This window comes from Anoplopoma fimbria, chromosome 13 (assembly GCF_027596085.1).
Source record: "Anoplopoma fimbria isolate UVic2021 breed Golden Eagle Sablefish chromosome 13, Afim_UVic_2022, whole genome shotgun sequence".
Classification (NCBI taxonomy): Eukaryota; Metazoa; Chordata; class Actinopteri; order Perciformes; family Anoplopomatidae; genus Anoplopoma; species Anoplopoma fimbria.
In genome coordinates, this window is record NC_072461.1 from 6,365,092 (window position 1) to 6,509,270 (window position 144,179).

General features: G+C 39.8%; 1 protein-coding gene across 1 annotated transcript; it reads left to right on the forward strand.

Annotated features, from left to right (window-relative positions):
• The first annotated feature begins 5,561 nt into the window (after window positions 1–5,561).
• Window positions 5,562–109,686, forward strand: ccser1 (coiled-coil serine-rich protein 1). The gene is made up of 10 exons (XM_054611407.1): window positions 5,562–6,548; window positions 7,778–8,195; window positions 11,972–12,156; window positions 19,491–19,581; window positions 21,921–22,026; window positions 40,235–40,409; window positions 45,330–45,407; window positions 56,856–56,933; window positions 61,361–61,441; window positions 108,636–109,686. The coding sequence occupies exons 1-10, from the start codon at window positions 5,562–5,564 to the stop codon at window positions 109,458–109,460; spliced, it is 3,024 nt and encodes a 1,007-aa protein (XP_054467382.1). The 3' UTR covers window positions 109,461–109,686.
• The last annotated feature ends 34,493 nt before the right edge of the window (window positions 109,687–144,179 follow it).

A 144,179-nucleotide genomic window follows, 5' to 3' on the forward strand; every position in this document is an offset into this window, starting at 1 on the left:
ATATTTGGTACATAGTATTAAGTAGCTTTTATTTTTGCTTTTTCATGCTTAATTTTGTACGTATATTCTTTATGGTATTCTATCTTTTAAGTTACTTATCTGTTATCTTTCTTATCTTTGCGGTTAATGATTTACATGCTTCGGGTGAATGAATACACCTTATTTTAGTTTATACAAACATAGCATATGACATTTTAACATGCAGAATGAGAATAAGTGCTTATTTCAGAGATTCAAAGTGAATATCAAGTGAACGCCAAATCCATTCAACACAAGGTTGCAGTTTAATACATATTTATATCATATATTTCGTGAGCTATGTATGAGACTAATCAAATAAGGATGGGTTTATTGATGGTATTTACCACAGAAAGGTTGAATCGTCCATCCATCCACCTGCTGCAGGATGCTGAGCTGTGGGAGGATGGGGGAGGAGGAGGAGGAGGAGGAGGAGGAGGAGGGAGGAGGAGGACGTCACGCTGTGCACGCTTACGGCCTGTCGTTGCAACGCGGAAGAGACGAAGGAGGAAGAGAGACTCCACGTCACTGAGGTGTAATATCGGCGTCAGTGCAACACACAGTGCTACCTCAGTGCGACTGCTCTACCAATTGTACACTTCAAGGTATCCTCGCGCCGGCTATAATAACTCTGTGTGACCACAAAGCGGACGTATATCCAGCTGGTTCCGCACAGAGCCGCGTCGGTGGAGCCGCTGAAAGGAAGGTACGTTCACGGTCCGTCGGGTGTTTGTCCGCTGCCTGCTAAGCCTGTCCGGCTGAACCACCGGACCACCGTGTTTCCTCTGCACACCGGCCACCTTAACAGCGATACGCGGCATGTTATTGATAAGTGATCGCAGGGTGCATTGGCTCCAGATCTCACTCTGGAGCACCGTGGAGAGTCGGTGAATCGACCCAGCTAGCTAGTCTGGGTTTAAGGTCGACGGGCTTCTGAGCGGTGTTGACGTTTCGGTTTGACAGTTGTTGGTGTCCCGCTGTGCTGCTGCTGCTGCTGCTGCTGCTGCATTTACATCCCTGCATCTGATCTCATGCAAACTGTATCATCTGATAGCTGGATATAGCTGCTGCGTGGACAGAATAATAATAATAATAAAAAAAGCAGTGTACTGTACTGTAAGCACACAGTAACAACATGCTAAGGCCCATTCATGGACTGGTGATGCTTTAGACAAACGTGGAGTACCAAACCACATCATTACAAGGTGACACTATATCATCAACCAGTGTATTTATGAGGAACATATTGCAAATGTGAAAGTCATTATTTAATGAAATATCATATCAGTAGCCAAAGTCCTTGACTGTGTTTTTCTTGTGTTTTGTCTTTTTTTTTGGTATGTGTTTTCCTTAAGTTACAGTATGTTTCTACGCCACTATAGCTTTCATTGTTAACACCAACATGTCATGGGATGTGTAGTCTGAATTAGCAGAGGTTTTTAGTCTGATGTTGTTTTTTTCACAGCTTTTTGTAAAAACAAACGAATGAAAAATGACAAGAAATGATTCTTGTTTCTTTAATGAGCCCAAACACGATGGTTTTCAAATGTTCAGAGAAGCAATGTTTCTGTTGGGCCAAAGGTGAGAGATTACATTTGACATGTGAGTCCCTGGTTAAAAAGTAGTCCTCTTGCTCAAGATAGCTTGTTGTTTTGACCACATGTCATGGCTTGCAAAGATAAGCTTGTTAGTTTTGTTATGCGATGCCTTACATAGGTCGCAGAAGTAATATGTGAATGTAACATGGACTAAATGATAATAGATTGGTCATCTTCTGATAATCTGTTTATTGTATGGTGACTTAAATGTATCTTATATTTGTGTTTCCTGGTATTTCATGTGAATACTGATGTATCTGTTTGATCATCATATTCACATTACCATTGTTTTCCTCAAAATGTCTGTGTTCATATTAGGATAAAATATTTAATTAACATTTTTATTTAACAATATCACCCATCCCATCATTGAAGCCATATAACACCCTTTATGAAAACACACACACTTAGAGCGACTGTGTTACCTTTATTCAATGTAATCTCAAAATACCATATCAGTCACCAGGAAACTGTGAAAGCATATTGTTTTCTGTACTCAGCCAGTATTAAGTACAGCAGTACAGTGTTGCCTAATATGTACTCTTATGTTACAAGTAATATAAGATTGTGGTTTGCATATAAGGTGTAGTTGTTGTGAAAAAGTCTTATTGAGAACCTGTTTCATAGGAAACACCCAGTTACACCCCGTACACTCCTTCATTCTTTCAAACCAACAGATAATCATGGATCAGTGTAAAAGTGCACAGACAAAGGAATTTGGACCCATACATTAGCCTCCTGATCATCAAAAACTATTTTAGGCTCATTGTACTGTAGAGTGTGCTGATAAGACAAAGCAAACTACACAGCAGTGCAGGATTTAAAGACTTTGAGCTAAGATGGTTTATTTGGCACATGCTGTGATCATTAGGATCATGGCAGGGGGCTGCCCTGAACTCCTAGAGCTATTCATTTCAAAACAATGCATTACCAACATATTTTGTGTATTGTTCATTAAAATGACATCACAACAGTCTGTGTTTGAAATGGAAAGACTGTGTTATAATCAAGTATGATGGTGCAAACACCATTACTCTGTTTTTTTAGGAGAAGTCCTGCAAGGCATTGAACCAAACTTAACATCTGACTTCATATGAGCAATCAGATCTATCTGTGAAAAATAAAAATATATATATATATTTTCCCTCTATGTTCTTAACCCTGTCGCATATGCTCCTTGATAACTGTCGCCGTGAATTTGTTGCATCTTGATGGCTGCTAAGGGACGCATGGTGGTGTGGTGGTCAGCACTTTTGCCTCACAACAAGAGGCACGTGGGTTCTATCCGGGGCTGTGTTGGGTTTGCATGTTCTCCTCATGTCAACATGGGATTTCTCCAGCTTCCTCCCACATCCCAAAGACACCGGAGGTAAACAGAGGACTCTAAATTGCCTGTATGGAAATTAAATAATCAGAAATCTGAAAAAAGAGTAGTTTAGTGTTAGTCCACTCTGATTGTGCTTCATTTATTTCAATCAATTTGTAAGTGCACATAGAAATGGAGGACAAACACACAGCAAATCATATTGTGTTTGCCTTGAGCTTTGTTAGTCAATGCAGCAGCACTATCAATAACTGCAGTACAAAGCAAAGGGAAGAGGAACTGAGATGAGGGGGCTTTTTTTGCTTTGCCAACACAGGTAGACTCACTTCTTGTGCAGTGGTGGATCAGTGAGGAAGTAAACACATGCTTCAGTGCAGTACTTCCTCTCTAGCTCTTTTTTTTTTGGTAAGTTTTAGCTTTGACAGGCTTCATGTGAGTAAGTCCGACCTTTATTACATAATGATTTTGTATTGTCACCAGGCCAGACTCCTATAAGCCATCACTTAGGGGGGTTTTCCTTTTACCCGATTGGTTAGAGCAGTTCTCAATCTATTTTAATCTCCATCTAATTACTTGGGAGGATGTTTACCTTGTCTCGATGAGCCAGGTCAGAGGGCCATGGCCTGGTCATACGACTGCGTAGTGGTATAAGCAATTAAGCTAAGCGCTACTGAAATGCTGACTCATCCAAAAAAAAAGGGAATTCTCCAATCTGTTTCAAAATGTTCAAAAAGGCTGCTAGCCTGCAGTGTATTTTGACCTGCACAGACAGCTTGAAGCGATCCAGGACAGACAGAACAAAGTAGAACTGCATTTTGGGATGTGTGTATATCATTTTATTGTTCACTGAGCCACTACTGTAAATGTTTTTGGGCTTCCTCTTTATTTGGCAATATTCATTGATATTGTTATGTATTACACTTGGAAACCTTGGTACGAAATAGAAACTGCATCACTGTTTATTTAGAACTTGATCAAATTTACTTTCAAGGAGGTGACACACTCATAAGCCACTTCAGTAAAGGGTGTTAATGTAAGCTTATTACACAGAGATCGAAAACAAAATGCTTCAGCAGCTCCCACAGAGGCAGCTTCTTCAGCATTACAAGGAGTACATAGTCTCTGTTTGGCTAAATAATTGCAGAAAAGAATGAAAATGTGAGTATTTACCAAAATGAATGTCTCACTTTCTATCTGTGACTCAATGCTTAGAAGCAGTGAGACAATAAGCTCTAATTCCAGTTGTTACTGAGAGCTTTCTAATTGTAAAATGTATAAAGGCTTTTGTAAATGGAGATTACATGAGGCACAGTGTTGTAGCATTACACTCTCTGGTTTTACTCTCAAAGACAGTTGATGCAAGTTGATAGTTATTATAATATTCCTAATGTATCTGAGCTACAGGCCAGGAAATTAAGGTTCGTCATAACTTTTCTCAGTTCATTTTTCTATTCTATCATGGCGCTTTTGTTTGAGATGATAATCTTTTAATTGGACTCCCACTTTGCTTTTTTTCTTCTTTTGCCTGTTTCGCTTTAAACAAGTCGGTAACTGATTTAAGAGATACATACACACAATTGTTGGAAGCACATAGTAAGAATTAGAGTCACAATTAGTACTTTTTGTATTTGAGTTATGAACACCTCTGCAAACACTTTAGTAATTGTAATAAGTACTGTATAGGTCTGCCTTTTGATTTTTCCTCTCTCTGTCTCTCTAACTCTCCCACTGGGTCAATCCTGTCTCATTATGATTTAGCTGTCAGATAAATGTTAATTGTAATATGTGGCATGTCAAAGAGAAGTCAACCCTCCAGCTCTCATACCTTAATTAATTAAATACATGTACAGACTTGCCTTTCATTCTCAGACTGAACTAGAATTAACAATATTTTGGGCATAAGCTCTGTGTGCTGAATTTTGAGCTTTGCCCCAGATCATTTTGTTTTACCTCATCACAAATATAAAAAAATAACTGTGTCGTCCGTTTTGTTAAGTGAAATATATTACATGGCACAGAGGTTTAGGGTTAAAAATACAGTTTTTGTTCTGGTCATGCATGGATGCATTTCAGGCACTTAAACTGCTTTCATCACGCAAACCTCTCCACGATCATTAGATCGAAAGTCTTAGAGAAACAGGGTTAACGCCACTGTTTTTGTTTACACATGAATTACGGATGGCTGAATAGCAGAAATCACATACGACACCATCATTTGCAACAGAAGCATCTGCAGCAACAACTTGTTCTGACTCATTCAGCGTGGGGAATGTGATCTGTTAATGCGAGATTTCTCACCTCAAACAGTCTGTACGCTGATATTGATATTTTTGTAAAATCATTTTGGTTGTGTGTATCGGTGCAACATTTACTTAGAAGGTTAGTGATGAATTTGTTATTTGAGATTTCTTACCTTCCACATAAGAGAACATATATCTTATAGTGCCTCATCACTTCCAAAAAAACAATCTTATCTTATTGGCCAGGTTTTAAGGTTCGGGTTAGGGTTAGGGTTTCATGTTGAATGTAAATTATTATAGTGGATGCTTGTTATATCTGTTAAAGGTTTTTTGTGTTTGTTTTTTCCCCCCCTCAGAGTACCCTGCTGCCTCAGCTTCTAAATGGGTGAATCAGGGTCTCGCCGTTCCACGCTCGTGTCCCGCCTGCCGATCTTCCGCCGCAGCAACAGTAAGAGGCAGGAGTCTCTCCCCTCCTCTCCGTCTTCAGGTGGACAGGGCAATGGCGTCCACACCTCTTCGCCCTCCAGCACCAACTCCAGTTCCGGCAGTACCGGGAAACGCCGGAGCCTTTTCCGAGCTCCATCTCTCAGTTTCTCATCTAAACGGAATAGTGAACCACGTGTCCAGCCCATCAACCTAAACCTCACCCCCCCGCTGACACAGAGCACTGATGCAAACGGAAATAACCAGCAGACGATAACATCGTCGACAGGGTTCAGTGAAGGTGGCGGACGCCCCAAGTCCCGCCACTCATTTGGGTTTGGCAGCCACAAGCAAAAGAAGATCACACGCTCTCAGACCGAGGACTTTGAAAAAGTGTCCTCTTCGTCCTCCACAGCCAATCGAAATGTGTTTATAAACTGTATAAGCGGCTCAGGGGCCAACGAGGGCGACGATTCTGGGTTCCTCGATGACTACAGTGGTGGGGGGAGTAATAACACTAAACGGTCGTCAAAGAAGAAACAGCTGCTGCCCAAATCTTTCTCAGCTCACCACCGCTTCTCCCGGACCTCTGATCACCACAGACCTCCAGAAGTGAATCTGGAACCCCCCAGCTCCACCAATGTTGCTCCAGCGGCAGGAGGGCTCACCCCGGGGTCCTGGTCAGGAGAGCTGCCTGGCGCCGGAGGTGAAAGCTCACTCCAGTCCCCGATGATATCAGAGGACCGAACCACAGCCATCACCCCTTCAGAGTTCATCCCTATCACAGAGGATTCTGCATCCGAGGTGGATGCCCTGCCAGCTCCCAGCCCCGGATCTGGTTTAGCCCCAGTATCAGCCTCTGTGCCTGGGCCGGCCATTGACACAGCTCCACCTGAACCCCCACCGGCTCCAGAGAACTTCAGCGGGGCTGTCTCTACCTCCCAGGTAGTGTGCTTGTTTTGGGCTCTTTTTTTTTTTTTTTTTTCTGAATTATCTAAGGTGCTTAAGAATCAAATGGGTTAATCAATACAAAACAGTATGCTTCATGTTAAAATGTTGCTTATAATCCAAGTGCAAATGAATGAATTTCATGAAAAAAATAAAGCAACATTTTGACAAACATGCTTATTTATCTGAACAATTAATCTTTCTGCTTGTAAACATACAAACAGGAATTTAATTGTAAAAAGATTGCGACATTAGTGCTTCAGGAATAGAGTATTCAACCACAGATGCCCTTGGGTGTCAAGAACAAAAAACATAAAGGAGGAATATTTATGACCACTGTGCGGAATCTGTGAAATGTGGCATAAATATTGAGCACCGGGCATGAAAAGTCCTTTTATTGAAAGAGCTAAGGCATGAAAAGGAAACCCACGCATGTCTGAACTGCCCTCCACATTTCACACCTTTGTGCTCACAACTTTTCCTCCTTCGAAGATTATTCTATTTCATTTTCTGGTAGAGGAGGGGAACACGACCCGCCAATGTTGTTTTTTCAAAGAACCATCTGAGAAAAAGCCACTTTCTAAAAATGCTTCCCATGCGATTGGATCTGTCAATCAAACTCTTGCTTGAAAACCTAGTTTTCGTCTAGAAAAGCCTTCAGTGCTGTTATTGCTCTTCGCTCAATGAAGAAATAATATTGTTTAGTTATGATATAACTGATTCTATTGCAGCATTTACGCTAACCTCTTCAGGAACTGCCATTGTTGTTTAGAACAGAACACTCTCTGTCGGCTCGCACACACCAAAGCCTCGTCCACAGCTGCCAGCTGATTGGTTCATGCACTGGCTTGCCGGACAGAAAAACATTACTTAAAGCCTGACAAGATAGATTTTTGTGTGATATATGAAGCTGGTAACATTGCGAGATCATAGACGATAAAGAGTAGGGAACTCCTGAAAATAAGAAATTAATGTAGTTTAACAACTGTAAAGCCAAAGCTCTGCACGTAGGATGTCATTAATAAGTTAATACTGTATGCCTGTGCTATCAAATAATGCACACATTGCTGCCTGAGGACACAAATATCCACCTTCTAAATGCGTGCTCAAGTGGGTTCTCCCCTCTGTAAACTTTTTTCTTGTATTGTTCTTCACTGTAACATTGTAAAATGCCATTGACACGTGTTCTGTTTTTACTCATACTCAAAAAATGTCCTCTGTCTCAGGTTTTCTTCACTCCAGCCCAGTCCAGCGCTGAAAAACCTTTACTCCCCGACACCAGCACAACGAACAACACAGACTACGAGACTGCCATTTCCCTCTCAGAGCCTGAGACAGCTGTACCCTGCCTACCTCTGCGGGAACAATCACTGGAAGAGAGGAAGGAAAGAGAGGAAGAGAGAAAGGAAGCCAGGGATGAGGTGTCAACAAAGGAGAGGATTGAGCTGGTGGCGGAGAAGAAAGCCGTTGACCACACAGAGACCACGAGTGAGAGCGAGGCATGCGTGGTACGCAGCGAGGGCTGTCACTCTAATCCAGAGCAATCGGAAAGAAGGGCGAGAAACGTTCGCTCTATTCAAGAAAGAGGAAGTTTCTGTGGCTGCCACGAACCAAGGTCTTCTCATTTGAGGAAACCACATGCAGGTATGACACTCATTCAAACATCAAAGATTTACGTGCACAGCCACAGACAGGCAGAAATGCAAGGGCAAGAAAAACGCCTAAAAAATAATCCTAAAAGAAATGTTAAGAGCCATTGAGAGATGCTCCTAATCTCGTATTATGCATCTTTAACCTCCTAACACTACTTCTAAGCATCTTATGATAATGAAATATGAAATATATAAACTACTAATGCCAAAGTGTTTTTTGATTAAAGCAAGTATTTAAATAAAAATAGAATAATTGATATCCTAATCCTTTAAATGTGTGTTTTTATGTAAATTAACATAGTGTTAATTTACATAAAAACAATAACAAAGTAGAAGGATATATAATCCTCCATGATCATTTAGACACACAGACAGAGACAAACTTGGCCTCCATACTTGTTTGACATTCTTTGTGATGATCCATAAAGTTGTCGACAAGGCATTTCAAAGGGAACAGCAACAGTATTGACTTTTTGCTGTGTGTTGCCCATGTGTGCGGGCTTTTTCAGTTCAGTAAGCTGTAAATGAAGCATGCTGCTTGCTGGTATGACACATACGCTTTCTTTGGTGTCTTACTATGTAAACATACAATGTGTGTATATATGGGTTATATATATATATATATATATATATATATATATATGTGTTTTATTTCATTCATTCTTTTGCTTTACGTTTTTAACTCGCACACTCACTCATATATGAATTACATCGACCAAAACTTTATTTACCAGCTAAAGTTATGCTGATGTTCATTTTCATTAAAAACATTCACAATAATCTCTATCAAAATTAGTTTAATGGTAAAAACATTTATATGGTGGTTGAAATGATGCCAAGCTCCAGCTCCTTCACTGTTGCTGGGGTTTATTACCTCCTTATGCATGACTGATCAAGTGAACAAGTGTGAACAGCATATCCAATAAAGAGATCTGAGAGTTCATTAGCGAGCCTCTCAAAGAGATTCCCACAGGAAACTGGTAGCAGGAGGTGGTGCAAACTGGGCTAATCAAAATCAAAGCATTCTCATACCCTTGTCTTACTCAGCTTTTTCCAATTGATGATGACTACTTTCGACAACATCATGTTTTTCCAACTTCCAAATTCTTTATTAAATCAAAGTTTTGATAAAAGTTGAGAAAATTTCCAAACAAAACAAATATAACAAGAAAAAGAAATACAGCTAGAAATATTGATTAGAAAAACACTTCTAGCAGTACCTCAGCGAGTTAATCTGAAAAATATGCTTTCAGGCAAACAATCTAATGCATTTTGTGGTCTGACAATTGCAAGTTTGTTTCATACTTACAATTTATTGCTTTACCAAAGATGATTTGTTACTATCCTCCTCAACTCTTCAGCTGCTGTAACACAAAGCAAAGGAATTTTTTTAGCCAAATGCCACTAATGTTCTGCTTCGACTTGAAGTGTATTGCAATTCTTTCTTGCAGGAAGATAGCTTACTATTGATTTCTATTTGGTGAATATTTATCTTCCAGTTGAATCTACAGACAGAATACAGCGATCACATAGCAATAATATTAAAAGAGATGATGGACGCCATTACACCTCATCTGCTCAATATTATAGATAGTTCCCTTTCCGCTGAGTGTGTGCCTGACCTCTTTAAGGTAGCATCATTTCAGCCGCTCCTCAAAGCTACACAAAGCTTACAGCCAATTTCTAAGTTGACATTTATTTCAAAATATTAGAGAGAGTAGTTTTGATGCAACTTTTAGAGGAATAACATATTTTTTAGCTACACAGTTGGAAAAGGCACTCTTTCTAGGGACAAATTACTTATTACTTAGACTTACTACTTAGACTTAGACCCTGGTCATTGTTCTATCGTAGTTATGCTTCACTGTAGGTAGGAATCACTGGAGTTGCTCTGGAAAACCTTGAAAGTTCGCACTTACGAGCTCCTCTTACCTGGAAAAAAGGAATTGTTTTGTCTCTATCCAGGATTTTAAATCATCATCAGCTATCATCACCTGTGGACTGCCCCAATGATCTATTCTGAGACCAATTATATCCCCACTGTACATGTTAACCCTCTGACATAATTTAAACAACATGTTCTTAACAATCCTGTATTTCTGTTTATCCAATGTCGAGGACTGGATGGCAGCTTACTTCCTACGATTACATTGTGATGTTTGATTCAGATCATCATAAACTACAGATACAGTTATACCTTGGTACTACCTAATTTACAATGTTAAGTTGTATGGCAGAGAACCTTGGGGTGACTTTTGATAGCCACTTATCCTTTAAGCAGCAAACCAGAAATTCCAGAAACATGTTTTTATCATTTAAGAAACATCTCCAAGATTATGCCAATTATGTTTTTAATACATTTTAAGATTTCGTTAATTGCCCACAAGGCCATTTATTGTCTGGCTCTATATTATATTAAATACGTTTTAACCCCTTACAGCCAAGCCAGGCCCCTAAAATCAGATGATCAAAACCTTTTAGCTGTTCCACTCACCAGCCTGACAATCGAGGGTGACCGTGCTTTGGAACAGTGTAAGATCAGCAGACTCCTCTGCAGTGTTTAGGTGCCTCCTTAACACTATATTTTACAAAATGGCCTAGATTTAACAATGTTTTCTTTTTCCATTATTGTATAACTTCATATTTTGTCTTTATATTACTATTTTATGGTGCTTTATTTCCACTTCACTGCCATTACATATTCAAATTGTGCTTGTTTTAGTATCATCATTTTAGTCTTATTTATAGGCATTCAAGAGTTTGTTCTTTTATTGGCATTCTATCTGCTTTAAAAGAGATTAGTTGTTTCATATGAGATCACCCTTTCATATTTGCATCTTATTTGTTATTTTAAGGTTATTTCCTCAACTTAAATTTAATTTGATTTATTTGATTATATGTGAACTTACGTTCTTTATTTTGCCCTTGCACCTCCATCTGTTTATATATGGGCTCAGTGCTGCTTGACATAAGTACTCTCATGACCCGTGTTGTATATTTTGTATTATTCTGTACTTCTTCACAATCTGGAAAGAACTTTGTGCTTGAAAAAAGCTTGAAAAGTGCTATATGAATAAAATTATTATGATTAGACAGTTTAAAACAGGGTGAGCTTGTCTGTTGGACTCCACAAAAGCTGAATTTAACTATATCAATTTTCGCGTCATAGGCCTCGGGTATGAGGGCCACTGTATCAGAATTTCCCTTTTTGTTGAAAATAACACGCTTCTAGTAAAATGGTTGAAAGAGGAAGAGAGAAAAGGGTTGGCATGAAGTGCTGTTTTTAAAAAATGTCAGATAAACTTTCGCTCAATAAAATGATTTGGCATTGTATGTCTGTTTTCAAATCTATATATTATCAAAATACAGCAATATAGCAACCTTCTGTTTGTCTGACTGAACAGTATTGCCCTTGAAATCTCAAATTCATTGTCTAGTTGTATTGTTACACAGCAAGCTTAGTGTATGAAACTTAATTATTACAAAACAGGCACAAATAGCATTTTACCAGAAGTAATATGGCTGAAGAGCTTCAGAAAGGGGAGATTTGACTCAATTTAATATGCTAAATAAGTAAGGGCTGCTTTGTCATTAAGTTTTCATGAAAAAACCTTATTCCTACAGGAAATGGGGCAGACTGCCACCGGTTGGAAATGTAATAATAATATAATTATGTCTCTTCTTGTGGAATCATTGTTACAACAGTTTCACCTTGATTCTATTGTCTATTTGACTGGCTTCCTCTCGTTACTTTATCCTTTCCTCCAGCCTCTTTGTGTAGCAGTGTCAGCCCCTACCATGAGGTGATGCGGATGGAAAGGCGTCTTCGCTCCTCGTCTGAGGGGGCTGGTGGGCCTCGTATCCATGGAAACCACAGAGATGCCCCGGGCATGGAGGGATGTGGTCTGCTCAAACACAGAAACAACTCCTCGTCATCCAAACTGGGAAGTCTGGTAGGTCTTGAGCCTTGTGTGTGGTTTTATAAATTTGTGCAAAGCCTTTCGTTTATATCATGAATACTCCTGTGAGTACCTCTGAAGTTCATCATATAACAAGAGTTTACATAACAAATTTGGGGTGATGCTCTGTTATTATTATATCACACTTTGAGGTAAAAAATTCAAAAACACACACACACACACACACACACACACACACACACACACACACACACACACACACACACACACACACACACACACACACACACACACATGCATGCAGTAAGCATGACTAAATAACTTATTATGTACCTCTTCCTCTTTTGTACATTCTTACATAAGGAAAAGAAAGGCTCTTGAACAACATTTCAAAAAGGATAGAAATAAGATACAATAAAAATAGACAAAATATGACCAAAGAAAATACATGGCTGTGCAGTTACAGGTCAGCAAGGAATTGCCCCATATTTAATGAAGGAAATACAAGTACGTGAAAGACTACTAGAATAGTAACATGTCCATGGCACATATAACACATGAGAATGAAACAACACTATCTATCTTTTTGATTTTTTTCTTAATTGTCAAATGATAAAGCGATGCCTTTTAAAAGTTTGCACACATGGCACTGAATAGTGTGTTCTGTGAGGCGAGGTGTGGAGCAGAATAGTGCCAAAAATAATGCACTGACTGCATAGTGGTAGTTATAGAGTAACTGTAGATGTGGGAATTGTGTAAAATCACACAGATATTGTAAGACCGACCTCAGTACTGGATTACCTGGGGACCCCTAATCGCCAGTGCAGTGATAGTAGATTGTGTCTAATCTCACCCAGTGCCCATGCCTCTGGCCATGAAAATACCAAAAGTGTTCCAGCACGCCCTGGGCAAAACCAAGCACAGTGCAGTTTGCCGTAATTGTAGTCTTGATCCACAAAACAATGTCTTTATTTTAACCAACTTTGAATAAAAAAAACTAAAAAAACACCAAACACGTAGTTGCTAAATCAGTTTGAGTTGTGACAATTTACAAATTAGAGCAAGGGCAAAAAAAAAGTATTTTTTATAAAGTATTTAAATGGAGCTAAGTGAGAAGTGTCACGCATGTAATGGTTATCTACAGTCCTGTATTGACTTAATCATAACAGTAACTGTACAGATATTCAACAGCTCAAGTTAAGCATAATAATCTGTAAATAAGTTAAACTGTTTGTGTGTTCACATGAATGTGTAAAACACACAAGATACATTTAAAGCTATTGTAGGCAAAGCCCTGAAATCAAGTTCAGTGGGACTGTGAATGGATAAAGTACTTTGAAAAAACTTCTTCAGTCATCAGTAGGATTTAAGCATTATGCCCTGTTTTGTTTTTTTAGGATGGCGGTCAATCAGACATTACACCCTTCTTTGTTGATGCATGCTGCATATATACATTTGTTTCTGGGGAAAGGCTACAGCTACTATTGTGTAAGGGTTGGTTTTCTTACAACACACACAGGGAAGCTCTGTGGGAGGAAAGCTAGTTTAAGTCAATCCCATTTATTTTACCAGGGACTATAGGCGTCTACAACAAGATTAAAAAGGGCAGGGATATACACAGCTGTTTGCTATGTACTTTACAGGCTGCACCTGCTTCTTGGCAGTAATCTTTTCCTTTCCTTTCCTCCGGGGTCAAAGTTGTGCAGAAAGCGCAGGTATATCAAATTATGAACAAGAACTTCTCCTCTTTCTTTTAGCTTGATAAAAGTTTGTGTGTTGGCAGCGGGCACTTACAAAGCTTATAAAAAAGTCTTGACCGATACACCTGAGACGCCTACTCTGAGGCAAGGAAAGTTTATTAATATAGCACATTTTAGCAACAAGGCAATTTAAACGATTTACATAAAACACCAAAAGCATTGAGACAAAGTGCAAAAGAAACCCATCGTAAAAGGACATTAAAACACTATTAAAGCAGTCATTAAATTCCAAGAGTATAGAAAATAAAAACAAGACAGAGTAGAATAAGAGGGGTAGCAAATACATGAAAGAAAGTTACAGTGCAGTGTGAGAAATGATCTCATAAAAGGCAGCAGCCAGCTGAAAAGTCTCCAGCCTTGATTATAAGTAAATAAATAACTTGAACCAGTGAGTTTATGAATAAAAGGAATAGAAAACACAGTTTATAGTTGGTAACTTATAAAACGGGGCTGACTGAGAGGGCCAATTCAGAGCCAACTAAAGCACACCGTACTTAACAGAATGCTAGGTGGATTTGCTTTATTGTTGCTGTTTCATTACAGCCCAGACAAAATCTCATTATCATAAAGCAAATAAAGATTTGGTTTGCAATAACAAATAACTCCTTTTTGAATTCACAGATATAAACTGTGTACCCATCTGTGAAGCTAAAAAGGGCTGTGTTTGCTTGAGCTGTTTGGTGATCTCAATGCAGTTGTTAATGTTATTTGGATATCCCTTTGGGACACTGCATATTTATTTTATCAGCACAAACGTTGTTAGTTGCTCATAAGTTTCTGAGTCACAGCTGTGATAATATTTTGGCAGGCTGACAGTGATTACATTCAAAAAAGAATAACTTAACAAGTTCTCAAGATATTCTTTCTTATCTCAGACATAAGCTGAACTTTGAACATGCACTTTTGTTTGTAGTTTGCTCGACATATACGGCAAAATAGTTCAACTGTAATCCTCCTCCTCCATCCTGGAGGCTGTCTCTTGTTTTTCATATCCTCCAGTCTGATTGCTGCCTTGTAAAGGCAAGATATCATAAGTGACACTTGTATTAATCATAGAACAGATAACAATTCACTTCCTCTCCCAGACAGAATTTGTAATAAGCACAACAAGACTGTTGGATTTTGCAAATGAAAAACAATGAGGATGATTATATACCATGGGTGTTGAATGCTCACTTTGCCCAAAGACAGTTATTATACAAGCAATGTTATATCATATGATTAAATCATGAATGATTCTTATTGGAATTAAGTAAATAGCTTTGTGCTCTGTGTGCTCTATATTCTTATGAACAATAATCATCATGCTGCATTCATTTTGCATATTACTAAAGAAATCAGTTAAAAAAAAGAAAATACGTATTGTATGATATGGACTTCATATTAACACCACTTCTGTTATGTGAATACCAGCATGTTCACATAAACTCATGAATAGCTTCTAATATTGCATCCAACTGTAAACGCTCTCATTATAACTGGTATGTTGGATACATCATGGTGATTATATCAAAATAAGTTCTTGTTCATGACCAAAATGTTCATTTTTAAATCATGTAACAGTGTCGAGGCTAATAAAAGGGTAAGTGTACCTGGAAAGAATGGAGTTGATAGTCAATTAGGGGCTTGTAAGCTTTCAGAGAGGAACAAGAATCTGCAGGACTCCATCCCCGGAGGATTGGAATTGACTATCTCTGCTGTAGAAACAAATGTTTCTTTTAATTCACTGAAACTTCTGATCATCCAAAGCAATGTGGCTAAAGAGCCCAGAGACGATCCTTTTAATAGCTTTTCGGTAATGTTGGAGCAGTCAGGTATTCATTCAATTTAATTGTTAGCGGGTAATGTGCAGTCCTAACTTAATCCAATACCTCATTGTAATGTTCACTTTTTACTTATTCCAAATGTAAGGCTCCGTTTAGTTAAATATTTCTCTAGTGCTCAAGATTCATCACTTAGCTTTAGGTTGCACATCTACATACCATCTTTTCTGACCGTCCTAGTCAACAATATACCCTTTCATGATGGATATTTTGACCAGCCACTGCAGATAAAGCACAGGTGTAACCCATTACAACTGATGGTGTGTCCAAGTGAATGTGCTTTCAGGCTGTATTTCGCCAGGCAAAAGGTACTCAGGGTGTGGTAAAAAGCAGGCAGGATAGGAAATAGCATCGATATGGTTAGGGATTAATGAGAGAGTATGCCTAGTGGGCAAACAACAGCACTCACTACAGCCAAGCAGCACACGTCCTTCTCTGCAGTTTTTTTTTTCACTTTGCAGTTATAAAACAAGAATATGAATAAACAACATTTCCCAAGTGAGAGGTCAATCCCAGACCCGTGTCTCTAACTGGTTTTAGAACTTGACTATTCCTCAGGTCAAAGTTCAATCAAACTTAATGCTACAAGAAACAAAAGAGGCAAATACGTCTTGTGCTGTTCTACATAGAAATAAATAGGGAGCAAATTCCGGTCTGACTGCACCTAAAGCCATTCCTCTAGCGTGCACAGTGCTATGGCCGGGAAACTGGAGCACCCAAATACCAGAACTTTATTTCATGTTATTAATTACACCTGTGCTTTTCCTACTGAATGTCAAAATGTCATAGAAAGGTCAATAGACATGCAGAAGACTTCCAATGTGTCCTCATTAAGTACTTAATCTTCCTAGAAATCATTTTCATGACCAGACTACATATTGCAGAAGTAGGAAATGTAGATATCTCACTTTAATTTATGACCGTAGTCATATTTTCTGCCTCAACAGCCTCAGTCACAACATATTCTCATAAAGTTGCAGACTATACAAATGTGATATAAATCCTGAATTTAAGTATATACCTAAAGTTTACGGCCATAGTGGAATAATGGATTATGTTGCTAACAAAGTCAACAGTATAAAGCAGTGGGATATAATATTGGTCTCTCTTTAATTTTAAATGGCACTGCATGTTGAGTATGATATGGCTGTTTGTTTTTCTTTGGGATGAGTGATTATTCTGCATTGATAGGAGGAGATAGTTAGACAGTGTGGGTAAAAATCAGTTTCTTTTCATTCAACAATAGATTTCCAATTTGACTGGACATTCAATCCTTTGCTCCCTCAGGCGCATTGTAAACACACCCCACTGTGAAGCGTCTGCTCATACAGATGAAAGTCATTTGTTAGTCCGTATATTTTCCATTGCTTGAAGCCATAATACCTGGCTGCAGAGCAAAATCTCTCGATCATGATCTGTATGCAATTATCACCCCAGAGCTACGGATCCGCAGCGTGTGAACAGAAACCAGTGGCTTTTAATGGCTGGAAAAAAACCTCTTGCCTCCTCTCATCCCTGTTTTGGATGTCATTCTGCTAGGCAGTTAAGAGATGGAGCCATCTGTTAACGAGACCCGAATCTGATATTATCTCTATCAACTCAAGGATTACACTCACTCAGATCACATAAGCGAGGTAAAAAGGTGACATCTCTGGGTTGTAAAATCATATTAATACATTTCTATGGTTAGAGGGGCACATTAAAATGGGTAATTTAGCTTCAAATGAAGTCTGGGTGCAATGGTATCACACGGTACGGGTCTTCATTTATTTTCCAATACCTTTAGCTATTAGCTTTTATGCCTGAAAGGACTTCTTCTGTTTGATAGCATTGCACTTAAAAGCATCCTGGTCTTTTTCCGAGGATAACTGCACCAGGCACCTGGTGTAAAAACAGTAATATTGTGTTCGACATTCACACAGCACAAATCCAACAATGGCTTCATATAGGTATGGCCTGAAGAACATTGATTCAGTTGTTTAGAAATTCCTTGCTATTGTTGGGAATGTCACTAAGCATTGAGACTCTTGTACTCGGATGGGAGGAGATCAATACAGAGTGTGGCTCTGAGGTTGTTTTATTTCCAAACAACAGTGATGAGAGCTGGACAGAGTTGGTTATTGGATTTTCAGATCCATCTGCATCTGTTGATACTCCATAAGACTGGCACATAGTAGTTTTTGGCTTCTGATATTTGTTTTGGTTTAAGTGTTTCTTTTTTGCACAAAGGTTCAGACAGGTTCTTTTAACCAATATTAAATGTTCTGAAAGCCTGTCGTTAGCATCACCGATTTAATTTCTGAAAAAAACTCTTAAAGGTTTCAGGTTATAAAATATATTCAAACAAGGTAAAAGAACTACTTAAAGTGAATAATTAGTTCTTTTGGCCTTGGGAGTTTGATCAGACGGCTGAGATTCACTGCATCAAGGCAATTCAATATACTGTATGAGATTAGGAAAACAAAAGGTGATGCTCATATTACCTTTTAATGACCATCAGGTGGCAGCATTGGCTTTTGAAATACAACTAAATCCAAATGAAGCATCCGGCATCCTTATAACCTCACAATAATACCAAGAACATGGGAGCATTTACTGAAAGATTACAAGTATAGATTTTGTGGTCGGCCTTAAGTCGTGAAACGTGACTTACGATAGTCTAAACTTGTCATTTCGATCTAAAGACCTCATCAGAAATAACAATAATTCATGTCCACCCAGTCTGGAGGGAAGTTTGTAAAACATGGGTTTTTATTGTGGTTTTGATTGCTGGATTTCTGAGAACATTGCTTCTAAAGTCTGAGTTTATGTGGCACACTCCACATACACACGCTCTCTATTTCTCTTTTTTTACAACTCGCTCGCTCTCTCTCTCAGACACACACACACACACACACACACACACACACACACACACACACACACACACACACACTTTACATCTTTTTTTTATGTTTAACAGATGTTTTAGACTGAAAATGTCAAGTTGTTGGGATAAAGACGGTATATTTTGTTAGATTTATTGTTAGAGCCTACACAATCCAGATAATGTCATGAGACAAATGCTTTTGGAAATACCGCCTAAATAGCTAGATACAATTCTGACCTTTGGACCTTTGCTGCATGTCGTCCCCTCACTTTCCCATTTCATGTCCAACCCCCACCCAAAAATAAAAATTAAATAAAATAAAATCATAAAAAAGTAATGATTTGCTTTGTTTTCTCTTGTTCAACAGGTATTTTTTGCTTGTGAAGCACCAGGGAGGCTGACAGATGTTATACAAAGCTACAGTCTGTTTTGGCACATTAATTGCTTTCTCAAACTGAACCCTGATCACCACACAACAGGAGTAGCAATATGTTTTCATGAGCTTGGATGCAGTGATGAAGGAATAAATATCTCCTTAAATGCAGGCCAAGTGAAAGAAAAAAATCCCATTCCCTAATAAAAATAGCATTGCTATAATTGCTATTTTTATACAAATGTAATGCTTTTTCTGGTTGGGGAATCTTTTTCTGAATTGACCCACCTGGATTACTTTGATGAAAATAATTTAATGATTTTATCTAATCATCATATCATAGCCCTATTTTAATTTTTTTTTTTTTAAATTGAAACTATTAATCATAACTAGATGTTCAGACTCTATTAAGAATACAGCAACTAACCAACATAATCATAGTAATATGAATATAATAATTACTGCTCATCATTTTGTCAGATGTTTAGATTGATTTATAAACTGTATATTTAAAGCTTTGGTGTTTTTCTTTTTCTCTGCAGGATGTTTTAAACTACCTGGGCTCATCAGAGCTGGATGAAGATGATCTCATGTTAGACCTGGACCTTTCTGACGATCAGCGACATCGACATGGTAAATTCATTTTGCCACTGTAAGATCTACGTTTCTACACGAAATACTTTAGGCCACTGTGTGGGTGAAGCATAAAACAGATGATACACCGCTCACTTTTTCAACACCTAACTGTATCAAGCAAGTTTCTGTTTACATATTTATGTATTGGTACTTACTTTCTAATTACTACAATACTGTAGGTTTAAGGTGAAAGTAAAATGCATAATTCAGCACTATCCACAGCGGGGTCAAATACAGGGTCTGTAAATCATTGTGTAGTTGTTCCTCTGGAAAGAAGCTGAGGGTTCTTGGAAAGAAACCACTCAAATCAAGGGAGAAAATCTGTCACATACAAACCTTTTATCTACCACTCCTTCTATCCAAGTGAACATCTGCTCCGATTTTCTTATTCACTTTTCCTTTCTTCACCCCCTCTTTGCGTTCCACTCTCTCCCTTGCTCCCTTTTCTCTCTCTTTGTCTTTTTCCCCATTAAGCCACCTCTACTCCATCACCTTAAAACATGAAACCAGCACTCTCCCTGGTTCTTTTAACATGTGCCATGACTTTGATGTAGCTGCCTCATTTACAGCGATCTCCTTTGTTGTTTTGGTATTTCAGGCACACTCCTCCTGACATACCTCATGGTTGAAAAGTGACTGTCAGAGGAGAATTATTGCTTGTATTCTGCCACAGTGCAGCATGGACTGCCAAACATACTGTGGTGATTGAATGTTACCACAACGCAAGTGAATGTGTAAAGTGGGACTTCTTTCCAACACATTCATGTGCAAATTCTTATTTGTGTCTTAAGAGGGAATTTATTTTTTGTACTGTTGTGAGTAGACGTAGTGAAGTGAAATGATTGATTGCATTTGCAACCACTATTCTTATTTAATCATTCCTTGCAGTAGCATTATGGTAATTTGGCACACAATTACAAGCTCTTGCAAAATAATGTTAGCTTTGTTTATATTTCAGATTGCAAATGTTTTTTTCCGGTATCACACATCAAACTGCATCGACTTGGAGAGTTGGTGTTTGGCCTTGTATGATCCATGAATGTAATGCCTCAACTGGGTTAACATGCTTGAAATGTGATCTCTGAACAGGGACTACATGTTTGACTATACATATGGAGACGGGGTACATTTACTAGCAGCTTGACTCTCATCATGTGTGTGTGAGCACGTCGAGCTTTGACTCTTATCTAACAGATCACATAGTCAAACTATATATAAATGTGAGGTTATATTCACCTCTCTCTCTACTCTAGTCCCAGATGGATTTGCAGAATATTACAGTTGCAATCAAATAAAGTAAAATGCTCAGCAGCACTGTGGAGTAAATATTACAACAGGAGCTCCAGCTCTAATAAACTGAATTTCCTGTGCTTATGGGGGTTGGAGCGTTTTGGTAGGGAGGGTGGGTTTGCACTCACACAACCTCTGATTTAAAACGCCTCTTAAGGCACTGGCTGCTGCGGAGCAAAAAGAGGCAGCATCATTAATACACACACTAACACACAAGTGCGCATGCTTAGTCATTAGACCTAATGGTTTGCAGACTGTAGCATGAAATTAAAGGTTTGATGAATTGTTCTCATAAAGTCAAGGGACTAAGACTTTGTGCTGGCGATGGGAGAATGAGAAGGTTCTTCACACACCCAAATTAAAGGGACCAATTTAAGGCCTCACACACACCTGAAACCACTTATTAAGGCAACACACAACCAGCAGACCAGATACATGCACACATACATATAAAGATATACACAGACAGACACATCTGACTAAACACACGCCCAACCCACACACTCTCATTGGCACTCCTTATTTTTACCTCTCCCAGGTGGCTTGTTGAAGCCTTTATTAAAAAGAAGCAGTTTCACAGCAATTTATGGCCAGCAGTGTTCAGCTGCAGGGCTCTGTGTTTCTAATCGAACTGTGACTCATGCCCTGTGGAAAAGACGAGGACACAAAGAGAGAGACAGCGAGACCTTTACAAAGACATGAAGAAATGCCAAATCTTGGCTTCACCACCAGTTTTAATTCAAGACTCTTTCACACTGCTCTGTCAAATGTGCCATTTAAAGTAGACATGTCATTTTTTTTAAATAACTAATAGTATTGTCATTACACAAAACTATCACTACTGAATTTTAATAAGCTACTTTGTGACATTACTGGTGTTTTAAAGCTCTTATTTAATTTGGGAGGAGATGTAAGTAGACAGTTGTTATTTTTGATGAGTAATCTTTGTCGTGGTCAGGTTAGGTACTTTGGCACATTTTAAATGTCAACTGAGATTAGAAAATCAATGTCATATAATGACTATATGTGTGTTTGGGTGTGCACAGTGTCCAGAGAAGACTCAAGCCAGTCCCTTGCCTCATGTCTCAACCTGCTCCCCTCCCCCATGGACCCATCAGGAGATCGCATCCCAGGGAGAGAAAACAATCAGAGGTAAATATTTATATTTGTAGTAATATACTGTGTTGTGTGCCCCTCCTATTCAGCTATAGCGAGAATGGGGGGAAAAAACAAATGGGCTGTCGGTGTAATTGCCTGGCAATCTAGCAAATAAAATGATGACCGATAGTTAAAGTTGTATTTGTATATATATATATATGTATATATACATATATATATATATATATATATATATATATATATATATATATATTTATAGAACCAAAGTCATTGACAGAAAAGACAGAGAAAAATGATCTGGTACTGGATAGCAATTGGAGCATATGGAAGAACCTGCTTTCGTGCCCACTTGTTCACAGAAGCATTTATCCTCTGAACAGTATATCTTCAATACACTGTGGCTGCAATATAGCTTTGTTCTTTTATTTACACCACACACTCAATCTCCACTTGAGAGAAAAAGACCCATGGAGAGGGTTGCTGTCTATTCTAGGAATTGCTGAAGTTGAATGTTCCCTGTAAACGCCTAACATGTTTTATGTGTTTCCCTCCCTTGGAGATGAGATGGGACTCTAGCACAGAAAGACAGAGGGTAAATAGATAAATAAATAATCTTCGAATGAATATGCGAGCTGTCTTTGTGTTCTCCTCTTTCTCCCAGTAGCCGGCGGCTGCAAGAGAACACTTAGAGTTTCTGTTTGTTGGTGTGAGTACCATTGGCAAGGACGGTTCCATATGTGATTTGATTTGGCTACTTGTCTCTTCTTTATGCTCAGGAATCAGGATAGGTCTTTATGGGCACACAGAGAAATTCTTGCACGCAGATGCACACGTTTACACATACACACCCACAGTGCAGCTTACTGGCTTATTGGGTTTTATGGAGCCAGTGTGTAATAAAAGGGTTGTATTGCCAGTGGTATCGTCTGAAACAGTGGTTCTCAACCTTTTTTCAGTGATGTACCCCCTGTGAAATACTTTTTTAGCCAAGTACCCCCTAACCAGCGCCAAGCATTTTTGGTTGAAAAAAAGATGTAATACTAAGCGCTCTGCCATCAGTGTCTGATTTATTAAACTGGCAACACTGACGATTGCATTGTTGCATTAAATTCAGTTTATGAACTTACACTTATATTTTATTGAATATTTATTAAATAACTATTTTTAAAGGATTTTTGAATGGATGCTCATTTTAAATATATTTTTTAACAATCTCACGTACCCCCTGGAGTGCCTTCACGTACCCCCAGGGGTACACGTACCCCCATTTGAGAACCACTGGTCTGAAATGTATGACAAGCCAGCAGATGATTATGCTCTCATTGCTACTCTCTCACCCATATGTATCTATCTATCCATGTTTTGCTCTAATTAAACTGATTATGAGCTTCTTTTAGTTTGCAGGTCAACTTATGTGAGTGGATTTGAAGTAGAGTTTGAAGGATTTATATGACACCATTGAGACAGCGGATTTGAAGTAGAGTTTGAAGGATTTATATGACACCATTGAGACATTGGACTTAGCCTTGGCTTCTTTTATTATGAGAAGAGTTTTTTCATAAAGCTTCTAACACTCTTTGAATATTGCACTCAAAAGAGTAACTTTTTCTCTGTCTAGACAGTGTCAGTGAATCATGCAAGTCGGGAATCAACCTTTTTCAACCCATCCAAGGTTTTTGTCAGACAGTTCATTGGTTGTTTAATTTATGCTAAAGTACCACTTGTCTTTGAAAGTGCTGGAGGAACAGTCATGCCCAGACATTCACACACACAAATATTTGCATTGTTAATTTCTATATACAAAGTGAAGGCTAAAATGTCTTTCATCTTAAGCCATTTTTCTTCTGTTTGATTAAGTTTGCCTGGACTTCAGCATTGCGGTTCAGGCTAGAAAAGCCATAATAGATGAGTTGGGTCCATCTCTTTCCATCCAATCAGAGATAGTGTATTACGATGGTATCCCATTAGCAGAGCAAGGAGATAAATGAATGAATACATAAATTAATGAGGGAATAGGCCTGGAATCCCTTCATTAGCTGTGTAGCTTCAAATACCTTATTTTGTAGTGCTGCTCTGAGATGACCATTCAGTTTCAGACATATTTTTGAACAAAACTGACTCTTAGTGCCAGCCATGCTAGCAGCTCTGTGAGGCTGTACTTGGGCACAATGGTACTTTTAGCTAAATGCTAACAACAATGCCAACATGCAGATATGATTTTTTTTAGCACGCTAACTTTTTCTAATTAACCAAGAATCGCTGAGTCTGTTGGAAATGTAATTTGTTTTGCAGATACTGGCTATAAACCAAAGTACTTGACAAATAAAGATTTTGACCCAATGATGGAGCTAGATAAGATGTTAGTGCTTCACCAAAGTTACTATTCATCCTGAGGGGACATGAATGTGGGTCCCAATTTTCAGGGCAATTCACCCAATAGGGATACAGTATTTCAGTCCAAACTGACCATCCCCAGAGCTGAGCTGCTACAGTGGCTAAAAAGGTATGCAGTAAATTCACATTTAAATCATGGTATGCCTGAGTGATGACCTAATTAGTTCCTCTTTTATATGCCACCTTTAACAACCCAACAGTCTGCAATAAAGTCTTGGTCCTTTTAATCCCAAAATGACTCAAGCCTACAAAATTAGACACATCACACAATTCCACAGTGTGTGTGCTACTGACAGTGAGACAGGTATATGATATAGTGGGCTTAGGGAGAAGTGTGTGTTCAGTTAACTTCACCACAGCAAGGGAACTGTTTTTTTAGCTAAAGTGCAGAGCAGCAGAGCGACCTCAGAAAACATATAAAACGACTGGATGGAAATGGCGGCTACACTTCCATATCAAATCACACCTCTGAGGCTTAGATATACTTCCATACTCTTCTTTCTTTCCATTTCAAGGGGAATTTAACATTATTATTGGTTTATTTAAATAACCATTGGAAACCATGCCAGTAAAACAATCTCTGACACTGGAAACAAAAGGTTACATAATGGAGCCAGGTCTAAAGCCTTGTTAAGACATGCTTGCCATATCCTGATTGTATCCAGATGGTATTGTAAGACTGGAAAGCATCAAACCACATCAAATGTGATTTTTTTCAAATTGGATCCAAACCACATTTGGCTATTCCAATTGGATTTTTACATTTGCGTCTCAGGCCGGAGGCTCATCACACTCAAATCTGATTTCAAAGTGCCTTTTGCGTCACTCATTGATACATAAATACATATGTGTTCCCACCAGTTAGTATTTTGGAGATGGCACCACACCTCACTTGCTGCACAGTGAAGTATACAGCAGCGACATAACAAAAATTCTTACCAGTGATCACTTGCATATAAAGGTGTGGACATTCTGTCTTAAAGTTCTGTTTCGTCAAACAAATCGGATTTGCCTGCGTTCTGAATGTAGCCTAAGTTTCTTATCCTGATGAACACACGGCTGCTGGCATGTGTTAATTTCCCACTGTGATAATACAACATCTGCACTGATTTCTTCTTACAGAACATTTCACACAGATTTTTACTGGGAAATGTGCAAAGTCAGTGAGTGAAGAAGATGAGATTGGAGAAGGGGAAGAGAGCAAAATGTGTTTGCCCTGGGCTTGCTCTTTCTTTCGCAGTCTCTCTCGCTCTTTGTCTCAGGTTCCACATTCCCTTAAGGGGACATTGATTTGCTGGAGGCAAAGCTAGCTCCCATCTATTCACACACAAGAAAACACAAACACACACATGCGCACACACACACATACACACACATACACCTGTCAGTCAGTCAGCCTGTCCAGAGAGAGTATCAGCTGCAGGATACTGCTGGCTGTCTGACAGGCTGCACAGAACATCTGCTGTGAACAAACACACACACACAACCACACACACAGTCTTGCACCCAAACCTCCCCTTTGATGTATGACAGTTGGAGGATTTTGATGGCAAGCATTTCATTCTCTGTGTGTGTTACTTTGTAAACATTAATGGCTCAATAACGAAGCTATAGCAGTAAACGCCATGTGCTAAATATTAGTTTCCATTGAGGCTGCATATAGTCGGTTTGGAGGGGGAGAGACAGACAGAGAGGGGGAGATGGAAGGATAGTTTGGGAGAAAAAAAAGACTGGAAACATAATAATATGTTGTCCTATAGTATATAAGTGAATAAGAAACAAATATGGAGTCACTATTTTCTCCATCATCTCGTGCATGCTGAAAAGTGGCTGGTGAGCAGGGATCTGTCACCAGGGCCACAGTGAACTCTACAATATCTTTGACCATGTAATCATTGACAGCTTGGGAAAAAAACTGAAAGGGAGAGTAGAGTAGGAGGTTGAGTGATACAACTTTAGATAGATGTTTCTAGGGCTGCAATTAACGTTTTGATCATTAGCATTATTGATATCACTATATTCAAGATTAATGGTTTTGTCATGAAATGTGCAGATAGAGAGAAATGCCTTTTACAATTTCAAGTCCAAGGTGACATCATCAAATGTTACATTTTCTAAGACCAACAGTCCAAATGCCAACATATTAAGTTTAACTATCATAAAAGATCAAGAAAAGCAGAAAATCCTGATATATCAGCAGCTAGAACCAGCCAATTGTTGCATTTTTGCTAAAACAAAAAGGATTCTTATTCCTATATCAAAATACTTGCATATTCATTGCCTATCATTCAACTAATTGATTGATTAACGGATCATTGCAGCTCCAGATGTTTCCACTGCAATGACTTTGCAGTAGATTCATAGTTAAAGTCAATTTTGTATAAATCAGATAACGATTGTATTTATTTTCTCACAGAGTACTGCAGTGTTGCTTTCTAAATAACTTTGAACACAGCAGCTTTGTTTGCTGTTCACCCATACCTGCATTTTATATTAAATTGCTGACAACACCAAACTTATGCAGTCATAGGCTACATATTGACAGCATGTAGGTGGGCCAAAAATAAAAAAGATTGGCATCAGCTCATGTGCTTTGTTACATAAAGCCCTCGTCAGTGCACTTTTGCCAGTAGCAGCACTTCCTCTAGATAATATTGCCAATGTTCACTGCATGACAATGATGAGTGGGCCTCGGTGCCTTCTGGTTGGTGGAAGAGGAGGGAGGAAGACGTGTTAGGCGCTGAATACTTAATATTAGTATGCATGATATATCTTAATGTCTTGTGTTAAAACATCCACTGCTCCCTCGTCTCTCCTATAGAAAAATAAACTGAGGAAATAAAAATGTTGACAGTTGCAGTGCAGCTTGCCTGTTGCTATGGTAACGACAGTCAGCCTGTTGAGTGTTCCTCTTCCCTTCTCCTCTTCTTTCCCGTTTTTTCTTTCTCATTGCTGGTGATTACTACGCAGTAGACAGGTGATCAGAGGAGAGGAAATGCAAACACTAAGAGGTGTCCTTCTCTGTCAATATGCAGTGGACACTTATGGAAGTCTCAATTCCCAAATCTCCACTTCTGATTTGAGGATTCATCTGCAGCTGTAACATTCACATGCTCATGCATTGGCATAATACCACTCATTAAAAAAACATTCCTGGATGGACAGGTCCCAATATTACCCGATGAAAATGAAGTTAATAAATGTCGTCTATCCGGTTAAATCCTAAAGATGAGAATCTCTTTTAACAGATAGTTAAAAATATACCACCAAAGAAACATAAACACCCTGCCACATGCCTCAAGCTATACAAGGTCACTTCCACTTTTACTTTTTAGTTGGGGGCAATAGAAACAGAATCAGCTGGGTCTTGTAACTTAAAGGTGTCACAGATGCCAAGAGAGACAGAGAGAATAAGACAGATAATACTCTCATGCTTGTTATACTTGGGTCAGTTGGGTAGTTAAACAGCGCTGAGCAGCAAAGAGAAGTATAGAGAAGGTGTTCTGGGATTCAAAAGACACCCTCCTCTCAAATCCGGGTAGATATGGTGCATAGTGCTATATGTTGCATATATGTCTCCCACCGAGACATGTAATCCTTGATTTTACGAAATTTGCTCACATACACACATAAACAGGGGAACCAATTTGTTAAAGTTAATATCATTCATAAAGTATGCCAGCCAAGTTGTGGTCTAATCCCACCTGATTTAATTTAGTCAGCAAAAAATAACACGCACGTCTCCTCCTACATCAAGTCACACACTTACAAACATTCACCCACATGCACACATGCACATTTATAAAAATAGACAAGCATAAAGAATCCAGCTGAGCCTTTGAGTAGAGCTGGGGACAGATAAAATGCACTGCAGCATGATTTTCAGACGCATAGACACACACAGCATACAGAGGGAGTACGAGGGTGCACAGAGTAGATTTTCCTCCCTCTCTGCTCAATTTGCTGGAATATAATGATGCAGAATTTATTAATCCGACAAGTGGTCTTTTATCTTGTATAAATCTGTGAGTTGCGGACTCTTCTACATTATATATCCAGTTCTCAACACTAAGTCAAAACAGGAAATATTGTAGCTATTTTCAGTCACCTTAAATTTTGAGTGATGAAGATACTATACAGTTATACGTCTGCCTATTAGTTCAAATGTGACATGTATACATGTCATACATGTTCTACATGCTTTGCAGTATAATTTTCCATCCAGCTCAAAGATGCCGAGATGTTATGCCTCTTAAGTCTTGACAAAGTCGCCCTCTTTTTTTCGTTCAGGTTCATCAGGTTCTGTCAGTTCAATCATTGTATACATTTGTTCGTGATGGTGTTGGGTTAGTTGGACTTTGCACCCCACATTTAAACAACTGAATTTGCTTCAGCATTGTCTCTAAAACAGATGTCTCTGCACATGCGAGTACACACAACAATCCGAGTTGTAATGTGCGTTTTCATGTGCAGCATTGTCTGGTTCTGTGACTCTGACAACAACTTTTAAATATCACTAATTAAACATTGCCACTGCTGACAACCAACAATTGGACGCCAATTTCTCAGATGGGGTCCAATTGCAAACTGGGGCAACCCCTACTGTCGAGCCCTGATATCAAAGGAAATGATTTTTTTATAAGTTCCTGATATATTCTTTTTGTTATGAGATAGTTGTATTTGTCTCACAGTCCGTGCCCACAGATTGTTTTTACCAGCTAAGCATCAAGCTCTTCAGAAGCCTCAGAGGAAATATGGCTTTGTGCTTTATTTTCAGACCAGCCTAATAGACTCAACATGTTAGAAATCATGTAGTCTGCGTCTATTGTTATGCATAGTCCATTGCTGTTGTTAAGATGCTAATTTTCATCACTCAATTGGCTTTATTAAATGTTCAACACCGGGAGACTAATTAGTGTTGGCTTCCATTTTTTCCCTCTTGTTTTGAGTGGGAACTTGTTGTTCTGATTTGTATTGCAGAGAAACACATCAGATTGGCAATGAATAAGTCATTCCTTTGCTTTCCATTACTCTCTGGTCTGTTTCAGAAATGAGAGCAATCACTCTTTTGTTACCTGATTGTAAGGCATGACATGGAGGGTTGTTTTCCTGAACTTTAATGTCATTTTGTAGCATGTTTTTTTATTGACGACAGCATGCTCTTTGTTGATCTTGAACATATTTTGATACGGAATGCTGAGATTAGAGCATTGTTCTAAGAAAATGCAACATTTCCATTCTGCTGTGAAACATTAAGATGTATCCGACAGCGTTTGTTGCTTTCAAAATCACATTCCTTATACTATTGCTGACAAAAAAGCATACTAGGTAAGTACTGATTATTTCCAATGGGAATTTGTTGCTGATTTACCTGCCCTTATCCATATTTGGGCTTAGTAGCTGTCTGAGGCAGCTAGTATCAACATCACCAAAAAAACTGTGATCGCAAAGAGAAAGCTTCTGTAGAGAAGTCATCATGAAAACTTTGCCTTTTTGAGTCAGAACCGTGGCAAGTTACATGTAAATTACATGTTGAGTGCACAATCAAAGCAAAATTCCACTTGTATTCATTACAGCCTTCTATATTAATAATACCTAATTAGACAGCTTATAAGGTCTAATATAATATCCTGCTCACTAATTGACCTCCATACATAAATATAAAGCATATTTCAGTATTGCCATGGAAACCACTTATGAATAAATTAACATTAGGAGCATACATGTCTTTACTATCTTGCACTACAGGGGCTCATTCCCGGTAACTTGGCACCTTTCCATTTCATTCAAAGCTAGGGTTGGCACTTTACTTTCAAACTATATTTTTCATATTTGTTGCAATCCATAAATCAAATGCTCTTTCGCAGGCCTGTAATAAGCCTGCCAATCACTTCATTCGGCATTCATGAAATTATTGGATAGTGTACCTGCCTGTCTGAGTACCTACTTGCATACCTGCGCACACTCTGCCAGTTCACTCTGTGAGGTCAATGGATACAGTTAGCACTCTCTCTCTCTCTCTCTCTCTCTCTCTCTCTCTCTCTCTCTTTCTCTCTCTCTCTCTCTCTTTCTCTCTTTCTTTCTCGTGGACTCAGCCTCCAGCTGTAGTCAGGCTGTGCACTTTCATGTGTTTTGGGTAGTGGCTCTGGAGGGATCCCTGAATGGAGGGGCTATTTTTTTTTTTTTTTTTTTTTTTTTTTTTACAAAATCAAGCCTACTCTTGCTGGTTTCTCAGAAGTTGCCTACCCCAGCTTTAACCATACTAAAATATCTTTATAAGGTGATATTGGTTAGCATTTATTCATGCTGACAATGAGAATATCAAGGGCGGACATTTGTCATGGATCTATCCTGAGTGCAGAGTCTGTCATAATAAAGTTGTGCATGCAGGATCAGTGTCATGTAAATCCTGTGAACTATGATTCAGTATGAAAACCTTTTCTGGGAGTTGATATGATTCTGTCATGGTGGTGACAACAGTGCCACTACAAGATAGCAAATCAAAATTATGACTCAGCTTTAACAATATATTTGTATCTCTGAAAGGAAATTAGGTAGGCTAACAGTGATGGGAGGAAATGAGGTGAGGACAGGAGAGAGACAGCATTTCAGTTTATTGATGTTGTTGATGTTACAGATCGTCATCATAAAACATAAGCAACACGCTGTGTTTGTCAGCTTACTGAAAAACATATCCCTAAAAAGTGGCAGTACCCTTACGTGTACAGACCCGCCCTGTGTTTTCTCTTCACTGTTTGCTGCAGAAAATCCACATTAATACTGATAGATAGATAGATAGATAGATAGATAGATAGATAGATAGATAGATAGATAGATAGATAGATAGATAGATAGATAGATAGATACTTTAATGCCCTCGTGGTGAAATTTGACTTGGACTCTACAAATCCAGACCCGTCAACAAAAATAAGGGCACACAAAACAAGCAAACAAAAGATATTAAAGAGCACAGAAAAATACAAAACAGCTAATACAAATATAAACATTCACACCCCAAGGCATCAATTAGTTTGTAGTTGTTGTACCCCAGTAAAGCATGAGTACCCTGCACTTATTTTAGGCTACTGTTTAAAATTCCAACTGATGCCGGCACAAAGGAGTTCCTTAACCGATTCAATTTGCACCACTGAGCTCTGTACCGTCTGCCTGACGGTAGCAGCTCATACTGAGAGTTCAGAATATGGGATGGATGTTAGTGTTCTCTTAACTTATTTAAGTACACACTGGTCAAAAAGAGAAACTTAAGCTGAAAATGCATTATCATATTCGCTTACTACAGTATATAGGTTTTTCTAGTGTTAATGTTTTATTCCATTTGCAAGTCTCACCTGAGCATTTGCACTTTTTAGCTTCTTGTAGCTGCAGGGTCAAGCAAAGTATAATGAGGCTGAGGTTTCTTGAATAAACACAGTCACAACACATTATAAGGTGATTGAAATTCTGGTCCTTTATTATCATAGCGTTAGAATGAATAGCGTAAAATGATCATGTCCTTAAGTAATGAATAGAATAGATGAACAGTTAATGTACCCTCAAAATAATAATTCCCTTTGGGTGGGGAATTAGCATTTATTAACATGAACTTGTTGATTTGAGATTATGAAGAAATTCAGTCAACCAGTGGTTGCTTTTGTGATCTATTGTCACCTTTGGCTTTCATGCTTTTAAAGTCAATTCTCATTATTCAGATTGCAAACAGGCAGGATTACTTTTGAATAAGCGGGGACAAACATCATTAAAGTGTAAAATAAACCCTATGATGCTTGCATAACACTATAAACTCCAAAAAGTAACATGTTAGATTTCCTGGGGCGGTCCCTCTTAGTAGTGGACTTTGTGAACTCAAAGCAGGGTTTTGTTCTACTTTAATGGAATACCGCTTTTAGGCTTCAGTGCAGGATAAAATGTTGGGCAATGTGGCTCGGCCATATTCTCTGAAAGAGGAAACTGTAATGTGACACATGGGACCGATATTAAATATATCTCTCCAAGCAACAAGAAGTTTTGATAGTTAGCGCAAGTGTGTTCTGTTAACTCCCCATGGTCGCTCCTCCGCAAAAAAGGTAGCGTGGCGGTTCTCAGTCTTTTTGCATGTGATTAACAATATGAAACTCACGGATGCTAAGGACAGTGTCAGAAGGTCATAGATACTGAGTCAGAGAGGGAAGAATAGAGTGATAAGCAGGGGTAGAGTAAAGGTTAAAGAAAGATTAGGCAGGCAGCATGGATATTTTTGCAAAATAAGTGCAGAATCAGAGTGCAACGTAAAGCAGAAAGGACAATTAGGTTAATCAGAAAGCTACCCCTGCCATATTAACTTTGTTTTATATTCTCCCCCTTTCTGTGTCTGAAGACTTGAATTCACCATTAGATTCACTGCCTAGAGCTCGGCTTGTGCTCACTCTTTAGTCACAGATGCACTTTATGTACGGAGATGAGTTTAATGGCAGCATTAAGCATCCGTAGCCTCAGGTGCTGAATGCAGATGAGCACACTGTGTCTGTCAGATGGGAAGGAGTGACAAATGAGGGCGATCATTCTCAGATAGCTGCGGTATATGGTTACACTTCATTTGTGCGTGCACACAAGTGCACACGGGACAGACAGATGTCTGCATTAATCGCACACATACCGGATCGTCCCCATAAATGTGTTTCTTTTTGTCAGTAAAAATGTAATGAGGTAAAAGTTGGCATAGGAGACTGACTGTCTCCCTAGCCATGTCTCAGTGTTAAATTCACATTTATTGTTATTATTCCTTAGACAATGCAGTATTCATATTGATGATTGACAAGGGTGCAGCCCACCCCTCTTCACTGCTGCTAAAGATAATGCACTTCAGTCAAACATAATTTATTTGTCTAGCAGTCATTATTTGTCTCCTCATATGCTAACTGAACATTATGTAAATATAGACATCTAAGTGTGCATATAGGAATGTGTGTATCTCCTTTGTTGCCCCTCTGTGTGTGTGCGTTTTTTTATTGCTTGTGGTTGGATACGCAGGTATATGTCAGTGCTGGAAGCCAACGGCCCAGTAATAAAACACTGTGTGAGTGATAAAATAATGAAAGTCATAAAAAGGCAGATAATTGGCTTTTTCAGGTTGGTGTAATGGATCACTTCTAACGCTGCCATTGAGAAATGGCTTGTGAGAGGAGAGGGGTGAGTCAGAGGGATGGAGAGGAGAGTTTAAGGGAGAAAAGGACACTAGAGGAAGAATTACATATTAAAAAGAGAGGGAGAAAACTGGAAAAGAGAGGAGATTGACAAGAGAAAAAGAAAATGTCAAAGGAGACAAAAAGATGAAATGCATTGTGAGGACTGATGGAGCAAAGAAAAATAAGAGGACAATGGTATGGAAGAGGGCATTTTTCACAATCCTTCCTTATTTACTTTTTCTTTCCTTTGTTTAATTACTCAGACTTAAATACTTAAAAGAGAAACATCTCTCTGAAAACATTTAATTGCGCTCTAATCCATGTATTCAGTTGTAATTACTGTAGCTTCACACTGACAGGCCATGCAGTACCAGTTTCATCCATCAGCTGGTGTAATACTACACCTATATCAATTCAAATTAGGACTTTGTCCATTTGTGTAATCTTCTAATTGACTCCTATCACAAAGTCCTGTTCCCTGCACTCACATACATATAACCTGTTCAGGTGTGTGTGTGTGTGTGTGTGCGTGCGTGCGTGCGTGCATGCTGTAAAAAAAGAGAAATAGAGAGAGCGTGTCGGGCTATCGGCTCATGACAGTGAAAAGACAGATGACCCTGAGTAGAGGAACGGCCTCCCTGCCTGTATAACATCTATCATCACTGAACAGACTTGTCTTCGACTGTGCTGTGCACTCTCTGGTGTGTGTGTTTGTGTGTGTGAATGCTGCGGTTTACGGTGCGGTTCAAACACTGGTTTAGGAGTCATAGTTTGGTGCGACTTCAGTACGAAAGATATGTCGATTTTAATGTATTTATCAAAGACAGTTGTGCAAGTGTCAAGACAGACTAAATGCTCTTTCTGGAGAGTCATTTTGCCCAATTTGGTAAACCATTTTTATGATAAAAAATAAGGACCATTTCAAACACTTCTGTATTACAGTATACTATCCCTGACATAACAGATGTTACTTGTTTCAACTATCATGATGGTAATGCCGCGTTGGCAGTGAAGGGCGGTGAAATAATTCATTCAGAAGTAGCTGCAGTGCGCACTACAACCACCAGGTCGCACATGTGAGCAGTCCAGATGCTGTGCTGTTGGGTAATCATGGCGACTCTATCTCTTGGACGCTTGTATCACAATGTACATGATGGCCGGAAACAGGTTGTCTGCAAGACTATAATCAACATGAAGTATTTCGAAGACATTTTGGTATGAGAAGAATCTCACACACAGACAGGTCAATAAACAGAACGTCAGTCCTGATGTTTATGCGAAATCCTGGATATTGGCTATTAAGTGATACCTGAATGTCATTATTGTAACATTCAGATGTAACAAAAGAAAAAAAAAAAGAAATTGCAAATGAGAAAATAACCAATTTCACATCAGATTTTCTTACATTCAAATTATCACCATAACAGTTAGTGAAATACTGACACTTGAATACTTTTGCATAAACTCTTTTGTGTTCCTTAATATTACGCATTACGCCACTTGGTTATTCCCATTGTATATGATTTCTTTGTTTTTTCAGTCATATACAATAGTGTTGTCAATACCTTGAAAATATTGATATTTGATTTTTCATATGTTGAGAGATATTTATTTAAAGGTGAATATAAATATAACAAGACCAGTGTTCTCCACAGGATTTTGCACTTGTACAACATTTTGTGGTCTAGTACCTTCTTCATGAAATCATCATTATTGACAAGGCAGATTGAGTGTTTGGTTGTCTGACTGCAATTGTTTTGGGTTGAGATATGCAGCCTTGAATACTTATGATGTATTTTCTATTGCGCATGTAACAGTTTTACTGTTTTACCCGGTTTTCTGGCAAAGTAATGAATTAGGCTGTTTTTAATTGAATTGGGCTGGTTTAAAGTTGTGATTGGGCTAGAAACTGTCAATCTCATCTGACAATGCTGCTTGTCAAACTCAAAGGATTTTGCTTGTCCAGCTATCTTCCTAATCTTCACATCCTTACTTTGCCTTGTACTACATGAACTACTTTTGCTTTCATACTAAATATTGCCAGGAGATACATTAAGAAATTGATTGCAAGATGGATGAAGATGTTATATATAGGAGATAAGCTTAACTTTTTTTTTTTTTTTTAATTTGAAGAAAAATACAATCATCATCACTACATTTCTGCCCCTAGAGACAGCATGACAAAGGACCCGTAAATTATTGTAAAGATACGATTTTGTGGTATTCCCATTTAAAAAAGAACATATAGTAAAACACAGTTACAGTCAAACCAGAAATATAAGCATAAGGGCACTCCTATGATTATTGTTTCGGGGGAGGTGAGTGCTATTTGAAACCTTTTCCCACTCATTTTCCTGTCACTCTGTGGATTTGATTTGCACCACAGAGGTAAAAGAACAATCCAAACCTGAAACCCTGGTGAAAGTTAGAAAAAGGGCAAGAGTGTCAGGGCTCAGAGAAACACACAGATGGAGAAAAACAAAACAAAAAAAAACAACTTTGGGAGAAGAAAAAAGACTTTGTTGTGGCACTGCAGTGCGCCTCCTGACACAAGCTGTCAGAGAGAAGAGTGCCTGATTGATCGTATGTTATTTATTTACACTCAATCCATCCAGCCTAGATAGCAGGGTTGAGCAACAGAGAAATAAATGGTGAAAGTTCACTCTAACCTGAGATGCCAGGCATGAACAAAAGCTACAATAAATACAGTTTGAATACAGGGAGGGGGAGGGTGTGGGGGGGGAAAGAAGCACCAGTGGCTTCCTGACAGACAGAGCTCACCTGTCCTCAAAAGACAGCTGGCTTCATCGACATTTGTCTGAGGTGCTAAGCATAATCCCTGGGGGGACACGTTAGGCTTTGATACTGCATCAGTTTAGTGGGGTGGTTGTCAGAGTGATAGGGTGGGGGGAGACGGAGGGGATAGGGGAGAAGTGTAGAGACAGAAGACGAGAGCTCGGGCAGGGCGGGGGTGGATAAGGGAAGGAGAGGTGAACACTGTAAAGTCAGAGAAAGGATAGCTTGGACAAAAAGCGGTCAAGAGTTGATGATTGATGAGTAGAAAGACAGTCAGAAGTAGAGGTAGACAGAGAGGGGGAAGGGCTAGGATGGGGAAACTGAAGAAAAACAGTATGAGAGCAAATGAGGGAGCAATTCAGTCCGACCTTTTCAGTGACAAGCCTTTGGAGTGGATTATGTTGATCGATATTTTAGTGATAAGATCTTGTTTTTGCTCAGAGAACATTTTTCCTGGAGAAAATTTGCTGTCTGACTTAATGCTCCCAGCCACTGTTGACTTGTTGAATTTGTTCTGGAAGAATGGAACTAAAGGCACCTAATTTCCTCTCACCTCCCCTCTAAATGGCTATCAGTCAGTGAACATGGTCTCTTGATGATGAAAAGCTCCTCGTCTCTGTGTCTATGCCTGCCTGTCTTTGCTGCCGCCCCTCCCCTGTCCTCCTTTCTTTGATATGCAGACTGTAAACTGAACTCGCTGGTTGTGTTTGTAGTTTTTTGAAAGCAAATTGGTGTTTCTCAGCTCACTTTTTGAAAATGCCACAAAGAAGGTGAGGAACACAGTCCCCGTTCCTTGTGCACTTCTGTTAAAATATCGCAAGTTGGCAGAGCAATGTAGGATTTGAGTTTATTCACACATTTGATTAATCTGTTGATTCATTTTTTTGTTTTTACAGCATTCTATGTAGTCTGGTTAATTCCACAAGATAAGCCTGTTTATGTCCTGTTTGTACTACAGTCTATTCCTTGTTAATAATTTTACTCTTTCAAAGCACATTGACATTGAAGCGTAACATTCAACAGGCTTTTGTTACATCCCCAGTTTTGAAATTTCGAAATTTCTCTGGGCCAAATAAGGGTAATCTCCGCATTGTTATTGATGGAAAGCCTGACTGCAATTGCTTTTTAGTTGTTGTCAATGGAAATAGGATGCAGGCAGCTTTTTAAAGGTTCACTTTTCAGCATTTAGAGAACTTAATGTTGAAGTATAGGTAAAGGGATAGTTTGGGTTTTCTGAAATGGGTTTGTGTTAGGGTTTTTATCCTTAGTCTGTAGTGAATTACCTATTGGAGAAGGCTGTTTGGCGTTTGGAGAAGCAGACAGGATTACCAGCTCATGAGCAAAGCAATATACTGCAGTGGAAGTGGGCAGCAGCAAAACATCTTAAAAAAAAGACACATCTAAAGAGATGAAATCAGTTAAGACGTGCGCTATATTTTCAATATTATCCAACCTGGAACTGAACTGAAAGTAAAAAATGACTACTGTTTTCGTCAACGGAGTCCAGTGGCTTTGAAGAGATAAGTTTGACTTTCAGTTCAGTTCCCCATGGGAAAGGGCAGTCTAAACGTAAAGATAAAGTAGTGACAATTTTCTAGATATAGCGTACATCTACACAGATATCGATTCCTTTTAGGTAGGCCTTTCTTTTAGGTGTCTAAAAAAAATGTTGCTGCTGCTCCGTCCACAGCAGTTCTCCTGTCTGTTTTCTCATTTACATAGGTAAAACACTAACAATCTAGTAGCTCACAAAACACCCAAACTATCCTTTTAAAGTCAAATACCATAGGTTATTTGCTCATTAATACTTTTTTATTTTATTGTACTCTTCCCACTGTTCCCACTACAGTTTAATCCATAGCAAACCAAACATCTGTTCATGTTAAGTAACTTGTTTCTTTACTTTAGTACCCATCAACATAGCCAGACTAGACTCTGAAAGGTTAAGCATAATTCCACATCTTAGACTTGTTTTTATTTTACTATTGCTGCGTTTAAAGATTACTAAACGTATCCATGACCTATGAACAAAGGGTAAATGTTAATGCTCAAATGGTAATGTAGAAAATTAAAATGGCTTTTCAGAATACATTTTTTACTACCCCATAATCATCAAATACTGTTGTAAATATCAACATTATACACCAACAGCAGCCACACAGACTTGCTATTCCATTCATGACTCATAAAACTATCATAAAGTAAGCAGCTGCATTCATTTTCCTAATGTATTTGTCATTTTGTATGTATGAGTGGCCAGGCAAAGATGTAACAGACAGAATTAAAACAATAGTCACATAATTATTTTGGAACATTTGAAACAACAAAACAGAAGGAGAGCTTGTTTTATGGATAAGGTCAGTGTTTTTTAGTTGTGGTGACTCAATTGAGTTTTAGTGTCCGCTGGAGGCCAAAGAAAGATGAGGAAAGCTGTGACATTGAGCAACTCTGACTCCTGTTGGAAGTTCCTCCCAATATCTGTCCTCTGCTGTACTAAATAGGTGTTGCAGGTGAGAAGAACAGAGGCTGTGCACCAGAGACCAAAGACATACTGCCCCAGAGGCCTGTTTACTGCTTAATGGACTGTGCTCTCAAATGGGACAGTTAATTAAAACAGGACCTTGTTTGATCTCCCCCTGTTGTTTGTGTTCATGTGTGTCTGAGTTCAATCCCACACCACCACAAAAGAGTGGGTGGAGAGGAATACACTGAGACTTACATTGGTTTGGAGGCTTGTTAATAATCAGGCGTTAAATAGTAACTTATGAACCTGTACTTTTTTGGAGAGATTTCACCTCTTCTATCTGACAAACGGCCACGAGGTCTGCTGCGATAAACGTCAAAATCTTTGTTAATTAGAAAGGTGTTTGATATGCATCTCGCCAACTGAGAGATATCCACACACACACAAACACACGCACACACACACACACACACACACACACACACACACACACACACACACACACACACACACACACACACACACACACACACACACACACACACAGTCACACAATCAGCTAGATTCACAAAAACATACACAGTGTTATTTCTGCAGAAGAATAATTTAATAACAAAATAATACAAAGCACCACATTAAGAATCCTCGAAAAATATGAGGACACACACAAGACCACACAGCTGTGAGGGTCCTTAATGAATCAGAGCTCTTGACAATGAAGTACCCTTCTGAGTTGTTAAAGACAGTGAGACGCAGGATTATAAGATGGACTTTTGTGCTTTGGCTTCTTTGATCTCTGAATGCATTAGTGGGCACGTGTGTCTTCACACACAGGCAGTTGCATGTGCTTTTATTTTGTTTGTGTGGGAATTTGTGAGTAGTTATCACCTGATGTTCCGTTTGAAATCATCTTACAGTAAAACAGACTTATTATAGAAATCAGTGCTCATTAAAATGGAGACCTGAGGGAATCCTCTGGAGCATCTGCTGCAGTGTTGCAGGTCTTGGTCTCCATTTGACCTTTGTTACACCTTTTATTATCCTGCCTCTGTAGAAATATATTTCTCTTGCTCATTTCTATTGTCTTTTTACTGATTATGATTTTAAAGCCACTTTGTTTTTTTTTGGTCTTCAGTATGATGCCAGATGACATATTTTTAAATTGCTCTGAAGTTTGTGCATTTTTGTTGAACACATATTATATCACATAGGCTTCTTTGGAACTATTGGGATATACAGAAGCAGTTGAGATCTACACCGTCAGTAACAACCGAAGTAGGAGATTTAACTGGTTGCAAGTTGAGAGCAGTGGGGAGCAGTAAAGAAAGCTCAATGATCAAGTTTTTCACACTGACTCATAGTAACATTTCAGCTCTTTATTTCTCTCCCTTCACCTTTCCTCCAGGGAGCCCTGCCGTCCCACCAGCCTGCTGCCTGCTGACTGGAGCTCGGGGCTGGGTTTGGGGAGGGAAGATGAGTCCTTACCTCCGGGGCTGGAGACCCTTCCACTCCGACTGATGCAGCAGGACTGCACTGCTGTCAAAACCCTGCTTTTAAGACTGAGACGGACACTGCAGGAGGTGGGAAATGCACCTGCACACACAGACACAAGCCTACAGACTCTTCTTAACATGGGTTTATACTCAGATTAAGACCCTGTCTGTCACAAAGCCAAAATTCATTGTTATTTTTCTTGTACCACACTGAAAGACCCTTCTTTGATCAAGTTATAAATGCATTAAAATGTTTTAAATCAATAAGGGTAAGGGGTTAGCAAATAATATGCAGCAGTTGGCTCCACAGATTCTTCACTCCCTGTTTTAATAGGCTCTATTTCAGCTCCACAAAATCGTCTCAAAGCGGATGCTTTTCTTCCTTTAAAAGGTCTCTGTAATCACTTTGTTTTGCTAATTTAATCCGATTCTACATTTGGTGGATAAAACTGAGAGGCATATCTGAGCGTTTCCCATCATATTCTTTATATGCACACGTACACACACTCAAGCTTGACACATCAATCCTACTGTTTCAGATTATCACTGTGCTCTTTAAATGCTTCAGCCTGCTTAAAACTAAAGTTTTACCTCAGGCTATGAGGCCATCTCAGTGTGATAGCAGAGAAACCAGTAAAATTACATCCGCACAATTACAGACGTGATTAGCTGTAATGGTCACTTAGTAAGGCACTGACACGTTGCAATAGCTTCACAAGGTTTAACTGTAAAAGCCAGGGACCCATATTGATAGCCTTGTGCAGTCATGTAATCTTTTTTACTGTGGCACTACCCTACACCAGAATGTAAATAGAACGTAACACTATCCTAGCTTTCAAACTTTTGGAACATTAAATTTAATCATTTATTGAGATTTTTGAAAGACATAATATTTCTCTAAATGTGATTCACATGTTTTATTTGGGGTGATTGCAATCCACACAGATCTTGCCTCGGGGCAGTGTCTCAGTCATAATGATAAAACATACAACCAACCGCTGATTTTAGAATCCAGTTTTATTTAGAGTTCACATTAGGACAGAATGATAATAACACTTTTTCGGAAAATCACCTAAATAGTTGTACAAGTTTTTCAACGTTGTGCAAGCACAGCTTCAGTTGCACTAGTTATTTGGCAATGTATGTTTGGTTGTGCTTTATATATGGTGTTGTGCATGTTTTGTTTTGGAATAAAAGTGGTCATATTTTTACTAATATACTACTATGTTTCCAAAGTGTATGAAACATTTACACACCAAAGAGGGGTGTAAGTAATCCCATATGCTTCGAAGTTGAGCCGAAAGAACATCCATTAGCAATGTCTGGCTGCTGTTTCCTTGTAATCTACATGGGTGACTGACCCTTGCCAAATACAGCAATATTATACAGACACACTCTCACAAATACAAATACACAAAAAGACGTGGGTGACCAGACCTTCCCTAATACCCCACTATTAGTACATCTGAACTAAGATCAAAGCCAGCTGTAAGGACCTCTCTGGGAATTACAGTCCACAGAGGCATATGTATGATTTTCTCCTTTTTACCTCCCAGGACAACTGTGAGAGAGACATGAGACATGAACGAGAGAGAGAGAGATAGAGTACACAGCAGCAGAACATGAATATGAAAGAAGGAATACTTAGCCCTCTTCGCTTGCTCTGTTGTGTCATTAACTTGCAAATTTTGTTATCCGCCATCAACGGATGTAATCCATTCTGCAGGAAGGGGAGGGTGACTGCATGACTGCATTGTTTGACCTTCTGGTATTGAGCCCCCATCTTTTGTTATTTATTATTTTTAATTTTTTTACCTTAACTTATTTTCTCTCTCTCATCCAAAACACTGCTCAGCTTTATACAGTATGTTATACATAACATAGTGCAGTTCCATTCCAGTCATTCTCAAAACAACTGAAAAGGCAAAGAGATGCTCACAAAGAGGCAAACATTACAATAATGACTCATGCAGAGTAAACTAATAGTTATGAAACTGCCGCTCAAGTCCAAACTTCCAATATTTATCTCATTATCTCCTGAATGTTCTCTCTCTGTTCTGCTCTATACCACTACTGTATCATCATCATTGAACAACAATACAATAAAAAATCACAAATTGCGTGTATTAAAGGGGATATTAACATGATATACATAATTTATTATGCCATAAGCTACACTGAGCATTATACTTTTTGCTTAATTTTGTTGTAAATTTTTGTTGCCACCTGAGATGGCAAACAAAATAATATTTGAAATGCTTAAATGCCTATGCTAAGTTCAGTTATGTTAGCAAGCCTTATGGAAAATGATGTCTAATGCAGCTCAACAGTTGTCTGCGAGAAGCCCTGGACACAGTGAATACGATTTATAAAAAGAAACCTAACGTGCCAGTTTCTCAGTTGCTGTCAAAAGGTTATGAAACAGGGAGTTTAAGATGCAAACCAACTTCAATGTCCCCAGTTAAAGTTGGCCTGGGGAACTCTGTTGGATCTCTTTCTGCCTCTGTTGGATCTCTTTCTGCCTCTAGGGCATAACTGTGTCCTACACAATAACTGTGTCCTACACAAAGCATTAACGAATACAAATCATTACACAAGACATGCATGAGCGACAGGCCAGATAATACATCACAGCATATCATTTCCTGTATTTGTTGTGCATCATATTAGTCATATTAGCATATTTAAGGCAGCTGCTGAGACTCCATCCATCCTTGATTTATTTCTCTCTCAGCAGTTTATCCTATTGGCTGCACAGAGGAACAATTCTAAAATGCCACTGTCCATGTGTGCATTAATGTTGCCTAACACAATGATCCCCATTTGTCAATGTCAGCCATGGAGTTTTAGCAAATCTGTGTCGCCTCTATTTCTTACTGCATATACTCACAGTCTTTGCGGGCATGGTTTTGCAATATCCATACATGCACCGCCAGGCCCTGTTGGCTTGTGTCTCTGCAGCCCCTCTGTCCGTCCCAGTGACTCTTACCCCTGAGGCCGCTACTTGCCTTGTGGCAGCAGCCTATTCTTGCTGGCTTCAACAAATCTTTTCAGCAGCGTGTTTGCGTGGTGTTGTTGCAAGGATTGCTGTCAGTATGATAAAGCGTAGTCCAAAGTGCTGTTGTTCATTATATTGTAATTTAAGGCAGTGGCATTTATCTCTGCAGCCATCGTTACTCCAGATTTTTAAGAGATGCGGATCATACAAGAACTCCTGAGGCCCAAGTTATAAAAACAAGGAAAAAAACTTTGCAATACCAGAGCAGAGTTGGCATTTCAGATTTAAAGCGCTCACCCTGTGTTCTCCAAAGAACTCACTAAATTGTATGACAGTATGTTGTTAATAGTGCGGCCTTCCGATAAAAAGCTAAATGTCAATGAGAGAGAGTGGGCATGAATGCACCTTGAGTTATTTGAAGGTTTTCATTTCTTGATTTAACTGATGTGGGAATATGATTAAAGGCGTGTATGAAACTACAAAACCTGTTTTCCTTTCTTGGGCCATTCATCATCTTTAGACATTTAGCTTCAGGGTAGTGCAAGTCATTAAATCTGAAGCTCCCAGGCAGTTTTCCCCATTTTTAAATCTGAAAGGCTTTTTACTGAACCACATCTAATTGTGGGGACAGTTGTGTGTTAAGGCCTGTGGGACAGGGGTGACCTTAAAGAGAATGTGTATGTGTGAGAGGGAACAGAGAGAAAGTGTTTGGGTGTCAGTGAGTGTGCGCCTGTCTCTCCACATGGGGAAAGGCATTGATCACCGGTGACACATTGAGGGCCTGACGCCATAGCGCACCTATAATTCTGATAGGGAGGTATGCTTCTTTAAAAGGTCAGCCAAACCAATAAACCATCAAGTTTATGCTGTGCAAAGATTTGGGCTCTGATGTTTCTCAGAGCTACCTTCAAACCTGGAACTAGGCCAAACATATGCACAAACAAAATCAAGATTTCTGCCTAAAAAGCACCTTTTTACTGTGTCTTGATCGTAGGTATTGTCATCTCTCTCAAACAAGAGAGGGGTTGGCTTGCATATAAATCTGCAGGTGAGCAGAAGAAAGAAAGAAAGAAAGAAAGAAATATAACTTATCAGAAAACAAATTGTGTCAAACATGTAGTCATACTTCACTTTCCCTTTCCTGTTCATTGTAACATCTTTGTCTTATCATATCACACTGCATGCAGCATTACATCATTATCAGCAGTCCTGCCTGAAGATATGACTTTATACTCTCTAGGTTTACCATCTGTCCTTCCATAAGCCCCCACAGGTGACATTTAGACCAGCGCCTGCTCTCTTTAAGAAATGAGTCTGTGTGTGTGTGTGTGTGTGTGCGTCCGTTTGCGTTAATGTATGCACTGAACGGTGTGTGTGTGTGTGTGTGTGTGTGTGTGTGTGTGTGTGTGTGTGTGTGTGTGTGTGTGTGTGTGTGTGTGTGTGTGTGTGTGTGTGTGTGTGTGTGTGTGTGTGTGTGTGTGTGTGTGTGTGTGTTTTGGAGCCCCTCTAGCTGCCCTTGCTCTCTGCCCATTAGACACCTGTGTCAAGGACCAGAGCCAAAATGTGTCTGATCACAGCTGGCGTTATAAAACACAGATGTAAGAAAAGCAGGTTAAAAGTTACATGAAGTTGTATTCACACAGGCAATTGTCCTACATTATTATGAACCAAAGGTGCTTCAGTCAACAGACTTGATGTAAGGATGCTGCTGCGCAAATGAGCACCTTTCTGGATAGAATTAGTCTATTATATTCTCCTCTTTATATTCTTTTTGAATTAGTAGGCAGACTTCTATGAGTAATGTTTTTGCCAATATTGTTTGATGACAAAATCAAATAGAAAGAATCAAAAGCGAAAAAACTTGCAGATGCCTGGATTTTGTTACAAACAGACGAGTATTAACTAAGACTGAACGTGTACAAATCATTCTTTGCACATCACAAGCAGAACTTACAATGCTAATCACACACCTCATCTTGATGATTTTGATATATTTTTGTCTTTTGCAGAGCACAGAGACAAGTCCTGCAAGCAGCCTTCAGTCTCTACCCATCAGCCCCTGCAGTGAAAAATCCCTTCCATTTAAGGTAAGCATATAATTTTATGTTGAGTTATGCGTATGAATTATACTGAATTTTTGTGTTTGTGTTTGAAAGAAAAGGAGAGATGTTTGCTTAGTGTTCAGTGAGTGGCTTTAGCCAACTATCACATATTTTTGACATCTCCTAACACGTTTGAGTGTAAGCAACACCCACACTTAACCTTTGTGTCTCCAAAGGAAGAGAATGTTTAAATCAACTATTAAAGCTGGCAGACATTGTATGGATTAAGCACAATTTTTGCCCTCCCCGACAACTTCCTCCAGAGTGGTTGTTGTCTGATTTATTGCATAAATGATCAATGATCTTGCTCTTTCATGATTCGATGGATTTCTGGCAGGTCAGAATCTTCAGGTCAGCTTTTGGATGGTATTGTACATGTTGGCTAAAAGTGCAGTCTTGAGACTGTTCAATAAATTACTTCTAACTAACTAATAAAAACTGAATTTGCTGCAGAAGAGACACCATATTGGCTTAATCTTTTTCTACCTAAAATAATTTCACAAAGAACGCAGGCTTTCTATCTTTTGGTCAACATTGTTTGACAGTTGTCTTGTTAGTAAAAACCTAAATGCAATTGTCAATGGACAAAAGTCTCCGTGGGTCCTGTGCTTGGGTTCAGTGTGAGCAGCCACATTGTGGCAAGTCGATTGCTCTGTACAGTGTGAGCATACAAGTTGCAGGTTCTGATTGTGCACAAGTGCTGATTAAAGTGTCTAATTAAATTGGCCTAGCTTAACATTTTACAGCAAAATAAAGTTTATACCATCAATGTATTCACACAGTGTTTTTGTGGAGCTCTGTTGTTGTGTTGATAGGTAGCTAGAAGTCAAACCATAGACTGGGGAACATTTACTCACACAACAATTTAACATATGGAGTTTAACAAAATGAATACAGCGATATATCTGTGGTTAAAAAAAAGAAGATAAAACTGAACCCTCCTTTGATTCATGTGTCTACTTAAGTTTTACCCTCATCAGAACCATTAACATCTTTTTTCCCAAACCAGCTTTTAATAAATCATGAAGAGATCAAATAGGACAAAAGAAAGGAGCAAGGTGGGAAGGAAGAAGGAGAGGGAAATATACAGAAGAGAGTAGCAACAAGAGAGGTGGGGATAAATTGAACGAGAGAGGGGCAAAGTGCTTTGCTTGCCTTGACAGGCCCCAGACACCCTCTGTCAACCTAGTCCATCAGAGCTGTGCGATCTAGATAAGATTTATTAATGCAGGGACCAGGAGCTGGAGCGCTCAAGTGTCTGTGTGTGTCTGTGTCTGTGTGTGTGTGTGTGTGTGTGTGTGTGTGTGTGTGTGTGTGTGTGTGTGTGTGTGTGTGTGTGTGTGTGTGTGTGTGTGTGTGTGTGTGTGTGTACGTGTGTGTACGTGTGTGTGTACGTGTACGTGCGTGTATGCGCAAGGTTTAGGTTTACCAAGGGAGGACTTTTGTCAAGCTTTTCTCTGGGATTTAGTTGGGTGGCAGCAGAGTTCTCGTTAAACCGTTGAAGGAGAGACGAGCAGTCGAGACGAGACTTTTCAACTCTGTGTTGCTTTCTTAAATCCCTCCAGTCCTTCACATACACGGAGAGGTCTGTAAAAGCCCTTTAAAATGTAGTGTGTGTGTGTGTGTGTGTGTGTGTGTGTGTGTGTGTGTGTGTGTGTGTGTGTGTGTGTGTGTGTGTGTGTGTGTGTGTGTGTGTGTGTGTGTGTACTTATATCTGTGTACTTGTATCTGTGTACCAGTGTGTGTTTTTACATAGGGCCACATACAGTGTTTTTTGTTTCTAGTCTGTTTGCATCTATTTGTGTTTGCGTGTGTGTGAGGGTGGGTGTTTGTGTAAGTGCATGCCCTCTTTATTGACCTACATGGAGTATCAGGGGCAGCGGGATGATAAGGTAAAATCAAAAAGATGTAGGGGGGGGACACAGCATGAAGACAGCAGCTCCGGCTCAAACTCTTTCATGAAGGACATTTATGGATGGATGGACAAGACGGACGGGGAAGGTGGACAACTAGAAAAGTTTAATCGGAAGAGGTTAGGGAAAAAAATGGGGCAAATGTCTGATTAAACATTCCAAACCACAAATATATGACTTGACTTTAACCAGTAATCAATGCAAAAGAAAAAAATGCAATAATCCAGTCCATAAAGATGGATCTAAAGGTTTAGATAGCTCTGTCTGTGCATAAGGCTTACAGAGAAGCTGTGTACAGATCCATCAAAAGTCTACAGCAGGGTTTGAAGGTTGACTGTCTTTGTGTTAAATGTATTGCAGTCATAAACAATGGTTTGAAAGGATCATAAAGATTCATTCACTTTAGGAACACAAACAGTATAGTGTCCATAATAAAGATATTCTAAGAGCAACGTTTGCTTAATTTGCTTCATCTGTAATTTTTGGCCGTAACTGAATGTTTCAAATTTTTACGAGATATTGAAACTTGGTTTGGGTGGAAGTAAATTTGAAGATTTCGATTTTTTAAAGATTATTCACTTCATTGTTAATTATTAAGTAAGTTATGCACCAGATGATTAACATGTTTTATTGGGGGGAAAAAAGCAACATCTGGCATCGAAGTTTTAAAAAAACACGTTTTTTACTTCTGATTAACCACGGCGCATTAATCTTAAATATCCTGAACCTCTTCTCACCTAACTGGGAGTCGTTTTTGAAAAGGAGAGAGACTGAGGAAGTGGCAGTGGCATGGAGATTGATATAAGAAGCAAGAGCTGGAGGAATTGAAGTTAGGCAGGATACCGGAACAGGTAGAGAGAGTCTGAGTGTGTTTGTGTGTGTGTTTGTGTGTATACATATACATATATATAGAAGAGAATGAGTAAGAAGGTGGGGGGTAAAGGCCAACATTGTAACAGAGCTGGAGGCATAGAAAAGAAACAACATAAACATGAAGAGGGCATATTGCATGAGGAGAATATGAGGAAATGGCTGCAATGCTGAAAATAGGACATTGTTCTACTTGTCTATAAAATAGATTGAGGAGCGAGGGGATGAGGGAGAAAGGCTTTTGGGGAAAAGCTATCGGTGAGGTGCATACAAAGGAAATGCATTCAGTTCGAAGACATTAAGTTAGATAACTCGGTAAGGAGAAAATAAATACGGGAGTGCAAGAGATGGAGGTGAGAGAGGCAAAAACGAGGGAAGAGTCTGAGGAGGGTATCAGAGAAAGAGGGAAGGGAGGGGAAGAAGAAAAAGAGGGTTTGAGGGAGGGGCGAGATGAGGAGAATTTGTCCTGGCACTCCAGAAAGCGACTCTGCGGGTGTAAAAATAATCTACGGTAGCCACCTGAGAGGCTGCAGTGTCACAGTGCGCCCCAGTTTCATTTAGACTCCATGCATATGACATGGTTTTTACCAGATTTTGTCCCAGTTAAAGTGTTATACTGTATTTGAGAAGACTGAAATAAAAACCTCACACCAGTGCTGTTGCCAGAGGTGTATTCAGAGCACCAGTGTGTTTAAAAAAAAAGTCTAGAACAGCAACTTTTGTAACCCCGTAATTAATTGACATTTGTGTACATTCACCTTTGTGTCAGCAGACATGAGGAACTTCTTTTTTTAGTCAAACATTTATCATTGTGTCGCAGGCTGCATAATTAGAAATTAATAATGTATTATTATAATGACTTTAATTTATAATTAAACACCATTCCCCACACCGAGGCCACAGTATGAGAGGGTTAAAAATATACTAAGTCTGCAGGAAAACCCGTGAAGATGCAAGCTTCGTCAGCACACACACTATAAACAAAACAAGCTCAGGAAAAAAAATACAAAGAGGTTCTAGGATTTACCGTCCTGAATTTCATATTTTCTGTTAAATTGATGTTCCTCCATATTAATAGTGAAATTTCAAATTATTCATTATGCAACACAAGCGACAAAATAGGTAGGTCACAGATTTAAAATACGTGTTTAGTTTTGTAAATAGAAACTTAAAAAGCTTAAAAAGTACTTGGTTAGGTTTGGGAAAAGATCATGATTGTGGTTAAAATAGGTACGTTTGGTAACGTAACTTATGTTTCGTGACGTAAGTTAAATTCGAAACGTATGTGTTAAGTTAAGTTAGTTAAGTACATTATCTAGTAAGCTTACGTACGTAAGTTGAAATAAGTCACCTTCAATTTTCTCACAGGATACGAACAGCAGTCTCCTGGGCGAAAGTCCTGTGTTTGTTCCATGCATTCCCCCCGACCTCCTCCCTACATGTATTTTGTCGCTCTTTATACTATATCACCTGATATATGCCTTTGCTCCTGTCATAATTACTAAGGACGGTCTGTCACGACACCAATATTTTTTTTTCAGTCTGGGGCTGTTCACTCAAAGACAAGTTAGACTGATCAACTGCATTAGATCAGCATCGTTTCACAGATCAATGCTAATTTTCCACAGTTGTTTGAAAAGGAAGACTACAAAATGTCAAGGTAACTATCTCACCCCAGGCTATCTCTACTCTAAACAGCTGTGGTTCTAAAGTAACAATCCATGACACCTGCTGATAAGAGGAACACAGACGTATGGAGAAGCAATGACTACTGAAAGAGATTTAAGAGACTGCAGAAACAGCTTAGAATAGTTCATATATATGAATTCTGCTGCCACAATACTCAGCTTTGAATATTCACAGCAAAACGTCCTTCTGACACTTTAAATGGTTTAAGTGGAGCGGAGCAGCTTAAAAGGCTGTGCTTTTCAGTTTCAAAAGAGCCTTAATTCGATCAGAACAAAACAACAATTAATCCTAGTTAAAACAATAAAGAATTGTATTTGAAGTGTGACTCTTTGTTAGATCTAAGCCATAGCTAAAGCTTGTCTTTGTGCTTCTGGTCCTCTAATATTTCATATTTTATAATCATTGATGCGTTTGTGGGTTCCTGTCTCGCCAACAAGTAATGCAGTAGAATTACAGTATGTCACTGCATTTAATTAGGCTATTTTTTAAAATAACATTTATGCTTTATTTAATATATATCAGTGATAATTCCAGCTCATTGACTATCGCTATATTTTAGCAGGTGACATCTCTCTCCTCACTCAAACAGCTTTAATATTACATAACTGGTTTGACAGCTTGCCTAACTGGGTCTGTGCGAGGTGTCAGCTGTATCGCCTTTTGAGGTGTTTGGGACAGATATAGATGCACCACATAACTGCTGCTTTTCACCAGACACAACATGCCTCTCAGTTTACAAAGGAGCGTTAAAGCATCACAGCTTGCCATGTACCGTATGTACCGTATGTACCATGTACCGTATGTACCATGTACCGTATGTACCATGTACCGTATGTACCGTATGTACTGTATGTACCGTATGTACCGTATGCACCACCATGTACCGTATGTACCATGAACCATATGCACCATGTGCTGTATGTACCATGTACCGTATGTACCGTATGTACCATGTACCGTATGTACCATGAACCATATGCACCATGTACCGTATGTACCATGAACCTTATGTACCATGTACCTTATGTACCATGTAACGTATGTACCATGTACCGTATGTACCGTATGTACCGTATGTACCGTGTAACGTATGTACCATGAACCGTATGTGTCCAGGGCGACTGTTGCTCAGTGATGGAGCGGGTCCTCCTTCAATCTTTGGCGGTTCGATCCCCAACTCCGCCAGTAATGTGTCCTTGGGCAAGACACTTAAACCCCAAATTGCTCCAGTAGGCTGTGCCTGCGTTTTATGAATGGGTGTGAATGGCTAGATAGTTTGGAGATGCAGGTGGCACCTTGCATGGTAGCCTCTTGCATCAGTGTATGAATGGGTGTGAATGGGTGAATGATGTGTGTAAAAAAGCACTATGATTGGTCGGAAGACTAGAAAAGCACTATACAAGTCCATTAAGCAATCATAGTCTGCTAATGGTCTGGACCTGGGGTCTCATTATAAAACATTGCATAGGATCCACACCTAATGTTTACGTACGTAGAAAGGAGGAAACGCACGTAAGCCCAAAAATATACTGATTAACGAAACCTTGCTCAGCCTGCCAGTGTGCAGTTTCCTCTTATAAATCCCAAATCAACTTGAAAATGTGCAGGTCCAGCCTCACATCGCACCCTCTACACGCCCACACTCAACCATAAATGGTCAATGCAAAGCACCTTTTGAATGTTAATGCATAGAAAAAGAGCCTGCTGATCAATGGCTCTTTACGGGGAGTTCGGCCAACTACCTAGAGGAAGACTAAGAAAAATATTTTTTTGATTAGACAGAAATCAAAGTACTTGTTGATGAGTTGATCTCTGAACGCTCTCTCCCTCCTAATTCTTCCATTTACGCAGTCCTAACAGTTTGTACTGTTATTGAAAAAAGATTGTAGCTCTTTTTTGCAGTTCTTTAACACTATTTGACAATACCTTACAGATGGTGATAATTCCATCAGCTGATCCTCAGCTGACCACAGGAGGTCGGTAGTCTGGCCGTCGGCTCCGCGCTCCGGGGTGTAGACAACGCTGATGAAATATTAAGCGAAATTTGATTCGAGGTTTGAGTTTGTTTATATGTTTTACAATCCAGAGGTGCGTATGGAACAGTTATAGTTCAATAGTACAAGCACAAATAACACTGGATCTATGAGCGCGAAATAACGTGAGATATGGAGTAGAATTAAATGTGTGAGAGCCGTCATTATACCTATAACAATGCCTCTCACATTTCATCTTTATAGTCTGGCTTCAATTTACCACTTCGCCATATGTGTCGCCAGTTTCCCCTTTCTCCAGTAGTTCATACACGGGGGTCAGAGATTCCGTACAGGTGCACACATTCTCCTGTAGAGTTTGTTTTTATAGATCACAACTTTTTGCGTGGGAAGCGGCGTGCGGCTCTTTCAGGCCAGGTTTTGTGCGTATGCATCGGTTATAAATGAGACCCCAGGTCTTTAAAGTCTACTGACGGCTGAGTAAATTGATAAAGACAGCTGACAAAGGTCACAGTTTTTAATTGTGCATTCTTGAAGGCATGATACTGTATCTGTATGTGCAAATGACACATTTTTTTATCACCTCTCTTTTTTTTTACACTTTAGCTGCTTTTCTTGCCTTCTTCAGTCAGCGTGCATGAATAATATGCTGTGAAAGTCATAATTATAGGCAGTCAGACAGGCAGTAGATAAGCACATACATCAAGCAGATAGAAATAAAGAAAGATAAAGACATGTACAGATATTTCATACTAGAGGTAGGCTACTTAATGCAGGGTCAGTGTACACAGGTTTGTGCATGATTATTTTAACCCATCCTACACTGTGGCCCTTTCTGTACTCAATTGTTGTGCTCCAGCACCATACAAGATATTAAGTACACCACTTCGTACTTCCTGTTTGGAGTGCACTATTTTGGCAGTAAGTATAGAAAGTGCTTTAGCAGTTTGTACCAACGAGAAAGCCAGTAAATTCACAAAAAGCTGGTGAATAGCCAGGAGTCATTAGTTGTTGTTTTATTGTGGTTGTCAGGCTACATTCAAAACTTAAGGTGACACTTTTAAATAAAGAAGTGGAAAGTTATGGATAGGTGTTTAGTAAATCAATATAAAGAGAACAAGGAGAATGCCTTTGATCATGCTCTTATTTCTTACACCTCTTTACCCAATTTCAAGAAATAGGCAATTTGAAACTAACTGAAGGAAGAGGGGTGTTATAATAATAAACAACACTTTTTTTCAAATCTGTCTTTTAAAAAAAGCTAACAAATTGAATAATTTCTGCTAACAAGGGGAATGTAATTCATCTCCATACCCTCTTCAACTTGCTGCTGATGGCAAGCATAGAGTGGCATCAACCTCTATACAAAATCACATAAAGTGGATGCACTCCAGTGATTGTGATCAGATTTATCCCCACTGAGGCTATTCCAATCACATTAGAAATAAATTCGCATTGCCCCGCTTTTCTTCTACAGCCTTTCCCATTCAATTCAGCCTTGAACAATTGGTTGGAATGCCACCTGATGGGTGACTAAATGCCCGTTGAGGTGCTTCTTTTAGCAAGCAGAATAAAGTTTCTCATTTTTGTTTTTATGTTCGTTAATGTCTTTCTTTTTTGAAGGGGTTTTGGAGGATAGGACATGGTAGGCTTCCTCAGCAATGGGTATTTGAGTGGCAACAAAGTAAGGCCATTGCGGTAATATGAACCTGTCCAGTCCATTGGCATTTAAATCTGCGCAGCCTGGTTGAGGTACGTTATGTCTCTCTCGTTATGATCCTTCTGTTTTCCTCTCACAGGTTAAACCTTTCTTCTTCTCTTTCTTTCTGTTTATACTGTAGAGGTCTTGTCTGACCTGTAAACAAACCAAGCAAGTAATTTAAGTCTAGATGGATTTATTCAAAGCCTGTTCTGAACATTTGAGACACAACTTCTAATATACATGCAGTTTCATGCACCTATATACACACACACACACACACACACACACACACACACACACACACACACACACACACACACACACACACACACACACACACACACACACACCGGAGCATACACACTATACGGTTGCAGCCAGACAGCTCATTTAGAACAGCCTTCAGTCCTATTCGGCTGAGATTAATTTTAGAGGCTGACTAATGTAGTAATTGTCACAGCATGTTAGTGGTTTTTCAGTCCCATCCAAATCCCATGTTAGTAATTTTGGTGCTCTGCTCTGGCAGGAGGGAAAAAAACCCATATCCATATTATCTGTAAATACCGGTATCTCTCCTGTAAAGCCAGGTAAACAGAGTCCATTCAGATTCAATTCCGCTGGGTTTTGTTTTTGTTAATTGTTTTTCTATTTCCTAGTGGGAAAGGTTTTCTTTTTTAGGGTTTTATCGCCATGGAAGCACTTAGCGAAGCTTTTAGCTTTGTCCTCCTTGACCATTATCTTTACTCTATGTAAAGCCCCCACACAGACCTCAACATCAATTAGAACTGTAAAACAAGGGAGCCAGAAAACAAAACCCATCAAAATGTTTTGAGACACTACATGCAGTTTCATACACCCATATACGCACGCACACGCACACGCACGCACGCACGCACACGCACGCACGCACGCACACACGCTCTGACAAAAATCAGATACACTGGTGCTACTTTTGTTACTTTAACTTTCTGAAATCTGAGTCAGAAGCCAACTTCATGCCATTTTTGGCCATGTGTGCAGAGGTGAGAATGTAAGATGGGTATTACAGAGTAGTTCAGGTCTTGAAAAGGCAAAGCAAGTTCATGTGTTTGCCATCTTTCAACAGCGAAGGAATTCTAAGTGCGTTACATAAAAAAAGCCTTAAAAAGCATTTAATTCTAAGGCTTAGAAGGTATTAAACAGTTTTAAACTTAAGTTCATAAATGTTAGTTCTAAATGTTTTAAATTAGAATGTGGGCTGTTGGGTGACGTTATACCTCTATAACCAAAAAGGAGGTTTGTTGTGACAGTTGTTTGTGCATGCGGAAGGCTGTTCAGTCTCTTGTGGCGTTCCAGTCACCACCAACACAGAAGTCCCTTTAACCGAACATATTCCATCATTGACTGATTTGCTTTGTAACAATGAATGAAGAATCAGAAGGCCGTCCATCATTTTGACGGACTGTAGGCCTTTGAGCATGTGTGTGACAACTACTGGTCACAGATCTGTACCGGTGGCTGGGTCTGATCCGCTTTGTTTGTTTCCCATTTACAGAGCCGGGGGCTGTGTTTGAACACCAGATATTTTTCATATCACTCACAGAACACACAGCTAGCGGATCGTGAGGTTAATCTGCAGAATTTGACAAAAAGTGTATTGGATAAGAATCACTGACTCTGTCTTTAAATATGCCTTTAGCCTTTATCTTATTATGAAAATAAATTATAGGTAATAATAAAAACACCATGTCTTTTTAATGAAATTAATTTAATCCTTGCAACTTATTTTTTACATGCGGCTGGCTAAAATGCAATCTTTGTGGTATTTAAATTAAATTGAACTTGGTGAATCCTGCAGAAACACCTGTTCAAACTCTTTCTGTCAAGCTCCTTTTTTATTTCCTTACACAGTTATTTATCATTGTATCCATTTAGGGTAATCATACAATCACGATTTAATGCACAAGTTGCATTTGTACATTTCTGATTATTGATGTGACTTGAGGATCAGGTTAGCAGGCGGTGTTTGCATCAGAGAGGTCATTTAAAGGACGTTGTTGTAGCTATATGCTTCCCTGTGGTCTCCCTCTGACTCTCTGTCTGTCCTTTAGCTCGATGGCTCCCCACGGTCTCAGACCATCATGCTCAGCCTCAGGCCCTCTCTGTCCTCTCCCTCTCTCTATCACTGTCCCCCTTTCCTCCCGTTTCCGCCTCATTTTACCTCCTGTTATCTTGCCCCTCTTTTTGTCTCCTGCTCTTTATGTCCTTGAAGAGTTAATGACCGACTGACTGTCATCTGCGCCTTCTCTCTCACTCTGTTATTGCTTTCTTCTTATTCCCTCTGTTCTTCTCACTTTGTCACTCTCTGTCCACATCTTGGCTACCTGTCAGTTTTAGAATATTTTAATCATAACTGATAGGTCTGGAGCCTGATTTTGGACCTCCCCATGAGTCATTGTGTAGCCTGAGATCTTCTGGCAGCTCCTTCTTGGCTGTTCCACAGACGAATAACTAGGCTTTAGTAAAAACCCTGCTGTTGCAAATCAGGTCGGCAGACTTTAAATTCTGCTGTTTTCCTCTTCAGTAATTTTAAAACACAGGTCATGTCACAATACTTTACTTTGGCATCTCAATTAGTGCATAGAATAAATGAGACTCGAATATATCAATCAAGAGTACAGTCGTAAACATGATGCATCATAAACATCAAACACATTTTAATGTGACATAATGCCATTTTTATAAATCATTCATAACCATTTTGTGTTTGCTGTAAGGCACTTTGTAACTGTTGTTTTGAAAGTTGCCATAAGAATGAAGTTATTTTTATTAGTGTTATTACTCTCCTACCTCTCCTGTCTTCTGTGTCTGTTGCAGCTCTCCATCTTCCCCACAGTAATGTCCCCTGACAACACAAGGTCATATTAAAGTGCCATGTGGTCTGGGGTGCCGCTACAGGACACGCCAAGTTTATCACAGACACGTAGAGCGAAAGGGGAGATCACAATGCCTGCTGCATGCATGACAACTTTATTACACATGCACACACACACTAGCGAGACCAGCAACAAACGCGCTCATAAATGCACATAAAACACTTGCAAACACGCGTAAACTTTTATGGACACAGTCAGAAAATCCCCCCCCACACACACACACACACCTTTTGTATGTTGTCATCCTCTTAGGCTCTATGTATTGCTTTTGCGGGAATATGGTCCCTTAGATAAATCATTGCTGCCTGCAGTGTCCTGAGTAATGTGGTGTCTTGTTGTTGCTTGTGTTTTAGGATCCCGGCAGAGAGGAGGCCTTGCTGCAACAGCTGAGAGAGAAAGACGAACTGATTCTCCGACTCCACAATGAACTGGTAAGGTTTGTGTTTAAATGTAAATGCATTGAACGAAACATTATCAGCATTTTTGGAAGGTATTGTTTTGATTGAAATTGTCTTTTAGTGATAGAAAAAGCAATCAGCGCAGTATTCAGCATCTTGCATGAGAGAACAAGTTGACCAGACAAAATAAAATGATTGTGCTTTCATTTTGGAGTATTAATAAGGCTGCAAAATATATACACGCTTTTAATTTATCTTTAGTAGTTTTGAAGTTCATAGTTCTGCAGTTTTGAAGTTCACAGTTCTGTACAAAAAATAAAAGCTTTTACTAAACCAGATTTCTCAAAGGATTTTTTTTAACAAAAACAAAACAAATGACAGCTCCATTTTGACTTCGTGACACAACAAAATAGTATTAGATAGCAGCTGCCGGCCAGAAGATTGTTCAGATGGTCATTCAGTGATAGGTACACAGAATGCGCAGTAATGAAAAATATTAATGAATCCAATTAATTGAAATGTTTTTTTGGTAATACGGTAAAGCCGTGTTACTCATAAGAAAAGCAACTCATAGTCTCAGACATTGATATATGGAAAGTTTGCTCATCTCATTTTTATTTCTATCACAGTTTGGAATTAATAATTAAAGTAGCTTGAATGTTTTTGAATTATTTGTTTTATGGGTATAAATTAAAGAATAATTGCCTTTGAAGAACCATTTTTCATTCCCTTTCAAACATTTCAGAGAACTAGAAAGTTTTACTTTTCAATTTGCCAAAAAAGCTTTGTCAGTTTTGCTTCTTCTTATGATGTCCTGCTGTGTGAGACCACATACAGCAGAGGGCGGAGTGACAGGAAAGACTGATCACAGAAAGAGAGAGGAAATTAATGTAGGAAGGGTTTTATAGTTGGCTTGAGGTCACAGCATCGATCATACATGGCGTGGCACCAGAATGCCTATCTTTTAAGTCTTTGTTAATGTAAACTGCTTGTTCCCACCAACTTCATGTAATAGCTGAAATATGATTGGGACTTCAGTCCAGCCAAGATAGAAGTATAATGTTTTTCACAAATCTGCCCATGTAGACAAGGATGGGAAGCATGGATTCATTTCCATGTTTGGATATTTGATAAAACTAAATCATACTCATGAAAATGGTGATTTAAACGCAAAATATATTGTGTTGTCCTTGTTTCTCTTCACCCTTTTAAGAAACTCGATGATGATCAACGGTTTTCATCAGTAGTCATTTGCACATCTATAATTTGTCACCTGTTCCATCAAAGCAGTGCAATGCAGACATTATGCCAGGCATTAGCAGGATAATGTGAGAGTGTTATGGCGCATTTGTGAAAGATGCCAGTCCAACCCACTGACTTGAGTCTCATTTGGCATCTGTTTGTTTGGTGACTTTCTGGCAGTCGTATCACATTTTTCTCACTCGGCAGCACCTATATTCCTCTCTCCTCTTTCTATGTGGGCTGTGTCAGCACTGTGTGCCCTTAATGTAAAGGTAAAGCTAATGTAGACAACTTACTTTTTGTGATATTTGTCAAAATTCACAATACATTCCAACATCAGTAAATCAAATGCTCACCCTGACAGTGCACTCATTGCATGTGACCAGAGTCTACCACAAGGCTAGGCATACAAAGCTTCACTTACACTAATTAGTAACTTGACAGCTGTGACAACTAACTACCTGTGTTGTTTATTTCATTATGATAATGTTAGGTGTTCACTTGCATGTGATTAAGACATGAGGTAGTTAGATACAGGTAGCAACAACAACAATGTGCTACTCAGGCCTCAGTGAAGGATATTTTCAAGATCTAGCTTACTCTTGCTAGTTTCTCCAAAGTGACCTACTCCAATATCATTAGTATTCTGACCTCAGACTTACCTAATGACTTAAAAGGCCACTCAGACGGCTACATGCACATACAGTTTACCCAGAACACAGCTGTGTCTGGAGTTACCCATCACTTAGACAATACCCACTCCGCAGAGGAGCTGTGTTCCGACTGTTGACACTTTTTAACAGTTCATGTAAAAATAATTTCTCTACCCCAAATTTCATGTCCACAGGCAATGTAACATGATGTACACTCACACACTAAAACACCCTTTTAATTGCAGTCAATAATTCCTCGTAGCTAGTTTTCTTTTTTAATAAATACATGCAGCAGCCTATAATGCATTTTACATTTATTTATAATTCCATTTCACATGGAAATAGTATTCAAGGACTAAAACACTCAACTACTCTAAATTAGCTGATTAGAAGTATTCGAAGAAATGTTTTTTTTGTATGAGTCTGCAACAGATGTTATATTTCCGGTAAAATAAAGACTAAAGATTATCAAAAGATTATAGTGACGTGGTCAAGAGAGTATTAACCAGAATATATTTCACCTATCTTCAAACAACATCAATGCCTAAATGATAAACATATATAGTCCTCTATGACAGTGTCAAACAACTGAGCAACACAAACGTTTGAAGTTGCAGTAGCCAATTTAAGGTATAAGGCTGCTGATATTCTATATGTTTCTTATTGTCATTAAATCTGGTGGAAACCAACGGCTCATTAGACCGCCTTTCAATACTTGAACCTGAACTCCCCAGCCTATTTGTGGCATTCATTCATACTAAGGAATAACATTTTTGAAAACAGGTCACCATTTTTAACAAGGATGAGACGTTTCCTAAAACAGCAAGGCACTGTATTTGTTGATGGTAAAAAAAAATCTATAATATATCACAGGCCTTGTTTTTTAAGTCTCCAGGTCGGGATACAGTTTGATCACCCTTTTCTATTTACATGGTTTTACCTTCTTCTTTTCTCTCTCTCGTGTGTTGTAGAGGGGTTTTCTCTCTGCACCCATCCATCAGTCTTTAGGCCATGCACAAACACACACACAGATGCTGATCAGCCTGGAATGTGTGTGTATTCATCTGTTTGGCACGTCTCTCTGACAGGGATGTTGTGACTCCTGCAACCAGCTGGATTTGATTTCCAGACATGTCCTGCTTGTGTGTGTGTGTGTGTGTGTGTGTGTGTGTGTGTGTGTGTGTGTGTGTGTGTGTGTGTGTGTGTGTGTGTGTGTTTTTAGGAGTAAACGTGTGCAAATATCTGTTTGTGTATGTCCTTTCTGCATCCACAGCCTAACCTTATTTTTAATCCACACCATATGTCCTTTATCTGGAACAAAGTTCATTCCGTCAATGTTTCAAATTCATTAAGTTGTGCATTTGTGGGTCCATGTTGTCCTTTAGAACATTTGTGAGGGTCTATATGTGTCTAAAAGGGATACCTTGCCTGACACAGCCAAGTTAAAGTGCAGCATTTTGAAGGAAAGGGCAGCTCATAGCCAACGCTCTCCTTGCTCTGACTCCGTCTGTAAATCTGCCAGTGAAAACCTATTAATTATCTCCTAGAAGGACCTGCTAGCTGGCTGGCCATCACTAGCTGTCACTATTTATGACTTTTCTCCTCTCTCTGCTGGTGCATTTTGTTGAAGGGCTGTGCTCCAACTGCAACATTTAGCTGCAGCAAGCCCCTTCTGCTCCTCATGTGGGCATGGGCATGACCAATGAAAATTGAACTTATCTGTCAGCTAGCCTCTGCTGGATTTGAACTGGACAGTGAATTGGGTTTAGAGCCATGTCATAAATTACCTTTCTTTCATTCTCCTTGCTATTAACCCATCCTTGGACCTCGTCTCAATTCTGGTGATTAATTTAAGTCAAGGTGAATGAATTTCTCAATATTTTATGTCATGTGCAACTTTCAACCTGTTCTGTTCCCCAGCCCATGAGCAGCGTAGGGCGAGCATGACAGAATGATTTGCGATGTCATCATAAAATTCTCCCTGTGGAAATAGTGCTTGGCCCTTCTCATTCAGAGGACTTTCAACCTGCCTTGAAAATAATCACATAGACGTAACACAGAAGTCGGCAGGTTCCTGGTCATGTTAAAAGTGCTACATTTTGAAGGACAGGGCAAACACTTATCTCTCTACACATTCGTCTGTAAATCTGCCAGAGGAAACCTATTAATTATCTCCCAGAAGGACCTTTCTAGCAGGCTGGCCAGTACTAGCTGTCACTTTTTATGAATTCTTCTCTACTGGTGCACTTTGAGGAGGGTCCCTGCTCCAATATTGCTGTAGAAAAGTTCTCCTGCAATTCAGCCCAGTTTTATGACCTCCTAGAATTCCAGGAGAGGCAGCCGAAAGGGAGCAAAGTATTTGACTCTGAGGTTCTGTGGAGGTGCAGATTTTCTCTTTTCTCTTGATAGCTATTCATGCACAGACGCCAACTATACTAAGTGTTGTGAGTGGGGACATATGTCTGCTGGGAGAGCCTTTAATTTTTCTGATTTAATCATATCTGATGTTCTCTCTGTATGAGATTTCCAACACGGCTGATGAGTGTGTGTTTGTTTTGAATGCAGGAGAGTGCCAAAGCTGCCCAGAAGATGAAAGACTGCCAAATGACTGACCGTGCAACACAGACAGAACACATGGGGCCAGAGGTGAGATTCACACAGATCACACAAACACCATCTCTCTTTCGCTCTGACAGACGCAAGCAATGCACTCTGTGCTGCATTTCAAGCATGGGAAATGTGCTTTATATAAGAACGCCTGAATCTATAAGATTACAAATAACTAAATGAAAATCAATTCTAACAAAAATCTGTTCTGCAAGCCCCTTCCTTTCTCTGTCCTCTTACTTTGTTATCCTATCTGTGGCAATGTATTTTATGCTGAGCCACATCCACCATCCCTTCCTTCTTTTCTTTCCCATCTCTTTAAGAGCGTTTTCACTTTGAGCTAAAGCGATAATCCATCTTACTCATTCTAAAGATGTTGTACTGCAGTGACATTCATATTATAGTCCACTACCTGCTCCTCCCCTCCTTCCTCCAATTCCCACAGTGCTGAGAGAGGGTGCTTTGCTGCTTCCTATACCTAGGCCCTCGACATGGCCTCTTTGGCTTCACTATGGGCTGACAGTATGGGAACGCAGCAGACTTAATGGATGACTGTCTAAAAATGGCTGCCTGAAACGGAAACAGGAGCAGAGTTTTGGGTCTGTTTCTTTGTTTCCTGTCTCCTTGTTTTAAAACACTTTTTTTACATCGCCTGTGAAAGTTCCTTTATACCTTTAATCCTGCTGCGTATAAAGATGGAAAGAAACATTGTTAAAAGGGGAAAGCTGTTTCATTGTGCGAGCGGGTGGGTGCACAATACACACACTAACATACACTGACTCACACAAACATGCATGCACACACATACTGTTTGACTTTACTCATACAGTGTCAAAATGAATGCACATTACAGAAAATAAACTTTCTGTCTGTTGACTGTAATGTCTGTGCTGCTGAATACCAATCTTTACACTACTGTGCTTTAGTTATTGGCTTCACAGAGCACTTATTGTATGTTATTGTACTTGGATGCAGAGATTTAGACAAAAATAATGGAATTTGCTTTGTACCTCTGAGATTCCTCCACTGATAACTGCACATATGATCAGAAGATGTTTTACAATCATGGCTAATCACATTGGCACTTTTTATTCCGTTCAAAGAACTGCTTGACCTACTATGATGTACTCAAAGTTTCACAGTGGAGTAGAGAACCCTGAGAAAATGTCACTTATTGTAACTATAAAATAAATAAACAGCTAAATGCACAGTAATGATTTGGTTAATACACATCATGTTGTTCAGGTCTACTGACACAGAAAATTGCCTACCAAGCTTCAATTGCTACTCTTGCAAGACCCCACTGGAAACAAGGGGGCGGTCCAGAGTGTGTTTTCTAATAGAAAACAAGAGGGCTTATTGCCTTTTGGTTTTTCACGGAGCTAAGTGAACTTCTTTTGTCCAGTTCATCTTGACAATATTCTTGCCTCCTTAAACTGTAATGGTTTTTGCTCCGTGATCTTGCATGCTTTGTAGAATATTGAACTACAACGGACTAGTTTGACATGTTGACTTCAGTTTGGTTATTTTGCAATGTGCTTTTGGTGGTGGAACAAGATCATATGAAGTTATTCCCAGCGAATTTGGTTTGTCTGTGCTTGAACAAAGTGCACAACTCAAATTAGAGACTGCAGATGGAACACATACCTGACACCCTCAGATAAAAGTAAAGAGAAGTTTATCAGCTGAATGGATAGGCCGATACAGTTGTGCATGAAGGTTGCTGGTAAAAGCCAGATGTTAATCTTCACTCTACCTTATTAAAAATATTTTAAAACAAAATAAAAAAATATATATTTGGGATATTAATATGCAGTAAATGTGTCTATTATTAAACTAGTGTAAAGTAAAAGTGAAACAAACAAGGAAAACATACTATGTTAGTAGGTTTGTGTGATTTTTAAATAATTCTGTGTGGCACAGATCTAAATGCACTTTGCACTGTGCACTATTGTACAGCTACACACGGGCTGTAGATGGTGAATCTTGACACCAAAACAGCTGTGGAGCCCTGGATTGCTAGTGACCCCCCCTCCCACATTAACTGTGTTTCTTCTGCGTTGCAAGGCGAGTCACCTATACAGGTGCCAGTGCCTCAGAAAAATACCACTTTACTAACTATTATTATATTCCTTTATTGATAATATAATATTGGAAATTCAAGTGAGTAACTGAGTCTGCATGAAGATACAGCCCTCGATCCTATCATTTTATGATAACTGTCATCATTCTTCCTTTATCAGTTTTGTCTTTTCCTACGTTTCCTACGTTTTCCACCCGTTTTTCTTTCTATCACTTTCATACACATGGACACACATTAACACAAACAAATCTTTAGATATATCTGCGCCGTGCTCCATTTGCAATCACTGACTAATGCATTTTTCATAATGTAGCCTGAAATTGCCCCAAATAATTGTATATTTGTCAGTGCTAGAGGCTACAGCAAGCGAAGGTGTGGGTTTGTGAGTTCAGTATGTGTTAGTGTGCAAATTTGTATGCCTGCCCATGCAAGTGTGTGTGTGTGTGTGTGTGTGTGTGCTTGTTTTGTGAGGCAGCCATTAGTCCTGGTCTTGGAAAGTCTAATAAAACTACATTTGAAAGTATCAAAGTAACTTCAGTCAAATAGATTGCATTTATACCTCAGACTTTTTAATTCATTCAATATTCTGCCTTTTTGTGTGTTTTTATGAGTTGTCATGCCTCACATGGCATAATTCGCAGATTAGTATGGTGATGCCACTAACAGAGAATGCAGTTAGTTGAAGTACTTTGTTTTACTTAATAACTCTTTGCCCAGGTATTTTTTCTGACTTTCGGATTTATTTCAATTAGTTTAATTAAAAATAATTTCAGACACCTTGATTTGCCTCATCAGGAGGGAAGTGAGAAAGACGCTCTGTCTTTGCCCTTAGAGTAGAGTGTTTATTAGGTGAGATTTAATCTTTGAAGATACACTCAATTGTATTACCTCACTGAGGTGAAGTGCTTTGATTAACTAATGGTTAATCATTCAAATTCCAAGTAGTGCTACTAAGAGTCTCATCTGCTCTGCAGGTGGAAAACAGCATGATTTAGCATACTAGATATAAGGTATTGGTCCATTCAAAATGAGAAGGGCAATAAGCAAATATCAATTGAACAAGCTCCTCTCTGTCTAAGAGCGTATGTTGGAGTTATCGTAGTAGCTCTTTTACTGCATAGTGTCTGGTCGGGACTACAATAACCTTATCATCCTAATGCAGCACGTCCAACTTTAGAAATTCTGGCCAGTGCTCAAGCGTAGGGCATTGCTATCTATTATAAAACCAGTTCCTAGCTATAGAGTCCTCCATATGCTCAGGCCCCTTGAGTAGATGGGCTCTTAATTAGAGGAGCAGCTGGCTGCCCGCTAGCATGCTAGGCTAGCAGCACAGGTGACTTAACTCAGCAGTAGCTACAGCATGTGTGGCCTGATTTTAGCCTCCCCCTCCCCTCCCATGTGTGCATATCTGAGTGTGATAGGCAGAGAGAGAGTGAGAGAGAGAGACACACACAGAGTGCGTGTTCATGTGTGTTTGTGAGTGTGGGAGATGCCGCAGCGTGCAGCAGGCCTATATAGGTTAGCTACCCCACTGCATCGAGGACAATCGGCTAGCAACAGAAAGTGTGTCTACAAGTGGGGCAGCTATTTCTACTGCTTCTGCCACTTCACGAGGTCGACCATCACACTCATCCTCTCTCCCTCTACCTCACTCTCCTTCTTTTATGGAACGTCCTCCTACTTTTCCTCACTCAGTTGTCCTTCCTTCTCTCCTACCTGGGTTTATTCGATGAGCCCCGAAAGTGCAGAAGTTAGCTTTAAAAAGTTCCTCTCCTCTCGGCACCAAGGTTTCGCGGTCTACAGGAATCCATCAGGGATTCTCCTGCCCTGGTTTCCCCACCATCCGACACTCTGTCTTAGGGACAGCTCAACTTTAGGCCAAATGGCCTCAAAGTTCCCCTCCTCTTTCACTATACTTTAACCGGGCTACCTTGTGTGTTGCCGTGTTCTAGGAGGGTCCAGAAAAGTACAAGTTATTTGGATTGTAGAAGTGCAGTCCTCACTGAGAAGTCACATTTTGCTTGCAAAAGATTGTTTGCATGAATTAGAGTTCAGAAAGATGATAACTGAGATGCTTATCTTGTTAGCTCTGACAGCCTTAGTTAGTTAGTGTAAATTGACTGCGTTCTCAAAGCTATAACGATTAATGGACCATTTTGCATTTATCACACACCTAAATTCTCCATTCCTCATACAGTGATTTATTTTGTCGATATCTGCATAGCTAAAACTATTTAAGATGCAGTATAAAACGGAAGGGCCTTTCAATCTACCAGATGTCAGTCCAATCATTGTGATCTTCTACAGCCGTAAATAAAGCCAAACCCGCTTTTTATTCGTGGTATATGACGGCAAATTACAGTTGTAAATTAGTCAGAATGCTGAAATAGAGAATGTATGATAAAGCTTTGGCAATGTGAAACCCTCAAATATAAATAAAGCGTCCATCAGCAGATACAATATATTGCCATTACTGGTTTCCACATACTACACATCGGGAGATTATTTTTGTGTAATTATGACCCTGTGTAGGTCACAAAACAGTTTTTAGATATGTGGACAACAGGGGGACCTACATATAAATATGCTCCTGATATTCTGGGACCTTGTGAAGACCTGAAGAAGATCCAAAAATCCACCTGAATCTGGCAAAGTGCCGTATAGTGAGAGGGCCCAACACAAATTGAAAGGTGTGAACCAGATCCATTTTTCATTGTAAAGTTTAAAGATTCCTCCTCTCTCTGTCAGTGTGCCAATGTAGAGATGGCAGGTAAGGTCTAAGGGAAACTGAGAAAAAGTAAGACAGAGAGGGAAAAGAAGAGGGGGTGAGAGAGAAAAAGGCGAGAATCTAGTTAATGTCCCACAGAGACTCTTTAGAGCTGGAGGTATGGTGGCTGTTTGAAAGTTTTTTAGAGGGGATTGAATCGATTGAGATTGCTTTCTTTCAGCAAGCTAATTTCATGGGCATTCTTAAAAGGAACATTTTATGGGGGGAATCAAAAGCTCTTGATGGTTAGCTCACTTGTGTCCTTCTTTCTCAGTATCCTCTCTGTCATTTTCTAATCTCCCTAGATATGTGCAACTTCACTTTTTTGCCTGCTTATTTAGCTGAGACAATCAAAAACACACTTTATTTTCGGGTTTATGATGGCAAATTACAGTTGTAAATTAGTAAGTACGCTCAAATACAGAATGAATGATAAAGTATGATAAAGCTTTGGGAATGTGATCTACAACCTTATTTAAGTGAAATCCTAAAATATAAATAAAGCATCCATCAGCAGATACATTGTAGCTGTCCGTTCTCGGTCGGCCCACAAAAACATCCCAAAGTTTTTACCCCAGGATGCAAAAAATTTGCGATGGATGTCAAGTGTATGTGAGATTTATGTGCGTGTGTGTGTGTGTGTGTGTGAATGCATGTAACGCACTCATAGAGCCATGCTCATACAAGATCGAAGCTATAGTGAATTTGCGCTTGTAACTATCTTCTTGTCCTGACTTCACAAACACCCCCACTTCACCCCCCCCTCTTTAGTAGCTTCTGAAAATAACGAGAGGAGCTGAGAGATAGTTGAGGATCGTTTATCGTCTGTTCATGGGCTATTACATTGGAATGGAGAAACATTTAAGTAGATCATGCATATTCTTCCCTCTTTGTCTTTCATTCTGCTTTTCTTCTCTCTCAATCTCAAAAGAAGTATACTGAGGTATGGAGCAGAGGAATCAACAATTTGGGCTTGATAAGTCATTCCATATGAAGACTTGCACATATAACTCGTATTAGCAGTGAAAAGGCATCCTTATAACACGTTAAATATGTAGAGATATTATGGTCAGTAAGTGATTTAATATTTATATTTTGTGGCTAGGACATCAGATTATTGATAGATGGTAGAGAAAATTAGCGACGTGATGAACATTATTAATATCATTGGTAAATAAAGAATAACCAACTTTAAGAGTTATCCCATACTACCTCTTGTTCTAAATAGCAGATATATCAGTTTCCATGATTACAAAGACTGCTGACATCTAAAGCCGATAACTTATTAGATATGTAATAAAGCCCAGAGTAACTGACAGCTAGTGCCAAGACGAGGCAATAAAAATAGGGAACGGATAATCAGATATGTCCGTGTGGGACCTTATAAAAAGCATGGGGTGGAGAAGGGATTCTCTAAGGAGGGACATGTTTACTCTGCTTATACAGAATCCCTGTTCAGGACAAAAGACAGATTATCAAGAAAATAAACACTTTGCGGCTTCCTTACAATATAAAATGGACTTAGTGCTTAACATCGCTTAAAAAAATAAAAAAAGAAAACAGCTGTTCATTTTTCATCTGAGAGAACTAGCTTTGTACTTTGGATGCTTGGACATTTGTTCTTGCACTTGTATTTTTCCAGTCTGTTTTTCTGGTTAGATCATCATCTGATATGTCCTCACCTGGCCAGTAGACTTTATCTGTTCTTTATCCTTGTGGTCTTTTATCTTGAAACTGTGCAACATTAAGGGATATGGAAAGTGTTATATTTCATGTTATACAGTACTTACCTAAAATATCTATTTGCAAATCATCATGACTGATATATCCACAACTTTCATAAAAAATGTTTTGTAAGTATCAGTAAATATCACTTTGATATATGACATATGACATATGACAATGCTATTCCAGCTCATCAGCATCACGGGGAGTTCATGCACATGCACAAGGGAAAAGGCCACGTGTGTATGAAGAAAAAAGGGACAGTAAATCTGAGGGGGTTATTTGTTTGGGTGTTGAGTTCAAATACTAACAATCTTTCTCCCGAAAGTCCACCTTTAACTGCTTACGTCTCGTGTTAACTCGTGCCAACTTTCAGCCGTATGAACATGAACACTTGTACAAACTAAAGCAGAACAGCCATCGATTCTTTTCTTTTCCTTTGTTCTGGGGATGTTTCTGTCCAGGGTTATTGATCCAAAGGGTCAGCAGAAAAAGAAGGCCTGGTCTAGCTTGCTTTTACTAATTTCAAACTATTATTGCTGTGTACGGTGGTCACACGGGTCATGTTTAGCAGACTCCCAGCTGAGAAAGCTCTCCTAATGAGCACCATTGGTTGGTTTTACGTATCATCCTGGGGCTAGGGAACCCTGAAACCAATATGTATGATGACAGAGATCACATGAACCTGCGTCACCACGCCGGTGCCAATTTAAGCAGGAGGATGGAGGGTCCAGTGCTGATTGTGACTATGTAGGTCTCCAACTCCTATTCCTGTAAACTAGATCATTTTGTACTGCGGTAGTCCTTACTGAGTAATGGTGCTTCTAAGGATAGACATAGGAAAGAAAGATTGAGAGAAAGAGGTGGAGATGGAGGCTGAGCACAAGACAGGCAGTTTTTTGCCCTACTTAGTTTTCATACATTCTTTTTATATCTGTCAGTCTTGTTGTCCTTCCATCTTTCTTCCCTTTCTAACATACATTTATGGTTTCCCTTATCCTTCCTTTCTTCCTCTCTTTTCCTCCCTCCATAACAATGCCCTTGATTTCCGTTCTTTCTCTTTGCACACATTCTTTGCTCTGATTTCTATCTTCCTGTTGCTCCTCTTCTCTCTGTCTCTGACCCTCACTACCTTTCCGCTCTGACCTCTATCTTCATCCCCTCTCTTTCCATCATCTTATCATTCAGGCTTTTAGACTGCATGTCATTCATCTCAAACCTTTCCCTTCTTTCTTTTCCTTTCATTCTTCTATTTCCCTTCCATCGTCTGTCACAATCTCATGTTTCTCCTCCATTAATTCTTTTGCTCTTCCTTCCTACATTCTCATCTTTATGGTCGACCTCTAACCTGTGAGCCTCTATGTTCACATCCCCTCCCTCCCTCCTCTCATTCCTCTCCTTTATTACCGTTCCTCTTTCACCCTGCCTTGCCCCTCCCTGTCATTGCTCATCCTCCATTACAGTTTATCTCCAATCTTGTTAACCCTCACCTCTCCTCTTATTAACTGTTGGTTGTGTTAATGCTGTTTATTTGCTGATCAACTTCAGTTCTTGTGCTGTCATTCATAACTTTAAGGATAAAAGTTTAATCCAGCTAGTCTCTGATTCCCAGAGGCAAATGTGGAGGTGATGGTCATTAAAGTGTGATGGCTGTTAACTGCTAGAAGGTTACAAGATCAGATGTGCAAGAGATGTGGTGGTTTTTGCTATCACTGCAGTGTTGATGTCCTGCATTCCCGGAGTCGTTTGTAGACACGGCTGGTCCTGTGGACAGGGATGGATGGATAGACAGACAGATAGATGCTGTCGAGTATTTTATTGCAGTTTTATGTTGCTATCAACAGTCACTCTTCATGATCTCTTTCCATCTGCCTGTTAGGATTAGGGCCGTGTGCATGCGTGCGAGAATTTAACTTAATGTTACAAAGTAAGTGGTAGATAATCAATATGGTAAGGGAACGCTGAACAGCATTAAATAGTTTCTACTGCTGATCCACAGCAGTTATCTGAGGTCATAAGGAGTACTGGATAGCTGTACAACTGTTTAATAGTTTTACACATTATGTGTTGGTGTTCCAACACATTTTTTGTATTCCTCATCCTAAATATTACAAACTGCACTGTAACTAATAAACATTAACAACATCATTGCATATTTACATTTGGCACACACTGGTATTGAATTTATTCACTGTTTTTTTTTGTTTTTTTTAAACAGGCTAAACAAACAAAATATAAAGTTTCAATTAATTACCTTTAAAGGTGCTGGAAGGCAGATTCTCTTAACATGGACAGAGAAAGGCTAGCTGTTTTCCAAACTTTGTTTTAAGCTAATCCAACTGGCTACTGGCTCTAGCTTCATAGTTAGTGCACAGATATGAAAGTGGCATCAATCTGCATATATGCAGATTTTTGTAAAATGTTGAAATATTCTTTTAACTTACATAGGCTTTATAAATAGTCTGCATTAACACTTATTTTCCTATGATAAGACCACAACCAGTTTATTCTACTTTTACAGTACTATTGTATGCTGTACCTTTTTAGGTTGGAAATATTTTTCATTCAGTAAATTAGTCTTCATTAACACTTGTGTTGCTATGACACAACCACAACCATTATTGTACTTCTACTGTATTATTGTATAATGTACCTTTTTAGATGGGCAATATGTTTAGTTTAAGTAATAAAACTGATATTCAAAATCAGCTTCGATGTCTAACATATTGTTGACTCCATTATGGCCTGTCCTGTAAGCAGTCCAAAGTATTGTTTACTCAAGATTATTTAACCATATTACCCTAACAAAACACCCACTCATTAAGGCAGTATGATTAACACTACACTGTGCATAAATATCCACTTAAAGCTAAGCTCCTGAGCAGACCTTCATATTGAAGCTAAAGGACAAATACTGCTGGACCATTAATATGCAGTCAGCAAAATGCGGCGCCATATTGGACTACTTAAAATAAATTACTATAACAGTAGCAGGATAAAAAATGATCATTGAAATGCAAGTTTATAGACCAACTGGGTTTTCTCTGTTGTATTAAAAGATGATGCAGTGTTTACTAATCATATTTCTTCATGCAGTTTGTTTCGCTGTTTTGTAATCCAAAATAATTAGTAACAGGAACAGAAAATTGCCTGCTGGGACAACATTAATATGGATAAAATAGCTGACTATGTGGAGGAAAATACCATAGAAATACTGTTATTTGGGCATTGTGCATGCATGTTTGGTTATTTGCCCCCAAAATTGTGTCCTTGTCTCACGGCTTCTAAGCACAAGGTTGTGGAATGGGTATAACATTTGTCGTTTTTGGCAAGCAAATCCCAGTGTGGGTACAAGAAGAACAACCCTGTGTGGGAACATGAAGAACAAACCACCAGTATTTATAAACCATGTACTTTGCTGCGGCGTCACCCACTAACTCTATTTATTCCTCTGTTCATCAAAACTGGTGCCAGTGACGCAAAGCACCTTACACTTTTTCATAAATATGAGAGAAAGGAGGCAGGTGAGTCCTCGCTCAGTGTGTAGCCAGTGCACATAGGCAGTTCTTTAAATAAACACTATGTGCTGTAGCTATGAGTAAGTGAGTGAGTGAATGTATGAATGAATGAATGAATAAACTAAGCATGTTGGTGAGACGCATGGAAATTGTACCATCACTCAACTTTGTAAGCTGCTTTGCACCAATGTCACTATATATATATGTGTTCTATTTGCAAATATCTGTTTACAGTTATTTACACATAATGAGAAATGACAAACTGCCAGTGATAAATACACATTATGGGGCAGGCAGTGTTGGAGCTTGATTTATGGTTGCTGTGAAAAATACCAAAATATAGTATTGCTTTCTCCTCTGTTCTAACAACAATCCCTCTTTGTCTCCGCCCCCTCTTTTTTTATTATTTGTTGCTCTTTGTGTCAACATGTCTTCTGTTTCCAGGGTATCAAGGCGCATGGGAGCGCCACTTTGTCGTCAAGGAGACAACTGAGTGAGTGTCTCTGTTCTGATATCACCTGACTGGACGTGACCGTGTCTTGTAGTGGTCTACCTTAATGTACCGTACTAGATGGGAGAACAGGGGGTCTTGGTACTTAAGCTTGATTAATCTACACGGCTCAACAGGCTGATTGAACTCTGATCTGCAATCGTTTTACTTCACAAATCAGCTAGTACTCTGCCTATTCCACTTGTTTTCCACAATCACATTTTCTCAGTGTAGCACTAATGTGGTTTTACACACTTGATACGCTTGAGTTCAATATGAATTAAGGACTAGTTTAAGTGGAATGTAAATGGTCATGGTTATGACAACAAAAGATACAGATATTTCATGCCTTTGACAAGCCTGACTGGCTTACATTGAAACAGATCTGTCACATAATCCACTGCTGGTTATGTGAAGTGAAACGATAATGGATTGTTTAACGTGAGCCAGTTTATGTATTAATCAATCCAGGTATGGAGACCCTCTGAGTTAAGAATGCCACCTGCACTGCCTTGTCATGTAATGTAGACAAGAATGCTGCCTATTGTTCCTATCTTGAATTATCCTACCCAAAGTGATGGTGACCCTAAAGGATCTTTGCACCAAGATCATTTCTTTTCTGTTTTAAATCAATGCAACAGAACAGCTCTGTCTGTTTGGAAGTCGGTGTAAAATCAATGTAATATTTTCTGTGGTTAGAGTCAGAGGGGGTGGGGGAAAATCTCTGTTCAAGCATAAGTCAGTGGTACAGATAATTTCTCTTTTATTGCAATTCGATGGTGCAGATCATTTCCGTTATAAGCCAATGGTCTTGACAAATTACATGGTTTCAGATATTGAACAGTGTGAGGAACACTTCAAGTGTCTAAAAAGCCAAGTCAAGCATACCGAAAGATTCCAGCTCATTCGAAAGGACCAAAAGGTGTATTTTGCTCCAATATGCTTAACATATTCGTACATTCTGTATTTACAAGATGCTATTTGCTATTTGTCTGTTTCTATAAATGAGACTGGCTAATGGTGTCTTAAAAACTAACCAAATTACAGTATTCAATCACCATGGTTTTAAAGGTGCACTTTATTTTTCTCCTCCATTTGTGGAAATGTACTAACTTATGGAAATTCATCATCCTCCAACATAGAGGTAGCTTTTAGACATTAGCTTATCGTAATAGACAGTGAAAATAAGGTAGAGCTCACAATATCAAGTTTGCATTTTAAATGCTGCACAGAAAACATGTTGCAGTTAGTTCAAGAATTTCCCAAAGTGAGAAGGCCTCCGGGGAAGAAAGCTAAACAAAGTGTCCTTTTTTCGAATGTGTATTCCCTACTTCCTGTCTACCTACCCACACTGTGCTGGATTGTACTGAAGTTGAGCATGCTTTAGGATTTATAGCACCGATGTGTGAATGCATTGTCCCAGCCTTTCCCTTCCTGTTCATATGTGAACTTTAACCCTGTCTGCTATTGCACTATGATCCTTAACCCCAGCTGTCACAGTCTTATAGAACCTTTTATTGAGCCATTTGACCCGAGACCTTATCCAGACAGTCTTTGACCAACCTCCACTCAACCACACTTGATTACACATTACATAACACACCCACACACATTCATAGATGCAGGCATTCATACATTCACACAAAGACCAGACTCCACATGCACACACTCAATAAGGACACATCTAATGTTAACCATAAATTACTAAGGATCTGTTACTGGGGTGTATGTGTGTGTGTGTGTGTGTGTGTGTGTGTGTGTGTGTGTGCCCATGTGCTCAGGGATATATAACCGCTGTGTTTGAAGGTCAATGCTAAAAGAGAGAATAAGAGCCATTAGAGCCTCATTTGTTTGCTCCCTTGGTGCAAGGGCACCTACGCACTTCCATAGTTGTGTATGTTTGTCTGTGTGTTTGTGTGTAGTTGAGTTATTTTTACACAAAAGTCCAGATTTGCTGCAAGAATTCCCTCATCGTCTTTGTGTGTGTGTGTGTGTGTGTGTGTGTGTGTGTGTGTGTGTGTGTGTGTGTGTGTGTGTGTGTGTGTGTGTGTGTGTGTGTGTCTTGGCTATTCTTTCTGCTCATTAAACTCCTCAAGGGCTGACAGTAATGCTGTGCTTTTGAATTATTAGTCATTCCTGGACCTGTTGCAGGACAAACAACATTAATGAGCCAAACCCCATTTATTCATCAAGGTGAAACCACGTGGCAACCACCATTTCTGAGTGCTGGTTTAGTGCTGAAGCCAGAATAGCCTCATGATGAAGTTCTTATAATGTCCACTAGATGATTGTGCCAAATACAACACAGACTGATTGTACTGTAAGTTATTGGAAAAGACTCCCGACTTCACTTTATAGATACAAAGTCAGCATTTTTCTCCATGGCAATGGCTAATTGCACTTCTTTTTATGTGAGTATTGGTTGTAATTTTGCTAATAAAGCTCCATCATGGAGCCATTAGGGTTAAAAAGGCATATGATGGGGCCCAAATTTGCCTGTGAAGCAGTGAAAAAAATGTGTGATGGTTCCTGCTCGTTTGCCAAAGCTGAGTCTCTCTCAGGCTCCACCAAATTTGGATATTTGTCTGTCAAACAAATAGCAATGTGGCACTAAGTGGTCAACTTAAAGTCTAGGCATTAAGCCACACAGACCCAAATCTATTCTACAGTCTTAAAACTGTGACTAAAGCGGTAAACTATTACATCAGGCTGAAGTGTTTTGCAGGGCCCAATAAAGGACTGACAGAGGAGGCTCCAGGTGGACTAGAGCTCTCTGAACCTTTATGACTTAATTTTGATTTGTAAATACATTATCTCTTTGTGATTCAGTGACTTGTAAACACACATCTACATTTGTTGGTTGCCAAGCAAAGTCTGTGCTTGTGTTTTTGTACGGGTTTGCAGGGTGTGGTGGAGGTGGTTTGCTTATATCGACATAGGTGGAAGAGGTAGCAGGTGGAGAGAGTGAAACAGCGTTTGTGTGTCTGTGTGCGTGGGTATCTAAGCCTGCCCAGTGGCAGTCACAGCGAGATGAAAGATTCCATTACCCAGGTGGAGGACGCATGCCGGAGGAAGTGTTGTGTGTGTGTTTTGCACATGTGTGTGAGTTTTCCCTTCTGGGGTTGAATCAGGGCAAGATCGATTCCCTGTTTTGAGTGTTTCAGTGTGTGTGCGCGCATGTGTGGCCGTATCACATCTTTGATCCTCTGTTGTGGGTACCCATTGTGGTTCCCCTGTTGCCTGCCTCAGACAGGAGATGATAGAGTACAGGTGTGTGGGTGTGTGCGCGCATCTGTGGATGTGGTTTCCAGCTAGAGTCTGATACTGTCAAGGTAAAACTGGATACATCCGACTGGCCCCTGCCATCTGCGGGTGGTACTTTTGAGAGGAGGCGGCAGCCAAATCATTCCCAACAACCACACTGCACTGCCATACATGAGCCTCAGAGGTGGGAGGTGTGTGTGTGTGAGTGTGTGTGAGTATGACTGTTTGTCTGTGTGTGCACACATGAGGGTAGCTTCAGTGCTGGCTAGCTGCCAGAGCACTTATCTAACTCTGATCCACAGCGCTACTCGCTGTGACTCCTAATTATAGACAGAGCCACTCAAACAGACACATATACACACAGTCTCTACATGGTCTCCTGTGTACCATTCACACTAATGAGGCTCTATCCCCGAGGAAGTACCCACACTCCTCTGTGCTCCTTGATAGAAGCAACCAGGACCACCTCCTCTGCCAGCCTGCAATTCCTCTACTCGGAGAGAGAAAGTTAGACTCATGCATACGCACATACAGACACGATGAGTCGGAGACGGAGCTCAGTTAGATAGAAGTAGGAATGTAAAGACAAAAAAAAACAAAAAACTGATGCTGAGAGACGTGTGCGAGTTAAAGAAATGCAGCGAGAAAGCGAGAGGGGATGAAAGAGAGCTGCCGTGGGGAGCAGAGTAGATGAGAGAGAAAGACTGCCAAGAAGCCAACGGATAGAGATCATGATGAGAGAATGGACAACAGGGGACTTGGAATGGCTTGTGAGAAGAGCAGAGAAGGAGGAGAAGAAATGGAGAATATTTGTTCTGTTTATTTATTGAAATCCAAGATGCTTGATCACCCCCCCCTTCATTCCCACAGGCTTTCTCTGCCTCCCTCTTTCGCTCTGACTCCCTCCTTCTCCTTGTTTCCTCCTTTATCTCTTTTTGTGTTTCCTTTCCTCTCTCTTTGTCCACCCCCCCCCTCTGTTCCTCTTCTCTCTGTCATATCACGACATGGTGAAGATGGCACTCAGTCAGATGCTTAAATCCTTCAGGATTGGGCTCAGGTGGCATTAGCGTGTTATACATCACCCTGCAATATGTTCTATTCAATAAAGAATATTGTCTTGCAAAACACCCAAAACAGAAGCAGAAGCCCAAATCTAGATTTGTTTATTTGTTGGCAACATTTTCTCTCATTTGTACAGATAGCCCAAGCCTTAACAAGCTATTAACATCTTCCCAGGGCACCTCGTTTTTACAGCTGTGCTTTTATCGTGACCATTGGGGGGAAAAGTATATTTTCAAATGCACGAAAAGTAAGCCAAAAAATAATACAGTGCATTTAAGTTAAGCCTAATATGGCCTTCAACGCTTGGCGGAACATTCCCAGTCAATCCATAATTAGTTGTCTGTGTGTGCCTTCTCCCTGTGTCCTCTAAATAACTTTATCAAGGTAACACCACTCCTGCTACCACCTCCTTCGTCTGTAGGTAGTGCTGACAGAGGAGAACAAAGCAAACTGAACTGAACAGGACAGAAGGGATGTGTTGGCTACCGCTGCGTGCCTCTCATCCCGGCTCACCCCACCTAGCCCCAGGGGCAGTGCAGGGGAGAAAGGGGCTGTCAGCAGAAGGTGTGCGTGCGTGGGTTTTGTGTGTCAAAGAAAGAAGAGCAGAGAAAGAGAGTGTGTGTCTGTGTTTGTGTGGGAGTCTCTGATCTGTGGCCCCGTGTACGGCTCTCTCCCCCACGGGCAGGGCAGAACGGCACAGGGAGGCGGGCACCTCACTGGGCGCAGATGGCAGCAACAGACAGGGACGGTGGCGACATAAACACGTTAATAAATAATTATCGGAACAATGACACTGGGAACACCGGCATAGTTTGGAGGGGGACAGAAGGAGAAGGAGAAGGAGAGTGGAAGGGAGGACGTGAGGAAAAGATGAGGAGAGGATTCGAGAAGGCCGGGAGAAAGAGTGACAGAGAGGGTAAAGGAAGAGGACAGGATGGGAGGAAGGGAGGGGGAGAGGGAGGTGAGGAGAGAAAACTCGGAGAAGCAGTCAAGTCAAGGACTAAGGAAATTAAGGACGTTTGAAATATAACAAAGGGGACCGTGGACGAGAATGAAGCGTATGAGCTCCAATAAATATTAACAACTGTTGACATTAGAGACACCATACGAGAATGTTGAAACTTAGCAAAGACTAAGCAGGCAAATCTTTAGCTGCTGTTTTACAGAGTTCAGTGTCAACAGATCCACAAGTCCTGTAGCCACTGACCAACCTCAAAGGCACAATCTCGTTTAGCTTTGTGTGTGGAGCTCTTATACAAGAGTTTAAAGGGATTGGGCAGGGTTACGATGGCTAGCAAAGTCAAAAGAAAAGTATGAAAGGGAAATGGAGGGTAAAAAGAGAAGAGGGAAGGGACTCAAGTGCAGACAAAAACGAGACAAGGTGAAGGATATGGATTTATGAAGATAGGAGACGGTAATGGTGAGGGGGGAAGAGAGTGGAGGGGAGTCGGATACTGTACATAGAAAAGGAGAGGTGAAAGACAAATGAAAGCAATACTCTGTTCAATGACAAAGTCGTGAGGTCTTTAAGAGGACGAGGCATCCAGTGTGTGTGTGTGTGGGTGTGGGTGTGTTTTGCCAAGTGTGCCTCCAAGTTACCAAAGATACCAAATATGCCAGGCTGAATTTTGGGTTAATGTGTCTAAGATGATAAACAAGTCATAAAAACATGACTTCTGGCGCTGCAGCACACATGCCTTCCTGCACAAGTATATGTCTTGTTGTTGACCTATAACTGCTCTTATCAGTAATGAATGAAGAGAGGTTCTTTCTGCCTCTCGACTCCCTCTCCTCTCCTTCTGGAAATATTCCCGTCTGTCCTTCTTTTTTTTTTTAATTCGCCACCTGTTTCTCTTTTCCCTCTGTCGAATCTCCTCTCCATCATTTCCTCTCTCCCTCCTGCTCCTCCCGGCCCCTCCACCATATTTGTGGTCACATATTTATTTATTTGAGTAGCGAGTTAGAATAATTAGGGGCCCAGAGTTTGACTGCAGCATGCGTGTGTGCGTGTGTGCGTGTGTGCGTGTGTGTGTGTGTGTGTGTGTGTGTGTGTGTGTGTGTGTGTGTGTGTGCGTGTGTGTGTGTGTGCCTGTGTGCCTGCTGGCTCTCAGCCCCTTTAGATATGTTCCAAAAGGTCGCGACCAGATTAACATTTTAACTCGGGCGTCAAGAGGCATCCCTTTCTCTACTTCCTCGCTCCTCGCTCCTTGCTTATTTTCACTATGTGTTTTGATTCATTTTGTCACAGTAAGTCATATTTTGCTCATAATATTCTCTAACATAATTGTTTGCCATATTTTCTCTTTAGTATGCTGCCCGCTGTGTCACCTTCCTTGCATTCACTTTGCATGATTAATTCATAATGATATCATTGGATATTTTACAGCTCTAAATGTATCAAAAAAGTGAGGGCAACAATGAAATAGCCTCACTTATAGAGAGTATTATTTCTAAGCTGAAAGATTATTTTCTTCATGTGTCTTTTTTTAAGCCTACACTACTAGGACTGAGATAGAAGCAGCACTATCAGCGGAGCATTTATGAAGAGGTTGATTCTAAATACATTTTTTATCAATTTTATAACGTTCTTTAGCAAGAGCAAAGTGCAACCAAGAAAAATGATTCCTTAAAATTTATCACTAAATAAAAAGAGAGTAATTGAATTTGCAACTGGTGTGTAAGGCTGAAGGGAAGCACAGTTGAACTTCTCTCCCAGAAAATGTGGTAGTTTTCATTCACAAATGCAGAGAGAACGACAAATAAGAGACAATGAAAATGTATTTACATACAGCGTATGTCTCATCACCTATAGATAGGGTATGAGGCCGTTTTCAGAAATCCCAAATTAAACTGGCATCCCCACTCGTTATCCTGCCGTCCTGGTCTTTGATCCTCCTCTCATCTGCGACCACTCTCTGTCCCCTTTCCAGACCTCCCACTGTCTTGGCGTCCTCTCCAAGTGCTGCTGCCTTTTCCCGGCTCCTCTCTCCCTCTCTCTTTCGCTCTGTCTTCACTCTTCATCCTCACTTCCCTTTTCAGACCACCAATACTTGACACAGTTTGCTTGTCCTGTCTCCTTTTGCAAACTACTACTGATGCATTTTTTTTTATGTTGTGTAAATATACTATATGCGTGCATGCTCTTCTGAGTGGATTTTTGATTATGGTAGGCTTGATGCTGAGGGTATACATTTGCTCTGACTGATCTAGACTATTTCCTTTGTATATATGCCACATGCACATACAGCACACACACAAGCACAAACAGGCAACCACTAAGATCTCTAAGAGCTCTCTCTTACAAGTACACTTACTATCTTGACTCTTTTCAGAGTTTTTGGAGCCACGTGATCTATATTGATTCTATTTTCTGTATGTCTGTATGTGTGTGTAACGTGTTATGCGTGTGTTTTATGTTTTTGAACTGTGCTTTGTGTGCCTCATTAGATACTCTATAGCACCCTATGTTGAAACTAAAATGATTATCCATGCATAAAAGCATTTCATTATGCCTTCTCATTTTCATCTCCCACTTATTTTTATTCTATTGGTATACCAGCTGGACAGGCCACCCACTGAGTTGTAGACTGTGCTGTTCAAGTCTGTGCGTATGTTTGCTACCACCTTCGTCCATATTGTCTCCTATCCACTCAAACGCATCTCCGTGGCTCCCTTGTGTGCATCCCCATCAGTGTTCGTCCATGTTCTTGTAGTCTTATGTATACTCCATGCTCATGTTCACCTTACTCATCTCACTACGCCATCTCTCTTGTGTCTTCTCTTATGTTTTTCCATCCATACGTCTCCCTCCATTTGTCCGGAAGCAGTAACCAGCATGGTTTGACGAAGGAATGAAACAGGTATGGGTGTCTGTGTTGGGTCAAGCATCAAACCTGGGTCTGAAAATTGCTTTCTCCCATTGCTTTTTTATTGCATGCCAGCTATATATTCAATGTTTTATATCAGATCTGTTATGAAGGGCTTTGCCATAGAAACAAGGTGTGAAAATCCATAAGAATATCTTTCTTTCTTTTTTTTTTTTTTTTTTTTTACAGCTTGCCATTATTTTTTGTAATTGATTGATCTAGTCTGGCAGGCCATTGACTATGTAATGGTCTATTCGCCCTCTAGGCAGGGATAAGCTCACAACTGGCCCAGGTTTGTATGTGCCATCTGCCATCTATCCATCATTTATCTAACCAGTCATTGCTTAGCCTGTTTCTCTCTCCAATCAAGACAGCTGAACATTTGATTTACCTTCGTTATGGTAAATGTGATCTCATGGGTGTATTCCAAAGCAATCTAATTCTATGTAGGTCTCAGTGCTCTCAAGTGGCTTTTTCATGCCTGCCAAGTCTCTCCTCTCCTCTCAAAGATGGAAATCAAACTCCATCTATATAGCCTAACAACGTGTGTGAGGGAACAGAGAAAGAAGAGAAAAAGAAAGAAGACTGTGATGGATTACGGCAAGACAGCCACTTTAGACTATTGAGACACTTTTTTGAGTATTCATTCACTTGAGCAATGATTTAAGTGGGTAGATACGAACTGTAACAGAATAAAAGATGTGATGCATTTCAGATGCTGATTTTTAGTCTGACTCTTGTCTTTAACATGGTCCATACTAATACTAAGTGTCAGTTGAAAATTGTCTCAATTATGGCTCAAAAGATTTACAGATAGATTTATTGAATCAGACACCGGCTTCATCGGCTGTCTCTCATAATGAAATGAGAAAATTATATTTTGATAATCCAATTACATCAAGTTTAATGCACTCAAAATAACCAGAATAATCAGCATTAATCATTGCTTGTTCGTTCCTAATCAACATTTATTATTTGTTGTCCGTCGTACATTATTCTCTTTTGATTCACAGACATGAATCAGTGTGACTCAGCAGTGATTTGCATGCCCTAACTACCTGTCCACAGGTAATTCATGCTGAGTGAAGCCACAGGTTGGCAGTTTTGAGTGATGGCACGTGATTTGCATTGCTGTGATTGCATTGCCCTCTTGGCAGTATTGGGTGTCATATCTCATCTCAAGTCAAATTTTTCACCGTATGTAAATCAAAATTTGTTGTTGAACTGCAATTTTCACTTCATGCAGCATTAATATGTATATGTGATGTACCCGAACACATCAATTAATCAAAAGTATTATGTTTTGTTTCTTGAGAAGTAGTTATACTACAGTGTTATTGTTACACATTATCTTTGTTTTCCCTCCCAGTTAGACTCTTTTGGGAAATATATTTAATGACTCTTAGGCTGAAGAAGCTGTGTTTCTAAAGAGGATTACACTCTTGTTGTGACTTAACAGAGGCACAATGATAAAGGTCATTGTGTCACTAAGTTAACGATGTTAGCTCTCTAAATGGCAGTTCAATATTTCTTGTCATCTAGAAGAGTTTTGGAGCCATTTCTTACATTTTCCCATCGGCTGAACGAGACAGTGTTTGACAATGAGCTCAAGTGGATTACAGTGTCCTATCTGTACATTAGCCTATATTGGAGGAAATTGTCCGAGTGATTCTGGTATCGTTTTTAAATTGGCCAGTCAAGACACAGCCCAATGCTGGGCAAACGATCTGATGAAGAAAGCATGGAGGATTGTTAGCGTAATCGTTTTGGAACTGCATGAATCTGCCTCTGATGGAAATGTTTCACCACTGAGAGCAAAGCCATGTCACTCAGTTTGTCTCTCCAGTGCATTTGGCAGGATGGAAGCTAACATTTTATCGGCCCTTTGCGAATTATGTGACATGTTTTGGCACCACTGATCATTAGATAAAAGATTTGTTGCTGACTCAATGTGACAAATATAGAGAAAACAGTAGAACAGTGGGCAGCACCAAACGCATGGACAATCGTACTCAGCTTTCAGACAACAACAAAACCAGTAAGCGGGGGCTTTCAATTTCTTTCTTCTTTGAATTAGAGTGGATCAGAGGGAGATAAAAATCTGAGGGCACACATTATTAAGTTGAGAGTGTGGTGGCCTAGAAGCCCTCAGTTTACCCCGACTCCCCTTCTCTACCCACCCCTCTTCTCAATTCACAGGCTGATTGATTTGCTCTGGTCATATGAAGATACATTAGTTACTGTGAGTGTTTGAGGAATTAGGAATTGATCGATTGATCCATCTCTATTTGTAGACAGCGCATGCAGATAATTTCATGGTCAGTTATTGAGAGATGTGCATGTGTTTTCAAACGTGTGTGCCTTTGCCAGAGAGAAGATGTGTGTTGGTGTCCGTATTTGAGAAGAGTTTCTGTTGGTGTGCGAGAGCAGCTGGTGTGTGGGGGATCTCTAGGGGCAAAGGCATGAGATTATCTTTAGAGCACAACAGGAAGCTACTTAAACTCTCCTTGGAAATAACCAAGCACTTCCTTTAGCTACAGTACACTTCCCTGCATGGGCAAGAGGGATTCACACTGTGCTTCAGCCTCGGGTGTACGCTCTGTTTGCTTATTCATTCCAGTCCTGGACATTCTTGTTCAGCTCAATATTCCAACCTCAGACTAATAAGTCCCCAGTTTACGTTTTGTTTTGCTTACAGGGGTTTAGAAATGCTTTGCTGACGTTCAGTAGTAGCCAAATACTAAATAAGAATAGCGCTTAAAATAAAGAAGGTAATACAGTGACTAGTTTGAGGCCAGACAGCCAATGTGCCTCCATGTTGGTGTATTTGCTTACATGGAGAGACAGTGGAGTGGGTTAGTGATGTAGTACAATGTGTTCTGGTTTGTAGCATAACAAACGCATACATGTTAAATATGATCTCTCTGTGCTCATCCTCTCCCCCTCTCATTTGTGCCTGCCTGCTCATTCCTGTGTTACTGTGGTAGAGCAGGTCTTTATTAATGAAGGGACATCTGTTTCATGAGAGCAGAAAGATGCCTCGGAGAGAGAGGGATGGCGGGGATCTTAAGAGGAGCCACATGCAGAAAAAAGGAATGAGGGAGGGCCAGACGTAGAGAGATGGTGGGTGGTTGCAGGGGATTTTAGGCCAAGTAAGAGAAGAAAAAGTGAAAAAGATCAGAAAAGCAAAACGATGTCAGACATTTAGACAGGAATTTTCTCATAAAGATTGATAGAGTGTTGACACGGGCCCTGCTCTCACGCCCATACATTTATATGCACGAATCACATAAACACATCACATATATCATCATAAAAAAGCTCACAAACACACAATGCTTTGAGCCAGTATGAAGTAGTAAAGCGTTTCATTAATCATAATTATGGCATGTAGCATGACGGATTAGTGAAGCAACTGCCAGCTAATAGCCCAATTTTAAAGCACATGGAATAGAATAGACCGCCATGGAAGACCAGATGCAGAACTTAGTAGAGTTCAGGATTTTAAAATACAGTCAGGAAAAAAAGCTAATCTGTAAAACCCTGTTGACAGTGTTAATTAAAGGCTCTATTTTAAGAGTGCACTAACTAAGAGCAGTGCAAACCTCTGGGTCATGTGAAAACAAAGGCGTATCTAAGTGTACTTGTTATTTTTGTTCATAAAGATGCAGTGACCTGTTTGATGTTCTCATGACTACAGATTTTGGCGTGGTCCTTAAGCAGCAAATTTTTGTTTCTTATGTACAATGTAAAACAATGTACCCACAAAGGTTCATCATGTGTAGGATTGCTTCGTGTGCATCACACCTATGTGGCTTCCTACTGTCACATGGCTGTTAGACTGAAAGGCTTTCACACAGTCTGAACGACAAGAAGACTGAATCACTGTCATTTTCGCTATAATTGCATTTAGCTTTAATCTAATCTAATTACATCTACTGGTTTGGAGAGGGATTTTAATCAAAGTCTTTATTCTCATTTGGCATTATTATGTAATTGGGGCACATTTCTGTCACACAACAGACCAGGTGCAGAGTGAGATGCTCTCAGCATAAAGTCAAAGACACAATTTTCACCCAATTACCAACGGCATCTCAATTTCATAAACTCCTCTCACATCTTTTTCCAATATAAAACACCAAACACATAGGCAATGCATATTTATTGTTCATAACAACACCAACATGTCACCATACTTTGACACACTGTCTTGTTTTTACCTTCCTGAGTAATGAGTTTAAGTTGTATTTCTGTTATTGATGTTATGTTGACCATGCTAGCAGTCGACATAGTACAGAAAAGTACAGAAAAACTTAATGACCGAAATTAACCATCCATTTTATTATGTGGAGCCAGCCAATTTGTACTTTTCAAAATGCTATCAGCTGTTCACGACTACCGTTGCTCAAGAGCTGATTGCCTCTGCTATAGCTTGCGGTGGGTGTGTTTTGTTTCCTGAAAGCCCTTTATTGAATACAACGCAATGAAACTGAACTTGACATTCACAACTTACATTCACTATGGTCCTTCAAATGGAAAAACAGATCAGGTTAAAGAGTATATAAAATGTGAAAAAACAACAGCAACTTAAAACAAAGCAGAAATGCGCTAGGTCTTAGCAAGTGCTGTTAGATTGTTCTTTATTTTAACCACAACTGGGTGATTTAAGGTCATTGTGATAGTATAGTAGGAAGTAGGAAAATAAGAAGAAAAGGAGCAGTGTTAAAAAGAATGGAGGTGGTAAGTAGAGAAAATAAAGACAAAGGAAGAAAAAGTACCGAAGTGGAGAAAGATTCAATATGAGTGCAATGTTGAGGTCAGCGATGGGCACAGAGGCATCACTCACATGCGCACACTCAATGGCCAAGGTCAGATAGAGTCACAGTAGGATCACAAGGTCCCTGCAGAGGACCAGGTTATAACTGACAACTATAATTAGGCTAATTAGAGAAACAAAACCATCATCACAGTGGGTAATGACCTGGGCAGGCCAGCAAGGGTGATGGATAGATGGATGAGAGAAGAGTGAGAGCCAAGCAGGTAGGGAAAGGGTATTAATTAGGGTAGGGCTAAGGGGAATGATGGATGGATGGATCAGTGAGAGAGTTGGAGAAAGAAAAAGACAGTCAAGCTGTCATTTATGAGCAGGGTCACGGGGAGGGGAGGGATGGGAGGGAGGGGAGGGATGGAGGTGTGAATATGAGACACAGACAGGTTAGCTATCAGACACCTTTGATCTGTCCGTCTCCAAGAGTTTGTTGAGCTGTTACATGTCCAGGTGGTTTTTTTTGGCCCTGGTTCAAGCTTTTACACACACACACACACACACACACACACACACACACACACACACACACACACACACACACACACACACACACACACACACACACACACACGCATTCATTTATGTGTATATATTTTATATGTGTATATAAAAAAATATTGTTCTAAACATGCAATTTATCTGTTAGTATAGTAAGTAAGTATATTAAGTAAAATAAAAGAAAAATTATCATTAGTTGCCGCCCCTATACCAAATAATTTAATGTATAACTCCTATATTGTATAAGCGATACATTTTTACACATTGAGTTTGCAATGTTTTAGCAAAACATTGTTTTTCAGTTTATGCCAATATTCTATGAAAACCAATTTTAAGGGACTTGCTTGAGAAATCTTTCACAAGACAACTACATTTCAGTATTCAAAACACAAGTCTGCTATCAAACAGACTAATGAAAGAAACCACAGAACATGCAAAATGTATACATCTATATATGTTAGCTCAATTGGCCACCTACTCACCCACTCTACCACACATTCGCCCACACACTATTTGTGAATAATATAGAATTAAATGTCTTAAAAGCAAAGGCCATGAAAGACTGTGACATGCAAGTGAAAGACTGTGACACACACACTGGGGAGAAGAAGTTGGGGGATAGAAAGAATTGTGAAATATAGTGCAAGAGCTAGAGATGGAGAGACATCATTTATATATTTTTTACACAGGGGTATGTGCACCAGTTGGTAAAAGAGTAGACTTTTTTCTGAGTGCATACTTACAGGCATTTGTATATATTTCAAGTGGTAAAATCCTTTGGATCTAATGGATCTTTGATGGTTTATTGTTCTTTTTTCCCCTTTTTGAAATCTAAGAAGAGGGTAAAACTCAGATTTATAAGTGATCCTGAAACAGGTAGTTTCTCCAGTTAAAGTACTGATGTCAAGCTGCTTTGCATCACTCTCACTCATCCATGAGGTCTGGTAGTAATCCTGTCTTTCTTCTTTTTTGAACTCACTCTGTCAGTTTGAAGGGGAGGCTTTAAGGGGGTGGCTGGCTTAATTACGTAGCATTGGTGAAACTCTGTTAAAGTGAGGCAGCTATCCAGCACTCGTTCTGGTAACACACTGTTAAGCAGGATGCTATTTGACCCCTTCTTGGTCTTCCTCATTTACTTTTTTTTTTTTTGGTACATGTCAAAATGTTTGTGTAAATGTATTAATGGCTGGGGCAAAAGGGAGGTTTGAGTAATCAATAACTCAGGACAATTACAGTCATTAATTCATCTCTCCGAGATTATTCAATTACAGGCCTGTCTAAGCATCTGATAATTAAATAACAGTCATGATGAGCAGACTGAATCTTAGTTTGCTCATAGTCATTCTGGTTAGTGTGACCCTGACTCACCTCGTGATCTGGGAATCCTTGTTCTTTTGATGCAACAACTTTGATGTATCCGAGTTCTAAAGCAACAAGAGGCAGAAGATTTAGAACCTGCTGAGGGCAACTTTCCCTCAAAAGAGTGCTCATTTGGGAGCAGTTTTTGTGTTTTGATGTTTTGTTGTGATTTGTCACCTTCCGTGGTGCAGAGAAGCTTAATATGATTATAATGAAGCCTTGAGCCATCCTATTCAGAGTTCCTAAAATGATCACCACTAAAATAAAATAGCAGCCATGGATCAGTACTATAGATTTGTCAGTAATGTACATCCATTTAGATTTTCTCTTGCATGGGGGAGTTTTAATGATCGGCCACTTACTGTGCGACTATCTTCAAATATACGTGTCCTTGCTTTGTTTCATGTGACTCTAAGTGATGCAATATACACAATGCAATGAGTGCAGTCCTTTTTAGATTGCATTGGCTGCGCTTGGTCTTTCAGACAAGCTAATTAAACTCTCTACTAAATGGGCCTCAACAACTTTAATGAGCTTTTCATTGTTAGATAATGGATGAAAAATTATTCAAAAGGTCAGATCAACGATGATATTCTTATTAAAAAAAAACACGACTGCCAGATAACTGGCCTTTTGACGTGTATTTGCATATGCTATCATCATTCTCCACCTTAATTAATAACAACTAACCACTTTGATTTCATTAAAGAACAATTTTTTCCCCCAAAGCACAACTTTGAGCCATAAATGGTTTTTTTTACAAACAATGTTATAGTTTTTATCATCATTATTATTATAATCAGGGAGTTATCATGTAACTGAGAGAGAAGAGCAAGTCAAATTCAACTTCATCCTGTTGCTTCCAGACATGAGTACAGTACTTAAATTGAAGTTATATAAATGGCTCTCTTTATATAGCACACACACATTCATGTGCACAAACTACTCTATGTCCCCAATCTTATTAGCTGGGTCTGTAAGTCAACTGAAATTGTTCCTCTCTCTAGAATAAATACAGGAATGAAGTGTGTGCTTAAGGAGCCCCAAAATAAGGCACAGATGTAGGTAGAGTTGCAGCAATCTTAGCAATCAAGGAAACGTAACGTGTAAAGTGGACAACTGGTTATTTGTCCTTGCCTAAACACTTCCAATGCATTTCATGTTTGAGTTGTTTTTTTATTATGTTAAAAAGACATCAGACTGCAAAAAGATTACACCTGTCAGGAACATTTACTAACTCCCACACAAAAAAACATTAGCTTGGGGACCGTTTGTGTGAAATAAAACAAGACTGGCGTAGGTATTTCAGGGCACACACTTTGCCAGGATGTAAGAGAATTAGGACACATATTTAGTAGGGGCTGGAGAATTGGGACAGAGACAGAAAATCTCAGAGTTGCCATAGGCAACAACGGAAAGGAAACTGGAGTCCCTTTAGCGTAAGCATACACTGCTTGTAATATTCTCCGAGGCATATAACCTGAAGGCCCTCAGAAATACTCCCCCCAGTAGGCCAAGCAAGGTTTACAACAATACAGATAATGGTAAAAGCGACACAATATACTATTACATGACTTCACAGTATCCTGATTAATTCAGTGTTAATTGAATGTAGTTATCACTCAGTACAGCTCCCACCGATCAGCACCTTGGAGAGCGCCGTCCTGACAAAATAGGGATAAGCATGAATGGATGTTGCCTGAATCCATTCATCCGTGTGACGTGGAGATTTAAGTAATAAACAGTTAGAAGAAGCATATTTAAGTGTTTTTAGGTGGTGCTTTGAGGTAGAGATGTTCTATGACAAAGAACAAGACTTGTATCAGCAGTTACTCAATATTAAATTACCTGGATCATGATCGGGACAAAGAGTTTTAAAAAAAGTTTAAAGCAGTCATACTGGTAGTCCTCATCAAGAGAAAGTCAGAGGGAAAAACAGTGTTTGAGAGTTGAAAATGGATGGATTTAAGTGTGATAGATGGGATGATGACTGACAGGAATAGCTGATGGAAAGTGGTGTTATACAGCAGAAAGGAACCTGTCGTCACGGTAACTGAGATTTTTATAAGCATATTTAAAGGTCCTTCAATTTCCTCAGTACTGTGTGCGACATACAGATTGTGCTTGATTGACATCACACTCACTCTCCCGTTAGCTTAGTTACACTTCACAAGGTTGTGAAAAATTACACCTTTATTATTTTTGTTTGTACAAAGGGTTTGGTGAGCACACATTATTCCCAGTATTGCTTCACCCTCAACTTGAAGATCTAATTAGCCAGAATAAGCACATACTTATGCAATGAGTCTTGTGTTTTATTTGTTCTTTATTTGGATGAATTATTATAGATTTGTTTTCACCACAAGAAATAATATTTTCTTTTTAAATCAGTATTAAAAGAGCCTAATTACATCTTCTGTGAATTAGTTTTGTAAACATAAACGTACAGAAAAGTCCAAAGGGGATGAATACTTTTTATAGGCACCACATGTGTGTGTGTGTACAAATGCTTGTGAGATTCTGCAGGCTGAGATGAAAGGCCATTTGCCTTTGAAGAGCGGCCCATATCAGAGCTCCACACTGCTCTACATACTGCTTAAAACCACAATCCTTTTTTTTGTTTTAAAAAATGAAATTTGCTTTAATTTATTTATAATTTTCATTTTTTTTTTTAGAGTGACACGATCAGCGTTTCATTGTTGTTGCAATGATGATATTAGTTTGATACTTCATTCCTCAGTCTGACGTGTTGTGCTAAGGTTTGATTGTTTGAGTTTTCTCATTATTCCTGTTTCTGTAGTAGTCAGGTCCATTAAGACAAGAAACAGATTTAAAATTGCCCTAAAGAGTTGTAAGAAATTGAAAAAACAACTATTCATATTATTACCCTGTTCATTCCACTCTACCACACCGACATCCCCAGGAGTTACATTCAATAGATTTCTAGAAATTAGATGTGGGAAACAAAAATTATATTTCCCCCCTTCACTCTTATGGCAAGCAGCTAAATATATCTAGCAATCTAACATCACAATGAGGCTTTAGAGTAACATTAAATAGCATGTCGGTGGAAAATACAAAATGAGAAAACATTTTCCTCCAACAGCCTCTTACACAAGTTACAGTAAACATATCACTGTGATGATGCACATGTGCTCACCCATACAATCAAATACACCCACACAAATAAACCATGTTCTAAGCTATTAAAATAAAGCAATTAGCTCGAGCTTCATCTTTGAGAATCAGAGAGAAAGCCATGGGAGTTATTTATTAGCATAGAAAGAGAAGTCTGAAAGGGGGATGTAAAAGAGAAAGGAGAATATATACATCCATGCATTCAAAGAATATGCTGTCATGTCTGTATATATAGAAAGAGAGAGATGATCAAAACAGGTGTGCTTGAGTCGGTGGAAAAGAACTGGTGGGATGCCAGCAGAGGGAACACGAGATGCAAGACATATGTTTAATCCACAAGAAAAATGTATCGCTCTCAGATAGAGAAGAAGACAAATTGCCTGTTATTGCTTAAACCAGCTAAAGCCAGTTTTCCTCCAGGCTTTGTATTGAAGAGGAAAATTGATTTTTTTCCTTTTTTATTGAGTGCTGCTTGGTCTGATAATTAGAGTTAACATATAATTGAGATTGCATTTATTTTTCTTTTGTTACACTTAAGTGCCCAAAGTACAATCTTTAAACGCTTATCCAACAAGTAAACATTAGTTTTTGAAGAGTGAATGTTGCAGAGCATACACTTAGTTCAGTTCTTTTTTTTCTTTTTTTGTATTTCTCTGTTATCAAACTTCATCTCCAAAACAATTTTGTACAAATCATACACAAAATTGCCCCTTTTTCTAAATAACCAAGGTCTGAAGTGAAACCCAAATATGAAAAAAGTTTTGTCAAAGATAACGTGTGCTTATTTTGTAGACTTTATTCAATGTATAAACTTTAAAACCAGGCTAGTACCATTTGTTTCTTCTGCTGATCCTTTCTCTGAGCTATAGATCCCCATCCAGCACATGAAAACCAATTACATGACTCTCATTAACTCAAAGTCGTCCCCTTTGAACATGGTTAATCATGCATGGGGTGCCAAGAGGATAGAGATTAGGAGGCATGAACACACACATGCAGAAACATGCCAAGTCGCTGGGGATTGTTTATTTAAAGGATATGCAGATGCATAAATGCTGATATGAGATTTTTGACTTGGAAGCTGCCTGCTGTGGTTGTGTTATCGCCTTTATGCAACAAGAAACGTTAGTCAGTACTTGTGATGTGTTTCTGTATGTGTGTCTTCTTTCCCTGGACATTGGATCATCCGGCTATTTGTGTTGCAATTAATGTGTGTGTGGCACCCCAGGCATTAATCTACCCGTGTAGGACATAAAACAATTTGATGTCAAAGAACATAGGGCTGCTTTGTGTGTGTGCGTGCGTGTGTGTGTGTGCGTGCGTGCGTGCATGCATGTGTATGTCACTTGCACATGTTGGTATGAGGCCAGATGACTAGGAGGGACAGCGGCTCATTAAACACATGCAGGGCGTTGAGATCACATACACACAACTTCAATATACAGTAGAGAGCATATTAAATCAAGCCCACATCAAGATGTCCCACAGGCTCACACACACGCAAGAGGAAACACAGACACGCTCTGAGCGCAGGGTGGTCTATCTGGGCCTGCAGTGATTCAGGACAGATTCAGGACACTTTGGGTTCATTAGTCAAACCAAAGTAGGACAGATACCTTTAGAACTTGACTCTCTTCCTCCTCCTTCCCACTCAGTCTCTCTTCCTGTCCTTTATTTTCTTCTCTTGACCTCCTCCTTTTTTCCCCTCTCCTTCTCCCCTCGTCTGTATGATCTTTTCCCTTCTGTTTTTCAAAGTCTCCTTTTCATCTCCTAGAAACATAGGGCCATCTGTAGCATCTCTAGCCCCTCACTTTGTTCTCTCCTTCTCTATACGCCTCTGATTACTCTCCATCTCTCCCACTTTCTCTCTCTCTGTCTGTGAGATACACTAGTGTGGACGCACATAGAAGTTGTGAGTTTGATCTGAGACAATTTGCTGCAACATTAATGAAAGCATAAACTCATATGAATATTGATGAGCTATTCTTTTGGAATCTGCACATTCCGGATGGCCTAGAAGCAAAATACTAGTAACACACACACACACACACACACACACACACACACACACACACACACACACACACACACACACACACACACACACACACACACACACACACAGTACACACAGCACACACAGCACAAAGATGGAATATTTCTCTGACAAACATTGCAAATGAATATTCAGTGACAACATGAAATCTGAAATTGTCTGGGAGTCTCATGTTTTCCCCCTTTGAGCCAGGCAACGCCTAAGCACAAAGACATACAAAAACACACAAACACTTTAGTGGTTTGCAGGTGTTTCTTTATTCCTGTTGGTTTCATGTGTCCGAGATAAAAAGTTTTTATGTAGAATCTTACTTAGCTGATATAAGTAGTCACATACTGCCTTTGTGTGCTCACGTGACGGTGGCTAAAGTTCACGCTGTATGGTAAACCTGAAGCTGCTGCCAGTAGCTTTTTTGGCTTGGCTTAGCACAAAGGCAGAAACAGCTTCCCTGGCTCTGTCCAAAGGTAACAAAACCTGCCTTCTAGCACCTCTGTTACAATTTGAGTGGGTGTTTACACATGACCCTACAGGATTAAACAATTTCCATCAATACAAACAAGAATAATCAGGCCGAGGGCCACTCACAATATTTGTGAGAGAAGTTTGCATGTGTGTCTGAGTGTTTTCTGTGTTGGTGTGCATTGTGTGAGGTTGTGAGTTTGGGAAATTTCTGTTCTTTGCTTTTGGGCTATTTATGCCTTTTACAAACCGGATTTTTTTTTACCTTTTTTTAAACACCAGGGCAGTCTCATCAAAAATCAAATGTGGTTCTAGTTTGTTTTCTTGATAGATAACAACACTGAGACTGTGCAAAGAAAAAGTGTTTACACGTGGTGCATATTTAATGACCTCACGCTGAGAGGCGGTGGACCTCAGCTGAAATGTCAGCTGTGTGTCTTCTCTGTAACTCTGGCCCTGTCGTCAAGTTCAGGGGAAGAAAATGAACCTTCATGAACGCTGCTGCTCAAACTTACATAAACCTTAGTGTCTCTTCTTCGATTGTGTATGTGAATCACTGTCTTTGTGTATTCTTCCAGCTCCCACAGTTTCCGTTCCTCAGTGCTTTTCAGGGATACAATAAGGATAATTAATCATAGAATTAATCTTTTCTCTCCATCCTTTTCTCATTCTTTCTCTCACATCAATATTGTTGCATACACATAAACATATTCTCTTTCATGTCCTTTCTTGTTCACTCTTTGTGCCAAGCCTTTTTCCTCATTCCGTGTTCTCTTTGCTGCTGGTTCTCCTGGTGTTTAATATGTAGGGACTGAGACAGACAGATAGATAGTCAGTGCCGCACTCTCAAGGCCCTCAGGTACTCAGAGATATGAGACATGACACTTTCTGCACTCGCTGATAACACACCTTACAGCCACACACACACGAACCCACATGTGCACACATGGACACATGCTCACAAAACTTCATATGCAGCACATTCACCATGCATACCAGTAGTGACAGTTGATAGATCCCCCCAAAGGGGCCATGAAGGACAATGATCTTTTTCCTCTCTCAGTTTTTTGTTCTCTCCTCTCTCTTTTTGCACATTTACGTTCCCCTTTCAGTGATTTCATATTTAGCTACTTTATTTTAATTGTGAGTCATCCAGTATAATAACATGAATGCCATATATTGTACATTTTTAATTGTACGCGTTTCATCAATTGATATTTAAACTGATAACTGTTTTTTCAGTATCACACAACATTTTCTGACTGCTTGACTTCTGCTCAGATAAGCCAGTGTTCTATTTCCTAACCAGGTGGAATTGACTCATTTTGATTCAGCGGATAACAAGTTACACTTTATTCTCTATTCTCACATTTGGATGAATAGAGCACAATTTGTGGTTTCCAATTATTGAAATATTATTCAGTTCTTGTTTAGCTCTGACTAGTATTTGGAGCTGCTGGACTGTGGTTCTCTGCAGATAATTTTCCCAGTGAGCTTGGTTGGTTTGTGGCCACCCTAACTGCTACACAATAAGAAGTGATTTAAATACTGCCTTTTAATGTACCCGCCGATAACAAGGCTAAAAATGGGACACAGTGCAGAAACAATGACAATACCAATGTAGAATGTAGGCTAATGATCTCTGTGGCTTTTTATATGAGAAAAGATTCAATTATTCAGAACAAAAATAGTTCATTAAAACATAATTAGAACAAAATAACTTTTGCAAACTCATTTTCCGTGTCCAACCTCATTTGGAAAATGTGTCTCATTTGAAAAAAATGATGTCTTTCTGGATTCTTTCCAGGAGCTGTGCAAGGGCAATTATGCCCAGCTTATCACGGTAGAGTTTGTGTTAATAGACACAGAATTCTACCATGAATCTTTGTTCATCAAGATGGATGCATTTAATGATTTACACTGATGATAGCAGGGCCACATTCTTTCTTCCTTCACTGAATACATTTTTGGTCGTGTGCCAGTGTTTGGCTGTTGTGGATAGTCTGACACAGTATGCCACTCTGTAGCATCTGTCTTAAACATCGAAGCGTCACAGACAAGTCAATGTATGTTTATGGGTGTTTTTGTTTGTAACAAAGCCCACGTGGTCTTTGCAGCCCTCGTAAGGTATTCATTGTCTCCTTTTTGTACTTAAGCAAAGAAGACAAAGAAGAATTATTTTTGTTTCTACTGTGTTGTTTTTACTTTAGCTCCTGCAGCTGTAGCACAACCCATCAGTGAGGAGCAAACACTGTTTTCCCTTGCAGCAAAAGGAAGATAAGTTAGGAAAGGGTCACAGAGCAGATTTAATGAATGTTCTTGTAGCTAAGAAATGTCTCAGTTACCTAAAGAAGATTAGATAAAGGATTCTAAAGGATTCAGATGCATGAAGCGATTCAGAACTGGATTACATTTACGTTTCCATCCTCTTTTCCTTTTGTGGTAATCAATGCAGATGCTTTGAGTTTTATTTGTAAAAGGGTTCATGACATCTGTTTCAGCAGCCACATTTCAATGGAATTAAAAGGAATTTCATTATTGTTACCCACAACTAAAAAATGATTCATGATATTGGTAAATCCTCACCGGTGTCCCTGTAACTGTTGATCTCCACAGACTTCACCTTGAACAGTTTTCATTGAAACTACTTTCTTCTAAAGCAATTGTGTCTGCAGTATAAAATAAGATAAAGGATTATCTTATTTTATCTTATCTCTTATAACTTATAGCCTTCCTGTATGTTGAATCAAGTATTCACCACCACTGGTAGCTGCTTGCAAATGTACACCAAAAACCTCCTTTATTGGTGATTATATTAACTGTAGGTAAAGCAAAATACCTTCACTATACAACTCAAAGAGAAAAGAAGAAAGGGAAATGTTGGGATCCTACAATCAAACTAATTTTACCATTTTCAGCAATATCATAGTTATGCTCTTGGTCACCAGGTGGATCCACCAGAGCAGCTGGTGGTAAATGTCCTGCTTAAATGTATCATAGGAGAACTCTGTCTCTCTCGTCTTCTCTCTGTCTTGTTGAGTGGAGTGTGGGCGCAGCAGGGCGGTCAGTCGTTTTCAGTGTGATGACACAGGTGGCAGCTGCAACATTAATATCAGGCCTCCCGGATATCTGATGGAAAATCTACTTATTTCATTCTCCTCACTTCTACTTTCCTCTTCATTCTTCATTTTTCAATCTTTGTTTTTCTCCCACACTCCCCCCTCTTAGATTTCCTGTATTGTTTTAGCTCTCCTGGGCTGTCACACACAACAAGATGAGAAAACGTGAAAGCAGCTTATCAGCTGCACCAACTGACAGGAGGGTAGTTGTGTGTGTGTGTGTGTGTGTGTGTGTGTGTGTGTGTGTGTTAATGAGACTGTATGGGTTGGTGCTAAGGCTCCGATGCATACTTCTGTCTGTGTGCCTGTGTGAGTGTGTCTTGGTTTGCATGCTTGTGTGTGTACTTGCTGCAGTATGAGCACATACATGCATTGGGTGTGTGTGTGTGTGTGTGTGTGTGTGTGTGTGTGTGTGTGTGTGTGTGTGTGTGTGTGAGTGTGTGAGTATTTGTAATCAGTCAGTGTATGCGTGTGTGCTGCTGCGTCTGGGGGAGGCTCTGATACAAACAGTCAGAGAAAAAGACTTTTGGCTCCCATCAGCTTCATGCTCCATCAGTGCTCACCACTGTGTTACAAACCCCACTGCTCTCTCACAAACACACACACACATGCACACACACCCACACACACACACACACACACACACACACACACACACACACCCACACACACACACACACACGCACACATAGCCTGTATATGTAGATGTACTAGTCTGTGTGAAGATGTTTACAGTCACACTCAAGCACCACTACTGCTACATTTCCTGAGCTCTCCCACATGATGTATCATTCTTGACAGTCCTTACCACACTGTCGTAACCACAATCTTCATTGTTTTCCTGACTGTCAGGCTGTCAATCTGTCCTATCAAACTCAAGCTGCCAAGCCCCTTTACTTTATTGTTGTCTTTTAGCAGGTATATTATATTTTGTCTGTTATAGAGTAAACATTTGCAAATGTCACACACTGAGAGGACTCCACTAACTCACACCCTCTGAGTCAGAAAACTATCCCTCTCATACAACTGAAATCGAGTGTCGACTTTGCAAAATATTTGCATATTATACCTAATTTAGCTGCACTGTAGATATTACAGTCTTCCAATCCAATTATTTTTTAATGGGTATAATTGTGGATGCAAAGTGCATTGTGTTGCATGGAGGAAAGAAGTACAGGGCTGTAGTTTATGCAAGAGGTTTGTGAGTAGCATATTCCTAGAAGTCCTAGAATCCTAGAAGTTTTGGGAGTGTAACTGAGAGGACGACTGCTGTGTACAGTGGAAATGACAGAAGTGAAAGTGAGGCAGAGTTTTGGACGAGTTGGACGGTTCTTTGTGAGTTTTGCCAGAAGTCAGGAGAATATGCACTTACAGTATTCCAGCCAGAAGACATTTTGAGAGTATAAACTTGCAGTCCTTGAAATGTTTCTTATGTGGAACCGGAAAGATTGTGCATGTTTGGATGGTGACAGAGAGTCTAAATAAAATAACATGTTTATTTTTTTTCTGTCATGGCTTGACAGTGAGCCAAAACAAGACTTATGACCACAGTTTTGAAACATATGGAGAGACATGGAATAGCCCGAGTTTAAAAGTTTCGAGAAGTTACTGAGAATGACAATAAAATGTTTGGGTGTGCAGAAGTCAGTGATTAATGGGCATGCATGCAGGCAATTTATGGGTTACAGTGGAAGCCTATGGCATAGAGCGGGACAGAACAGCTTTCCCGCCCCCACAGCCTGGAGGGTGAGACTGGTGGAAGGAGAAGCCAGCCAACAGTGGTAGCCTGATTAAGGTGGAATAATCCAAGGTATACTGCCAGGTCTCAGCTAGACAAGGAACGGAAAGCCAAGGGAATGTACCCTGACAAGAGTCCAGATCTAACTAGGGCTGGATGATATGGAGAAAATCAAATATCACAATATTTTTGACCAAATACTTTATATTACTGCAATATTGCAACAATATTGAAGGGGTTGACTGTTGGTGCTTTCGCAAAATATTTAGACAATTACATTTTTGATAGATAATCATCAGTGATGTGGATATAATGACAAAGTGGGTAAAGGCAAGTAAAACAACAGCTAGAACAATATGGTAAATTCAGAAAATTACCTAAAATGTAGCCTCTAAAACCAGAAAAAGTAAACACTAATGCCATATTACGATATTTAAATGTTATGTTATATCGATATATTGCCCAGCCCTTCTGTCAACACAAATAAAGTTCAGATATAATTTATAGTGTAAGTTTAGGGTATCTAAAGCAAAGTTGTCTGGACTGAGCTACGCGGCACTTGCTGTGTTAATGTGTTTAAGAGAGAGTCACAAAGAGGAAGGGAAGATAATGTGGAAGCTGGACTACTGCATGCAAAGTGTCTGCAAGTTATTAAACTTACTCGGGACTCTGCTTTGTCACTTCTATGCAGTAGGCGATACGAAGGGGGATGCCAACCCCCTTGTTATCAAAATGACCAAAATGCCAAAAGTGCCACCCCCGGAGCTGATGGCGGTCTCTCTCCACAAAGCTTGTGTTTCCACCAGATGCCACACAGCACATTTCAGAAGCAGCTCTCACTTTTCTGTGTTTTGATAAATCTACTACGCTGTACGTGTTGCTGAAGTAGCGAAGGGGGATGAACCGTCCCCTCTGTTAAAAATGAACAAATCGCCTACTGGTTGTATGCACATGGTGAGCAGCAGTGACAGCTTACAGGAACATATTAGGCTGAGAGTAATGCTGAGCATAGATCACAGGTTCTGCAATAATTAGACAGCACCAGAGGGGACCATGTCGACACCTGGGGGAGCAGCCAGGTGCAGCAATCAATCCAGTTACAGTTGAAGGGCACAGGAGGGGAAGTTAGACTGGTGTGCTTGTGGGGAGCTGAAATCATGAGGAGTTTCTGTCTGGGTATAACATTTAAAACATCCCTCTTATCATTAACTAAACCACTAAACCTCCTCATTGTCACTGGGAGGCTGGATAGTCTCCCTGCACACAAACAGTTAGAGGTAGGTTTCACATGGTGTCACAGGACTAACACATGTAGACAGACAAACACATTCACACCTACAGGCCACGTAAAGTTTCTAATTGACCTGACCTGCATGTCTTTGGATGATAGGAAGGCAGATTAGGCAGTTTTGGCATGACGGTCATGAGAACCAGCATCCCAGTAGAGACAGTGCAACCAGTTAAAGTACATGACTATTGTACGTTCCATAAAATTGAGTAACAATTAAAAACAAAATGAAACAAAGAAATGGGAGAGGAATGCATAAATGGTTTAACTAGACATATATAAAAGATCCAAGCATGGATATGGGGATGTTATTCATGAGGATTCAACAGCAAAAGCGAATACTTGATTGCAATAGGTGTTTTTTTTATTGTTCAGGGGTACACGGATACATAGATGTTAGAAGCTAAATGGGTAATTGTGTTGTGGATAATTAAGTTTTTATGACTTAAATTAGGTATTAAATCAGGCAGACAATCCCATTGAGCCAAAATGAGCAGCAGCACGTAACAGGCTTTTAATTCCCAGCAATCCTTTAAAATAGAAAGTCGTGCTGTTGGTACACAAAACCTTCTTTTGTGTTACACCTAAAAAGAAGTTGGCGGATGCATGCCAAGAGGGTCAATGTTTACCGAGCAGACAGAATATAATAAATGTTATGACTGCTATTTTAACAGAATTTTATTGTGGGGAAGTGAAGCCGAGTCTTTCTTTGGATACCAATGGGACTCTTGAAGTGTAGGTTGTTGACACACATACTTTTCAACGCTGAGTAGTTCATGTCCCTCTGCACTGTGCAGCTTTCCATCAAAGGGACTCCAACGGTTTCTCTTTCTAGCCCTTTTTTGATGCTACCTCTCTCACCTCTCTTCATCCCTGACTCTAGGTTTCTAATTATCTCTCTCTTTCATCTTCTGTAATGTTGGGTGTGTGCTGTCACCTTTTAATCTCACTTTGTCCCCCGTTGTTCCTCTCACCCAAACAAATATCCATGCTCTTGCTTTCCTATCGTTGTCTTCTCTTTGCCTTTCTTGTTTTACTTCACTATTACCTGGCTCTCACCCACTCCCTTTTATTTATTTTACCCACTCTTTTCTCCCTGTTATGTTATTTTTCTTTTCTCAGTCTTTTATCCCAATTTCTTGCACCTTTTCCTCCTCTCACATCTTAGTCGTCTTTTTCCACCTCTACTACTCCCCCTCCTCTCTTCTACTCTACTTCACTCTCTGCCTCCCATCCCTCCCACTCTCCCTCCCTTCCTCCATCCTCTCTGATTTTCTTCCCTTATCTTTACTTGTTCACTCGCCTTCCTTTTTCTTGCTGGTGGTTCTGGGCAATGTTCACCAAGCATATTGGCACAGGCTGGTGGTCGATGAATTTTGCCATGATTGCACATACGCACACACAGGCGTATGTGTATGTGCGTGCGCACTCAGACCTGTTGGGGATGGTGGTTGATGAGCAATGCCAGACTCTCAGCGTCTATGCCCATCAGAGCCGCTCAAGAAACCTCATTAGGGCCTCCTAACCACAGCATGGCACAGGCTGCAATACTTGCCAGCCAATTGGAAGTCCTGGGGCCACACGATTCCCAGCATGGACAATCGCAAGTAGTGACTAAGAATCACTGATCAGACTCAAGTTCAGCAACTCCAGTCTTAGGCGACGGTCACATTGGATGCCTCAAAACCAATGTGAACTGCGATGGTCCCGACCCCTGCAGCTGTGATCCAGGTCGCATTGAAGAGTTTTATCAGTGAGAGGCGTCTTGCTGTTGCTAGGCAACGTGTTATAAGCTGTCAATCAGTTGCCTGCAAGATACACACAGTAACCATCAACAGCAGCTACATTTAGGCAATAAAAAACTGTCTGGTTCCTTTAATCTGTCTGTGATGGAATCAAGAACCTTCAGGTGGTCAGCAACAAGAGCTTCTTGGCTTCTTCTCCTTTGTTTTGTTGTTGGCTGTTCTACATCATTGGCTAAAAGTGAGCTCACGACCCCAGGTAGTTTAATTCTTCCTCTCCATTCAAGTGTAATTTTAGTGTTTAGTTGTTTTAAAAGGGACAATGATGACTGGCTGCTCTAAAAGTTATCAGAGGGCATGGTGGACTAATTTGCATTATGATTATAAAGTATTTGCCACACCGGCCCTGCTCTCCCCAGGTGCTTAGCAGAGAACAGGGCTGCACTGTGTGTATAAAGTGCTTTGAATCTAAATGATTTGGACCAGGCAGGATACTAAACATTGTGTTTGTGTGCACCAACATCAACACATCCGTTTTTTATGAAAGCAAAGCTGTTGGGATAACTGGGGTCTAACAGAGGCACTGAGTTAGCAGCAATGGTTAATGTGCCCCATAATATCTTACAGTAACCTTCACCAGATGAAAGTAGTCTTCATTCCTCTCCTATATGTGTGTTTAAACATGTTGGAGTGCATGGGATGGTTTATGTGCTGTACATGTGGTTATTATATTTTCAACTTTTCCCCAGGCTACTGCTGTAAATAAGTTTGTTTTCTTTCCGAATTTCTTTGTAGTGAAATAGGAAAGAGATGACTCAGTCTCAGACATTGTTATATATTCAGGCCTTGAGCCACATTGATATGCAGTGGAGATGCCCTGTCTGAGGTATTGAAAGTTTAAATATTTATCGAGTTACAGACACGCACAACCCTGTCTAATACTTGTGGGTTGCAGCAGGTTACTGTGTTTGGCTGCAGTTATTTAATAGAACATCATCCTAATGTCGATAATTTTGCAGTAGTGCAGTGACAGGATTGAAGATTGGGAGCATTGTAAGCCCATTAGCTGTGCAGTGCATCCCATTAGTGTCCTGCCTCTCGGTGTGTGCCTCCAGCAGGTTGGTCCAGTATGTGACATCCAGCCAGCTGGTTGGCAGTTTGCTGCAGTGTGGGCTGGATTGACAGCTGGAGCGACGTAGGCTCAACTGTGAACCACTCCATCTTTTTTTCATAATTTCAGCCACAACGCCACCCCAACTGTCACCACCAACAAGAAAAGACAAAATAAACTTTGCTGTCTATATGGTCTCCAGACCACAGTAGGGTTCCATAAATTCTCCTGCTGTTTGGGTCTATTCAGCCCTTCCTGTTGCTGGCATTCTTAAGCACCAAAGTTACATAATGAAGAAAAGAGTGAAGAAGGGACAAAATGGAGGACAGAGTGTTTGAGAAGTTGAACAATGAGAGGAGGAGGAGGGAGGTCAGGGGGAAAAAGTGAGAGTGAGACAGGAGAAGGAGAGAAGACGGAGACAGACGGGGGAGTGGACGTGATGGTTATGTTTATGACTGCTTGACTTCCTGAACCCACACATTCAGCATTATTATAACAAGGTTCCTGATTCGACTGAAAGACATCAACCTGCTTACTGTTAGCATAGGTATTTTACCCACACAGTTAAAAGCAGTTTTCTCTTAGCATTCACTGAAAATAAAATAAAAAGAATTCTGAATTGCAAGGACTAAGCACACATTGGCAAACACCAATCAGACCTATGCAAAGATGTTTATGTCAGAGACAATGTTACTTACTAAGTAGTTGACCATAACTACAACAAAAGATAAAACATGTTAGTTAATGAGCTTTAGAGGTGTATAACAATGTAAGTATAACAATATGCAATGCTCTTTTGTCTCAGCCTTGTTTTCTGTGTCCTTTCCTGCACTACCTGCCCAGTCTAGTTATTAACAACATTGATTCTGACCCCTAACTTTATTTACTTGTTTTGTCCTGTCCTCTCCTGTTCTTACTTTGGTGAAATTACTACCCTGATTGGTATTTACTGCTACTGTATTTCCTGAATTTCAATGTGCTCCCCTCTACCATATCATAAAAGTTGAATCTCACTGAAAAATCAGAGAGACTGGTGAGTGGGACAGCGAGACAGCGGTCAGAAAATTGGAAAAGACGTATAGGGAAATAGTAGGGAGAGGTAGGTAATAGAGCGAAGATGAGGACCGAAGACGGCAACAAAGTCATGATGGAGAGAGGGAGGGGAAAGCAAGGATGCTGCTACCGACAGTGCAAGAGACTCACTTCCTATGGGGGTTGTGTATTAATGAAACTCTTCCAATTTAAAGTAAAGGTATGCTTCGTCCTTAGGCTTCAGTTTCCCCACTTGTTTGATTGTTGCAGGTGTATCCCACAAAGTGCCTTCAGTAGACGTGGGAGACTCACCTCTACAAACCTTGTCTCTGAATATTCAGTGATACTTCCTATGCGAGAGTTTAGGAAATGATAGTTCAAGCTTTGTGGGATTCCTGATTGTTTTGCCTCTTTCTATCATTGCAATGCAAACCACTAAACAGCACTTGAAGCACATTAGAACTTTTTTGTTTAAAGGTTTCTCCAAATGAGCTTGAGCTTTGTTTTTTGTTTTTTGAGTCTGGCTCCTGAGATATGCACCTTGCCAACTCTACCTTTCTGTCACACTGGGCATACATGGGCAAACAAATATGAGTGACTGTCTGTTAAGATTAAGGTAGACAGGACGAGTTGGGAAATGTATTTGGCTACAGTCTGAATAGGATTTTAGAGAACCATCCGTGTGATTGTTATGCACTGTTATTGTATCTGCTTTGAACATGCCAGCTCTTCACACTTTGCACTACAGAACCACAGGATTACTTTGTTTACATAGTATGTGGGTGTCAAAGAAAACCAAATAATTCACATTTACAAACTTTTACCTCTCTAATCTCCCTGAGAAGAAACGTTTGGGCCTGTCTTACACCTTGCTACAGTTTGTTCCGGTCTCTATAATTAGTTAGTTTTAGTTTGTATGAGGGGAAGAAAGATCAGGAAATAAATCCTCCACCCTCTCTCTTCTGCCAGAATAAAAATGACATTGACGGGCAATAGCAATCGTTGTATACTGATGTTTTAGGGTTTTAAGGAATTCTTTTATGCAAACTTGGCCATTACCACATTGCTGTGTTCTTCACTGCCCAATAAAAACTAAGGTTGCAGGAGAGGCCCCCTTAAATCTCTCTGATTTACCTAGGTCTGTGTGTGTGTGTGTGTGTGTGTGTGTGTGTGTGTGTGTGTGTGTGTGTGTGTGTGTGTGTGTGTGTGTGTGTGTGTGTGTGTGTGTGTGTGTGTGTGTGTGTGTGTGTGTGTGTGCGAGAGAGACTCCAGAGTGTTTGCACACACACAGGCTGTTCTGTGAGTGGAGAAGAGGCAGCCTGCTTACCACAGAGAGTGAACTTGAGAAAGGGCACCTGAGTTTGTAGATCAGACCTGCTCTCTTTCTTTCTGCGCCTCGCTGTCTGCTCTATTGTTTTTCTAATTTTACTTTATCTTTGTTTTTAATCAGCTTCTCACCAGATTCTAATTTTTTTCCCAGTCTTCTCACCTTTTTCTGAATTTGTTTACTCCTCTTTTTTATTGTGTTTTATCTAGCCCCTCTTGTGCACTCACACATACCCCCCCCCCCCCCATTATTTGATGAAAGTCCTACAGTCTGCTGTGTATTACATTATTCCTCTGCTGATGAGGGAGTATCCCATTCAGACCATCAGAGAGACACAGAACCTCGTTTGGGACTCTGGGGCCTCATTACATAAAGATATCCAAACTGTTTGTCCTATTTTAATATAGGTTTCAAAGATAGGAAAGATCATATCTTCCTATTACACAAGCAATTCCTAAACCCATGGCTGTATCCTACCCCATCTCAAACCTCATATCATATCTTAACTTAAGAAATCCTAGCTATAACTGTAAATTGGATTCTTCTGTGGGCACTCTTCCTGTCAGGCCTGTATCTATATTTAGAATGTACCAGTAGGCTACTCGAGATAAGCCATTATATCAACGGCTCTCATTTATCATAATAGACAAAAAAGATGGGTGTTCAATTTAAGATATAGTCAGAGGCACTAATTGTGTCTCCTGTTTTTAATTCATGAATTTATCATATTGGCAGTCCACTTCATCCCATAGACCCCTGGAAAATGGTTTTGGCCTTTATAGCTAATATCCCTGATCATAACAACTGGAACTTGGGACTTTAATTAAACTCGGAGTTGAATAAAATTTACTGTTTAAATTATAAAATAATATTAAGTTAGGTATAATTAAGGGCATGGCAGCTTTGAGTGACAGGTAGGTCCAGTCTCTGTTCGCTCGCTGCATCAACCAGGCCCGCCTCAGCTCCACCAGCGATCCACCTCTTTGCTCATTTTTTGATTAGGCACGAGTTAGGATAGACATATGTTGCAGTTATTTTGAATTCAGGACTAGGTCTATGCCGTCCTAATTTATGATTCCTAATTTGGAAATTCCCTAAATTTGGACAATTCTGTAATAGCTATGCTCCTATCTTAAGATAAGATAAGATTTTTCCCTGAGTGCAGTTAGCATGACATCCTAAACTGTCGTTTTGTTTGTTATGGGGCCCCTGGTCTCTGGATGAGACAATGTTTGCGGAAACATCTGGGTTCTGCTCTTCATCGTAGGTGAAAACCAAAACCAACAGAAAACACTGCTGATCAGACATAAATATCACCATTGTGCAGCTTATTGTGCACACAAATGTTCACTTCACCACTTCCCAGAAAGTGCAGCTCTCAGCCTCTTCCCCATGCCCATGAGTGGAAAGCATCCTGGAGTAGGGAAACAGTCCGTAACAGAGCAAAAGTGTCTATGAGCGCGGGGGAAGCAGAGACTGTAAAAAGCATCCTATTCTATTATGACTTAATTCTTGAGATCTCAGGTTATATTTTTTTTACAGTGGCCCTAATACTGCCGTCTAGTTGATAGTCTAGAATTCCGCCAGTGGTTAACTTGTGTTTACTCCAGTCCTCCCCCAGGACTCCAGCAGCAACTATCTATCGAAGTGGAGGCTCAACATTGCTTCTTGTTTCCGTTTTGTTTTTTTTGGGAGGATGCAACCGTTGCTTTTGAGATTACACACTGCCCCATCTTTGCCGGAGGCATTTTTGCATCTGTGAGTCAAGTCGCATTCTAACGGTTACTCGAAATAAAAGTGCTCTGCTGCTTTCAAGTTCTTATGGGGCTTCCCCTGTCCCCCTTTCCCCCGTGTCTCCAGTGTCCCCCGCACCCCCCCTTGAAATCTATGCCTATGCTTGATTCATTTGATGAATTTTTTACGTTTTTCTTTTCCTCCTTCCAAACTTGGATCAGCAATGCCCCCTTTGATACAGAGCATATGTTTCTACAACCAACTCTTTGTACTGTGCCTGGTAATTATTTCTTTCAAAGTTGTCTGCCAATTTGTATCTTGCTGTTCTCGCCTTACCTTCTGTTGTTTTCTCAAATGTCTGAGGGTGGAAAAACACTACAGAAGAGATTTAGCCCTAATTAAGCCGTCCCACATAAACCTACACCAACATAGTGGATATTCAATACCCTTATGTTTTTTCACAGGCCCCTATGTAGGAAATTTGGCTGGAATGGAAATTCTCACTCCTCTTAATTAGATCAAGCAATCTGCAAGAAGTCTTGTAGTGTTTATGCACCCATTAGTGCCCATTAGAAAGCAGAGACACACTCCTCGAGCTCTTTAAGTAAGCTGCATAGACAACGACACACTGTTTGATGTTTTGGCAGAGCGCTGTGGTGTTTCTTTTTTTTTTTTTTTGGGGGGGGGGGGGATGAAAGGACATAGAGACTGAGCTTTTAAAGTGCAGATTGTTTTGCTGTAATTCAGATTTTTTAAAAGCCATACTAATAATGAAATGAGCATGTCAGGAACTGTATCTGTGAACGGTAGGTAATACAAGCATCAGAGACATGCAGCATGAACAGATCTTTACTAACAAACGTAACAGTCTCTTGTAGTCAGCATTTGAACTGGCCTACACGATTGTGTATGCCATCAGAGATAAAAAAAATAACTAAAGACATTCTTTCTACTGTCTCTTTGAAGTCAATCAATAAGTAGATATTCATGATTTCCCAATCATGAATATCGATATCAAGTACAGAAAGATTTAGAAGCAAGGTTTACCTTGGTCCCTTTTGTCTTTTTCCTGCTGTTCTTTGGATGTTGATTACTTATCATATTTACCCCAACCTGTACTACATACTGCCTCAGACTAAATTAGAGCCCAGCACAGTCAACGCTAAATCCTCATAGAATCCTTTCATACTTTGAAATGCAAAAGAAGCTAGAAATAGCAGCTCACAGTAAGATATTAAAAGTCTGGCGGTGTCAGGGGCTGGAAACTTTGACAAGCCATTGAACCAACATAATTTTCCAACAGCATAATATATAATTAGTGTTACATTCAGCATTATTAAATATTATATTTATATCAAATTTCAAATGATGTAAAGGTGTGTACAAGGGGGCTTAAATTTGTATCTTTTGACCCAACATGTACTTAAATTAAAGCTAATACCTTAATTTTTCCTTTTAAAAACCAGCCGAATAGAAAGTACTGAGCCAAATCCTCAATATGACACCATGCATGAGGCTCCGTGTATAACTCAACACACAAAAAGGTGTTTTAAGTGCAACACATACCTGCGGTGTTGCATCATGTTGGACATGTCATACAAACAGAAGGAGGAGTCCAATAACAGTATTTGAGAATAAAGGATCATCAATAATGTGTCTCTAGCTAAATCAATAACTCCTCATTTCAGTGTTTTGTTTTATCTTTAAGTGCTTGTGACACAATTATACATCCCAGCTAACAGTTTAATGTCCTCTGAGCATCATTTGTCATACACAAAGTCTGCGTTCCAGTTTCTCTGTGATTCCCCCTCTGTCTCTCCCCTTTGTTGATTTAATGAGATTTCAGGTTGAATAGAAAAGGCTACTGTTAAACTGCACTTATTCAGTTAGCTGGCTAATTACATTTTACCTCTCACACAAAATTTCTGTTGACAGCCTTGACACAGTAATTACATTTAAAAAGTAATTTAATATTAAGATTAGATCACATTCATACACTTGGCACTTGGCCGTCTAAATGTATGCATGTACGCACAGACATGCATATTGACACCCATGTTGCATACAGTATGTGCAGATATACGATTATGCAGCATAAGGACAGCACATACAAGAAACACACAGTCATCGTGTCGTCAACTCAGCTTCTCTCCTGTGATTTTTAGTGTCGGATGAGATCTTTACTGAACATTGCACACTCTGTCCCGTTGGAATTTGGGATGCGTGCGTGCGTGCGTGCGTGTGCGTGTGTGTGTGTGTGTGTGTGTGTGTGTGTGTGTGTGTGTGTGTGTGTGTGTGTGTGTGTGTGTGTGTGTGTGTGTGTGTGAGAGAGAGAGAGAGAGAGAGAGAAGGGGGACAGTGATGAGATATGTTGTATAAGGGGGTGCAGTGGAGTGTGAAAGAGAACAGGTGGCTCCCGTTTCTGCCATCTAGCTTTATGTGCCATCTTCCCCATTGTGTGTGTATGTGTGTGAGTGTATGTGTGTGGGTATGTGTGTGGGTGTGTGTGTTTGAGGAAGAGAGTGAGATCCCATTGCTTTGTGAGTTGGGTTTTGTGCATACCTCGAGCGCATATCTCAATACATGCATGCGTATGTTACGTTGTCTTGTTCCTGTGTGTTTGTTTCTGCACGTGTGTGTGTCTGTTCTTTAGTGAGCAGGGTTCCGGTTGGTTTAGAAACAATTAGAACAAGCTGCAGGAGCCCAGAGAGATCGTTCTCCAAATGTCAACCAAATTAACAATCTATAGTGAACACTCAACAGTGCTCTCTCTCAAGCCCCATGTTTACCCGTTTGTCTCTGCCTCTCTCTTTCCCTCTCTCTCTCACACACACAGACACACACACACACACACACACACACACACACACACACACACACACACACACACACACACACACACACACACACACACGCACACACACTTTTCCTCCTCTTTAGTCCACATCACACGGACATAGAGCAGAGTAAGTGGTACAGTCTCTTTAACATGTGTTTCTCCTGCTTCTGTCTCTCTTCTTCTCTCTCAGACCAGTCATCCAGGCCGGTGGTCAGGACTAGGCAGCAGCAGCAGCAGCCTGGCTTCAAGGGACCGAAGGGTAATGCGGGGAGTGGGGGCAGCACTCGGAGGGGACCTCTGTAACCAGCATCTCCCCCACCACTATCCCCCTCTGCACGGCCGCCCTCCTGTCTCTGAACGACACACTGCCAGGGAGGAGCGCCACTGCCAGGGTGTCTTGGCCCCTTCCACAGCCCGTAACGCTGCTCCCAATCCATCTCCAGTCTCCTCCACCTCGTCCTGTGCCACTTCTGCAGCGTCAGCCCAAGCCTCACTTACTACTCCAGCCCAGCTTCAAGTTTCACACCCGGGCCATAGTTCAAATCAATGCCCAGGCTCCGGATCAGTGGCTGCTAATCACACCGCAATTCCATCTCTGTTCCCCAGGCAGCCGGAGGGCGTTTCCTCCTCTTCTGAGTCCTTAACTCCAGGAGGAGGTGGAGGTGGAGTGAGCCTGTCGGGTGGGGCAAGGAGAGGAGGAGGAGGAGGAGAGCAACATCCTCCTAGCCATATCCCTCGTGCGGTCGGGGCCAGCGTCTCATCGAGCCTTCACAGTCTTGCAAGCAGAGGTAGCGCCTCCCCGAGCATCTCATCGCCAATCCGAGCCTCCCCTCCACCTCCTACTCCTTCCCCAGCGTCCTCATCCTCCTCCTCTTCTTCCTCCACATTTACTGGGCGTTTAGGACAACCACCCCGAGGCCCTCTGTCTCTGCATAGCTACAGTCGTAAAAATGTCTTCCTGCAACATTCCCTTCAGACTGCCGAACTGCAAGCGCTGACGCAGAGAGACAGTTGAGGGCACACAAACATTTACCCCGTCCATATTGACTTGAGCGACAAAATGTGCGACTTTATAGAGAAACTGCTGCTCCGTCGGTACAAGTTGATTGTGTTCCGCTGTCCCAATTACCCCTGAATCATCCACCACACGCGCTTACAATCATGCTTGTCTCTCTTTACAATCTAGACCAACGCTTTGCTCACATTTTGTTCTTAGTTTTGCTCGTTTTAACACACTCACATGCCAGGTTACACACACACACACACACACACACACACACACACACACACACACACACACACACACACACACACACGTATCTGGCTTTGAGTATGAAAAAGGCACTCACCCGTCTATCAGAACTCCCACGTTGTGTCATGCTGACAGTTTAGATGTGCTTACGCCCACAGACACACAAAGTGCACGGAGACTCAAAGCCTCACATCCATGCACACACACACAGATCTAGTCACACACACTTAGATGCACACTTTCACACAGAGAAATCTGTGATATATCTGCCTCACACACAAATAACAGTATGTTAAAGCAGAGTTGAGCTTTGTATTTAAGTTGTGTTGTTTTTTTATTTATTTGATCATCTTTAAAAGTTAAAACATGTGCTTCTTAATGAACTATGGGAATGACCAACATTTGCGCTGTTAAGGAAATATCCTCACATTGCCAAATCCTACATCAGATCAACTCCTCATTCCTTGATCTCCAATCAAAAGACAAATGTTTAGATGAACATCCACATTCACGACCCTTTTACTGCATGCTTTTTGAAATTTAAGGAGAATACAGGTGAGCATTTTGTACTGCAACAAAATAGGGATCTGGGTGACTTTCAAAGTCTTTTAATAACTTTTCAGTATCAGCCCTCACCTCAGTGTTTCAAGGAGGGAATCAAACATGCCAAAACCTCTAAGACACGAGCCTGTTGAGTGTTTTGAGAATTAATTATGTATTCTTATGCTCACATAAATAAGACATTACAAGTACTTTTGGCTTAATACCGGACCCCTGGTTTTGTATAAATACAATGTTGCATTAATACTCACATTATATACAAGAGTCAATGTGTATCTGCAATATTAGATTAGATTAGTACAGACATGAAGAGTTTCATTCTAAAATAAGATATCTGCCGTATGAATAATTTGAGATGTATAAGTAAAACAAAATTACACTAAAGTTGTACACTAAGGCATTACTGAACCATTAGCTAACTTTATAAAAACACATTCAAAAATGCGACAAACTGAAGAAGTTTTAAGACTTAGCACAACCCGCATTCTGAATTCTTTAAAAAATGAGGTTTAAGTATCAGGTTTTGGAATGAAGCCCTTCAAATCTTCTTTAAGGCTGGGTATTGATCAGGGAGACCTACTGGTGCTTTGCTGAATGACAAAATCAATATCCAGTTTTAGGATTCAAAAAGAAAAATGTTTGAAATAATGGCATTGCAGTGAACTGAAGCAAGTGACAGAACATAATACTGCACAGAAAGCTGTTTACCTGATCAAATAACGAAAAAGGAAGAAATAGAAAATGTGCTTTTACTCACTATCCCATTTGGAAAAATGATCAGCACTGAGTTTTTTGATGATACCCAGTCCTTATATGATCGCATTCTATTATCTTCCTGATCTTAGATGTGTTGGTTACCTCAAAAAGGTATCCAATATGATGGCCTTTGGTACTGTAAGGCTATGTTGTTTTTGGACAGTAGGACTCATACCTTCTGAGTGAGGTTTACATGTATCACTGCCATGACCTGCTGAGTTGTACCACATTATTCACAAGTTTATAAGCTATAAAACCCATATTTTTAAGACTGTGATCAACTGCACTGCAATACAGCCTCTTCAACCTGCCACTGTTGAATATATTTGCTCTGTTGAACCGTCAAACAGGTTTTCAGGTAAACAAATCTTTTAATGTCGACCGGGAGGCGGTAGCCTGCGCTGCTGCTAAGCACAGGCCAGGAGTTCACCGCTCCCGGCAGCTACAGAGAATGTTAGATTTCGGAGAAGTTGTTGACCTTGTCTGTCTCTAGAAGGCACCTGGCTGTTGGGAGGTTGTATAAATGGTGTTTGTTGTAATGTTCACCTCATGAGGCAAGGACCTGGTGGAGGTGAAGAAAAGCCTGGAGGAATACAGCTCTGCTGCAACTGGTGGAAACTACAGTTTTCCCTCTGGTCTGCTTCTCTTGCACATTATTTCCTCTTTTTATATCCCCATTCTTTTTCACTTTCTGTCCTTATTTTTTGCTTTTTCCAGCCATCCGCTTCTTATTCCTCCTTAATCTCTCCCTATACATTTCCCTCCCTCTATCCCCCAGCATCCCTCTCTCCTGCATGCAAACTCAGTAGCTCCTTTTGTTCCTGTGCTCCTCTTCCATCGGTTATCTTCTTCCCTCCACTATCATGTCCCGGGTCTCTCCTTCCCTCCATGTCTCTCACCTGCTTAGTGTACTTACCCAGAGCTTGTATTGTTATACAGTGTATCTATAACAGACTCTGTTGCAGTGGCTCTCAGTCCTGGGCGTTGGGGCCTGGTTTTCATTCCAGCGGTCTAATCAGGGAATCATTTTACAGCTTGTGAATGCAATTAACTACCTGGTAGTGTAGACGGCCAGCAGTAATGTGGCTCTGGAGGACTGAGAACCGCAGCTGCAATGTGAACTAATCATTCCTCGCTTGGTTTGTTTACACGTGAAGGATGACAATGCTGTGTCACTGGCTGACCTCTTAAGAAATACTATCTGCTTCCCTCGTCAAACGCATGCAGCATAATAACACTAAGTGAAATGTCACAGGGGAGGATTTGGCTGTGTTTGCACCGCCGTCTCGGATATCTATCAATTTTTTTCTCCATGTTTTAAACAGCTGTGCTCATTGTTTGTGTTCAAATTTAGATACCACAAAGGTAGCTTGCTGATCATGACAGGAAAAAGCCCCATCTGAGATGGCAGTTCAAATGTGAAAAACATGTTCCCCTGTGTAATTGGAAGAATGAACTGATGTTGAATTTCACTGGTGGGAAACAAGGGTCAGCAAATCATGAATTGGGCACACGTCACAATCCTCAATTCTTCATTTGACTCAGCAACATGTTGTGCATTTAAGAGACTTTCATTTGTTGTGAAGTTATTTATTGTTTTCTGCCTTATTTATTGCCATAGAATCAGTTTTATAAAAGCATCTTGGCACTAACAAATGAAGATAGTGCTCATGAAATGACCACTATAATAATCATGATGTTTTTAATTATAACTTTAATGAATCACAGAGATTACACTGTCCTAGCTTTTAATATGCTTATTGTAATTATGTTTTTTTTCTTTACAAATTAATGTTAATGATGAAATTGAGCTGCATACTTGTACATAGATTAATAACTGTTTATGTTCACTGTTCATGAACACAAATGTTTCGTGCTCATGTAAATTACATTTAAGAATACGGTTCACATACATTGTTTGTCGGCACATAACGGATTAAAACACAACAAAACAGTTTGTTTCATTGACAAATGTCAAATGCAGTCAGAGGTCTGACCTATAACCAACATTTTCAGGCCATTATAACAGATCAGAAAATGATTCTTTCAAACTTAATGAATTCTATGTTAAAGTTAAACCCTTTTAAAGTTTTTTCATGTAAAGGCTGGTGGACTCGCTGATAGGTGCAATCAAGCCTTTGCACTAAGACTATTTCTGCTTGAGATAACTTTGAAAGACATTTCTTTGCAAACTTTTGCCAAACTGTGTCAGAAAAGTGGAAGATGATCTATTAAAGCTGCTTTTTCCATTTAGGATGAAGTCTGTGTCTAAGTATATAAAACTGTTGGGTAGACTCATACTGTGAGCCTCTGACCAGTACGCCAATATATTCATTAGGGATAATCCATCCATACATGGGGGGAAATAAAAAATCCTTCTTCAGAGTCCGTTTTCACTTTCCATGGTCCTTCTGAACAGTTTTGAAATTGTATCTGTTTGTCAAGAACTGTTTGATGGGCTTATCTACGGTCAAAAGAACCTTGCAGTGTGTGTTTACCCAACGTATTCCTCTCCAGTTTCATCCAACTGTCACTCTCAGTTATTTGTTCACATAAGACATTTTTATCAGAGGATTTTTGTCCACTGTCTCCTTATTGTTCATATTTAATACAAATAAAACGTATGAAAACATTTGCTCCAGATTATTATTTGATTATTGTTTTTCCATCACCAATGTCAGCCTTTTCATTTTAAAATAGGGTGTGTCTATAATATGACTGGGACGCATTCAAGCAATGACAATGAATGATGGATTCCATCACCACCAAAAAAGAGCAGTGGAATAATAGAGCGGTGAATCTATTGGAGCGAGCCTGGCTCCATCTCCCAGGCTAGGTAGATTTCACTGTACAAATCTCTTAAGAAAAGAATGAATAAAATCAAAGACTGAAAGTAGAACTTACAACAAAGCAATGACTGAAGCATCTTAAGGGCCATCAATCTTAAAGACTGACCCAGGAAAACTTTTCCAACTGTAGCATTTGGGTGGACTTCAAAAGGTTGTGCACGGCAGCAGATGCAGACATAAGTAATTTTACCTCATTTGACATTAGCCTCCAACCTTTTTGAGTGAGTTTTCATTTGGCAGTGACCATAAAGTACGTAAGTGTTTAGAAAATCAATTTTCGTTAGATTGAGTTTGTGTGCATGCGTGTGTGTGTAGGATGTAGGCTTTGACTGTTTACCCCTTAGGGAAGACCTGTGCACGCTTCTCATTTCTGGACTCACTCAATTAGCGTTGGTGAGGTTATGACTGGCTGACTAGCGCACACATACACAAACAAGCACACCGGATTAGCAGACAGCAGTTTTGATAATAACTTGCTTTAATTCATATGAAGGAAGGTCAGTAAACAAACTTCTGATTATCAGAGCTTTGAAGTCCAGAGAGATCAAAACATACACAGTATGTGTTTTTATGTTGCTGAAGAAGGATCCTCAGTTGGCTGTAAAATTATAATTTTTGGTATGCTGTCCAAAAAGTCTAGCGCTAAAATGAGTCATTTATTTGTTTATCAGAAGAAAATGAATTACATCATTGAAGTATTAATGATAACTGTTTACGTAATTTAAAAGACACACATGCCAATTCCAGGTTGTCAAATTTTAGGATTTTCTGTTTTTTGGCTATTTAATGTCATTGATAATTCAATATTTTGAGGGTTATGGAATGATGGTAAAACAACACTGTATGACACCAAAGAAGAAGTGGGACTAGTGTAAGGCCATCTAGATCCTGAAGTTGTGACTCTAGTAAGAGTACCTGTCTTGAATACAACATTCATTCTGTTGCTCTGTTTCAATGTTAATTAAGTTACATTGAAGAACGTTTAATAGAAGTTTGACAGTATTTAGTGTTGAGTAGCATATTGAGGTTTACATCGTTTTTTGACATTTTTAGCTTCATTGTCCAGTTCAAAACATTTGTAAAAAAAATGTATAAAATGTAAAAAGTTATATTACTTTCATTAGGTAATTAAAATAGTTACACTACTTATTACATTTTTGACTGGGTTATAAGTAGGCTAATCTGTAACCTATCACATTTACAAATGAACCTTCCATACACTGTTCATAGAATGAAATGCATGTTCTGCTGTTGATGTTAAAGGTTGTGCTAATTGAACTACTCTGTATACTATTGGGTAGTTTAATCTGACACAACGCTCACGGATAGCATCCAATCAGAATCGATTTAACCCTGCCCAAAATTCGACAGTTTAACCAACCAAATCACCGTGAGGGGGGAAATCAAACGTCACACTTTAAGCCCCGCCCCCATTCTGAAGGCTGCAGGTGTATACACACCCCTTAATTACTTCATCCCACTAGACCGCAGAGCCGGCAGGACACCGGGACAACTTTGACAGGAGTCTACTGCACTTCGGGCCTCCCGTTAATTAAACAATTTACACTGAGCAACGTGATACAAATGAAACAACAGGCAGAATTAGGGTTAGTGAGTTTTCTGGTAATTTATTGTAAAGCTGACTGTAACAGAATATGACGTTAACAGTTGGCTACTTGACCTTTACCTCGAAAAACAGGACTGAGTTGGAGAAACGTTATGGACAGGAGAGGGTTGGACACCCAAATATCAGAGGAGTCTCAAGTCGGCCTCTCTGCCACCGTGAAGGACCTGCACATATACCGGTAAGTGAGGGAAGCACACCCCCTTCTCTCAGTTCTCTGTCCCTGTGGCCTTATTGAAGGAGTAGAAGCCAACCTGGGTCGCTGTAGGAATATAACGTTACTTTGAAAATGTGGTTAAAAGCAAAAATATTTAATCAATAATGTCAATGTTGGCTCCATTTCATTTTATCCCAGTGAGGCAGAATCCACAAGGCCAGATAACTGGAACCTAAAACACCCACAGGTATATAATGACCCCTGTGTCGTTGATCCTATCAGTCAACATGTCTGCTGAGATGGGTTGAAACATGTGCAGGTGTGTGGTGGCAGCTTGTTCTTTGCTCTTAAATTGTGCTGTATTACAAATGAAAGGTTATTTACTAAATTACATTACATTACATTACAGTCATTTAGCAGACGCTTTTATCCAAAGCGACTTACAGTCAGTAGTATATTACATATCATTCACCCATTCACACACTGATGACAGGCTACCATGCAAGGTGCCACCATCAGACTCTAACTAACATTCATGCAACATCCAGTCCACACCGATGGCAAGCCTTCGGGAGCAACTTGGGGTTAAGTGTCTTGCCCAAGGACACATCGACTGCCGAAGCCGGGTATCGAACCTCCGACCCTCTGATTGGAGAACTACCTTGCTCTCCACTACGCCACAGCCACTAAATGAATCAATAGTTATGGAATTGTGTATGTTAGCTATGTTTGTCTCCAGTAGATAAGAATAGGTCATGTATTTGATACATGCATGTCATTTTGATTGATAAAGCGTACAAAAAATGTCAGAATGGCCAATTAGTCGACTAATTGACTAAGAGGGGGCAACCATAGAAAACGATACAAATATCCTTGTGTGTGTGTGTGACAGGACTTTGATTTTAAAAATATTGATATATTTCAAACTTATTTTTCGAGGACCTGTTTTTCCTACTGCTGTGGTTTGAAGAATATCAAGTCTCAAGTGCTCCATAAGCCTCATTTAGCATAAACTCATACCTTGTCAGCTCAATCCACATTTTATTCTGAGGTAAAATATAAGGACATGTTGGTGTCAGCGAGCCACAGATGTCTGAGAACTCAACAGTTTTTTGGATCCATATTCTATGTCACAAGTACTCCGGTATGATAGCAGTAGCATAAGCTTGGCCGTATGCAAAGTTGACTAGCCAAGTCTTATACCTTTTTTTTCTTGTTACAACTTCACTACTAGACAGATCAATAGCAGTTTTTGAAGTGCTGCCAGACCACTCTGTCAGACTGTCGCTTCTAGCAGTTGGCTTAGTGTGCTGTGAAAGCCATGCTTCCCTTATGTCTCCGAGCCTGAAGTGAAGGAGCCGGGTGGTGTTTCTTATGTTAGTATGTGTGTGCGTGTGACTCAAACTGCTCTCAATTACTTGCCACTTGAGTCTACTTCAGTATTCTGGCTCAATTTTGGATTTAAACCATCTTTGTCACTGTGACACCTGATCATTGCCTCTGGTTTCATAGTGTGTGTGCATGTATGACAGTCAGCTCTCTCTGTCACTGTGCCATTTGTCAAAATCAGTGTGGATGTGTTGGATCCATTTAGCTTTGTCCCCCATCTGTCTCTCGCCTGCTCTGCTGCTTTTTTCTCCCTCTATATCTGTCTCTCTGTCATTGCACCCCCCACCCCCCCTTGTATCTCTGAGCAAATCACTCTTATAGTCCCCTCTAACTGTCCGAAGCAGCAAACCTTATTATTATACTGCATGGCCAAAAGGCTTCTACATTGCTCACTTTGCAGCAAAGTCGGACCCTCAACACAGTATGCTGCCCGTCTCTGTTGGTACACAGACACAACATTCTCTCTTGCCAGGATTTACTGAGATTGCACATAAACACTCCCTGCCAGCCTGAGCCTACTTAAAATTAGGCTAGTTTGCTGCTCTAAAACAGGAGCGGTTAAATTTTCACACGACTAGCTAATGCATGTGCCGAACCGTCAGTTGGACTATTAAAGCCTTTTTAAAAACCTTCCCTTAATGGGAACAGAGAAGCATTTGACTGTGGTTGAATCTGTAACATGCCCGTCAATGAGAGAATATGGAGCAGACTTATTGGCTTTGGTGACACTGATAAGCAACAATAGTGACGTAGTTAAGAATGTAGGTGAGCTACAGAGGAGGTGGCTAACTCCTGAGGATTTGGATTTGGAAGCAGGACTTACGAAAAATCAGTGTTTGCCTTCAGTGTGAAAGCTTAGCATGCTGTTTCAAACCCGCCTTTTCAGGGGTTTTCCTGCCTAGACAATTATGAGACGACCGCCTTCGTCAAAGTCATTAGGAAGTGACATCCTCTAAACTGAAAAAATGTAGGATAGGCTATCTTAGAAAGGTGTCTTGTAAAAGTGTGTGAGAGGGAATGACTTCAAATAGAACAGTTTTTTAAATACATTAGGAGATATACCTTTTGTGTGAATCATATTTTGCCAGTAGACTCAAATTGTTTTCCAAGATATTTAGTAAATTAGTATTAGTGGTCACATTCTCAGTCTCAAACACAGCCTAACCATATCATGTGATATGCTACTTCAATACACTTTAGGATCAAATATTACCGGACCACCATAGAAAACTGCAGATGAACATTTAATAAGAGGGGATTCACCTTATAGACGCTATCACTGATTATCCCTCTAACACATTGACCAAACAGGGTCCAGGACGGTCAAATTGTACAATCTCTGACTCATTTTGAGCCAGGAGAAACGTGCTTTTGGAACTTTTCTCTCTATCTTGTTTTAAAATTCTTCTTACAAGGTTACTGGAAAACAGCAGTACTGTAGATATGGTTTAAGCTCCAAGCACTTCGTCATGTACTCTCTCTTGTTTTTGGTTTTCTTTGAACATTACACCCTTGCCTCAGAATTTCAATTGCTGCGATTTTTGTCCGTCAGGCATTTGGTTTGAGAAAGCTGTCTCCTTTCTGTCAGTCACTGACGGGTAGAGATGCCCATGTGCAAGCTCTTGGCTAGATTTTATTTCCTCTGTTGCAAGATGTGAAATGTGAATAAGATGCGAGAATGATTATTTTACCCTCCAACATGCCTATTGTGGAATGATGATTGCAGTCCTCATGAGTAATGACTCATTTTGGCTTTTTTACCCATGCAATCCAAAGCAGTCCATCAATCTTGCAGGACGGATACAATTGTGATCTCTGAGGCAAGATTTCTCCGATGTGCAAGGAACATGATTCATTGAAATAAGCTATCTAAATATAAAGTAATTATTAGAACTTTTCGTCTTTTTATTCCAGTCTTTGGAAAAAAATCCAGTGTTTGGAAGTCATTTTTAGGATTACTCCACTGAAACGTGAATGCAGACCTATGGCATTTTACTTTGCACAAATTAGCTTAGCGGCTAGCTGACTTCCAGAGCTCTTCTACTCTTAATTTGTTCAAGCCACTGCATTTAATATTTTCTCCAAATTGTATTATTTGCTATACTGTGGTTTCCGTCATATAATCTCTGCTTCTTTTCACCTGCCAGTGGGGAGCTTCACCAAAACTGGGAGAGGCTCATGCTATCTCCTCACATCCCCCATTTGCACATGATCTGAGAACATCTAGGAGGAGTCGTTAGTTCAGCGAAGAGTAAGCGATCCCTTATTGGTTCCCCGACATTGAACACTGGCAGGCTTTGGTTCATTCACACAACACAGCTGGAGGTAAAGCTACTGAAAACTGAACCTGTGTCTCTGCATGGTGTGTGAACAAGCTGATTTTTAGATATTGGCAGGATATTAATGACCACACACAGACTAGATGAGTTACAACTACACAAACAATACTCATAAAAGGTTTGTAGGCACATGGACATTCACAAAAGGATAGAGCTGGAGGCTTAATGCCTTCCTCAAGCGGACTCACCAGCAGTGTAGCTTATTCTCTAGTCCTCCACCACCCTCACACTCAGCTCAGGATGCTTTGCATGGTGATTCACATTTGTTGGCCCTGTCAGCCCACACCGAGTATGCTTCCACTCTCTGACCCTGTGTTTGTGTGTTACCAGAGATTTTCCTTATTTGGGTCGATGTCTTTACACATAGTCGCCGTTTGACTCTCCACTTCCCCAAATACAGAGGAACACGTAACCGATTTTGACTTTTAAAAAAATGTTTTTTATGCATTTTGAACTAGACAGTTGGCATAGTTTTATGTGAATATACTCTGTGGTGCTCATGTTGCCCACTCAGTGTCTTTCTGCTCTTTGGTACTGGACTACCATGTGTACAACACAAGACACATTTAGCACCAGCTTTTACAGGAAGCAGATGGTAGGGTATTATGTTGACGATACTGTGATACCACTGATGACTCTTCCATCCGGCCCACTCTGCATCTCTGCTCTTTTCCTCCTCCACTGAGACTCAAAATATTAAACATAATGTACCATTTTGGCTTGGAAGAAGCAATTGGCAAAAAGTGTAATTTTGTTGCCATTCTCTTTTCATTTATTTCTGTCACCCTCTCCTCCTTCAGCCCCTTTTAGTTTTCTCTTGCTCCTGTTGGCATAATGTGAACCCAATAGACCTTACTTCTGCTGCATTTATTCTGCTATTTCCATTTGCAGGGGCTTTCTGTAAACAACGGCTTTGGACAGAAGAGGAAATTGGATCGTTGATTTGAGAGAATAACTCCAGAGCAACTCAAAGCAACACCATCTCTTCCTGTCTTACTTTTCACCGTTTTAGAAATAGTGAAGTCATACGTTTTTCTCCCAGACCCCCCTTGAGAAAGTTTTGAAGACTTTTCAAGACTACAGAGTAAAAGTACACCTTTCAGTACATAATCATTCAAGACGGCTGCTCAACTGTCCTGTCCTCTGGCCAAGTTATCTTTTGAAATAAACTTACCAGGCTTTTGATCATTTGAATCAAGCAGTCAGAGCCTGGACACATCAAAAACCTTTTAATCAGGAGGATTGAAAAAAAGCAATACCTGTAAAAATAGTTATTAACAATAACAAATTACACAAATATGTTGATTTTCTGGATAAAGGCAGCAAGCAACTGTCAGCCTATTCCTACTAAATGTTCCTCCTCTCTTTAATGGAATTGAATACAATTGAATCAATCAATCAAATTGACAGTTAATTTTCTTTTACTCAATAAATATTTCTATCAGAGATTTTTATTTCCGAATGCGATACAGGAGAATTGTACAGCAGACGGCATGTGCTTTTAGGATTTTTAGTATATCCTATATAACCATTAATGGTTATTACTCAACATGAGTCTGTTGAGATTGTTACACGATATATGGCATTGCCACTTGGCACATAACGTAAAAATGGAAAACATTCTTTGAGGCACCGTAGATGCCTATGATATACAGCATACTACCAAAATCACTGGTAAAATAAGATAATCCTTTATTAGTCCCGCAGCGGGGAAATGTACAGGATAACAGCAGCAGAGAGGATAGTGCACACAAGAGACGTAGTAAAAAAAACAAGATCAAAATAAGTATTATAAATAAGCAAATGAGCAATAAAAAAAACAGTAGAGAATCCACAGTAACTGAAATATTATATATACAGACAGAAACTATTATAACTATTATATTGCTTAGTGTATTAGTGTCATGTGGTCTGCTGGGAGCAGAGTTGGTTGTGCAGCCTGACAGCAGCAGGAAGGAAGGACCTGCGGTACCTCTCCTTCACACACCGGGGGTGAAGCAGCCGGTGGCTGAAGGAGCTGTACAGAGCTGCCAGGGTGTCCTGCATGGGGTGAGAGGTGTTGTTCATCAGGGATGACAGCTTGGCCATCATCCTCCTGTCTCCCACCACCTCCACCGTATCCAGTGGACACCCCAGCACACTGCTGGCCTTCTTGACAAGTTTATTTAGTCTCTTCCTGTCGGCTGTCGAGATGCTGCTGCATCAGCAGACCACTGCATAAAAAATGGCTGATGCCACCACAGAGTCAAAGAAGGTCTTCAGGAGTGCTCCCTGCACTCCAAAGGACCTCAGTCTCCTCAGCAGATAGAGTCTGCTCTGACCCTTTTTATAAAGTGCATTTGTATGATTAGTCCAGTCCAGTTTATTGTTCAAGTGGTACTTATAAGATTTCACAATCTCAATGTCCTGTCCCTGGATGTTCACTGGTTCCGGAGGACAGTGTTTACCCCGGCGGAAGTCCACCACCAGCTCTTTGGTTTTACCAGAGTTGATCTGGAGGCGGTTCCGCCGGCACCATCCTATAAAGTCCTGATTCAGTTCTCTGTATTCCCTGTCATCACCGGCAGAGATGAGGCCGACGATTGCAGAGTCATCAGAGAACTTTTGCAGGTGGCAGGTAGCAGAGTTGTGTTTGAAGTCCGATGTGTAGATGGAGAAGAGGAATGGAGCCAGAACGGTTCCTTGTGGGGCCCCCATGCTGCAGGACACCAGGTCTGACTCACACTCCCGTATCCGCACATACTGTGGACGGTTGGTGAGGTAGTCCAGGATCCATGCAATGAGGTGGTGTTCCACCCCGGTCTGCTCCAGCTTGTCCCTCAGAAGCAAAGGCTGGATGGTGTTGAAGGCACTGGAGAAGTCAAAGAACATGACTCTCACAGTGCTTCCAGCCTTTTCCGGGTGAGAGAGGCATCTGTGTAGCAGGTAGATGACAGCGTCATCCACCCCGATGCCAGATTGGTAGGCGAACTGAAGAGGGTCCAAAGATGAGCTCACCAGGGGGCGGAGGTGCACAAGGACCAGCCTCTCCAGGGTCTTCATAAGGTGGGATGATAAAGCCACCGGCCTGAAGCTGCTTAAGTCCTTGGCCCTCGGGGACTTTGGGACTGGTACCACGCAGGACGTCTTCCATAGCTGTGGTACTCTCCCCAGCTTCAAGCTCAAGTTGAAGACGTGCTCCACTATCCCGCACAGCTGGTCTGCGCAGGACTTGAGGAGCCTTGAGCTGATGCCGTCTGGACCCGTGGCCTTTCTCACCTTTATCTTCTTCAGTTCTTGTGAGGGACAAGTTGGGGGGTGGGGGCTGTGTGCTGGAGGTTGTTGGAAGGGGGTGGGGTGCTGGTCATGGAGTGTAGTGTATGAGTGTGGAGGAGGAGGAGGAGGAGAGGGGGAGCTGAGTGCTGTGGTGAAGGGTAGTGATGTCCTCCAGGTTTTTTCAAGGTTTATTATTATTATTAGATAGTTGTATATGTTTTTTTGTGAGTTTATATTTATATTTGCTGCTGTGTCAGTTGAGAACATCACACGTCTTTACTTACTTGCGTTACTTTTCATTTGTGTTTTACAAGAAAAGGAAACATTTGTTTGGTCACAGACTTAATGAACGTGTGAGGGTTTGTTGCTACCTGGTAATTGTTTTAGGTTTTGAGTCTATGTGCGTGGGATTTGTTTATTTAGTGTAAAAGTTGGTTGATTGTAAATATAAGAAATAAAGACAAACAGTTTGTTGTTATAACATCTGTAAAAAGTTTTTTAAAAATGGTCATGTTTTGTACGTGGAAATTGTAAATTTCCTCTTAGTTTGTTTGAAAGGGTGGAGAAAGAAAAGTGAGAAAGCTTTATCCAGCAAATTTGATGACATTAGCCAAAATGTGCCTAGCTGCTACCGTCAAAGTATCGGCGTGTCTCTGGATTTGTAAAACAGAAGAAAAGCTTCCAGGAATGACTTGCTGTATGCTGGGTAATCATTTCTGAACAAAAGATTTTCTGATCTTTAATTCCAATATCCATGACCTTCAATTTATCTGTCTCTCAAAAATCTTGAACCCGAAAGAGCACCCGAATTATACTGTTAGTTGAAGCACATCAGAGTGTGCATGTGCGTGCGTGCGTGCGTGCGCTGTGTGTGCAGGCCTGTGCGGCGCTCTCCGGCTGCAGCAGCTGTGTCAAGGCACCACAGCAGTGACAGCCGGCTCATTTGCTGCATGATTATCGACGGGGTTGTTGCAACTGAGAGGAAAGGCCGCCTACATACACACTTTCACTCACTACACACACTCTTTCTTGTTTAAGCCAATTATGCAGGCCAGTAACCTGCCATATGGCTTCTGCTAGTTCAGAATCTGTAACTGTATCTGTATTTGTTTGTGTGTGTCTGTGCGTGTGTGTGTGGGTGAATTGTGCCATAACACAAAGTCAGATCGAGCTTAAAGAAATGAGCAGATGATAAAGAATGAGAAATCTTAATCGGTACTAAAGGTCCAGCACTGTCAAGGCAAGTTTTTCAAGATGAATCAAAGAAATGTTTTAGTAGAAAATCTAAAAAATGAAGAATGAAAACATATAAAGATATCAGACCTCATTTGTTCCTTCTTTGGTATGTGCATTTACATTTTGAACTGAAATACCCAGTTTGTACATTTTCCCAGGAGCTCATTTATACTTTTGACTAAGATGATTGAATGTTTTTGTTTTTTTTCCCCAATTGCACCTTTTACACAGTAGGGCTGGGCAGTAGATCGTCTTTTTTAAAGTATATTGATATATTTTCAACTGAGATATAGAATGAGGCAATGCTGTTATATCTATTGTTTTATATTGCGTTACATTAACCCGCTTCTTTTGGAATGCAGCAAAGCGGAGCCAGCCTTCATAGGCAACAGAATGTCTCCCAGACACCGAGTGACTGTAACAACATTAGTCGACGTGATTGATGACCTTACACAATCGGGCATTGCTCTTTCAAATTGAAAAGGGGCGGCAGAGTTGCTGCTGGTAATGTTGCCTGCACGATCAATCAGCTGATCCACTTCCTCAATACATACGCATATGTTTTGTTTTTTAGCAGGCCTATATAATATTTATACATGTTCCTGTATGTGTTTCAAATGTGGTCAAATCTTGTTGTTGTAGGTGCTCACACAGTTTGATGCATATGTTATAACGTAACATGGGAGAGATGTGGACGCATATAAAATAACACTGCAGCTCCTCAAGATCCAGCATAACTTGCACCAGAGCTGACGAACACAATGTTGCACCCGTAGGATAGACTCCACCACAAATGAAGAGATCCTCTATCCTCATGTTGCTTTGAAAAGCAAGAAACAGAGGCTCATGAGCTGATATATTAGAACCTGTCCAACAGCAGTATGATCAACACAGTCAAGTTCTTCTATTCCGTTTTATTTTTTTTTCTGACATTGGAACCTTGTGCTCAGTGAATAAATATGCACCTAATGCACTTTCTATTTGTTGCCACATTTGTAACGTTGTCTTTTAAATTCTTTTGATTTTGGAATCCAAAAGAGGAAATTCGGTGAAGCTGACAGACAGACAGCAACCCAGAGCGGCCTGAGCAGAACAGCCTGCTTCCAATCTAGGGTAATGATATCAGTGCTACCACCACAGTTATCCATTATGGATTAATGGATTGGAAAGTTCACATAGGCTTGCTGCAAAGTCACTGTGGTACACTGGTACATTGAGTTGAGAGATAACAACAGAAACTGGATTTTTTGCTAGACAGATTTAAGAATTTTAGATGTTAAAGCAGCTCCCATCTATGCAAAAAATTATAATAGTAGAATTAAAATACAAAAGCATTTTATGTAACAGGGGTCGTTACGATGTCTTGTTAAAGTATTGATTAAAAGTAAATGTTAAATTAACATGGACACAGTGCCTATGTTCTCAATGTGATGCTTTATCAAACAAGATATATCCAAATTAAATGTATTACCCAGCCATCCCCATTTTTATAAAATGACAATGCATAAGTTTGTATTTTGGGCTATTAGATATGACCATATTCTTTGGTAACGGAAGAAAATCCATGAACTTTTTGAAGGTGATTGGTCTACCAACTTTATACATTTTTCTTTTTAACTTTTTTGAAAGGAGGAACCAGCCTCCGGCTTGAGACGACCACTGAGAGAAATCCCTCACACCTGCTCAAGCCTATTGCACGAAAACACACTACCACATTCACACACTCAACATACACTAACATACACATGCACGTCGATATGCACCGAACTTGCACCAAAGAAGAGTTGGACCGCAGGCTCTTGTGCTTCTGCTTTGATGTGTGTAAAACAGAGTGGTGCTTGTGTGCATGCATGAGTGTATGTGGTCGCTTAGTCTTGTGTCCTTTGTGACATCGTGGTAATCAGGTTGGCTGTGCAAATCTGGGATAATCTTTACTTTTGGGATTATATGACTGCAACAGCCACAGAACATGCATGTGTGAATGAAGACCAATCATGTCTCTACTCTTCTCACTGAAAAAAAGTGACTGCTTTGCAGGAAATGAGTTTGGTGTTTTGGAATTCAGATTTGTCCATCACATGAACTGAAAACATTCTTCCATTGTTATATTCTTAGAAATTTCAATGCTTAGTTTTTCACAATTCCCCCCCCAAAAAAAAAAGCTACACTGATACATGAACAATGGTTGATAATGCTTTGGTTTTGCTTGGAGAGACTGAGCCCCTGTTCCCGGTGCGCCAATGTCAGCAACCCAAATGACCAGTCTTGTAATACGGACCCCATCTCGCTACCATGTTTTGAGTGATGACTTTTTTTGCCGTTTCATCACCATTCATATTTTTACAACCAATGTGTTTATGACAAAAAAATACTAATACTAATAAGTAAAAGTCCTGCATTCAGAATGTTACAAAATGTTACTAGAAAATGATTGGCATCAAAATATACTGAGAGTACCAAAAGTAAAAGTATGATGTCTCATTATGCAGGATGTCCCATTATAAAGAAGTATGCACACTAGGCCTATACCATTGGATTAAAATTACTGATTACAGTTTTATTCAATACATAAAACGTATACAAAAGTACATAGTGTCAATATGACCGAACAATCAGATAGCAGTGATCGTCTGACAAAAGCTGCTTGAATCCAAATGTACTTTGTTTATTAGGGCAAAGACGACAACACTGAACTGCTTTAAAGGATATTAAAAATTTTGTTCATCATATTGCCATTCTCAGTGAAAATTGCTTTTCTTGGCCTCGCTGTCTCCTCCTCTGTGTACTGTAACGTACAACCTCTTATCTGAATCTGTTCGCTTCTTTATTCCTCAACAATGTGTCTTTCATCCAGTCTAATGCAGCACAATATTTTGTGTGAGTTTACACGAAGAATCTATACAAACAAGCTACTGACTTGAAATCATGGAGTTCATGAGTTGTGACACACGGTGCCATGGTGTTTTTAAAAAAAACAAAAAACTGAATGTATTCAATATCTTAGTTCTCGTTTCCTGTCCTTTGGCATGGTGTGTAGAAACTGGAAACGCTAATCATTCACAGTGTAAAAATACAGCAAATATGGCTCTTTTATAAGCTGGAAACTCATTCAAGTTTCACTAAAAAGCTGCTCAAAAAGCATTTCAGATGATGCAGCAAAGAAGAACATAGTCTTGCGTAATTTGGCTGTACGCTTCACAGAAAGGTGAAACAATTTATCTGTGTTGATTTGAATTTGATGGGCCCGAGCTTATTGGAGAATTGTATGGTTTATTTAGTTGATGTTCAAGACTTATCAGTTCGCTGAAACCAGACTACAACTTAACTAATCGTATCATGGTTGATTCTACCTCAGTGTAGAATGGATCGAGGCCGCTGATAGCCCCATGAATTGCTTCGTCTGGCAACTAGTACTAACCGTTACTAAATGTGTGACTAGTCAGTAGCGAAATATTGATAAGACTTGATATGACTCCAAATAGTCTGACATGGGTTCAGAAGTCTGTGATTTTGAATGATGATGATTATGGGTCTGTAGCCAAAACAGATCTGCAGTATGCCACAAAATAGCAGAGAGAAATGTTAATGCTCCTTGTACACCTCCACGTCCTGGAGAATGAGAGAGGCAGGGAATGCAAATGGGTGGAATAGACATGACAAGTATCAAGGACAGCAAATAAGTCTTCCAGAAGTCTAAGAATTTTCACCATAAAACATTGGCAGTAAGATTTAAACCTTTTGTACCCAAGTTTGAAACCAGCTTTAATACAAAAACAGTACCAAAATATAAATAATGAAATGGCATGATATCTATATAATCAGAACTAAGATACAGTAGGTTTTTTGGGAGAGAGTCTTGTCCAACCCTGCAGTATGCTGTCAGAGTGGGAGCTGCTTAAAATTGGCGCAAGATTAAACCAAGTCAGACACATTCTCAAAAAAAATGGCACTTCCTGTAACATCTCCCATGTTGTAGTCCTAGCATTGTTGGTGCTTTAGGCAAGATCATGCAAGCAGTCTCCCTGTACACACACACACACACACACACACACACACACACACACACACACACACACACACACACACACACACACACACACACACACACACACACACACACACACACACACTATTTCACTGCAGCACAAAACAACATGCTAGCACATACTACACACTGTGAGCTGTTATAATAAAAGATAAGAAGATAATAAAAATAACCTTACTAAGATAACTAACTTGCTTATTTTATGCATGGCTGAAGTTGTTGAAGTTAAATTTAAGGTGAGTCTCCAGAAGATTGACTGTTGGCTGAAGACAGTGCAACAAATGTGTGACTTCCCACACATCTCGATTTTAGAAGCCAAAATGTTACATAACAGAGTAAAAATATTCAAGAGGACACGTACTTCTGTTTTTATCTAACTTTTCTCACAGTATTTTCTCGAAATTCTAAAGCTACATCCATGTGAAGATCACAATCGGCTTTAATGCTGTTACTATAACATTGTCTTTATGTAAGCTGGTCAGGTTTTTATCCCATCACTAGTTAACTTATACACCCTCTACGTGTGCATGTCTATACTTGTTCGACAATTCCCCAATACTCATCATTGACTAGCGAGTGTGCAGAACAGTAAATAAAGATGAAATGTCAAATCTACATTGTCGTATAAAATGACAATTTATTTGTGGGACAAATGTCCAAAACATGTGCTACACATTATACATGTGATGTGCATGAGGGAGGTCATCTCTGCTACATGCCCTCTATAGTGGTGTATTACCGTTCTGCTCAGTTTGGCACTTGTGCCTCTTGTTCCTTGTTCAGTTGTTGTCCAGTCGATGACCAATAAATCAGTTGAGGTATAAACTGCATTTTCAAAGTAGGCTGTTAGTCATCTAAAGATTCAGTTTCTCTACTTGTACCCCTTTTAAAGATTGTTGACTTTATTTAGAGATATAACTGTATTTTTGCTGCCTCATGTCTCTTTATTTTCTTGGGTATCAAACAGATTTGAGTTGTTTATTTGTGACACCTCCCATAGAGATATTTGCTGCTCACAAAGCAGCAGAGTAAATAAATCACTTACTCTGATCCACACAAACTGCGGTTGAAATGTAGACATGCATTTACTTCAAAAACCTATTTTTTGGTAAGAAGCTGGACAGTAGCAGCTTCTAGTGCAGAACAGAACAAACCTGTAATGTTAAGTGCTATTTCATGCGAATCATTTCTTTTTTTTTTTTGATTTTCAGATACAAGGTGCATGAACTATAGGGATGGGTACTGAAACCCAGTAATAAACTGACCCCTGGTTAACATTTTTTAAGTAGGTGGTTTAGGCTGACCCGAATGCTTCGAAGCTGCAACGGTTGCCATGGTAATCAGTGTCCAGATCAATATTGGACTGCATCTTTTTTGTTTTGTTTTTTGTTTTGTGTTACCCCAACAATCCCTAAATACACATGGAAAAAGTCCAAATCCAGGTGTTTTATTTTAGGTCTGTATATTGGCATAGGATAAAGGCTACGCTAGGCTACATCTACCCACTTGTTTTTTTCATTTTTGACCCATTTTCACTTCAATACAAAGGAAAAGTCTGATTTTTGTCTTCATCTCTCATTAGACAATAATAGCAACGTAAACTCAAAGTTCAACAGCTTGTCTCATTGGCATAGTCTCCCCCGCCACTCATGTGTGTTAATGCAACTCCTTACCTTGGCTAAAGCCCAATGGCTGCAACAAGATGCTCTGCGTGTAAAGACGCCATGGCATCAGGGTTTTTAACTTCGACACAAGCTGCCACGAGTCCAAAAATAAATATTTCCGCAGCTGTATATCTGTGAGTGGCGACTGCTGCTCATAAGGGAGGTTCTCTCCCTCTCTCCCTCTCTTTGCCTCTGTATGTGTAAGCGCACATAAGGTTGCATTATGTGTTAGAGAGACTGACACAGTTGGCCTTCAAATATCGTTGAATAATAATGACTGATCATTACAGATGGCTGTTTTCTTCATTCTTTCTAAACTTTACTCACATATATAAGGCCTATTTATGTTGTTCGAAATTTGGATATATTTCCAGTGATATATTTTTGTCTTTATACAATGACTTTACCGTTGTAAACATTACTGTTGCTGCTCTAGAATTACCATTTAGATTTCTATAAAATTATAAATTTGAATCCTGTTCTAAATGTATTTTTTTTTTAAAAAAAAACATTAAAGAGGTGTTATTAATATCAATGGAACCAAACCAATAAGTAGTATTGATACCCATGCGTAATATTGAATATTGAATATTGAAACATCCACTCTGGGTTTTTTTTGTATTTAGTAGGGCTTTGTTTAAAAGAATTCCATCATTAGCCAGGCTGAACGGTCTCAAAAGAAGATCCGTGTGTCTATAGTGAAGGCTTAATTGCTACCAAATGATGAGTGAATGTCTCCGTTCCTCTGTTGCAATCAATTCAGTGCCTATAGGTCTATACCCATTTTATCACTTTTTGATGATTAAACATCTTGTCCTGTTGCTTGTTAATGGTGCAAAAACTGAATTGGTAACAAACCATGCCCTTTTTACTTATGGCCCTCATTGTCCACATTCTCTCAAGTATATTAAATGTCATAGTTGTCTCATTCACTGTAAATAAACTAGCATTGCAGAATACATTAAATATTTACGATTGTTAGCTAATGAACAAACCACAGTTTATTTCCATATTTCCAGCTAGGTGTAGCCATTACTTGCAATCTAATGGTTAACAGCAGTGACATTTTTGAAAACTTGATAAATATGTTACTTTTGTCACTCTTTGTTTTCTGTGATTGTGATTCATGTGTTTCCCTCCCTGAAGGGAATTTAGAAAGTTGGGACCAAATTGTTTACCTCACAATAGACGCCCACAATGAGATGTTTGTTTGATTGCTTATGGATTTGGATTGTTTGTTTTTAAAAAGAGCTGGTAGAACTCTTATTTACTGGCTGGTATTTACAGTTGCTGTCTGGTGTAGTGCCCATCTGTTCGGGCCACAGATTGATGAATTCCGACTCAAACTTTGATTGAGTCAATTTCAAAGTGCGTGAAATGATTGTTAAAGCATGCAGGACCATAGTAAATATTTGATTTACTGATATGACCCAGTATGACAATGACCATGTTCTCCAATCACAGCGTTTGTGAATCTCTGGTTGTGGTGCTGCAGCAGCATTACGCACCAAAATAAAGTGAAGGACAGTTTAATAGGATGCATGCAGTCACTTTATGAATTCATACCCATAGCAGCACAATTTTCTTCACTTCTTTTCTTTGCGACTTTTTGTTTCATGTGTCTGCTAAACTGTGTAAAACGCAACTATGGATTTGTGTTGTGAAGGCCATTATTAACCAAAGATGGCACAGATATTTGTTATGTTCAATAAGTTCATGCAGGATTATTTGCAGTGTTGTCTGCTGCTTGTAATTGCAATTGAAGTCTTTATTGATTCATGTATGATACATTGCCACAGCCAATGGTTCCTTATGCATAATGTCTGAGTAGGAGATTAATCAAATAATCTAAATCATAGAAATATCTAATTTATCACTTTGAAGTTGTTTAAAAGCAGTGGTTTCCGCATTAAAACAAATTTAATTAATTTAGTGTGTTCAAATGAAGCACAACTTTGTCCCCACCCTCTCATTGGTCTGACTGGCTTTAAGTTGTTTTTGCATTTATCAGAGAGACAGGCAGGCGTGCATTAGCTCAAAGAAAGGTTGAGCTTGTATTGCTTCTGTTGATCCCATCTCCTGGAATCCATTCAAACATTATGATGATTATGAAGAACTTTGTTGAGCTGGCCAAACAAAGCAGTAAATAATGTAGCTCACCATCTTCAGGAAGCACAAAATAACCTCTGCAAACAAATTCAAAACTAGAGATGCACTGGCCAGTTTCAGCTGATTGGCCTCTGCCAACGACCAGGCGATCTGTCTCATCTTTCCGAGTGTTTGTCACATTTACACACGCGTGTCGCATGTTGGTTTTACATCGGCACACAATGGCACAGATTGTAATGTCTCACACAAACAGGCTGTTGCTGTGGAAGTTCTTCAGAGTTAGTGTAGACTTACTGTGAAGAAATAAGCCTTGGATAAACTACCTTAAAACTATTTGAAACAAATGACTCAATCAATTCAATTCAATTTATTTTATATAGCCCAAAATTACAAATTTGCCTCAGAGGGCTTTACAACCTGTACACATGCGACATCCTCTGTCCCGGAACCCTCACATCGGCACAGGAAAAACTCCACTAAAAAAACCCTTAACAGGGAGAAAAAAGGAAGAAACCTATGGGAGAGCGACAGAGGAGGGATCCTTCTCCCAGGATGGACAGAATGCAATAGATGTCATGTGTACAGAATGAACAACATAACAGAGTTACAACACATTCAATGTATATGACATAAATGATTCATATAATCAGAGTAGTAGCAGAGTAACGAAGGAAAAAATTAAGACTACTTATAATAACAGCAGCAATGACTATAGTAGAATTAAAATAATGATATAGGGAATAGTATTAGTAATGTGACTAATAATAATAATAATAATCAAAGTAGCAGTGGGTGTCAGCCGGATCACGGCAGGAGGCACCACGGTCCAGGTACCACAACGATTCATGGAAACCTGTGAGGCGAGAAAGCACAAAGACTCCAGGGTAAAAGCAAAGCCATTAATGCTACAAGGAATAGTAATAGTAATGTGACTAATGATAATAATGGTAGTGGCAGTGGGTGTCAGCAGGGCCACATCAGGAGGCACGACCACAGTCTAATCAGACACTTATACTATTGTAATTAATACTGCAGTGCAGTACTCCCTAACACAGTCCTGCTTATGACAAAGCTTACAGTTAACATTAAAGAGGATTGCATTGACTTTCATTTTGAAGCTTTCAGGCTATTCAGTAAAAATGTATTTGATTGGGCAATGGTGATTTAAAACGCTTTATGTGGTTTGTTTAAATGTAGTCATGTAAAATAAAATAAAAGTTTGTGCGATAAACTAGATAAATACAGTTGTTTCACAGCAATTAAAAATGTATATTGCAATTTTGTTTTAAATATGAAAGTTAAAGGATAATAATTTGACAGTTTACACTGACTTCTTGAGGGTTGACGTTTTTATTTTGGACGGCGGTAAATAGTAGTTAGTGTGGAGCATTGCTGTCAATTATAGTTCTTGGAAAGAAAATCGGAATCGAATTGAATCGGCAGGTAAGACTTTCAAAAATCGGAAATTGGAATCGGCTTAAAATAAATTGCAATCATTGAATCGCTAAAAAAAATAAAAATGATTGTATTTATTCAAATTCAGTATAAAGCAAGTACAGTTGTGTATTTAAAACATATTCCCACAACATAATTAATTGTTTGAAACACTATCTTTATTTTCCCACTTCCCACATATTGTTTGAGTGGTTATAAAATGAGTGTGAAATGTAATAAAGTAGTGTTTACTTTTCAATAAACATTCTCAAATGGACCATATTGAAGAATTATCAACAGTGTATTACACTGGCAAGCTGTATGCCAAGTAATAATAAAATGTCAATGTGAAATAAAGGGTATCAAGATCTTCAGTGAATCTCTGTTGCTACTGCTTACAGTAATTAGACAAAATGAATCCGCAATTATATGATAACATAGTCATCACAATGTGAAGGCAGAGAATGATTTGACACCTAAGCAACAGCCAAGACCCAACAGGCTGCATGTTTACCTTGTATGCATCATGCAAGAATGATCTGCCAAAAATACTCACAGGCCACTTTTCTACTGCTGTCAGTGATGAGAACAATTCAACTTTGTCCACATGTCTACCTATCCACTACACAACTCTCTCTCACTGTCACTCTCTCTCTCGCCCTCCCTCCCTCCCTCCCCCTGCTTCAACTTTTTCTCTCTTTAGTCCATCAGAGCCTGTCCTACTCTGAGTCTAAAGCGGGCGTCTGGAGAATATTTAGTTTGACCTGTTTTATGGCTCCCTCAGTGCATTGCAGCTGTGAGCAGCCATGTGTCTCATTGATAATGAAAGAAAGGAGAAACAAAGGGAGGCAGGGATAGAGAGTCGTAGAGAAAGAGAGTGATATTGGATGAGTCGTGCATCTATTTGATAACGATGACCCGTTGGTTCAGAAGTCTGTGTGCAACAATCTCAGTGGCAAGGGGAAGCATTTGACACGCTCAGGACATTCTTTGGTTCCTGCCTGCTTCAATTAAGTCCCTGCTGTTTGTGGCTTTAGAGCCTGTGGCTCCACTAATCTGATGTGTGTCTGTGTGAGTGAATTAGTGTTTGTGTATGTCCCTGTGAGCATATGTGTGTGTGTGATGGCTTGTGTCTGTCATTGGGTGATTGTTTTGTGTGTTGGCTAGGCCCTGCTGCTGATGTATTTGGACCTTGTACGTTTGTCTACCTGTTCTTTAAAAGTTGTGGTCTTTCACTCACTTCCAAAGTAAACTTTTGGTTCATTTTATTCTCCCTGGTTTTACCATTTAGTCCAGGACCAAGGTGTAAACTACACAGCCACACTAGCTCTAATGTTAAGTGTAAAGTAGTTTGGTGTAGCATGTTAACATGACCAAACCATACACCCACCTTTACATGTAGCAACTCCGTATCCCTTATTTTGTTAGTAATACTTGGGAACTTTTGCTTTTATTTATTACCTCTACCTTTAACACTCTGTCTTTCATTGATGAACTTTCTCTTAATCCTCTGACATTGATGGCAGAATTCTTAATTTGGTATCATCTTCGTAGCATACAAATTGCATAGTTGAATTTAGATGAGATTTTAGCAATGAAGTTATTAAGTTGTTATTATTAACTGCATTATCTCCAAGTCCATCGTGGTTAGACACGTATGATCTGCCCATTTATCTTCTTGGCTGTCATCAGTGATGCCCCAATGGCATGGAAAATCAATCCAAAACTGTATTCAACAGTACATATTATCATAAGCTACTTCAGCATGCCTGACTTTGCCTACAGGGCTCAAGAGTTAAGCTTATGTTTGTTATCTTTCAGTTTCTGAACCCACGTCTTTGTCTTGAGTATGTATAGCGACCGTTTCTGTCGTCTTAAGTTTACTGTCCTGGATACAAAACACAAATCCATTGCAGGTGCTTACCCCAAGCATATCTATTTTAATGGTAAGTACAATGGACTTAGCTGCATTGAGAGCTTTCAGTGAAGAGGCACAAATTAAACCTTAAGCCTTCCATTATTATTATTACAGGCAGATTTACTTTCCCAGCTATTGATGTGGTCCACTACTTGCATTGTTTTTTTTTGCCCTAACATAATGTGACGGTCTTTACTCTTTAGTTGCTGAAACATCATATGGCAGTTGAGAACAGATTAAATGGGAGCGTTTTATTGGCACAGACTTTGATTCACTTTTGATTTGTGAATTCATTTCATTCAATTCATTTGAATTGTTTTCAATTCTTGGCTGGATTTTTGTAGCTCAACCTGCCCTCTGACCTTCATGTGGAGGTTAATGATTCTTAAAAGGGATTTCCTTTTGTTGAAATGTGTTGAACCTAGTGCCATACCATCTCCATCTCTTATCTCCAGCCACATCATCACTTACAATCTCTACAGTAGACGTAGCCTTTATCAATGGTAGGGAACTCTAGTCGGTGTGTGTGTGTGTGTGTGTGTGTGTGACTGAGTCCTCCATGACTTCTGCGTATCCCAGTGTGTCCGTCTGAACAGGCCCAATAAACCAGGCAGATGACTTGATTTTTATCTCTCTGCTCACATCCTCCTCCTTCTGCCACTCCTTCCTCACTTTTTCTCAAGCTGTCAGGGTCAGCTGTCTAGACAGATAATTATGCAACTGCTCTATCAGTTGAGCATCATTGGCCCTGTATACATACTGCATACGTGTGGGTGTGTACTGTATGGGTCATTGTCAGTGTTATCAATTGAGGCAGTACACAAGGACACAAGAGGATATTTTTTATCAGCCTGATATAGTCTGTAATAAAGCAGATCTGAACTATGTATAGCTCGCTAGCTGTAAGCTTGTAAACATGGAGCTTTTTTTAACGACCAGGGGAGAGGAGAGGTACGGGGAATGTGAAAACCCTGATGGCAAAAATGCCTCATGCGCGTTTGATGCTGTGGCATTGTGGTAGTTTTTGTACACAGACATTTAAGAAGCAAAAGTCCAGTCTTTTTTCTTCTCAACTCCTCTCCTGAGCCATTAGCTCAGAAAAGCTCATCTCATCTGTAAGTAAGGAGAAATATCAGGGGCAGCAATGAGAAATGGATCACCTTCCTCCACCACACTGAAACAAGTCATTCAGGAAAACAAACGAGTGAGATATAATATGAGCATAAATGTGAGAGGGGAGGATTGATGGGGGGTATTTATATAATTTACACTCCTGGTTGAATTGACAATTATCCGCTGGATGGAATTGGAATTGGATTGTAGTGGTGGGGACCTTTTTGCAGTGAAACCCAGATGCAAATATTGGGATAATTTACACGAGTGCTTGATACCCTCCCTGCCTCATATATTCAAGGATTTAATAGGCTACTTTCCTCGCAACTCTTCTCTAAAACAGTGGAAGAAATGCAGAGAGGCGTCGAGGGGGAGGGGGGAGGGATAGGGGAAAAGAAAGGAAGAAACAGATGCAGAAAAGAGCTTGGAGCAAATTCAGCCCTTAATTTGCAAACCATAAGCAAATTATTGGTACATAGTTTCTTCCCTCCTGCCAGTAGCTGGTGTTGCAGTTTGTTTTGGCTGGGTTGCATTTCCTCCCTGGGATTATAAAGTTGGCATAATACCAAAAGCCACCTTTCTGACCAGGGGCAAAAAGACAGGGGTAAGGAAGGAAACAAACAGAGAGAGGAGGATACAACAAGAATGTGAATGGCAAGAAACCCACCGATGAATACAGTGTTCAGTAAACTCTACAATGTTTGCAAAATGAAGGGCTAGAGAGGAAGACAGATTGAAAGACAAGTAGGTGATTGAAATCCCAATTGCTTTTTATTAAATGGAAATAGTTAAGAAAACAATCTGGCATGTTTTTTCTTCTTTCTATCTCCATATTTTTCTGGCTTACTCTACTATTTAATGCTGTAGAGTATTGGTGCTTGGAAGAACATCATACTTCTACGCAAATAGACACTCTCACTCCACAGTCACCTGAGTGAGGGTGAGGTGGGGAAGCCTCATTAATCACTACATGTCAATGAGGAGGCAGAAGGCATAGAAACAAGTTAAATAGGAAGTAGGTTCCTTCCCGTGGCTTTGTCACACAATTGTGTTTGTGACTGTGATGGAGTGTGTTTGCATGTGCGAATGTTGGTGGAAAGTGTACCCCTATGAGAGACAGCCTCTGATGTATTAGCAAAGTAGGTAGCTATCCTAAATGTGTATGCCCTTGAAAGAAAATGGCATACAAAATATTAGGAGAGGGAGAATTTAACAAGCACAACCCACTTTAGGATGCAGTATGTGCATTTGACAGTGTTGCCAGAGGCTTAAGGGTGTTTATTTTTTTATTTTGCTCTCATAGAAATTGAAGTTTTATAAAAGCTGTATTTAACATTCTGAACAATAATATAGCAGCAAACAACGGTTATCTACTATGTAAATATATAGTAGAGAAAAGTCTACCTAGCAACACCGTGGAAGCATAGCACCCACCGTCCGGTACCCCCTTCAGATAAACACGGTTAGTTCTGGCTGCACTTTTGCCGTTGTTTGCTCTGTGAGTGCTGTTGGCATCGTTAACTGGCCGTTGTGATGCAATCAAATGCTCCCGATCTCGTATCTTCCACCTTTTAAGGTATGGAATAAAAGGAAACACTGGGAAAGAAAGGGAGTGGAAATAAGTACATACCTTAGGCAACAGAGACACTACGACAGGACATGCACAATATTTTCCTTTTATAGTCCTGAAGGTGCAGTAAGTGGCTAATCCAGCAGCCCTCACTTCAGAAATCAATTTTTTTTTATCAGCCTTAATAACCCTGGACATACAATGCAGTATGTTTGGTAACAGCTCAGTGGTGAATGTTCTCTCTGTGGGCTAATAAGGCCTTACTATGAGTAGTTATACAGGGTCTGCATTTACAAGGGTTTTAACTAAGACTGTTTGTTCACATGGGTTGCTAAAGCTTCTTCATTCACTCCTGTTTACATGCAATACAGCACAGCTTGACTATAAGAAGTCTATACAGTAACCTGTGATACTTATATTATAGGGTTTATGTATGATTATAAGATAACATCATCATTGACATCCAGTATTCAACCCTGGACATAATCATGTTAGAAATATACTGTTACTGCATGATCTTTCTGCTTTCTTTGTGAACATTTGCCAAAAACTAGTAATTGGAGATGTTATTTTATTCTAGTACATGACGAGGCTGTCCCTGATTGGGACACAGCTACGGACTACAGACAAAGGGGATAAACAGTCAATGAGATCTCAGGTGATTTGGTTTTTCTATCCGTAGAAGCTGAGAAAGGGTTTCTGCCACAAATTCATCTACTTGCTTGTGAACTTCATCAGGGTCATCATAAAAATCATTACTTTTTATTTCAGTTTTTTACTCTCCCAGTACTTCAAGTAAAAATCCCAGTATTTCAAAGTACTGAGGACTAAGCCTTTCATTTGAGCAAGATATTGACCACAGATATTTCCTCTGAGGATAATCATGTAATTGTATATCTCTGTATCTCTAGGGTGGACATAACCTAAGAAAGCCTAAAACTAAAACAAGAGAAAACACGAGGAGTCAAACAGAACCATGAAAAGTATCTAAGATCCAAACCGGAACCTTTAGGTAATCCCAATTATACCAACAATGACATGAATCCAACTCTGCTTTATTCAAAGCACTTTGTTCTTACAATTGGACTATTTTGATAGGTTGTGCAAAATCAGGGTGCGCATCTTTGATATTTTTTCAATGCGAGTATGACTTCTTTTTCCATCCTCTGCTTTTTGCACCAAGGTTTTTGGGGCCCATATATAACACTCCTGCTGCTAAATGAAAGTCAGGTACTGCCACATATTGCAATGATTCTTCACTGTGGCTCAAACAAAGAAAAGAATGGATGATATACTAAGACTTTTGGCACTTAAACAACAACTATACAAACTTTTCTCTTTAATCAGCTTTATAAGAATCAAAAGAAATACACTGTACATTTTCAAAATGTAAGACATACTTTTGTTTTCATGAATTGACTTTAATGGACTTTCAATCAAGGGACTTTATTTATAGGTAAATGGGTTTAATACAAAAAAACGTACCATGGACCAAACATCTTATCATGAACTGTTGCACCACAACAGAGGTATTTTTAAGCTGCTAGTTATCCAATACTGCTTTGAATGTAATGGATTCTGTTTGTATCATAGGTTTTATTTCTACCTATACAAGCTGGTCTTTAATTGTCATGTGTAATAAATCTCTGTATATAAGTTTTGTAAACTAAAAGTCAAGTATTGCCAGCCTTTTTTTGTCTTTAGTCACATTGGCTTTATATTGGCTTTGAAAAGGCTTAACGCGTTCTGCTCTCCTCAGTGTAATGCCATTTGGCAAACTTTTTTGTCCGCTTTATTTGTCTTAAGTGCTTACAGATAGGCCAAGGTGCAGATAGTATCAAACCCCCCTATTTACTACTCTTGTTATGAGAAAATTGAGTGTTTTGTGTCCTTGGCTCCAAACTGTTTCTATAAATGTTTGCAGTAAGTTATTTGTTCAGTTTTAACAAATGAGGTTGGACTAAGGTTCCTAGTTTTCCTCCAGATGCTTTTCAAGTTGCATACCTAATTTACAGGCTGTATTGGAGTGAAAGCAAAAAGGATTGTTGTTCTCATATTTTAAGAGAGTATTTCCATGTTCTTAACCATAAATCTACTCTTAAATGGTGTTTATGGCCAGAACCATGGATCTAAGTCTGACAAATAGCAGGGACAGAGTCCTCTGCTGTTGGCTGACAGTACTGCGAGTAACTGCAAACCATACCACACAGGTTGTGACAATGTAACAGACAACCACACCTTCACTTCATCTTATCAGCAGCTGCTTTTGGCTAGATGTGCCAACATGCTGAAGTCAATATTTGTGATTACTTAACCATCACCAGCATGTTGATTAAGCTTCAAGTATGTATTTCTCCCTTTGAACCTCCACATTTATATAAGGATAATTACAAGACATAAGGGGATGAAGTAAAAGTATATCAGGTATGAAATATTGACTATAATAGAAAAGGTCGCCAATCAATCTGTTGCAATTCAGTTTAAAAAGCTAAAGATAAAATGTTCTACAGACAAAGATACAGAATTGTTCTTTCAGAAGAGTGAGAGAAACTCCAACATCTTAGAGATACGGAGGCTGTGAGAAAGGCAGAGAGAGACAGTGAAGTAAAGAAACAACATGTTCCAACATGTACATTTTTCAAGAACAGATTATTGGACAGTTTCCATAGGTTACAAGAAATCCTTGAAAGACAGTATGAATAAATCGTTCTCGCACATTAGAGGAAGTCATTAGCTTTGCTGTGCCATGGCTGCCAAGAAATTATAATTATTCCCTGCTGGAGGTTCACAAACAATACCAGGATCTGAAATGAACAGCGGCCATCACTTCATTGTTGGAGGTAATCAATCATCATTTCCAGTGTACCACTAGAACAAGGCCAGCACATTTGGCTCTTTTTATGTTTATAAATAGCATAATTATAGTAATTCAAATCTGGAAATCTAAATGTACACGTAAATGCAAGCATTTAAAATGTTTTGGTTTGGATTATTATCACCTATGCTAAGAGTGTATATATTCACTGTCTTGAATGGAGGACAGTGGTGGTGCTCTGGCTGCTAAGCAACAGCGTCTCCATGATTGATTCATAAACAGTCAGCACTGTTGGTGCATCTAAAGGAGGATGTGTGTTGTTGCGCTAGGCGGACACGCACGCACCCCAAACGCATTTTAATTGTTGGTTACTCCGCTTGTTCTTTTATTTATAGGTAACGTAGTAACGTAACGGATTACTTTTAATTGATAGTAACAAAGTAACCTAACGGATTACTTTCAAAAGTAACGATACCCAACACTGATTAAAGCTAATTCCTGTCTTGTGAAAAAAAACAGGGGATACATCATTTCAACACCATCCCACTAACCCATGTACACGGTCAATTCTCCAGTGTACAAGCATGACAACTTGTCACTTTTCGGCCAATTGCTATCAGTTACACAGTGGCACAGATTGTCAGAGTTACTCCTGTTTGGAATGTGAATGTGAATTTGTGTAGTTAAAACTAGAAGTTGTTCGTCTCCACTTTCCTGAACCTTCCTCAATATTATTGAATTATTTAATTTAATACATTATTTTACCTGCCATGGCCTTAATACGCCTTTGTAAGTTCCTCCTACTTGTAACCTATAAAACTTTGCATTTCAGCAGAGGCAGCGTTTTACAATAAATTTGGATGGTCATGTTTGTGAATTTATGAAATGCTGGAAGGGCTAATGTGACAGAGTTATTGGCTAGCTTTAATATGTGAATGTAGCTAGATGATGACTAGCTAATGTTGGCAAGAGGTGATGCTTTAGTGTGCATAGGTGACTGGGTTTTGTGTTCTGTTTGTAACAATCAAGTGTATCTAACTCCCATAGGTGTGAGTCATCATATCATGACTTTAACGATTGCAATTTATGTAAAATTTCCATTCCTGACATTTAAAAAAAAATAGCTGATTCATGCAATTCTTAACGAAGAAATTCTGTCACAGACAGCTTTCAGGGGAGATTTCACATTATTTTATTTTGTGTGAGTCCGATGGTATTGCAGGAAACTATACATTTTGAGCTCTCTAAAGCACCTAAACACACCTCACATCAAAATGCACAGCCGCTGTCAATGGGGAAACAAGGCAGTCACAATTCACATTTTACTGACACACTGACATAAATGTATGTTCTTGTCAAAGTATTTCCTCGAGGACTGTTTCATTTTTGCCCTAAACAAAATATTTAGTTACTTGCATGTCTAAAGTAATGATAAACTCTCTAGAGAGTCACAGAGATTGGCTAGGAGAGACAGACAGGCGGCCATATTTGCTCAGACTGCTATTCTGCTGCAAGCCACCTTCTGGCTCTTAGTTCTTTTAAACAGCCACCAGATAGCTAAAGACAACAACAAATGTGACATAATCATATTCTCCTGCTTCAGAGGGTGCTAATGATGGCTGTTTCAGCCCTTTGGGCCGTTGCATTCTCCATTTATCTGTCTTTATAGCATGGAGCTCTTTGGTCATAGTAGACTATTGAACAATATTAATTGTTTTTATTACTTTTTTGATGTTTTGGGGCAATTTGTTATTTGCAACATGGCTTTGTGAAAATAAACAATGTTTTGATGTGAAATACACAGTAAAAAGTCGATAACATGGCAAATACATGGAGCCCACCTAAATATCTTTATACATTGTATCATAAATGGTGTATTTTAGTGTGTTTTTAATCAAACTAACAGTCCCTGTGGTGGTAAAGAGGAGTAGAAGACTTTCAGTTGCATCATTATCCATAGATCTAGGTTATAATGGTGATATTGCCTTTGAAATTTAGATTATAGACGAGGCAAGGATAACATCTTTCTTCATTGCATCTCTATTGACTCTTGAATGGTAATATAAATAATTGTACTCTCTATGTATTCATATTCCTTAGCCTCATACCAGAAAGGAGACCAGAAATATACATTTTAGCCTTGTGGTTGAGGAGCTTTTTTTTCAGAGGAAGAGAAATAAACATGATATCAGCATTCTAGCTATTTGCAATACAGTAACCCCTTTTTCTTCTTTAGCTCTTTCTTACAAGGTTGTCTCATAAACATCATGAGATCAACTTATGGCTCTCTGGTCAGTGGAGGAGGAGAGGGAGAGTAGAGGATTTAGAGAGGGGGTAGATGGGGGAAGCCAGATAAGGATAGAGGAATGAATGATGAGATGTATGAAACTAGTGGAAAGAGAGTCATGGAGAGAGATGGAGGGGGTGCAGAACTGTGTGGCTGAGCAACATGAAAGTGAAAGTGGGCCGCAGCTGGGCTAAAGCTGGGGCCGCCTGCTATTAACAGCATGCAACAGTGTCGAGCAGGGACTGTAAAGTGTGCTTCAATCTATGAGTCCAGTTCTCTGCCAACCTATCGATCATTTCTCCCATATCCCACATCTTTGCTTTAATAACGCCTTTTAGATCAGATCTGTGTTAAGGAAATCATTGTAAATGGATATTATTTTAGGAAAACTGTACTTTCATAATCATTTAACAGCAGAGAATATTTGGAAGTGCCTCTTCATTTAAAATGTGTTATTCGTATTTCAAAGTTAACGCTTCCTAAATTAATTTAATTAAGAATTGCCAGTTGTGCTTTTCACTATATAACATCTGGTTGTTTACTACATTTAAAGGCCTCCTGTCCTAGGAGCATTGAATTTAAAATACATTTTTATTCAAGAACTGCTACCTAAGATCCCAGTTTTTTATGAGTATAGTGGTGGTGAGGATGATTTGCAGTTTGTATTGTGAGGTTGTCGGGAGAACAAATACTTTGGTACCAAGTTTCAATGCCAAAATTCTAAAAAAAACATGATGTGGAAGTTTATCTACAGTTCTGTAGTTACCGAAAATCACAGCTTAAGACTAATGGCGTTCCGTTTCTTTTTGTGTGCGTGTGTGTGCTGTCCGGGGCGCTGAAACTCAGCGGATTAACAGTCCGTCTTAATAGAGACGAGTATTTTTTTTAGGCCTCTGTTTTGGCATAGGCTACATGTATAAATCTATTTATTTGTTTATAGGCCTACAAATAAGCACATTTATTTTTATTGCCTATCAGTGTTAAGGATGCCCCCCAAAACTCTGGAAACCAGTTCTAACTTAGTAAAAACCCGGAGTACCGATAAGGTCCGAAGTAAATGGTTCTGCTATCGGTGCTTTAGAAGTTACGAAGTGAGATCTCAGCGGAAAATAGCAGCGTTGCAAACCTCCTCTCTCTGTCTCTGTGGCTGTCTTTGGAGGAGAGGCGGAGTTGTGATTTACTCTGACACACACACCGACTCAGTACAGCGTGAGACACACATTATGGCAGAGAGAACAAAAAGAAAGCGTGCTTAGTTCAATTCCCGGGCCAGACAACCTTCTGTGTGGAGTTTGCATGTTCTCCCCGTGTCAGCGTGGGTTCTCTCCGGGTTCTCCGGCTTCCTCCCACAGTCCAAAGAC

Coding starts and splice junctions, on each gene's coding strand:
- ccser1 (XM_054611407.1), top strand. CDS start 5,562: ATGGGTGAATCAGGGTCTCGCCGTTCCACGCTCGTGTCCCGCCTGCCG. Junction 8,196..11,971: donor TTTGAGGAAACCACATGCAG/GTATGACACTCA, acceptor CCTTTCCTCCAG/CCTCTTTGTGTAGCAGTGTC. Junction 61,442..108,635: donor CAGAACACATGGGGCCAGAG/GTGAGATTCACA, acceptor CTTCTCTCTCAG/ACCAGTCATCCAGGCCGGTG.